Source organism: Lissotriton helveticus, chromosome 3_1 (assembly GCF_964261635.1).
Source record: "Lissotriton helveticus chromosome 3_1, aLisHel1.1, whole genome shotgun sequence".
Classification (NCBI taxonomy): Eukaryota; Metazoa; Chordata; class Amphibia; order Caudata; family Salamandridae; genus Lissotriton; species Lissotriton helveticus.
In genome coordinates, this window is record NC_136061.1 from 1006663211 (window position 1) to 1006807389 (window position 144179).

At 43.4% G+C, this 144179-nt stretch overlaps 1 long non-coding RNA gene across 1 annotated transcript; it reads left to right on the plus strand.

Annotated features, from left to right (window-relative positions):
- Positions 1 to 5944: 5944 nt before the first annotated feature.
- Positions 5945 to 109165, plus strand: LOC144824841 (uncharacterized). The gene is made up of 3 exons (XR_013609145.1): positions 5945 to 6060; positions 11436 to 11846; positions 105665 to 109165. It is a non-coding gene; the product is annotated as an uncharacterized LOC144824841 (long non-coding RNA).
- Positions 109166 to 144179: the final 35014 nt, after the last annotated feature.

The following is a 144179-nucleotide window of genomic DNA, read 5'->3' on the forward strand; positions in this document are numbered from 1 at the left end:
TACACATACTTACTCTCTTAAACAATCACTTATAGAAACACATACTAATTTAAACAGGAACTCTTACAATCCCTCACTCTCACATATACTCACTTATATACATCAATATTCACATATACTAGATTAAAACATATGTAGTTACTGATAAAGACACTAGTGAGACAGTCATTCACTCACTAACACACACATATACACACTCATCCACCCATACAGTCCTGCACATATGCTGTCTTCAAAACACATACAAAGAGAGAGTCAGTCATTCATGCATGTATGTGCTAAGTAATACCCCCACCAAACCATACAAACACTCATACTGATACTAAGAAAAACATCTAATAACCCATATACATACACATGTAGCTACTCACCAACCCATGCAGCCACTTATACACAAAGTGAAACACTAATACATATATTTAAATATTTAAACATTACTCTCTAATATATGTATTCACTAAGATACACTTAATAAACCGGATAACCAATCAATTAAAAAAAAACATCCATGTAAACACTTATTTAAACATTTATTCTTCCATCAACTTTTACAGACATCTCCCTTCTGAGCACCCTGGACTTCTTTCCCCCGCTGGTCTTACAAGATCTGGAGACCTTGCTTAATAAGACCAAATCTGGCTCCCCCCTAGATACCTGCCCACTGAAAATCATTAAGCAGTGTAGGGAAACCTTCCTACCGCCTCTGCTAGAAATCATGAATCTAGCTATGAGAGACGGTGTCTTCCCCTCGGAGTGGAAGAGTGCAGTAGCGAAACCCCTGCTAAAGAAGGCCTCCCTTGATCCGGAGGTCCTAAAAAACTTCCGTCCGATCTCACTGCTCCCAGCCCCTGCGAAGATGCTTGAGGCACATCTAAACAAGCATCTCGCTGCCTTTGTGGAAGACTCGGGCTGTCTGGACTTTTCCCAGCACGGATTCAGGAGGGAATACAGCACTGAGTCGGCCCTCACTATTGTGCTTGACAAGATCCGCACGAAAGTGGATGGGGGCCAGACCACCCTCCTGGTCCTGTTAGATCTAACTGCGGCCTTTGATACCCTCTCCCCCTCAGTACTTACATCTCATCTGAGGGAAGTGGGGGTGAAGGACGCAGCTCTAGATCTACTGACCTCCTTCCTTGACGGAAGGGAACAAAGAGTCAAGCTGGGGGAGTTCCTATCTCCATCCCGATCGGTGCTGTGTGGGGTCCCGCAAGGGTCGGCTCTTAGTCCGACCCTATTTAACATCTACGTGACCCCACTGGCCAGACTAATTAGAACTTTTGGGATGGAGGTAGTTTCCTATGCAGATGACACCCAAATCCTCGTCTCTCTTTCCCATTCAGATGTACCAACTGCCTCCAACTTTAGATCTTGCATGGAGGCGGTTGGTCAGTGGATGATCCAGAATTCACTCAAACTGAATGGGGAGAAGACTGAGGTGATGGTGTTTGGAGGGAAAGAGAACATCTGGTCAGCCAGCTGGTGGCCTGACTTGTTAGGAGAATGCCCTTCCCCCACGACATCTGCTAAGAATCTTGGGGTGATGATAGACCCTGCCCTGGATATGGGCAGACAGGTTAGTAGAACCATCTCCACCTGTTGGGGCTTAATTCACACCCTGCGAAGAATTAGGAAATATCTCTCTCAGCAATCCAGAAAGCAAATAGCTGTTGCATTTATCGGCTCACGACTGGACTACTGTAATGCGCTGTACGCGGGGCTAAACAGGAGCCTGCTGCAGCGCTTGCAGGTAGTCCAGAATGCCGCGGCCAGATTTGTTCTGGATGTTCCCAGACGCTCCTCGGCCACGTTGGCCAGGAAAGCGCTGCATTGGTTACCGGTAGAGCACCGAGTACGGTTTAAAGTCCTATGCATGACCTATAGAGCCATTGTAAAGAACAGCGACACGGGAGTTGGTTCCATCATCTCCCACTACACTCCTGGAAGGGACTTGCGCTCTTCCAGGAAACTGCTCCTCACAGTTCCCCGCATACGAAGAGCCAAGTGGGGTGGTAGGGCCTTCTCCACGCTGGCCCCTAAATGGTGGAATGATCTCCCTCTGGATCTCAGGTCCCTACCCTCCCTTCAGAAATTCCGAAGTGCCCTTAAAACTCGCCTCTTCTTGCAAGCCTATGTGTAAGGATGCATGTTTCCTTTTTTAGATGTTATTGTTAGGCGCCTTGATACCTGTGGGTTATTGTTTTGCGCATTATAAATTTTTTATCAATCAATCACATATACATATATAACACATATTTATTTTTCAGAAAGACACTCATTCACTGGATGGTGTCATCAGTGATGTCATGAGTGATGTCACTGACCATTTCATGAGTGATGTAATATGTGACGTCATCAGCAGTGCATTGCACGCGCAAGTTATAGTGAGTCCAACTAACTATAACGTGGGAATTTCAATGGTTTTATGCGAGTAAAATTTCCAGCTAACTATAACTGGTGTGAAACCTATGGTTTTTTCAGTGAATTTAATAGGTTTTTTAAATGCTAATTCCTAACTATAACTGGTGTGAAACCTATGTTTTTTTCAGTGAATATATATATATACTAGCAGCCCGTCCCAGCGTTGCCTGGGGCAGAAGGGGGCTGGGGGCTGCATTTTTAGCCCGGGCCCAGAAGGTGGCTGGGGCAGCATGTTGTCGATGCGGTGCACCCGCCGACAGTCTCCCTCCCCGCCTCCCGCCTCCCGCCTCCCGCCTCCAGCCTCCAGCCTCCCGCCTCCAGCCTCCCGAGTACCGCCCGACTCCCTCCCGCCCCCGACTATTTACTTTTCTTACCTGACCCGCCGCTCCTCCTCTTCATGTCGCCACCACTGCACCGCCGCCTCTTCATGTCGTCGTCGCCGCCGCTACTCACTGCACCACTGCACCACCGCCCCTCCATGACGCCACCGCCCCTCCATGACGCCGCCGCTCCTCCATGACGCCGCCGCTCCTCCTTCGTCATGACGCACGTCGCGTCACGGCCAGCGCTAGGTCCCGGCCGGCGCTACTTTCAGGGGACTACTTTGTTTTGTAAATTAATTTTTTTATTTTGCTTTTTTTTTTTAAATGTATATAGCCTATGTCCATCTACACACCCTGACATTTTCAAAGCTGTATCGGGTGTGTAGATTGGCGCTGTGGTTCCCGAGATTACCTTGCCAAAAGGTGCAAGTTCTCTCTTTATAATAGTAGTATAGACATATATATATATGAGGTGACTCTTTCGACTTGATTTTGAGCGGCCTGCCTCGGTCGCAGAGAGAGCCCTGCCGCTACCAATGGTGTTTCCGTGATGGGCTAATCAGCGCTTCAATACGGCAGGTAGACCAAATTCACGAAGGCATGAATCGGCAACGGAAAAGAGCAGAGACTGTGCCTCCAACCACTTGGTTGGCAAATGACACTGAGGACAAGCTGTGTTTTATTCTGTGTGCAGCCAGCGTGAATAAAGAAATGGACAATTTACCTACCTGAAGCGGCTCTTTCTTCATGAGGTGACTCTTTCGACTTGATATATATATATATATATATATATATATATATATATATATATATATATATATATATATATATATATATATATATATATATATATATATAAATGTTTTCTCACCATGTAAACTATCGCGTTAATTCCACCTGTTCTTGAATCCCATATGTCAGCAATTCACAACACTATAACACCCTGCAGGAAAACACCCTGTTCCATTATTCGAACAGATGAACAGCATCAAACAAAACCAGCTACATTTTGTTATTCCAGTTAAACCTTTACTTCACATTTGGCAGTCAACATGTTATCGGGAAAGAGGGGTAAATACATTAAATTACCTGCATCAACAACAGCAGGCACATTAGGGATTTTCAATATTTCAAGACTCCTCCTTTGTGATAGGATCTACAGACAACACACATGGTGCATCCTGGACACCAACTGAGAAAGAAAGCTGCTTTCAGCGGCAGTAAGTGATTTCATTCTATTAATGTCCAGGTGATTTGTGGGACCCATTATAATATCCGTAATGTGATGGCAAACATTCCCTGTGAGTGGCTGGCTTTCAGTGTGGTACAAAACTAACATCAAATGTTTGAGAAGCATGAGGTCTAGAAGGACAGTGCACTGTGTTAGAGAAAGGGTACATTCAGTCTTAGCAGCAACCTGTAATTTTAGAAAAAACATGTCACCCAGGTTGCCTTTGTAATCTATTATTTGTGACAGTCGAGGCGAGGCTAATGTCCTAGGTAGGATATTACATTCCTAAATTTCAAAGCAATTGTTGGTCCCTTTTTTGTCACCAGTTTAGTACTTGTCATGCCTTCTTCACATATGGTTCTGATCTTGCTCATTAGGGGTGTGCGACGCTTCACATTTTATCTCTGAAAAGTTTTCTTCAGAACTGTACAAGTTTGACAACCTTTGCAAAGGTTGCAAATTTTAAAGTGAGATAAAATAAATTAACCAAAAGTACCAGTGAAACTGTCTTCTTAGGCCATAATTATTAACTGGGCTGTGCAAAAATTATCACACCTATCAGTTTTCCCTGACAGATTTTTGCAGGTTAAATCTGTTTGAATTTATTGATGGGGGAAGGGGGGAAATGAGAAGAAACATGACAACATATTTGGAATGTGATGCATTACATAACCTACATCACCCTTTTCTGAACTACTCAAAACTAGGGACTTAGTGGGAGAAATGTGCTGCAAACAATGTTTTAGCAAGAAACCTGTTCCACAACAGAAACACCCCACTCATTCTCATTCTAAATGTATTCCAAACTTTGATGGAGTGAGTTCTATTGAATGTTGAGCAATGCTTTAATTGAGTACATTTTGGAAATGTTTGCAGATCTATTATTAAACTCCTTTCTCTATAGTCATTGTATTCATTTTCCATTATTGACTATGAGTCCATAGCTTTGGTTATGCAATTTCACATCTTCATCAAGATATAGATAGCTTATTCTGCTATATAATAACAATTATTTTGTATAGATGTTTCTATAAATAACATCAACCTCAATTATATTTCAAAGAACTGTAATAATATTTTATGGTGCATAAAAGTAATTTTTGATTTCAGTTATAGCTTTATATAACATCTCATAGAGTGGATCCGTTCTGGGAATACTCCATAGATTTATATGTCATCTTCAACCTTTATATGGAGCTTCTTGGTGCTCTACTCACAGACACCAGCATCAAGATTCACCAAGATGCTGATGATACCCAGCTCTAATTTAAAGTCTCCTCTACTTCAAATATCCACCTTCTCAAACACTGCTTGCATATCATTTAGACCTGGATGGCCAGTGCCTCACCAAGACAGAATTCCAGTTATTTGCTGAGAACAACAAACACGAAACAGTACAAACCTGGATCAATGACATGAATCTTCACTGCTTCAAACCCCAACTTTCACCAAATGCCAAGTCTCTTGGATTCACCCTGAACAGCAACTTCACCCACAAAGAACACAAAGCAAGTAAGTGAAAATGTAACTTCAAAACTGCTGTTCAAGCCCTGATACCCTTGTATCTAAATGATAGTAACACCCTGCTACAAGGCATCCAAGACTCCACTGTTATGAGCCACATTGTATCCCAAAATAGGCCTAGGTAGCGAGTCAACCTTTTACCTACAGTTGTCCTACCTTGCTCTACATAACGGCTCTGGTGCTGATCTTTTGCCTAGCTATGTGCCAAATAAATGTTGTGTGGTTTTCATCGAAAACTAGCCTAATTTATTATGCATGAGGATTTGTAGTATCACAGCTGGATTACCATCTTCTGTATAATAACTCTGTAAATAAGTCACCGCTATCGTCATCCTTGAACGACAAGCCCACAGTATCATCCCACATCTAGGTAGAACCCCTGAGGGTACCTTTTGGGTATATAAGCATCACATCTTCACTGGGCAAATCAAAGGAAGAGCTTCCATGCTGACACGAGACACTACAGTCCCTACACTCAGAAAATCCAGCACGCAGTGGTCTGATTTTCTTTGTGCGAGGTGTCTAATTCGCGACCAAAACGGGGTCCTTTGTTCTTTCAAGGTAATGGGGTTCTCTCTTTCATAGGGGGATTCTTGGCTTCACACCTACATACATGCTAGATACACTTAGGTACATTTAGCTAGGGTTCACATCTTAGGAGTATGCTTGATTATTACTATGTATCTATATGCCTGCATGTATTCACTGTTTAGCACCATGGTAGAATTCTACCTTTTATTTAATCTGTTGGTGCTTGCAATCGTATATATATATATATATATATATATATATATATATATATATATATATATATATATATATAAATAAATATATATATATATATATATATATATATATTTATATATATATATATATATATATATATATATATATAATATATATATATATATATATATATATATATATATATAATCTCCACTCCTGAATTCTCCCATATGAAGCAGGCACTGACACCGTGGGCTCAGGAACAATTTTTATTTGGCCAAATGAAAAAGTTTATATATATATATATATGTGTGTGTATCTGTCTAATGGTTGTCGCAGCACACGTATTTTATACTAGAATGATACTGGTTCAATAAATGCTTATTGAAAACATACCCATTGTTTATTCTGTATATCTCTCTAGTAAGAAGTGAGCTCAAGTGACAGAATGAAAAGTACTGTACTGTTTCCACGATCCCTGAAGGATCATGGGTTGTCATGTTCGATAGTTGCCAGAAACTATTCGCTCCTTGATAAGGTTAGGGGACTAATAGTGGCCTTGTGCTCTAGCTGGTAAAAAGGCTAACATATCCTTTGGCAGTGTCTGGAATCAGTCTGGGCACCAATCCCTTAGTTTACGTTGTCTGAACGTGCAGATCCTATATATATTATTAGGAACTACACAACATCACAGTGGTACCTATCAAGGACAACCATCTTCAAAACAAAGTGCATCATAGACAATACCATTACGACCAACACCTGCTTATCTTGGAAGACAAGCCCACCATATCTGGTGGTTCTCTGCACACCCACAGTCACAACACTATCAGATTGTAGACAAAGAAGTGTAAACAAATAAAAGCAAGGCAGCAGGTCTTTTCTCCCTCTGCACCCAGGATCAGGAACAACATCCACTACACATCTGGACTACCCCAGTACTGGTCTAAGTTACAAAAGAGTTGAAGACTCACCTCTTTAAAGAACACTACATCCCAATGCATTCACCGTCCACAACCCAGCTACCGCTCCTATTACTCATAGGCTTTATGCTTACCTTAGACCCTGTACAGCACTCTGCTCCCTTTTGGCTATGTACATGCTATAGAAATACCATATACATACAAACACATATTCATACAAAACATAGTCACAGACATATATACATGCATACACACATGCAAATCTTTGCATGAGATATTTACATTTTTCTCACCCCTACCCTTGACCAATCCTTGTATGGTGTTCTGAAGTGCTGACATGATAAAACTCAACATTGCCATTAAAACTGTGTTAAGAATATAATGCTCACATAACACACATACTTTGTTGCAGTAGAATCAGATACTGCTAAGCAGCCAGGTCTTGTTATATTGGAACAATTTTCTTACGGGGTAACCCAGTATCCCTCAGAACCTGGGCAGTATATTTTAAATAAACAATGGTTCTGTCGGGTTAGAACCTAGTTGCCTTAAATCATGTGCAAATCTCACAAATCTTACAACCTGTGCATCGTCATATATACGTTACTTCTGGTTATTTTCCAAAGATAAATCAACACACGCAAATCCAAACCAAAGAAACAAGAAAGGGTCACAAAGGTTTTAATCATCAAGTTCGCTTATTATTCATAAATCTTTTTTTGTTTCTCAAGACCCTGTATCAATGTGTAGTAAATAAAGTACTCATCACATGATATTTTGCAATAAACGGCGCAATAAATAAGGTGAGAAAGATGTGACAAATTGTGCATAAGTGATAAAAATGGTGACTTATATACAAGTGAGTGAAAGGGAAGGGTGTTCACAAGGCCAGTTTTCAACATTCAATAATCATGTAGTCCAGTATGCCAATTTATTTAGCTTTAGTATGCTGGATTCTGTCCAGTGGTCCTTTAGTTTAGTTACGTCGACGTTTCGACCCTTATGACGCTTAGTTGGTGGGTCTAGTGCGGGTTTTCCTCAGGACAAGAGGTGGGGAGTGTGGGCGCCTAATAATCCTAAGCGTCATAAGGGTCGAAACGTCGACGTAACTAAACTAAAGGACCAGTGAGAAATAAAGAGGGGGGGCCAAGAACAGCACAAATGTACAGAGGGACATCATGGTGTGGATCCGAGATCCTCAGTGGTTCAGGAGAAAGTGCATTACAGAGGTAATTATAAAAAAATAATGTGCAGATGGTAGAGTCTAGAAATGCAGATCTCGCTATAATCATCATCCTCATCATCAATAAAACATCAAAGTGTACAATAGTAAAGAAAAAAACACAGCAATCAAAATAATCTCCTACTTGGTTATTTACATTTTGCCCTTATGCACAACAGCTTCACATATATAATTTGCTGCCTTTAAATAATTCTAGCAGAGAAAACAATTGCAAATAAAATACACACCTCTTATAAAAACATTTTGGGATAAAACTTCCACAAAAATCATACATTAAAAAAGCAGTCGTTAAAATACTAAAATGAAAAATATAGATTGGTTCATTTTGGTTAAAATAAAAACTAAATGAGAATAAGGCCAAATCATTAATCTGGCATAAGAGTAACAGAAGCAAACATTGTCACTGTGCTATTAAGACATAATCTTTGAACATTTGAACCAGACATTCAGCAAGAAATGGCTTACTGCAAAGACAATTAGGTCGGAAGTATCTGTTTTAGAATTGTATATGCAGTCAATTAGCATACCACTTTTAAATTCAAACAAATTGGGTGTATCCACTGCCTGCGAGGATAATAGTACTCAGTACAAAAAAAACAGAACATGACCTTCTGTTTCTGGTACTAAGCCACAGGCAGGGCACTTATCTGAGGTTTGCATCCTCGCCCCGTCGCCAAAGGACCTTAGTGGCAAGCAGCCCAAGTGGAATCTCACATACAGACTCTTTGTTAATGGCAGTGAGATCATGTCTAAGTATAATTCTAATTTGGGGCTAGACTTGTAACTCAAAAATGTATTAGTCAAACATCCTGCCTTAGTATTCAGGGTTTATTAGTCAAGCACATATTCCCAATATTTCGTTTTTACATTAGGTGAGCCCATAATCTGAACAATCCGCTTTTTGTCACCCCACACTAGGTGTTATAGCATTTGTGCCCCTTCCCGAGAAAAGAATTCTTATGTGCTGCCTCTTTTTTAAATACTTGGTGTAACATTTTTAAAAAATCACTATGGATAACCAGAGGGTAAAGGGGCATTTGCGCACCTAGACAAACACTACAAGAACAAATGTTAGATCCTAGAGTGCAGTCCAGGGTCAGCTAAAAGCAGAGGCCATGTGATTCTTCTGAACTTATTTGACAAAATAGGCTCCTGAGCCAAAGTATAACAGTCAGACAAGCCTCTTTTAAGAGAATCACCAGCCAAGAAGGGCAATGGTTTATGGTCACTATATGATAGGAAAACAATTTCCATAACGCTAAGTAGTGCCAAAACTCTTACATCTAATGGGATGTAATCTATAACACTTTTTAGTAATGGACTCCAGACTGGTTGAGGTATTTCATGAAGATTTATTGTAAGTTGTTAAGTAGCCTGGAATAAGCCCCAGCAGGAGCAGCCAGCAGGCAGCTCAGCCCCATCATAACTGTGGCTTATCTTCAACCAGCACCCAACATTCCGTGGTGCATCACAGTGCAGAGACATTCCACTAGAAGGGCATGAAGTGGGTAAAGGCATACATAGGAATATACGATAGGCAGGATACAAAATACCTCCTTTTCTTCCACAACAGAACAATGAACATAGAAGAATAGAAACTAAAAGAAGGAGAAAGCGTACCAGGCATTACCTGCTGACACACCCACTGGCCAGACATATGTGACAGGAGGCACTACACAGCATGAGGGGTAGAAAATACATTCAAAAATGAACAAATAAAGATCAGACACATTCCTTCTCTGTAAACACAAGGCAATGCAAAATGCATAAAGTAAAACAATAAGACTTGAGGAGCAAAACAGAAAGGTACAAACACAAAAATAGGTACTATGTACTCTTCTTCCCTTCCCCATAAAAGAACGAGAAAGAGAATAGAAAGATGAACCCAAGAAATACTCCAGACACACCAACTAGCAGGAATGGTATGAAAGGAGACAGGTATTGAGTAAATAGAAATAGTAAACAGAGAAACAGAGGAAAGGACAACATGGGATCCTTCATACTACCCTATTAACACAGCAATAAATATAATGTTGACAACTTTGAATATAGAGCAATACAATTCAACAGGAATGTACTGAGCAATTGAGAGAGATACAAAAAAAACATATCGACACAACCTCGTAAAAGGTCACGCATTGAAAAATTGAGGAGTGTAACGCCACAAAATAGTGAAGATTATACAGAAGTAGCATTGGAAAATTGAGAGGGATAAACCCCATATCGACAACCTAAAAGGTAAACATTGAAAAACATTGAAATGTTATGAGGCAGTAACAACAATTGACAACCTCATAAAGGTCACAAATTGAATACATTGAAAAAACATTGAAAATTTGAGTAATTGAACTCTTGAAAGTGACCATCAAGAGAATACAACTGGAATGCATGCAAATTGATAAGAGAGTTGAGGTATGCATTCCCTACAAAGGCATACTGCAAGCATGCAGGTACATTGATAAATTTGAATAATTGAAATAGTTCTCAAATGGAAAAAAGGTGATAGATATGTGCAATCCCTACAGAGAATACTGCACGCAATCAACTGGGCAAACCTAAGCAGAGGTAACATGCATGCAAAAATCGAAAAATAGAGAAAGATTGAGTAATTGAACTTTTGAGAACATGCAACCTGGACAACCTCGCGCTGAAGTCACTAGACATCCACGGTAATGGAACTAACTGAAACTTCACATGCTGAGTGAAGCAGAGGTAAAACAGAAAATAGAACAATTGAAATACACAATCCGTAATTGAGAAAACTATAACATAAATATGTATAACAGTTCCAAGCACAAGTATATAGTGAAACAGGCACAAATGGAACACGTAATAGAATTTGATTTGAAAAGGTAACCACATGTGAAAATCGCCATTAATTTGACATACTCTTGAAGCAACTCATCACACAAAGTAGAGATTTGGTTCTGTCTTGACAACCTCAGATTAAAGAAGTTATGAAGAACAGACAACAATAGAAAAACGGTGAAAGTACCTCGCTGTAGTAACAAAAAAATGTTTCTGTAACCTCTGCATTTGATTAGACCATGACTTGCCAGAACGGATCCACCGCGAGACGAGTTGAGAAAGTGAACTTCCAATACTCCCCAAAAGTTATGCAGGAGGATAACTGTGTAGAAATAGTAGACGGGGTCTGGTGTGTACTGTCCAGCGGCTTGAAGAGGAGACACCTGCACCAATGCCTGAAAAGGGAACCAAGCCGACCCCATTGAAAACAAATAAAACTTTATACAGGCGGACAACGAGGCTGGCAGAAGACAGTCCATTGAAAGCTCTGCAGATTCCAACAGAAAGATGGCGGCACGCAGTCACGCCGGCACGAGATGGCTCACGGCGTGTGCGTGCACAAAAACATGCAGTGCAGTGAAACTTGAACGTCACGAAGACATCAATGGCAGGCACATCACAGAGGAGGGAATCCAGAAGTGGAGGAGGTAAGAACGCACGCATAGGCACCAGCACGCATTTCAATTTTAAATGAAATCTGGGTGGTTGAACTGCCAAATGTCCACAAGGCAGCAAGAACACAAATAAATACAAAAATTAACTCACCCCTGAATGTCTGCACATGAAACTCGAAAGCGCACTGTACACTTTGTGGTAAAATGAATTGCAGGAGTTTGCACCTGGATTTAAAAGCGTGGACTTTGTAGATTCATCCCAGAGCAATTTGTGTCTAAGAAAGATCAGTTTGGTGATCTCAACTTGGCTGGCGCACACACAAATGATATGACACTTCTTTCCCAGACAGTGCAGACATCGATATGTGGGAGAAGAACACAAAGTAGTATTGTTATTGATTGAGTCTTGAGTAATCCATCCACAGTAGTTTGAAAATACACCGTAAAACACGAACTGCGCAGCTTTCAAAATAGAAATGAGAGGTAAGAAGGTCTAACATGACAAAGCTTACTTCCCTTGAAGGCGCAGTTGAAAAAGATGTAGACACATGTCATAGAGACAGAAGAAGTAGCCACTTGAGATTGAATAAAGCGCGCAGAGATTGCTTTGATATTGGAAGGCGCTTGAAGGTAGACCATCCATAGAGACACACTGTTCTTGTGCTGTGATTGAGAAGACCATTAATTTAGACAGGCTTGTGAAGTGGGATCTGACACATCCACAGAAGTTGAAAAATACACTGTAGGCCCCAACAACGCCCCCAACAACGCTAGGATGCCTGGCTTCACCTTGGGGGTGCCCAGGAGTGGGCACTTCACAGGGAAAGGCCAGGAAGGGTTCCTCAGCGGTATTCGTACAAGCGCCAAGATGCCTCCGGGTAGTCGTGCGCTATACACGTACCTCTACATTATATTATATTACGTTGTAGGAATGAATCCCTGCCTCGACCTTTCCTCTTGAGATACTGTTTGAGCAGTAGGCACAGAGGCAGCAGGAACTGGAAGGCAGCAAGGAGGTGCAGGCAGGAGGAAATGGCCAATTTTGAATCTGTTTAAAGTTGATATGCGCAGAACTAGAATACCATACTATGCAGGGAACACAATCAGACAACCACCAGTTACCTTCCTTGTTGAAATGCTGCTGTTGTAGTGCTGAGGTTAAAGTAGATGATTTCCCTTGAAGTTGAAGATGTTGAAAACACACTTGAATTGATGAATGTTAGAAATAGATCTGGCATGTGCAGGTTGGGCGACCGGTGGGAGGTCACTGGTGGGGCTTAGATGCCAGAGTTGTTGCTTGAAGATTGAAATTGTTGAAGATCTTGATTATCTTGCTGTCTAGAATATTGACTTCTTGAGTTGAGCACGTAGGTAAGATCAAATTGTCGCCATAAAAATGTAGTAACACAAGGCAAAGCAAAATGCATAAAGTAAAACAATAAGACTTTAGGAGTAAAACTGAAAGGTACAAACACATAAAAGGATAAGGAAAGTAGAAAGACTGAGAGGAAACCACCGTAAGGTACAAACACAAAAATAGCTACTCTTCTTCCCTTTTCCATAAAACAACAAGAAAGAAAATAGAAAAAGAATGCCAAGAACTATTCCAGACACACCCACTAGAAGGAATGGCATGAAAGGAGACAGGTAATGAGTAAATAGAAATAGTAAACAGAGAAGCAGAGGAAAGGACATCAAAAGATCCTTTATACTACCCTGTAAACCAGCAATAAAAATGTAATGTTGACAACTTTGAATATAGAGAAACACAATGTAGTGGGTAACACATTGAAAAATTGAGAGAGATACAGCACACTTCTACTAAGTCCCCATTTAAAGGTAGGCTGTCTATCTGTATTGAACCGAGTCTGGCCATTGAGGGCCATTAGGCTCCTCCCAACTACTAGAAATGTAAACCGGAGGGCAGCATTGGAAAAAACATGTTGAGTTTTACCAGACAAATTAGGGATACTCCAGAGCTCATCTTCCTCTTCTGTTAAAGCATTAATTGAGGGAGATGGTTTTTGATCTTACATAAGCATTAAGTACAATCATATTTAGACTGAAGTAAACTTAAGCTTGAGCCCCATTACGTCAGGGAAATCATTTTTTAACTGCTTATTAATCTTGGCAATCAGATTTTCTACTAAAATCATCACACCCCCAACCCCCCTCCCAGCTTTTTACGGAGGACTAGCATTTAATGCTATGTGTAGAGTAACCATTAGCATACACTTTGTCCTCTGCCGATGTCTCCTGGAAAACACATGCGTCTGCTTTTCCCATAAACACGTCCAATTGGAGTCGAAAAAGTTGGAGTTGAACCCAGCAGCTTCCTTGTTATCATATTCAAACCATCTTGCACATAAGTATCTATCTTCTTTTCAAATGCGTCAACTCCAGGCAAGGGCTGGAAAATAGAATCCAGAATAGGAGACAGCACTCAGTTTCTAGAATCTGGGTTTACAGCAGAGTTAACAGAAAACAAAGGGAGATAGAGGGAAAATGCTTAGGCTCACCCTCCACAGTTTGTACAAGTCATGAAAACCTCTGAACCAGAGATCAAGAGCCTAGCTATGTTACTATAATCATATTCACAACACTCATTGGGGTTGGAATAATGTGTATAGTAGAAGAAAAGGAAAAATTGTTCTTTTTCTTAGTGTCCCCTCACTCACCAGGGTTGCCCCACGGTGGCATGCTTCATAATGGGGGCCATCAGCAGAGTATCACAATGACTAAGACTACCCGATGACTCCCCGTGCTGGTGCCTTTGAACCAGGGTTGTATCAATCAATAAGTTAAGGGAGGTCAGATTCTTGTCCCTTGCAGTGATGGTGGCTCCTTCTATATCAAGTACTTTAACTTCCCCCTCAAGGCTCAGACTGGGATGGGGAATTTCTTCAGCACTTCGTCAATCGACTATCTCCATTAATATCAAAGCAGTTTGCAACCGGTATGGTAAAGTTCCTATTGTATTGTTGATGACAATTATAAAGTGGCATGTTAATCAACTGTGCACGTTGGGAGGCCCCACCCCTCCAGTCACCACACTGCACATGCACCTCCTGGAGCTTGGTTCACTGGGGAATGGACTTCCCTAGCTTGCTGCTGTGCGTTGGGGGTCAAGTACCCCTCCAATAATTTGTCAAGTTTTCCCCTCACTGTGTAATCATTCCATGGAGACACAACATTATTTTATCAAAAGGCACAATAATTAAATGTAAGTTCTTACTATTGCTCTGTGTGGTCTTGTTGTTGCTCTTGTGGTGGGTGTATTCTTACAAGGTAAATATTTTTGGGTGACATTTTTTTCCAACCATGTAGCACTGGAGTATTTCTTTATCAACCCCTTCCTTATTGTGTGTTTCCTTAAAAATTGTTAGTTTCCATATATAACTGTTCACAATAGGTGTACCTCTTCAGTGATGGCAGCATCTAAAGCTATGATCACATATTGCAGAAACACTATCAGTTCATTACTCGCAATGCTGGGAGAGCTTTACCTCCATATGTTACAATTTGTAAAGCCCTGAATGATATAGGTTGCATATGTGCAATTTACATTTTATTTCATGGTCTTAGACATGATGTGAAATGCGCATAGGAATCATATTTATATTTGTCTGCAGGTGTACTGTCTATATTTCATGTATGGTAAAAGTTGCACAGTCCAAGGTAGAAGCTAGAAGCTTAGGTCACGGTATGCACAGCTGTACTGATGGTGCATTAGACAGATACTGCAATGAATCCCTTTGGCCATTCTTATTAAAGAAGATTAATCATTCATAGACTAATCATTCAAGAATGCACGGAACTACAATACTTTAGATTATCATTGCTTCTGGATTTGAAGAAGTTTTTGAGGTAGTACAGCCCTAAAGAATCATGTGAGATTGGAATTATTCAGGTTAGTAGTATGAGTGCACATTGACAGCGTTCAAGTTTTCTTTTGAGGATTTTGGGGCATATTATCAAGGACAGGCGATACATTATTGCCGCTTTTATCGGCAGGAAACTGCCGATAAAGCAGCGATAATGGCCTTGATAATATGCTCTATGAATTCCAATCGAAGCCCATGTTAGATCTGTTCACATCTAACATGGGCTTCGATTGGAATTCATAGAGCATATTATCAAGGCCATTATTGCCGCTTTATCGGCAGCTTCCTGCCGATAAAAGCGGCGATAATGTATTGCCCGTCCTTGATAATATGCCCCTTTGTGTATTCTAAAACTTGCATATTCTACATAGTTAGGTATTGCAAAGCACTGCAACACAGGCTGAAATTGTCCTGTGCTCTTTCATGAATGTGCACAATTATTATATCAGGACTGCAATGTGTTCTCCCTGGGTAGTGTGGCTAAGTTTTCTCTATTGATTAACCTTATTTTAGAGATCCATTAGTGTTAATATCAGTCTGCACGATTACAAGTTTTAACTGGGTGTAGTACTTTTGGGTGGTATTAGAACATGGCTTGCTTTTGGGGTAAAAAATTCCATCTGCTCAGACTGTCATTACCAGTTTGCCTTTAATTCCAGTTGGTAATACAAGAATGATTTCACTGATACCTATGGTATCTTTTATACTAGCACGTAGTACTTCTGTGGATTGTGAGTTATTCCCTATAGGCTATTATGGTATGGGAAACAGCATGCTGAAATTTATATATTCTGACCAACTTCTTCTTGTTTTTCCCAAACTTCCGATCATTTTCTAGCCACATATTCATCTGCTTCTAGCTGGGGGATATTTGGCGGGAATATCACAAAATGTGTAACCTTGTGATGAAAGCCCCAGAGGAGTTGGAATTTGTGATCAAGAAAGTACATCGTATTCAAGAATAATAAGTATTAAATAGTCCAGTAATACAGGTCCTTCACAGTATTGTTCATTCTGAGCCTTATAATAGTAATTGATGGTTAAATGGTGGGAGGGGGTATTGTTCCAAATCCAAGGTGCTGGAGAGGCAACAGTAAGGAGGCACAAGATGGCACATTCCGTGGATCTGCCCGATCATCGCTACCTACTGGACTGAAGTCTGGGACTCACTATCTGTCTCTAGGTATATAACCTTCCGACCACCCTGTAAATTAGCATTAATACACATCCTTTCCAACACCCCAGAGATTATGGGCCTGATTCACAAAGGGCCTCCGGACTCACGTCGTAGCCCGTGCAATCGTGGGGGAGTCTCTGCACTCGGGGCAGAATCTCCACAATGAGAATTCTCATTGCGTAGACTCTGCACGAGTGCAGAGACTCCCCCACGACTGCAGGGCCTCTGCCATGCTTGTGGAGTCCCTTTGTGAATCAGGTCCAGTATCTTCATAGCACAGATGGATGGCCACCACATCATCATTGGCAAAGGTCTGTACCTTTAACATTGGAAATCCACACCTCCACCCACACATGAGAAATCCTTGATAGAACATTTCCGGCTGGCCTCATATGGGAGACTGATAGACAAAGTATAAGACACTATGAAAATATTCTAAGGATCTTTGGCCCTCTATTGGATAGTAGATAAACAATGAGCAGCCACCACCACCAACATTCTAAACAGCCTCTATCTCAGTGTTCCAAGGAGGATACCACTATGTAAAAATAGCGGTGGGGGAGTCAGGAAAAGAAGGGTTTGGAAATAAGGTATAACAGATATATACCATACTAATGTCTTGTGCTTGTATATTAGAAATGCTGCACCTCAATACCACCACAACAATAACATGCCAGGGTATCGGGATAAATGTCACTTATTTCACACTTCATATACAAATGTACTTATCCACCAGTAGGCTATTTAGAGATACAAGGGTCTCCATGTATCCCTCCCCCCGGTCCATGAACCTTAACGCATCCTATTCAGTATGGGACTGTATCCGTATCTATTCTTTTCATGGTGTAATAATATTTAATAATGTGGTTATCTAAATATGCAATCAAAAACTCTAGCATCACTTTTTACAATTGTTCGACTACTATACTGTGTGAATACCTTTGTGTGAATATTGCCACATACAGTATTGTCAATAGTTAAATGTCAACATGTCATTTACAAGTTTTAGTAAAGGCAGAAGTGTTGTAAGCGTGGAATAAAAAACATTATTTTATTATGAAACAATTTTTACTCACCTTAGTAACATTCTTCTGTAGCATTCAGTACAGATGCATCGTTTTTGGACATCTACATTTTGTTGCGAGCAGAGACACACATCTCTCTATAATCAATAGGTGCGAGTAAATAGCTATATATCAAGCAATTACTTCATAGATAAGCGAGTCCAGCCAATTAATTTCCTCCTTCATTTGACGGATTCATAATCACAATTTCTATGTTCATTTTATCATACTGTGCATTCCTAATATCCTTTTATATCACAAAGTTCATTATTTATTCATCTGAATGATTATGGCTATAATTTACAATGCATGCTGGCTATATGAAACCACATACATAGCTTATTAAGGAAAGCGGATGCAATATTATTGTGCGCATTTGTTTTCAGGACCAGCATTATAACGAGTTAGAATTCGACGTATATTATGTATGTTAGTCTTGAAAATGTATATCAACAGAATACTTGGTGTACAGAAGTGTGAATTATTCATTAGGCCCATAAAAATCCAGCTAAACATTAACACGACTCGATAGGTTTCAAATACATGTAAATATGTTTAAAATAGGAGAAGATGCAATATTTACCTCTAATTAACTCATGCTGAGACGCTTTGTAATACAGTACACTTAAAAATAAAATACGTCATTCAATTATGTACAATCCCGTGATCCAATAGTATTGAAATTCCCCTTAAATGAAAAGTGACTCCATTACCTGAATGTTATTATCCCTCAGTGTGCGCTATGAATGGAATTTAAAATTGCACAGTGCAATAAAGTATTGACCTAGGGATTACATTCAGATATAATTTAGTCGTTGCTTGCACTGCTTGGTATTTACATTTCTAGTACAACCCTTTCAGTGCTATTCCTACATTCTCTAGCAACGTCACTGTTAGGGCTCATCATAAACTGTCCAAAGTGGATCTCTGCACATAGCGTTTAATTTGAGCTAGTGCCTGCTCGGGAAACCCACCAGCACTCATTTGTGAGGACTGGCACTTATTTTTTGCATCTTGCATTGAATTGTGTTGCAACATTTATATAACATTTACCACCCCTGTGTTGGACTACAAAGTGCTTGTCTACGTAGGTAGCATGCTGCACTGTATTGGAAGTGTGTGGGAAAATGCCTCTTTTTGCATGGTCACCCCCATTTGTTTTGTACTAATATTGCAGTTTTTTTTACTCTGCTAGCCATGCCTCATTGCATGTGCTCTGACCCTTAAAACATGTCAAAATTGGTGTACTCCTAATTCGCAAGTTTAACTTACCTAGAGGTCTCTCTTATAACGTACAAAGTGTACCAAGGACCAGTTAAGTTACATTTCACTAGCGGACTACAGCACCCATTGTACCAGCTACCACAGTGACAGTGCAAACATGCTTGCAGACCTATCATTGGAATCTCACTATGCAGTTTTCAAAATACAAAATCAACCTATGAAAAAAAACTTTTGACCTGCCTAAATCTTCTATTTAAATATTAACATGTCACCTAAATAGGCCATACCGCCCACAAGGAAGGGCACATGGTATTTGAAAGTAGGACATGTAAAGGATTAATGTTTAACCTGCCTTACAGTGAATGGTCCCCAAAAGCTATTTTCACTGTAGGTGAGTGGGCAGTGACATAGGACAGCATTGGGATACAATATTAAAATTAATTGTTATCTCTAGTTAGAAAACACATACAAATCTAATTCATGGACATTTAAACATATTTATTAAAAGCCAACTCAGTAGTAAAGTTTAATTTGTAAAATATTTTTGAATAGGTACTTTTAGAAAGTTACCTTTTCCCTGCCTAAAGCCACTGGAGACCCATTTGCGGATCTCAAAATGTCACCTGGCAGCTGAATAGCCCCCTTGATGTTGTGTGAAAACTGATCCCAGAGCAGAACAAAGGCTTAGGTACAGGGAGGTGTTTCTCTTTCTATGGCAGGATGACCATGTAGGCTATGCCCAGGACCTTGATTAACTACAAAGAGGTTATGGGACAGGCAAGGATTAGATGACATCTGGGCAGGCGCATTCTTTGCTCCACAAGCCACACAGACATCAATCCCAGAGGGAGAGGAGCTGCCCCCAGAATTAGCTGGAAGTGACCACAAAGAAGGGGTATTCATTTCCCTGGACACACCTCTGCGGTGGGCACACAGGCTCAGAACATCTTGGATTTGGGCAGGGAGTGAAACTTGGGACTGCACCTGCTGTTTAGACCTGCTCTCAGAGGAATTCAGGACACAGAAGTGATTTCCAAGGGTCTTTCGTCTGATATCCTGTTAAGCTACAGGAATACAAATAGCTACAAGAAGCCACTTTTTCTGAAAAGCCCAGTTTACCAGTTCCATCTGACCTGTCCTGGACCCTGTTGGTGGCTTTTGCTGGGGAGAGTCTTGGCCCCGAGTGCTTTTCCTGAGGTCCTGGGACACTGACAGCTATAAAAACCTGGGACTTAGAAACATTCTTGCTCCAAAGACCTCTTGAGTTCTAGGACAAACCTGTCATGTCCATAAAGGTGCATTGCTATGGGCCACAGAATGAGGTTGCTCCTGCTCTAGGCTTTTACACTGTTTCAGCAGGACGTTGCAGAGAGGCTATGCAGACTTGCTCGTTGCAGGAATCTGAGCTAAAAAAAGTGGCCTAGGGCCTGATTATGAGTTTGGTGGTCTTCGAGTGGATCTGCATGACCGCGCCCTGCTCCAAGACTGCCAAACCCGTATGCAGACTGCCTGCCGTATTCCTAGTAGAATCTTGGTGGGCGGTCCTGTGGCAGCGGTCCCACAGTGGTGCCTTTCAAAGGTTTGTATGTGAGCCTTAGAAAGGTAGCACCGTGGGACCAGCACAGAGCATTCCAGCATGGCATGGACTGTGCTGTCCATGCCGTGCTGGGACTGTGGGTGCATACAGACACGGAGGCACACCATGTGCCCCCTGCATGCACCCCTGTGCACACAGGCACCAGGGGGCCCCTTACCACCACACTTTTCATGCAGGCTCACAAAAACTGTGGCAGTGAGGAAACTCATAATATGATTGGTAGTGCCACAGGGCACCACCAGCTTGTTGCAGCCTCAGACTGCTGCAAGGCTGCTGAGGGATCATGGATACCCAACGGTAGCAGCGGTCACACGGTGGTCCGACTGCCAAAGTCTTAAAATGGTAGTCGCACCAACAGTGCAGCGGTAGCTGTCCCGCAACCAAGGTTGGATGGTCTGTAATTAGCCCCTTAGTCTGAACATAGAAATCTTCACCTGACGAATGTGCCAAAAATATCCGGCCATCAAGGGATGTTCATTGGGTGTAATTCTTAAATTTCTCTGGCTGTGACCTTTCCCGAATAAAGCCAATGGCTTCACCAGGACCTTATCCAATGGCTTCTGGCCCTTCTTTGCCTTAGTCTGCTGCCTATCAGGGACAAACTGGGATGATGAACGTTGTAATGCGTTCTTCTCTCTGTGGGACTCGCAGAGGCAGCTGGAACCCTACAATCCCTGGACACAACTCGACGAGCACTGATCCAGAGACACCAGTGCTCATCCAATGTCAAAGTCAAAGAGTACTTTATTCGGCAGCCATAAAAGCAAATAGTATTTAAAAAGGGCACATTTCATCGAAATACATTTTGTACATAAAAGGTAGGGCACATAAAAGGATTAAAAGTATCTTTACGGGCGATAGTAAGTGATCCGACATTACTGTTTCAATAGTCACATGTAAAGCCCACAGAAAATACATAATGTAAAGTGCAACAGTGCTATGCATAGGCCAAAGGCTATAGGTATTACCTTGGAAAGTGCGCATTTGTATAGTTTAGGAAACATATGTGCAATGTCTTTTGAAGCTAGGTGGCTACTGCAGTGGCAACTTTTTCCTATGTCTGATGACCCCTATTAGAAAACTTGCCACCGCAAAGCAGACCATGGGAGAGGATAACATTTGAAGATAAAACAGAGCCGTCTAACTTGAACAAATTAATGATCTCTAAGTAGTGGCAAATATATTTTCTGCGCAAGAGATCATAGTAGGCACAGAAAAACATAAAATGGAAAGTATCCTGCTCTGAAAAATTGTCACAGGAGCAGGGTTTTATTGAGCCAGGGTCCGAGTAACTTTGGGGAAATGCCAAGAGCCAGGGAACGAGGTCAGACAAAATCTAGTCAAAACAAAATGATGATATGCTTTGCTAACGTAGAATAGATATGGTCGCATCTGTAGGCCCCAGTTCCATGTGGTGAACCTTCTCACCGAAGCATTGACTAGTTCTGTCTCCTCCCTAAGACCCTGCCGCCTGTCCAAAAGCTACTGCTTGAAATCTCTTTAAGCAGTCTTTCCCAGGGGCCCATGGCTCAGGAACAGGTCAGGACAGCCAAGCCATCTAGTCTGTTCCATTACATATTTCATCCGGGGAATGTGTACAACCCCCTCCAATGCAGTGCAATCGATAATTATATGTTGGTTTAATTTAGGGGTCGGACATGCCCAGATTCTGAGCCAGCGCATCAGCCGGGCAACCTCAATCTAGTCAGAAATGTAACCCGCCCCCAATTCCTCATGTAGATTTAAAGCAGAGGTTGAAGTGGGGGCAGGAAGGAGGTTACGCATGAAATTATTCTCACCCCCCAGGATTCCCTTCACATCAATGTATCCCCAGATATCGCAGCCATACATGGCCATCGAAAAACATTTTGTATTGTAGACCTTCAATAGTGCGGGAAGGGGCTTTGACCCCAAACATTTTGTAAAATCCAAGGCGGTCCCTACTGCTCTAGCTAAAACATTCTTTATAAGTGTTTGTTGTGTGTGCCAAGATCCTTGTTCATCAAAAAGTATCCCTAGGTATGTAAACGTGGATACTTTGGTTACTTCGGCCCCCTTGCAATAAAATTTGGCCTGAGCCACCTTTCAGGAACCTATGGTGATTACGTGTGACTTCTTAAAATTTGTAGTTAAATCTGATGAGTCCATAAAAACTATAAATCAATTTAAAAGGTGTTGAAGGCCCATTGAGGTTCTGGGCCAGGTGCCTTTCCTCCAGAAGTTGTAGAGATGGCTTTGTAAATCTCATCTATGCTGAAGTGGAGGGGGGTGCAGGCTAGACCAAGAACTGTTCATCCCACGGGCTCTTCTAGATTTGCATCACTATAGATGTTACCAGAAGGCTGGACCAACTGCTCAGCAGGTATTGTGCAGTCTGTACTAGAAATTGGCATATCATAATAAAGAGGACTATTGACCACGTACCAAAATCCAGAGCTGTCAGACAAGACACTAGCTTGGCTGGGCGCCTCCCAAGCCTGCTCCCTTATCTGCTTTTCCCTTTCCTGGACTGCAAATGTATAGGCCTTCCTACAGCTCCTAATTAATGTTGCATCCCACGGGTTTCGCTTAAGGGCCTGCATTAGTTCCTTATGGGCAGTAGAACAAGCCTCATTAAACCACCTTTTGAGATTTGGGCATCTTTTTGCTCTAGTTTCGGAAGTTAGGTCAGAAGCTGCCTGTTTGGTAATTTTGTCGAAGGCCTCTAAGATGGCACTATCATGTGGATCAGGATCCATACATTCTTAGAATGCCAGGGCACAGGTGGTATACAGGTTACCTAAAAAAGTTTCCAGGGTAATCCTTTTCCACTTCAATCTCCACGCTTGGCCTTTAGTGCTAATGTTAATATAAGAGATTTGACTCGCCACCCCCCCTTTTATGGTGGCCGAGAGGAAAAGATCCAATATTAGAGGATTGTGATCACTATGGCAGTTACAGGTAACACTTAGATTTTTTACAGCCGGCGTTAATAATGCAGATAACATAATGTGATCCACTATGCTTGAGCTACACCTGCTTATATAGGTACGGACCAAAACAGATGCATCTGTTTGCTGTAGGCAGTGCAAATTATGGGCTGAAAGGAGACCTTCTAGAAAAATGCCCGATGGTGTGTGTTCAACATGATTTGACAACTCAAAGCCATCCTCCTCCTCCAAAGTGGAGTTGCAATTAAGGTAGCATTAATGGATGTTATGATCCCCAAAAAGTAAAGTGTCATGATAGGCTTGCCTTCCTTCCCTGTAACTTTCTAGGAAATCCTCTAAGACCAGAAGATGTTCAGTCTCATAGATTCTAGAGAACGAATTGTAAAAATTAACCACTAACATAGTGGGGAAATTCTTACGAGACAATTCCACTGCTAGCACATGGGGTGATTGACAATCAATCGTCTTGGCTTGGTATGAAAGTTTAAGAGAGAACATTGAAAGAAGACCCCCCCCCCAGCTCTTCAAATATTTGAGGGGATAGCGTGCTTACAAAATGAAATAAAACCATCCAAATAAAAGCAATTGTTGGACTCCCATGCTTGTTGTAGGGCAATAATGTGGTGTGTAGCAAGAAAGTATTTCCAGGGTATATTGCCCTCTTTGACCTAAGGCCAGCTATATTCCAGGACAATACCTTTGTGAGGGGGTCAGCGGTGATGGCGGGGATAAGGGTGGGATTATCCAGCAAAGGTTGGGATATAGGGGTGGGTACACTTGGCTTAGTGTGGGCCTTGGATGGCAACTTCTTGCCCTGTGTTTTTTCTACTGCCGACAATAGTCAATCATTGTCGTCGACGCCCAGGAGCTGGCTAGAGGTAGATATCGATTAGTCAAAAGTACTACAGGATTTACTTTTCTGTCTTGAATGAACTTGACCAACTTGAACAGCAACTGTCAAAGGGGATTTGCTTGGGGTCGTTTGGGAGGATAAAAAGATTGTAAGGAGACTGCTCTAATTTTAGTTTTGGTGCCATCCTTGTATTGTCAACCTGCTAGTGCTTTTACCTGTGTGAAATGCTTAAATTTAACAATTATGTAATTCCCCTCAATGTTTTTCCTAGTGCCGTGGCCAATCCAACCCACTCTTCTGGCCATAATTATATCAGAGGATATATTAGGACAATTGATCATGTTGTTATTACCCCAGTGAGTGGTCTTGTGGATAAGGTCCAAAGAGGTTTCCTTAATACCTAGTGTTAGTGGGGGAACCCCTAATAAAACAGCAACTAAGGGCACTGATTGGGGGTGGAGGTCAAGTATACAATGGTTTTCACATGTTGCTGATTTGGGGTGGGAGAGAAAATGTGTGGGTGGTTGACCCTCATTGGATGTTCCCTGCCCTTCCTTGTGGGCTGCCTGAGGTACAATGCACAACACCCCTGGTGTGTAATTAGTATTAGTTTTACTGAACGGAGACACACCGACTGAATTGTGGGTCCTACTCACCTGGAGAGCTTGGTCGAGCCACCAGATACCAGACAGGAACTCCCCCTCACTCCAACTGCTATATCAGGCCCTGGGAGACAATTATTATGTGTGGAAACAAGCGATTTAAGTTTTGTCTCAATCCCTTCCAGCTTTAAAAATATGGGTGCTAACAGGTCTTTTGTCGTAGTCTCTAGCCTTACAAGTAGGATATCCAGCAGCAGTTCCAAATTATGTTCGGCTGGTGGTGAGTTTGTTCTTGTTTGCAGGGACTTTCTCGTGCTTCTATGACCCCCAGTTTTCTTTCTCTTAGTGAGTGGACAGTCCGGATCGTCTCCCAATGTCAGAATGGATGCAGGAGTACATATATATGTTTCCAACTCAACCATTGGGCCTTTCGTTGATGAGGGTAGAGGCATAAGGTGGGACCTTTCTCCCACTGGATCCCTGGTTGCCTTCACCAATTCTCTGTTCCTTACAGAGCCCAGTGCTAATCTCTCAGACTCCATGGAGAGCCTTTTCTTAGTCAGAGCTATCTCCTTCATGATGACATTTCCACTTTTGATAGGAAAGAGTCTATGGTCCCTGCTGACCCTCTATGTTGCTTCCCGGAGGAGGCTGGTACTTGCGGTACTTGACTTCCGGTCCCCGACACAAAGGCAGCAGGAGGTGAACAGTCATCTGATGATCTCATGGGAAGAGGATTTGGGAACACACAATAAACTAAAAGAAGAAATTAAAATAAGAAGTTAAAACAAAGAAGGAAACAACTGCCGTGTGTTCATGCTGGTGGAGAAAGCAAATGATGGGTCACAGAATTGCCATGGAAGATGGTGAGGCGTCTCAGACCTGGTATAAGTGAGGAGACCAGCTTCTGTTGCGAACACACAATGAACTTAACAACACAAATAACAAGCATTCATAACCTTCTGCATTGTGTCTGAAGCTGCCTTAGCGTCAGACAGAAAACAGTAAACATATACACCTTGGAATGTAATAACTAAACACACACACTTCACACTTTCATACAGATCCCATATACTTCAATAGGCAGGTCAGTATCCCAAATCCAAGTTGTGCTTGTTCCCATAAGCTGTAGTTTCACATAAGGCTTGGGAGCATTACCCAAACCTTCTCCAACAGACTACAAAGAAAGTGATATTGAACAAACAAACAGGAAAACATTAAATAAACAACATATGGTAAAGAATCAACAACAGACACCTGGCTCAGACAGGCTTGTGGACGTGAACATGTCCTTGCGAGCACATAAAGAGATGGCTAATGCAAGACTTGCAAAAACTAAGTCAAGAAGTTAAGGGAGTCAAGAAACTCAAATCAGTGCTGGGACTTATCTAGGAGAAGCAGGACTCACCAACCAGAGTCTTCAAAGACAGGATGAAGAGACACGGCACCGCTCCGAGGTGAATCCTCAGTGCGAAGCATTGAGACATTGCTAGGGTGGGGTTTAAATACCCTCTTGACAAATTAAGATGGCCCCACTTGACAAATTAAGATGGCCCCACAAAGTGAGCAGGTCACGTAGGGGGCGCCCCAGCTGCATCAGGCTGTCCGTGCTGCAGGTCCAGACGCTAAGGGCCTGCAATGCCAAGAGAGAGTGACAAGGCCCACCAGTCACAGGGCCAGTACTTTACTAGGTTGTTGATGTGTACAGATCCAGCACTGCCTGTGGAGGAAAAGGATAAGGTAAACAAGGACAAGACGCAGCATCATAGGACACACCACACTCCAATAGGTATTTTTTTCCTGCCCAGTGTGAGTGTAGGAAAGAAGGACAAAAGAATGTTTTTAGGTTGTGTGAAAGGTGTGCTGGTGTAAGGGAAACCAGGTAGGAGCCCAAGCAGGTTTGCGAGGAAGAATGTACTTTACTCCCCTGGGGCCACCCTGACTAATGATACCAACCCTACTGGACTGAGGATGAAGTCACACCTGGGGAATCTTGACACTGCCTTGCCCAGCTGAAGATTCTAGGCTTCCAATTCAGTGACTTCGGACCTGGTCAATCCTGATTTCTGTATCTGAACCGCACTTTATCTCAGATAGCCTTAAATCATGCCTAGGTACCAGTAAAGCAAAAATAAACAAAAAGAGAAGCAAGACACCAGCGCTCCCTCCACTCAAAAATAACTCAGGAAAACCAAGCCCCTGTGTCACATCCTACACAGAAAGTTCATATTAACAGATCAGGATCTGGTGCCAACAGACCCAACACCTCACAATAAGGGATGATTTGTAAAATAAATATAGGAAGTGCCACACAGAGCAGCCATCAGGAGTGTGTTGGCCAATACTTGGAGATTAAGTAATTTGCCCAGAATCACAGGATGTTAAGAGCCCCTTCTAAGACTCAAACCCGGTTCCCCAGCTTTGAGGTCGATTGCCCTAGCTGTTTGGCCACATCCTCTCTCATCATTCTCCTGCACCAAATTGTATGTGAGTCCTCAAATTACAAGAGTCCATTTCTTTCTCAGTACAAAATTACATAAAAATGAGTCCATGAGGCATCCCAGGCTCACACATTTAATATTCCTATGCTACCAAGAGTTGAGCTCAGGTTTAAATTGTTGAAACCTTCACTGGCCCTAACAAGAATGGTCACTATATTACTTGAAGTAAACTACCATCCCCCCCAAATAAAATCTCATTTTATCACAGTGTATGACTGGGAATGTGCTGTCTTTGTTTTCATCCTATGTGATAGTATTTCCATGTCATGCATGATGATCACTGAGGTGTGGATATCATATTAGGAGTTACAGAACTTAGCAGTGTGATGTATGAAGAAGTGAGGGAGAGGCACACAGTTTTCAGTAAGCTGGCACTTTTGAAAAGCTCTGCGGATCCCTTTAAGGTATTACTGAGGATTATTGTCCAGTTAGCTGGTTACTATCCATTCTCAGATAATTTGTTTAAAGTTCATTGTACTTCGCAGGTATAGGTTGAAGGAAAACATGGTGGAGAGATATGATGGGATAGACTTTGGAAATATCATCCCATATCTGATTGTCATTGTGAGATGTCAAAAAATGATAATAGTATGTAGCTTCTTAGAACCTGCAGGTGCAAGCCCCATTTATTAAGACCTCCATTGACCAGCGGCACATGGCAGATCTCTTCAGTTATTCAAAGCTTGTTCAGCTGAGGATTGGAGGTTGTCTGTTGTGGTCTGGTTGATGAACATGACATGTAGCATTTCCTCATCAGACTGTGACACAGAGCAAGTGATGGCAAAACACACAATGGCGAAAGAAGGAGGAAGAGAAAGACAGGAAAAAAACATGACAAAGGGGGGAATTGAATTGAAAATATTTATTGTTTCAGTTAATAAAAACCATACAATATCGAAAAACTTATATTCTCTTTAAAAAAGAATTTTGCTAAAGATTTCAAGAAGATTATATAAAAGTGATTTCATACAAAAATATACAGTGTTGATGACTTTTTAGCTAAAACAAAACCTATTAAAACCAGCATACCTAAACCAATTTATAATTACCAAGAAGCAGGACCTCCGTTGCTGCTCATTGTAGTCCCAATATTATAGTCAATAATACAGTCCCTACTACCAGTTCATATTTGTTCTTTGCCAATGGACTTTATTTTATTTTTTTTTTTTTTTTAATACTTGCCAAACACTACCCCATCAATGGCATGGTGGTTTTGTTATCCTTTTTTATTATTATCTGTTCGTATTGTATCAAAAATGTCATCATCTTACAATTTAGATGGGAATACGTTCCATCCAAACCCTTGATTATTGCGGTTCTACAAGACCTAATGCCTCTCTCATTAAATACCTTTTTCAAAAACCGCACCCAAGTCAATCTTAAGCCAGGACATATACAAATAAGATGAATGAGGTCTTGCTTCTCGGTGCCACATAGTGTGCATGATGTAGGCCCATTGTATCTCCATTTGGGCTGATCCGCTGAACTTGGTAATAACCCAAAACTGGAGGCCATGATTTTCCGTTTTAGATAGTATGAATATGTTGTACTCAAATATTCAGCTGGATGCAATTTTGTATAGGACTGTATTACCATCAAGCGTGAGACCTCTTTGGAAATGTATTTTTATCCTCTATTAATGAGTGTATTTTCTCCATTTTGTTTACCACTTTACGAAAAACGGGAAAAGAGGGGGACTGTGCCCAAAGCTCTTTAGACTTTGTTTCTTCCATGGCCAATTTCAAAAACTTGCCATAAATGGAGTGCTGATCTTCTTCCTGGGCTTGCCACAGGGCATCGTGTAAAACGTTGGCTCGACTCAACCAGATTTTATACCAGCTCTTGACATATGCATAGTTTCTCCCAATCCCTTGATGGAAAAAGGCCAAATTCCAACCTCACCTGTGCTGGTGACACATTCTGCGGTAACTTAAAGACCCTTCTGTGTGCTCTCACTTGAATCTTATCCAACAGTTCAGCATCTGTTCCTTGTAGAACAATGCTTGCGTACACCACTGTCGGCATCAATTTGGCAGCCATCATGTCTAATAAAGGCTTTAAAGATGGACCTTTTAGCTTTTTTGAGAGGGCACAAAATGCGTATATTAGACCATTCCAAATTACTTCTAAATATTGTTTATGTTTCTGGAGATTTAAACGCTCATCAATGTACAGATCGAGATATTTGTAGTTATTAACTACCCTTAATGTTATTTCTCCCAGCCTGACAGGGAATTTGCGTCCTGCCCGCTTTGCAATAGTCATCGTCTTTGTTTTCTTTATGTTGATTTCCAAGGCATTGACTTTTGTAAATGTCGCTAGCTCATTTAATGATCTTTGTAAGCCAATACGTCTCTGGCTGAGTAGGGCTATATCATCAGCATAACAAAGATGTGTTATCGGCAATGGACCTAGACGAGGTGGATGAGTATTTATCTCATTTCATTTTATAGAGAGATTCACCATAAAAAGATTAAATACATGGGGGACTAGTACACAGCCTTGCCATAGCCCTGTTGCCATGTGGATTACCCTTGAAATCCTCGTACCGTTTGCAATTTTTATTCGTATCCATGTTCCAGTATACAATGGAATAATGGCACGCAATAGTACTTCTGGGGGAGCCATTTTCTTCAATTTACACCACAATAGTCCTCGCTCTATGCTGTCAAATGCTGCTTTAAAATCAATAAAGCAGAGTTGTAATTTCAAATTCAAACGTTTACACCTTTCTGCAATCATGGTCAATGCAAGTGTGTTAGTTGTTGTTCTGAACCCCTTGCGAAATCCGGTTTGATTCATAGGAATCAACTTATATTTAGTAGACCATTCTACTAGGTCCTCCAAGATTAATGAAGCATAATATTTCACTTCCACATCCATTAGAGCTATGAGCCTATAATTTGCAGGATCAGATCTGTCTCCGCCCTTGAATATTGGGTTAATTATTGTACCTTTCCAACTCATCGGCAGATTATTTGATAATTATGCCTCCAAAAACAGTCCTGAGAAGATGGTCTGCGGTATTCCATTAGGCCCCGGGTCCCCATCCCTTTGACCTGATTTTATTATTTTCATTATCCTTTCGGCTACCTGGCAATCCGGAGGTATTTGGGAGCCCTTAATTTTACACTGTACCCTAGGTATATCCGGAGAGTTAGATTCCAAACCAATATAACTATTTTTATTTTCACCACCTGCATCTTTCTTAAAAGTACTTCTCAAGTAGTTTACCCAGTCCGACTCTGTCACACAAGCGTCATTTAAAGTTTGGGAAGGTCCGGATATTCCATTTATTATTTTCCAAAACGCTTGATTGTTAGATTGTTTGGCACAAAAACGAAGCCTTGTCCATAACTGCTCCTGATTCAATTTTTTATATCATTCCAGGAAGTCATATCATTATTTATCCTGTTCTTTCTAACCGCCTTCCTAATTTCTTTCCTTAATGTTAATGCATTATTTGACAGTTTTGCCGTCTCCCTGCTTCTTTTATATTTTATATGCTCCTGTTTGGGTGCGATCCTCCTGAACTTTGTAGTGAACGTTGCCCAATTTACAACTTGGTTGTTTTCTGTAGCTGTGTTTGATTCTAATACCTCCTTTGCTAACTTAGTTATCTATACTGGATTACCTGCCGAACATCTTATACATTACAAATTAGTTGTTGATAGATTACCTATCCTTGTGGGGGTCCCTGACGCTTATTAAAATTAGTTATTATTTCCAGATGCTGATATGGATGGTCTCTTTGTGTTGTAAACTTAATCATGAATTTCCTCACTTGGTTCAGTAAGGGTGAAGACAGAGTTGTGAAGTCTATTATTAACTGAGCATTTATGCCTTGATATGTCCAAGATGGAGGCCTATCATCTTGCGTTCTTCCATTTAATATTCTTAGACCTAGATGTTCCAGGGCCATAACTGTTTTTTGGCCGATTAAATCCCTGCGTTTTGCCATTGAAGGTGTTTGTACTAATACCGACCAGTAAACATTTTGCGCAGTTATTAACTCATCTTCCTACGGGGTGTAAATAAGGTTGGTATTGAAATCTGTATTCTGTACTTATTGAGAATAGTTTATCCAATTGCAGTTGTTTTTTCCTACATTTGGATGCAAATAGATATTTGTTAATAATATTGTTGTTAAATCTTGTGTTGACAAATTGTCTAATTTGATAACCTGTATGTCTGGAGTAGTTGTATTAAGTTGCTCCGGACCTATGGCAATTGCCGTTGAAATATATACTGCTAGGCCTCCCTTTGCTCTCCGACAGCGATTTGACCTTACAGCGTTGACGTAATAAAGTTTGTAATTAACTACTTCCTGCGGTATTAACAACTAGGTCTCTTGTAATGCAACAATATCATATTTGCTCCAATATATTGGTGCAACATCCCCCTGAATTTCACTTTTAGCCACGGCTATATTCGAAGACAGAAGCTTTAAACAATCGAAACGCGGACTGTTATCTTGATTGACAAGTCATTCCCTTGTTGGAACATTGAGTGTCGCTACTAACCTTCCCCATTGCATTGGACCCTGTCCCTGTGTTTGTGTAATAGTATCATTGCTGATGACATCCTTTTTACCTCTAGCATTTGGTAGTACTGAAAACACCTGGCTTTTTTCACAGTCCAATGAACAACACTTCATAAGCTTCATCAACGGTGATGAGTAACAAGGTCTTAGGGGTTTGCCCAATAAGATTCCCCATGCTTCAAACGGATGTCTGGCGTTCATAATAGCTTCCGCTATTTCCTCATTTCTCCACGTCGCAAGCGTTCTTTCCATCTGTTTCTTTTCATGATAAGTTCTTTCAATCTGGTTCTTTTCTTCTTGCAGAATAAATTTAATGGACAATAAGTCACATTGAGACAAGTTTTTTAGAGCCGGAATTTCCGCCAGTAATTGCATTATATTTCCTCTATTGAGAATATCTTGCTATCCTTGTGAAATGTATTTGGGTGTTAGGATAATCTGCTTGCTCCAACTATCCTCTTGATTTGTCTCTGTATATGATGACATATGGTTTAGTCTATGTTGTGGTGCTGTTGTTACCATTCTAGAACTTGCCCCTACTACATTTGTATTTCATATATTAACTTTGCACTTGTTCTGTAATTTGTCTTCTATTTGTATATTCCTTTGTGGAACTTCATCTGAAACCTTTAAATCCTGAGTATCGTTGTTTCTTACAGACTGTGTAGATCTTATATCTTGGGAGGTAGGCGAGCCATTAGTTTGTTCTGTCCTATCCTTATTCATTGATCACAGTTGGCCTCTAGACATGTTTAATTCCGTACTTAACTCCTGTCGGAATTCCTGTCCCATCCCTGTACTGTCTTGTAAATCTACTTGTAATACCCTTTGATCTTTTTCTGCTTGTATTACCCTTGGATCTTTTTTTACGGTTGCTGTCACATTTTTGCATGGGATGTCTGTATACTTTATTTGTTTTGTTAGCTTCTTCTTTTTAATTATTGTCGTTTTTTTGTTTAATATTTCCTGATTTGTTTTATTTGAAATCAATGACTTCTCTAAATTTGTACTATGACTCGTTGAACTGCACAAGGGGAGTGGCTCATTGATTAAGTCATTCCCTTCTTCCCTTTCCAGGTTTGTAGATTTATTTATTTGTACTATTTGTTTTTTATTGAAAATGTGGAACAATCTTTATTCGCCATTATTGCTCTTCCTGGCTTTACTTGTCCGCTTTGTTTGCCTCTTTGTTGGTTTACTTAGCTTTGAAGCCTCTTGGACGATTATCATTGGTTTTTGTTGTTTTAAGTGTATTATTGTTTTTAACTTCTAGATCCCCCTCGGGGAGCTTAAGTACGTCATTTGATTCCCATGATTTTGATTGCTCGTAGATTGAAGCTCGCTGGATATCTTTAGTGGCTTCCTCTTTATGGATTACCATTTTTTGGCTGCTCCAGGTCATTAGTTTATCTTGCTATCAAGATACTTTGTAAAATTGCTGGTACTGTGCTCAATTTCTCGATTATTGGTCCGTAAGCACACTCGCTGAACATTGCTGCCTTTGAACTTTTTCCAGCAGTTATTAGATTTGTAAGATTTTCCAATTTAGAATTTGTTCCAGTGATCTAGGTGGCTTTTATATTCATTAAATCAATCTGAATGTCGAATTTGTCCGACTGCATGTTAAACATAATTATTGCTGTTTCTAGCATTTTTAGCAGCGAGGCAGATGCAGCTGTGTAGTCCTCTCTCTTGATATCTTCCCTTTTTATGGGGCCGTCCTCCTGAAATTCTTGTTTTGGTATTTCATTCTCCTTTATTTTTTGTGTCTGTCACTATTTTACTTGTTTGCTTTACCCTATAACACAGCTCTGTTGATGCCTTAATTTCTTCATAGTCATCTTCTTCTTGTTTTCTCTTGTTGTCCCTTGGGCAAGCTGCTCCAGTGTACTAGATGTTTCTATTATCGGCTGACTATGTTCATGTGTTATAGTGCTCTTTGAATTTTGCATCCGCTTGTTTGATAAGTTTATGGTTTTTACCTCCAATGCTTGAAGGAGATCCCTATTTTCTGAAAACGATAATGAGTAAAGCCATGATTTGTTATGCTCTTCCTGTGGGCCATGAGTAATATTTGAGACAATATTTGAGATGTCGCAATGATATTCCTCCTGTTTTTGCAAGGCACTAGAAGATCCCTCTCTTACTATACATTTTGGGGTCGAATGTGAGCGATCCGGAGCATGTATTTGTGCTGGAGTTGTTATCTGCTTACTGGTTAACTGGTCTTTTTCCATATCCTGTGAAGTTTTCATATTAGGATCCTGAAGTTTAGATGCTACTGTCTTTTGTGGGATCAATGGATTTGGTAATCCCACTGTTTCACCTGTCTCTGAATAAATTGCTGCAGTTGGATACTTTAGCAACCTACATTTTTTACTAGGCAAACCCTTACTAAAAATCAAATATGTTGGTGAAATGAGTGTACTTGTGGATGCTTGTCTGGTTTTTCCTGGTGAATCCAATAACTCCTTGATTTTCTTAGTAACTTTTTTCCCTGTTTTTTTCACCACTTGTTTACGGGTTTTACCTGACCTCATATTAGTAAATAACTGGTTTCCCTTTTTTTTTTAGTTTGCTTAACTCCGTTATTTCTTCTTTACTGCCATTTACTCTTGCACCCTTAGTTGATGAGAGAAGTTAGGCTAACATCTTTCTGGAGGCCACCTCCAGTAACTTCCTTAATGTATGACCACCAGATAAATCACATATAATCCGGATCACTGCAACTGATGAAAATCCCACTGTGAGGGAGCACAGGGAGTAACAGAAGGGCAAAAAGTCAATAAAGCCGCAGTGCTCAGTATGTGGTGCTCTGTGGTGAGGTACGATACGTTGCTTAATACTCAGGGCTCCGTACTCAGTGACCTTGCACCTCACTCTTTCGATCACTCGCACAATACAACTGAGAAACTGAGTGCAACTGTTGGCGTGAAAACGTGGAACTCAATCAGTCACTGGATCAGTCACAAAATCCGCTACCAAACTCAACTGACCAAATTCATGCAGTGAAACCCCCTGCTTTACTCCCGCCCCAAACACAGAAGAAAAAGCAGTCTCTAGTACATCTCACCGCAGGCTTGATTGCTTTGCTGCTTTTATAACTCCTGTAATGACTCCCAGTTCCTGCTTCTAATGCGGGTTCTGAGCCGGCTGGGGACCGTTGATAAATGCAGACTCCACTCCACTCCACCTTACTCAGAAGCTCTGGAGCTGGTTCTCCGTACCTTGCCTATGAGTCCTCTGTCCCCCTAACTCCTCAAGGGGCCACTGGCTGGATTAAGATAATGTGCTAACAGTCCCTTTGCCCTCCTATCGCCCACCCCCCCACCAAGCACCTACCAAGGCAAACCAAGGCAAGGCAGGGGCAAAGCCAGGGAGTGTGCTGCCCACCAGGGACTACAAAGGGCAAAAGGCTGTGCCGCGGCCTCAAGATAAACCTTTGTGGCTCCTGCCACTTAGTTTCTTGGTTTCCCTAGTTGTTGCATGATGCGCGGGTGATAACCAAAATGATGACCAAAATGCGGTGGCGGCTGAAGGGTTGGTAATTAGTCCCTTACCCCGCCGCACCGTTGCTGCACCTCGCCACCATCTCGCCCTGCCCTGCCCCTCCACTGGGGTACGGTAAACCTCGGGACCCCTCCCGGGAGAGACAGTAAACGACGATGGCGGCAGCGATGGCGATGGCGGCAGCGGCTCCTTGCTCTTTGCTGCACTCGCGGTTGCGGCTTCGGCCGACAAGCGGGCTGGAAAACCTGGACGGGGAGTCAGATCAGACAAAGGGGGGAATTAGGAACCTGCAAGAGTGAGATGAAGGGGCAGAGAAAGTCTGGTGGTGGATTAAAGAGGCATGAGGTGGAATCAAGACTAAGCACCCTTGCTATTCGTCATGGCGACATTCAATAGTGCTGGCTGTGAGCCTCTGTGCAAAACTTTGCGCCCAGCGCTTATTCTTTTACAAATTAAGCACTGTCTGTGTAGATATTGCAACCTACAGATATATCTTGAAAGATAGCATTGGGTTACCTCTGGTAGTTCAACTCCTAAAGTGCTCATAACGGGTTTCTTGTAATCATGGCTCGGCTGGTAACTGATGTTACTCTAAGAATTGGGATTACGAAATGTGTCATAAAACCTGCACCTCTGGGTTTTCTTCTTTTATAGTTCACCTGCTAACAGCAGGAGTAGCACGTTCAGCAAAATGCACAAAATGTGGAAAAACTTGCAAAATTGATGAGAAAATGGCAGTATTCAGTGATTTGGCATTCCATGGGTCAAGCATTGGGAATACCACACTTTGAAATGATCATACCCTTTGGTATCAGTTGTACAGCATGCAATATTACTGCACCCTTTTCACCATTCACCCTTTGATACAGTAGTACTAGGAATGACAGTAAGACACTATTTTCACTGTGATTCTCATAATATGTCCATAAATGTTCTCAAAGTGAAATTCTGCGACTTTAGAAGTAGCAGCTCATATGTGCATATGAATATTTGCAAATAAAAATGAACCCACTCATATTACCGCACAACACAATCTTTGATTGTATGCACATTCCCAAGCCTCACTTGCCATTCTTAGAGACAAAGGAGAACGTAATTTCCAAATGTATTCCCTTTGTGCACTTGGAAAAATCAAACAACTGTAATTACAGACATCCACCTACAAATCAGTAGCATATCCTGACCACAACATGTCATTGTTTGCATTCTGTTGAAATTCGTCCATTTCAAATGTATTCAAATTAGTGCGTAGATTGTACTAATGCCGAGAAAAACTGACTATGAGAAATATGTTTTTGATCATATGGTAAAATGACTGCAAAATATAAAATCAGGTGCTAATGCACAAGCAACAGACGTTTCGACGTTTTTAAAGAAATAAAGTAAGGAGAAAGTAAAAAAATGTACACAAACGAGTCTAGAAGGGCACAGGCGATCAGGCTGTGCTTTGTTAGAGTTTGCATTGTTTCCTGCGTTGATCCAAAACAGTACCTGTGAGTCAAAGAGCTCTTTTCTGATCTTCTGATCAGTTACCTAGAAAACGGATTCTTGCTTTGTTATGTTGGATTCTACCTGAGTACCAATGAGCAACCAGAAGAGAAATGTTGTTGTGGCTATTGTGGGGAACAGAAATGATAGTTTGAGGATGCGATGCACCCAGCTACCAGGAGGTAGTACTATTCTACAGCGTCAAGGCTTGTTCGTGAGTACTCGGCATCACAGCAGAGAATAGACTGCAAACTAGCAGATCGATGCCTGCCAGCACCTCCTACCACTTTAACCACCCAGGTTGGAAGCTTGGTCCTGGAATTGAAACAAGCTGAAATAAGCAAATTCATTTTGAGCCTTGGGAAATGGAGTGCAGAGAAAAAGGCTACCTGTGATGCTGCTCTGCCTCTCAAACCGCCTGTTACCAGTGTCTCTGCAAGTAAAGACAGTTCACTTCTGTCACTGCGGAGGCACTACTTGTTATTAATAACTGTGCTGATATTTCCAGCAACAACAAAATGATTTCTTTTGAGTGCAGTATAGAGTTTGTTGGTAAAGAGACCTCTATTACATCTAAGAAACCAGAGAATATTCAGCCTTGGCATCAGTGGCTGTCTCTGCTCTGACCGAGGTTAGAGTTCTGAAAACAACTAGGATTCAGTGTTGGATAGCTTCATATGTGGAAAGTGGTGTTACTGAACTTACCTTTGCTGACATGGTCGAATCCCATCGCAGGTGGTTTCTAAAATCATGGAATAAAGCTCCATTTACCCCTAGGTTAATGTCACTGACATCTTCTTGACATACTAGTCTTTTTTCCAGGATAACACGTACAAATGCTGTTTCAGAAGCACCGCCGGTCAAATACATTTCTACTAAACAAAGCAAAGATATAGATTCCATTGAGATACCACCTTCTCATTGACCACCATGACAAAATATTTCTAATAAAAAGCAAGTGACTGAATATACACATGAAAGAAACGTGATGTCAACGCCCTTTCTATAAGGAGAGGTCAGAAATAGGTGGGAAAAAAAGCTTTTAGAAAATGGTAAAAAAAACAGTAATGCAATTTGACATCACCCGTGCAAGCACAGCTACCCCCTCAACAGAGGCAGACCATTATGGACTACCTAAGGGGTCACTGAACTTAGGATAAATAACACACCTAGCAGACTGTAAAGATTAGTGTAAGAAATCAGATTTCTGAAAACTCTGCCCAAGATTGTGGGCAAACGCAGTGTGGCGCACAGGGCTAAAGAACTTATTTGGGCACGGCAGAACACATCCTACTCCAAAGCCACATGACTGGACGGTGACCCCGTGGTACCACAGTTAGCTTACAATGTGCAGGTACATAATATTTTAGTAAAATACTAATTATCTATCATATTGATTCACACTCACGACTTACCTGTGGAGACGCCACCACACTCCGCAGCTTGCCAGGAAACTCAGCCCACGCCGCCACCGCCGAGAGTCACCTTACCTGCAGTCTGTTCGCGCCGCCGCTCCGGGACTACGAATCCCGGCAGCCTACGCGGCGGCGCGCGTCAGTGACACCGCGAGGGCGCCAGGGGAGGCGCACATAAGCGCCGCAGGGCCAGCTCCGCGGGACGCGAGCGGGACGCCCGGGGCTAAGCCCGGGCAAAGGGCGGGCCCTCTACGGCCCTCATCGGCAGGAGGAGGCAGGGGCAGGGCTTGACCCCCTGTTTCACCAGAGACGCGTCCACAAGTAAGATTTAGTTGCTCCGTTGTTTACCGTGTTACATATATGGCAACTAAAAAGAAACCTGCTGTTGTGCCCGCTAATACCATGGATAACTATGTTGTGCAAACTGTAAAGAAAATAAACGAACAAAGGAGGGAATCACTTGGGCTAAGCCAGTCACCAGATTTGCGCAGGTTAAGCCCTACCCTACCTATGTCAGCAGAGGATAGCCCTTTTGTGATGGTGGACACAAGGGTTTCAACTAATGATTCACCTATGATTGAGTCTGACAGTCAGCCACTGATCACGTTAGTATCCCCTGTTATTTTGGATGTAGACTTTGATAGCGTTATTGATTCAGACCCAGACACTGTTACTGGTCCTGTGGAGGACGATTTACCTCTAATAGAGCACACACCTCGACCTGTGCGTGCCTGTGTGAAGAATCAGCGGCAACAGGGTGGTCAAAGACCAAGAGTGAAAAGGAAAAGAACATTATCTCCAGGTTCCACGAGAGCTCCCCTAAAAGCAGTAGGGGACGGGACTGCAAGAAACAAAGGAGAGGATGAAATGTTTGCTAAACTGCTTGAGGTTGTAGAGGGTAAACTTATCGAAATTGTAAAACCTCTGATCTCTAAAATAGATAAACTCCAGGCGGAAGTAAAAAGACTTGGAGGTATGCAAACTAAGCTGACGGAGGAAATAGGTAGTCTCAATACTTCATTATCAACAAGAAATATTATAGAAGGGGTTGATCATGCCGGAGAAGGGATACCTGGTGTGTTGACTGATCCAGCCCATACGTCGGTCCCCAAAGTTAATCATAATATTACAACAGTAGAAGGGTGCCCGTTGATAGTTAATATTCCACAAGCACAAGTCCACGGTACAGACCCTCTGCAATTTATTGAGGAAGCTTCACCTGTTGTATTAGTGTTAGCTAATGTACCCCAGTTGGATGACGGTATTATCGAGTCAGCCAGCTCTCTGAGTAGTAAGGCCCTTCACTGGCTCTCTGGTAATATGAGGTTAGCGCCTGGTGGGTTACAGCAACTGGCGCATGATATCAAAGCAGTTAAACGTATTCCCTGGATAGGGAACCGCCCCAAAAAATTTAAAGGGGATTGCGTGGCGATAACATTTGCACATCCCAATATACTTCCTAATGTTTTAACACATATTTTTCCACCTCAGCGTAGAAGAGGTACGGTGGTTCCCCTAACACTAAAATTTTTCCACGGGGAACAGCAAAACGTAACCCTACCAAAAACGCCAGCATTAGGATGGGATAACAATTTGATTAACAACCTGAATTTGCATAACCGCTGGGCATCCCCCCTAGTACCTAGTCTGCTATTGCACAATAGATTTGATGCCCTGTCTGGTCTTAACAACTGCGATTGACAAGAGGTCAGACATGAGTCTGTCGCAGTGGTTGCAGGAGTAGATTTACATCAGCCCTCAATTACAACTGGTAGTATACTGCCTAAGTCTGTGGGTACATCCTGCAATACCCTAGTGGGGGCGTCAACAACTTGCCTTATTGCCAGTTGGAATATAGCAGGACTAGTTTCTAAATTAAATGTACTAGGGTGGTTAGAACTAATTAGAACATTTGATATCTTATGTTTGCAAGAGACCTGGTGTTTAAATTTTAAGGGCCTTGATGGTTTTGTAGCCTATGAGTTACCAGCAGTGGCAACTACTTCAGGGAGGGCCAAAGGAGGTTTGCTAACTCTGATTTCTGTGAAAATGCGAATCAGGGTGAAGGAACATATTACTGTGGGCAATAATTCCCAACTGCTATGGTTAGCGGATGAGGCAGGTAAAAACATTCTGTTGATTAATATGTACAATAATGTTTTTGATGCCAGTAGATATACGGTCATTGTAGAACTTGATGTCGCAATCAAACAATTGATGAAAGCCTCCAATACGGTTTTTGAATACATATATGTTGGAGATTTTAATATTTCTGTTTGCCCTCTCTCTAATCAAAGGTTGTGTGGTACTTTGAATCGTGTTGGAGAGCCAGCTACGCACTTCCAACACAATACATATGGAGAAACTTTGAACTCTTTCCTACTCGCCTATGATTTAGAGATTTTAGAGATAGAACAGGACGGGAAGGGTGATAGTTTGCCAACCTTTGTGGGGCGAGGGGCGAACACTGTGATTGATTTTATTTGCATGTCTTCCGAATTAGCTGATTTTAGTTCTGATGTCAAGGTTGTAGATCATATGGTTAGTGACCACAACTGTCTTGTTATTGAAACTAGGTTTTGGGAAGCTTGTATAATTCCAGATAGTAGTGCTATTTTAAACATTGAAGTACATAGGCCGAATGGATTTAGAATAAGGTGGGCAGGGGATAAGGCTGAAGTAACTTCAAATTGCATTATCTCCTGTTGTTTAAATGATATTACTTCTATTATTGACGAGAAATCAAATATGAAGGCCTGTATTTCCCATTTTACAAAAATCAATGTTTTTATTAGTAGTAAGTTTACTAGGTCTGCTGGAAATTTCAACTACAAAGCTAGGGGATGGTTTGACAACGCATGCACTGTGGCATTGAAGACATTAAAAAAAGCATTATCCACCAAACCTAGAGATAAAACAGTTGTAGTTAAGCTTAGATCTGACTATAATTTAGCTCTTAGGCAAAGGAAAGTTGAACTACGTGAGGAAGCTTGGGAGCGATTTGATCTAGCGGCTGTATCGAATAATTGTACGGTTTTTTGGGCAGCAGTAAATAGCCCTTTTCTAAGAGATGATAAACTTCCCATGTTAACCTCAAACGTGGGTAAGGAATCATGGGTACAGCATTTTTCTGCCATTTTTAATCCTGATACGGTAACGTTGCCGATAAGTTGCTCTTGGCCAGTACTTAATTTAGATATCACCTTACAGGAGGTCCTAAGTAGTATCAGGGCTAGTAAGGGCGGTAAGGCCCAGGGACCCGATGGTGTCCCAGTTGATGTATACAAATTTGCGCCCGAGACTTGGGGGCCAGTACTAGCCAAAGTTTTTAATGCTGCTGTTCGCTATACTATTCCGTGTACCTGGTCCGAATCCATAATAGTTCCAATTCATAAAAAAGGGGACCGAGGAAACGCCAAAAACTACCGGCCAATCTCGTTGTTGGATTCGTCGGTCAAGATCATGAGCCGTGTACTCCTCGTCCGATTGGAAGAATGGGCAGAGTCTAACAAAATAATGACAGACTGCCAATATGGGTTCAGGAAAGGGAGGGGTTGCATTGAACAATGCTTAAATCTGGAGCTACTGATCGGGAAATACACCCGTGCAAAAAAGGGTTCACTTTACCTCTGTTTCGCTGATCTGAGCAGCGCTTTTGACCTGGTGGATCACGCCATACTATGGACTACCTTGCTAGAAATGGGAGCACCCAGGGAAATTATATATTTTCTGGCCCGTTTATACGAGAGGCTTAGCTCGAGTGTCCGGTATGGGCCTTCGGGCGAATGCACAGATAAATTTAAGGTCAGGAGAGGTATCAGACAAGGGTGTGTATTGGCACCCTTGCTCTTCACTCTGTTCATTAACGAAATAGACTCGATCTTACAGAGGGCGCCAGCTGACGCACCTAGAGTAAACACAAGTACCATCCCCGTGTTACTCTATGCGGACGACGCTGTGTTGCTCTCTAGGACTCCCCGGGGTCTACAGCTTTTGATAGATAAATTTGTGGCCTTTATTGAGAAAAGAAAGTTGGTCATTAATAAAAGCAAGACATTTGTGATGGAGTGCGGAGCTAGTAAGGTAAAAATTAAAAAGCCCTATAGGTATCTCATTGACGGCCAAGTGGTGCAGTCTGTGGAAAACTTCTGCTACCTGGGAGTTAACTTTTCCAAAAATGGCCACTGGGATGTCGAGCACAAGGTGGTGCGCGACAAAATGATCAGGAGCGCCAATGGAATATTTGCATTTGCAAGTAAATTAGGTAGTAGAAGGCCTAAAGAAATGCTTAAGATTTTTGAAGCTAGGTGTCTCTCGGCTGCCCTCTACGGAGCAGGGGTATGGGGGGTATCTAGGGTAGAATCCCTACAGGTAGAAGAGAATATGTTCCTGAAAAAATTGCTGTGTCTCCCGACCTCTACTGCTAATAGTTTGGTCCATAAAGAACTAGGACTACATCATATAAACGATCTATTATTGTTGAGACCTTTGATGTTGTGGCGTTCAGTCTGGATGAAAGACGAAACCTCATTTAATAGGGCCATCATCGAGGATTGTTTACGCCTAGACTATTTTCTTAAAATCCCATGGATTAAGTACACAATTGATTCTTTCTCTAGTGTATTTGGGCTTAACGTTACATTAGATCACTGTTCTGCCTCGGATCTCTCTAAGGAGAGTCTGAAATCAATTTTTTTAAATCATTGTGCAGAAAGACGAGTTACGGATGATCTTAAACTTTCCACTTGTATACGTTATAACCATTTGAATGAATTTGTGGGCCTACACCCTTACCTCATCCAGGTGACTAAAGGGCAACACCGGTTTGTTCTCACCAGGATGAGGATGGGTACGGTCCACCTATTGGTTGCATTCCCTGAGATTAAGAAGCGCCCTACTGGTCCATGTCGGTGCGACAATATTTCGGAACAAAGCACAGAGCACTTTCTACTTATATGTAACCTGTATAGCGAATGTCGTAAATTCTTTTTAAAAGCTTTATTTATTAAATTTGGAGCAAGAACTGTTAAAGCGGCAATGAAATTACTTTTTAACTTGCATCACCCTGACATCTGTTTTTACACGGCTAGTTTTTTACTTAGGGCCATCAGCTATAGGAAAAGCATGATTTTTTAAATATATTTATCAAATTTCTTATTCCATCTTATTTATTGGAAAATTTTTAAGTGTGTTATTCGATTGTTATATGTATCATACTGTATTTGTAGCTGATTGCGATTGTCAAAGTGTATTTTCTTTTAATTGTATTGTATGTATGTACTTTTATGGACATGATTTACATGCTTCCGAATAAAGTTTTTGAAATTGAAATTGATTCATGTCTCTTTTGACCAAGGAGTGCAGTGAGAGGCACAAGGAATCACATTTACACATCACTATATATGTGCAGGGAGAAAGCTCCCTGCACACCATAACCATTGACTTTTTTCTATCTTAGTGAGAAAAAAAAAAAACAGCTTTGGGAGTTTCTGCTAGTAAAAAGTGCATGCTGATTTGGGAAATCATCTTGGCGCCAGCTCAGCTTCCCTGTGTGCCTCCAGTGCGTCTGCAACACTTTGGATGAACTGAAGGCACAGAGACCGCTGGCTGGCATGCATGATGTCAATCAATCAATCAATCTGCATTTGTATAGTGCAGCACTGCCACCCCTAGGAGTATCTGGACACTGAGGGTGCTGTGGCATGGTCAAGAAGCCATGTCTTGAGCCTCTTTCTGAAGTCCACCAGAGAGAATGCTGTTTGGAGATGGAGTGGCGGGTTGTTCCAGGTCTTGACGGAGATGTAGGAGAAGGAGCAGCCCCGCAGTGGCTGCGATGGATGCTGAAGGTGTGCATGAGGGCAAGAGAGGAGGAGTGCAGGTGTTTTGAGGGTAGGTGGAAGTTCTGTTGATGGTTGATGTAAACTGACCCTTGATCGTGTAGAGCTTTGTAGGCGAGCAGAAGGATATTGAACTGCCATTTCTAGGATGAGTTTGGCAGTGGCATTCTGTATGGTCTGAAGTTTTTCAGGGAGCTGGGTGTAGATGCCAGCATATAGGGAGTTGCCACAATCGAGGCAGCTAGTGATGAGGGCCTGAGTGATGGTCTTTTTGGTGTTGACTGGGATCTATTTGAAGATTCTGTGGAGCACGCAAAGGGTGTGGAAGCAGGAGGAGGGGGCTGAGTTGAGTTCTCTTTTTATGGTCAGTTCGTTGTTGAGGATGATGCCTAGGTTGCGTGGTTGGTCTGTTGATGTGGGTGTTGGTCCGAGTCCCCCTGGCCACCAGCTGTGGTTCCAAATGGATGTATTCTTACAGAAGATAAGTACTTCTGTCTTGTCGGAGGTGAGTTTGAGGCAGTTGTCCCTCATCTATTTGGCTACGTTGATCATGTCAGCGCAGAAGTTGGTTTTGGCGTTGGAGGGGCCTCGGTGGGCGAGAGGATAAGTTAAGTGTCATCATCATAGGAGATTATGTTGAGTCCGTGTGATCTGATGACGTCTGCGAGGGGCGTCATGTAGGTGTTGAACAGGGTGAGGCAGAGGGATGATCTTTGAGGTATGCTGCATATTCTGTCCTTGGGTTCGGAGTTGAAGAGAGGCAGTCGGACACTCTGGGGCCCATTAGGTTGGCGGGAGAATCACTGCCTATGTGCCGGCGGTAGCCATTGCCGGCCTGAGATTCACTCCCAGCCACATTATGATGGCTGGGGGGTCCACAGTGGACGGGAAGACCGTCCGCCGGTCGACGCGTCGACCGGGCGGAAAACTGGCACAATATGGTGGCGGTGTCTGTAAGACACCGCCATCCATATTATGCTGAGGGCAGAGATGAGCCTTTACAAGGCGGCGCCATGGAAAGGCATGCAGTCTTTGCTGTTGGGGGCCCGTAGCTGGCCCCCAGGATTTTGGGGAGTGGGGGGTGCACATGATGGGTATCTATGGTACCCAACTGCATAGGCAGGGACAAGGTGGCAGGCACTGCACAATGCCTGTCACCTTGTGCATGCCAATGCACAACGTGCATTCCCAGCATTGTGGTGGGCGGTGCCACAATGCTGGTAATGAGGGATGAATGCCACCGCCACAGTGGCGGTGGCATCCTAATTGCAGGGGCAGGACCGCCTCACCCCTGCGGACGGTCCCCCATTCCGTTGCGGTGGTGGGTGGACTTTGTCCGCCCGCCATCATAATGGTACCCTTATGTGTTCAACCTGCGAGAAAAGAGGCAAACCACAAAAGTCCTGTGCACACGTTATGGTAGGTATATTTAAATGTCATAAAAAGCAAAAAGGAATTCATAGCAAATGAAACAAGATAGACACAATTGAAAGGTTTTTTTCAAAATTAAATATATTGGACCTTCCTTTCTAGAAGGGTGACATCAAAGAAAACAACCAGCCGACACGTGTTTCGTCAAGCGGGCAGTGAACCCGTGACTCTTCAGGGCTGTATTAAGCCCTATTAAGGTTTGTGTAGCCCGTGATAATTCCAACCCGGCGCTCAAGGGTTTAGGTGAAATACCAGAGAAGGATAGCTCTAGCCAGGACAAAACCCGGGGGACAGGTGGGTACATCCGTCCTACCGGAAATCTGTAGATACGAAGAAGGAGAGACGGGTGGCGTCTGCCTCAAAACTTTGTTGTATTCAATGAGTGGGCCTTTGCTACTCCCTGCAGAGGTTTTGGGGTCTCCTCAGACCTTCTAGCACTGTATCATTGTTGTTGCTTATCACTAGAACCCACCGCTACCAGGCAAGGCGCCATTTTTCCTGTATATGTGAAAACCCTACACAGAACCCTCAGAAAGAGGCAAACCACATGAGGGCGTTTTGTTGTAAGCTTTTGTTATGGAGTCTGTTGCTAAGGGTGTGGTGGGAGATGGTTTCGAACACAGCCGAGAGGTCAAGAAGCATCAGGGCTACAGTTACTCTGTGGTCAATGAAAGATCTGATGTTGTCAGTGGCAGCGGTCAGCACAATCTTGGTGCTCTGGAAGGCACAGAATCCTGATTATGGGTTGTCAAGTAGGTTGCTTTCTTCCAGGTATTCGGTGAGCTGTTGATTGATGGCTTTCTCAAGTACTTTGGCTGGGTAGGGGAGCAGGGAGATCGGACAATAACTTTTAGGATTGTTGGGATCAACAGGGGGTTTCTTTAGTAGGGGTCTGTACGCTGCGTGTTTCCACCGGTCCGGGAAGGCCGCTGTGGAGATGGAAACGTTTATTATGCTGCTGATTGCCATGCTGATTGGGTTAGTTCCAAGGTTGAAGAGATGGTGGGGCAAGGGTCAGTGGTTGCCCTGGCGTGAATGCAGCCACGGCCCGTGGAGGGAGTTTCGGTGGGGCGGAGAGGCAGGGTGGGGGAGGGGCAGGGTGGAGGGTGCTAAAAACTGGAGTATGGATAATTGAAGGTAAGTAAACAATTTAATAAATAAAACGAATTTCTTAGCGCACCCTGCATCGCATTTTGCGACCAAATATGGCTCGTGGGGGCACCCCTCCTCCCAACCATGCACAATGTGGCAGGCATCATGGGCTGCCCACCACAGGGTGCAATGTTTTCCCCAACCACCCCTTTTTCCAATGGGAGCCTGTGTTTTTGGTCCGAAGACAGGCTCCCATTGACGTCAATGCGAGTCTGACCGAACGATGTTGGAAAGTATCATAATCAGTCCTCCTGACTAGCAGGACTCGATTCAGTAGGAAACGAGTCCAGAACCAATTCGTTCAGGACAGATTCCTAACAACATCGTAATCGGCCCATATGTAGTAAACTTTCATATGTGAGGATCACCCTATGGAAAAGATAGGAGAGGTTGAGGTGGAGGTTTATACTTGTAGTTTTGTGAATTGAATTTTGTAGTAAGTGGTACCATTATAGCACTACTTTAATACTACAAAATGCAAATTGTCAATTAGGCCTTTTGCCTCCGCAACATAAATTCAGAAGAAGAATCAGGAATTGGGAAGACTAATATGTGTGTGGAAACTAAAAGCCCTCATTAGCTTGTTCAAGAGCTTGAAATGATTTGATATTTTGCGAAAATATTATACTGCTGTCAGAGAGTATTTTACTGTAACCAAGTAATTTAGCAGTCCCAGAAGCAAAGCCATTCCCTAATATTGGATTCATAGAATTTGGCATTGCTAATTTAAGGATCGCAATAGCCACAGAATGGTCCACACACCCTTTGTTTTTTATGTCTCATGGTTTACAATTTGATGGGACTGAGGCGTGTACTTCGGCTTCAGTCCTAATGTACTCCACTTCAAAAGACTAACCCCTACACAGCCACACAGGTAACAAGAGTGAACCTAGCAGTAGGGCTTGTTGATCTGTAACTCAGGATGTTGTTCTGGTGAACTTGGCTCCTTAGAAATTGTTTCTGTGTATGTAGGCAAATGTGTATGCAGCCTATTTACATTAAACCTGGAATACATGTTTATTCTTCGAGTTTGGCTGAGTCTGCAAACGTGGACTGACTTTCACACAAACTACTTGTGTCTAAAGTTAAATATTGAAGTAAAAATGTATATTTCTCTGGGTGCAGTTATATACATAAAAAAACTCCATGGAATTTAAAATACTCCAGAGAGAGTTGGTTTCTCTACTATACTTCTGTCATATTATCATAATTCTGACCTTTTGTAGGCCAAATACACAAAACCTTGGATTGGATAGACCTGAATAACAATACTCAAATATAAATGAACCAGCTTGGGAATCTGCACTTAGAATGCACAGCTGGGCCTGCCCAGAAAGAAGGATTACAGTGAAAATTAGTCTAAGCAAGAGGTCTATTTTCCTATCACGGATCAATGTATACTGCGGGCTCCAAGGTCAGCACTGAAGGACCTGACCCTGTTCTGCTTGAGCAAAATGACATCTTCTCTGACGTAGAACGGAAGGGTAGTAAGGAAAGAAGTGAGATATCACAAGGAAGGTTTGAGGTGAACTACTATGTATACATAGATTTATATTAATGTAGGAAGTGGGTCACTTTAAACCACATCCATGAAGCCTCATACTAACTACTGAACAATTTGGATAGATGCCTTCATGAACTGAAATCTGCAACAATATGTCCTTTTAAAATGCCGATCTGGCCATTTGAATGAGTCAGGATGAAATATATCCTAATTTAGAGACTTGTGGTAACATGTAATCCTCAAAAGAGCAGGGATAGCTTAATTTCCTCCATGTGGCTTTTACGCTATGGAATGTTTCTCTACACCTCCATGTTCTACATTTTTCGGGAATTTCTATCAATTTGATTATTAAAAAGTACTTGGGAAATTATTAGGTAAAAATAAAAATGCGTACTTTTTTAGATGGTAACTTGCAGATTACATTCATTATTTCATTAAACTAACTGATTATTCCATTGCTGAAAGTTTGCCATCTGCCCTAAATCTCTGAGATGCAGAACACGTTTTTGATCTAGTGAACTGAAGGCTCAAGGAAAAATATGTTCGTTCCCAGATCATCAAGACATTAATCACCTTTCATAGAGGAGATTTACATAATCTTCTAATTTATGGTAATACTACTATTCTAGAACTACTGGACTTACAGGACTTTATTCACAAAGACATAAAGGGAAAAATCTGAGCATATTAGGTTACGAGTAAGTCTGTGATGGCAAATACTTTTAATTATTTTCTCTATTAACAGAAAGAGAATTTGGAAAATTTCCAGCACATACACTTACCCATCCCCATTTGCATGCCAAATGATGTGTGACTGATATATAGATTAATGTCATATCATGTCATTTGTATTTGTAAAGCTCACTATCACCCATCAGGGTTTCTTGTGCTGAGAAAGTATATGTGCCCAGTCCTGCCTATGGTAGGTTGGTTAATTGAAAAGCCAAGTCTTTAGCTACTTGGGGTATTCAAGAAAAGAGGAGGGGGCTCTGATATGGTGGAATGGGATGTCATTCTACGCTATAGGAATGATGTAAGAGAAAGCCTAAGGTGTGGTGTGATATGAATTCTGTATGGGAGGTTGAGGATGAGTCTGGCTGTCGTGTTTTGGATGATATTGTAGTCTTCTGGTAAGTTGGTTGGTGATAAAGGGTGTTTCAGTAGTCCAACTTGCTGCTCACTAGGGCATGAATGGCAGTTTTTCTGGTGCTGCTTGATCTTGCTGAGCATCTTCAGGGTGTGGAGGCAGGATACAGTGATGACATTAATTTGTGCTGTCATGTCCAGTTTGCTATTTATGATGAGTCCGAGGTTCCTGGGCTCCCGATTGGATGGTCTTCATGAAGCGATGGTTCTGGCTGTGGTCATGTTGGGCCATGAGGTCATGTTTCGTTCTGCGTCAGTTGAGTTGCAATGGTGACGGGATCTGTTGGAGGTCGCAGTCGCCTTATATGGAGGTGTTTTTGTTACATAAGAATTCCGAGTTCTAGTTGCAAAGGTCTTTCAAGGGATGGATGATGCTGGAGGCAGTAGGATGCATGGTAAAATCTTTTTTGTCAAAGATTTCCTTGCTGCTGTTTTGCCGGCATTGATGCTGTATTTAAGGGTTGTGCACTTGGTTTTTCGATCTGCTAGAGGTAGGGATTACAGTGGATTTTATGATGACTTTATCTGTAGTGTCTTGACTTGTTCTCCATTTGCACTCAATTATAAGAAGTCCACCCATGCTGAAAAGACTTTAAGTGAGACCTGCTGTTCCTGCTCTTTTGCCAAAACTATTCATTAAGCTGTGAAATTATGTCTCATGTTCTTTGCCTACTTCAACATTATTGCAACCTGGGTATCCTGGTACGTTGGTTTCAGGGACAACTGTATTTCCACATTGAACTCCTACATTGGACTCCCACTTCAGCTGCTTATGAGGCTTCTCTCCTTTTCGGCTTACACCTGGGGTGGCCTCCCATCTTGTTTCGGCCATGAGAGTTTGCTTGAGTCCTTGACTGCTATTTTGTTGTGAGTCGAATAAATATGTTTTCCTAGTCAAGATAAAGATGTTACTGAACAATTGATTTATTAATAGACTTTAAATAGCAATTTCTTTACAAAACCCATTTATCGAACATTACATATATTGTCAGATCAAGTCAAGTATTTTCAAGTTTTACTCATGATAGAAGGGGTTTCAGTTAATTTAATCTCTGACAATTGCAGACCATTTTCCTGTGCAAAACAAGATTTTCTGCCCAGCATTTCCTTCAGAAAAGTAGTTTAATTTCAATGGAGCATGACCCTCACCATGTTTCTAGACAGCTGCTTCATGATTTGCTTTAAGGAGAGTGCAAATATAAGCCCATTAGTAACGTTTAGTGATGTAACAGTTTAATGAATGAGGTCAGGCCAGTACTGAGCAGAAAATAAAATATAATGCCCAAATATTTGCTATTGTCAACCTTCTTCAGGGAACTACTCTTTTCGAAAGAACGTCTTACACCGGTTGTAAGCAATTATGACATTTGATTTCATAAACATTTAGAAATAAGTCCCAAAGGGGGCATGGCCCACATAAGGGGAATGTGGATGCCTACGTTGAAAACTCCTATCCAATCTCACACCCTGTGACTATATTCTACTACGACGATAGCCAATATCCACAGAAATGATTTGATGAGGGCTACTCTACTGTATTACAATTCAGGGCATTGTAGGATACCACTAGGCTGATGTTTGAAATCCCAAAGTGTGTGGAACCAGAGTGCTAGCAGAGCCAGAAGCCATATTGGGCTTTAGAAACTTGTCGTAAACAACAGGAGAGACTGGACTTGCACGGTAATAGCTACCTTCTCTGGAGGTGGGGGGCACCAACAGAGATGCAATGAGACAAGGCATCAGGGGTGAGCCTGTTGGAGGTTGGCTTTACCACCTGCAGTGAAAAGAGAAGATGGCAGTGGCTTGGTGATATTAATACCCGTACTGGCCTTTTTCAGTTAAATGATATTGTTATGAAGGCACAAAAATAATAGTATTATATTAAAGGGCACAAGCAGATCCATGCACCTGTGCTCCTTGAAAGGGGGTGCAACAATATACTGCACCCTACTATGATGCGTAAGTGCATGGAGGCGACAGACGCATAGAGAAAGACTTGGGGGCTTCTTCGTGTCCCAACATCCCTTGACAACCATACCCACAGGGGCTCACCACTCCAATCTGGGCTGCTTTACTAGAATTGGAAAAAACTTCACAAAGTACCCAGAATGGTTGTGGGGCTTTGTGGATGGTGTTGTGATGACTTTTCTCTCCAAGATTATGTGGGTAGCTGAATATACAGATGTGGGACCAAACCATTTCTTCACAAGGAGTGCAGACCTCGAGAGGATCCAACACAATCTCTGGCCTGGGAGGCAGAACAGGACAATGCAAGCGCTCTACAAGCATATAATGAAGGAAAACCTTGACTGCCCATCAGAGAAATTAAAAGTAAGACTTTCTGAGCTCAGTTATCAGCTATGAAAACTGAAATGTCCAACAAGATGACGGAAATGTCCATGGACAGCCAGTCAGTGCTAACGAGGAAGCCATCACCACGGTTGGCTTGACACTGGATTTCACCCAATCACCAATCGATGGGCAAAAGCGTATCAGAAGAACTAAGGAAAATAAAGGTCAAGTTTGATGACCTGAAGGGTAAGTCATGCTGAGACAACATAAGGAATGGGAACAGGAGATAAAATGGGAAAGGCAGAGATATAAATAAATTCTGCTAGACTCTTTTTAGGCATGTGCTGAATGAAGAGAGACTATGTGATACAGTTTGTGAGAGCTCATAGAAAGGGTGCACAGGGTCTAGCACCCAGAACCCACCCCAGTGATGTCCTTTCAAATCTTTCCTCATCAGCTATGAAGGGCAGAATCTTGAGGAAAACCCGATGAATTGACAGCTTACAATTTGACAATTTCACAATGCAACTTTTCCAGGAAAGAGGAAATCCCTAAAGGAAATCACAAAAGAAATCACAAAGGAATTGAGACAGAGATGGATGTGGCATTTTAACCACTCACTGAATGTACGAGAACGAACTGAATGCCCCAATGAAGGAATATTTCACAATAAATTACAATTGGAAATATACCTGGAAGTATTCTGGGTTCCATAGGGATACAACTAGAATATAATGAGGGTTACACTAGACTCTGATCTTAAACTAGCAGAACAACGGTAAAGAAAGCCAGGATTGCTTAAATCCCTCAGGGAGGTTTCAACTCTGAAGAGACAAATTAGGTTATTGCGTAAGGAAACATCAGCGAGAGATCTTCTCCGACTTAATGCTTTTATGAATAGATGAAGTGCTAGAAAACTAAACTTGCCTTTAAGCAGGGTCCCTAGTTCCCCAGCAATAGGATACCAGATGTATAGGAGTTTCTGCTAGATCGCACCACACCTGGTGAAACCCTATACCTCGTTTATAGAATCATGAGTGGTCATGCCTTCTGTGAAGGAAGTTTACATATTCTTAATAGGATAGCTCAAGGAGTGTTGTGCATCCTATGGTCTAATTGTATTGCTAAATCTGGAACTTTGGATCTGCAGAAGAATCCTTGCGAACAGATTGGAGAACCTAATGACTTTCTGGGAAAAGCTTAATCAGCCAGGCTTTATAGTGCACTGACAGGCCTTTGATCATTTACAGCTGCGGGTTTCACATGTTGTGGAGAGATCAAACAGATGCAAGATTTCAATGGTCATCCTACCGCTAGAACCTGGGAATGTGTTGGCTGCGTTGACTGGATTTTTCTGGGAGGCATGTTGGAAAGGGCAGTGATCATTCCCATGGTGCGTTAGAGTTGTGGTTCATGAGATTCACTCACCAACAGTAAGTGTACTTAGCGGAGGAAGTCAAGGCTGCCCATTGCCACTACTCCTCTTTGCTTTATCAATGGAAACGCAGGCCCAGATTATTAGAGAGCTGGAGGGAGTGGAGGGGATGTCTTTTGGTGACAAGACGCACAAGATCCACTTGTTCATGTGCGACATATTATTGACTCTCTGTAACACACAAAGTTGTATGCTAAGGTTACTGGAAATCCTGTATCCTTATGGGGCAATCTCGTGGCTCAAGGTCAACCTTAGCAAATCTGAAATGCTAGACATGGGGCTTCTAAGGGGAACCAGCGAGAGACTGAAAGAAAATATCCCCTTTCAAGTGGATTAAAGAGAAAATAAAAATACCAGGGCATCTTCATTACTCCAGCTGTACAAGGCCTGTATTAGGTAAGCTAACTCCTTTTCATTGTCGGTATTAAACAGGACCTTTTGAAGAGGCAAGAGCTATTCATCTACTGGTTAGGCGGGCTGGCTGCCTTTAAAATGAATGTGCACCTCAGATTGTTTTATCTCTTCCAAGTGCTATCAACATCTGTAAATACTGACCTGGTGGACATTCAAAGGGAATACATTTCCTGTATATTTGGGGGGATGGGATACCAACACTATCGAGAAAGGTGTTGCAAACACGGAAGGCAGTGTGAAAGCTTGGACTCCCTGATATACAGAACTATTATGAGATGCAACCGATGCGTTTAAAAGTTCATTGTGTGTCTCAGAGAAAACCTGCTCCATCTGGAGAATGCCCAGATGGAATGAATATTTTGGGACCTTTCATAGCTCCCAAGGAAACACAGATTCGCAGTAGCCTATTTAGCTGAGAGGACACACCCCCTACTGAAAGTCTAGGGTGCACTATCGCAAAAGACGGAAAAACATTTCTGCCTCCCTTTACTATCGTACATAACAAGCCAGATTCCTTTTTCGGCTGTGTCAGGGGACCTATTCACAAGATAGAAAGAGTGGGGGATGCCGCACAGTGACCGATATCTTTTACGAGGAGAAGGTTAACATATTTGAAAAGTGCAAGACAGATTTTTTGATAGGGGATTCGAATTGGCTAGGATAACAATAGGCTTGGGAGAAATGTAAATTATGCTGGCGTAATCCATGTCATTTTGCAAATTTTGCATTATGCTTGATACACGAAATTTTACTCCTTCGCTATTGTGTGTGATTATGCACCTTTCACAGTAAAAATGTACAGTGAAATGTGCCACTCATCGTAAAAAATGATCACGATTGCATGAAAACAGCGCAAGGTGTATGGCCATTATTTGCAGTGCTTTGTTTAAATGCATCCTCGTACCAAAAATTCTTGTGAGGACGCATTTAACGCTGAGATATAGTGCAATTTGGTTTAATTTTGCCAAAAGTTTGCACTATTATGGGAAAACTTCATTGGTACAGAATGTAACGTTCGCTGGTGTAGAAATGAATTGCTGGAGGGGATGTGGCATTGCAGGGGACCATTTGCACATCTGTTGGAACTCTTCGGTAATACAAACTAACTGGTAATAAATACTCAGGCATAGCAAATGTTCAGGGCTGAACTGGCCATAGCAGGCACCAGCATTTTCCCGGTTGGCTGGGGATGGGGGCCAGTTTTGGACTGGTGGGGGTCGTTTTTGTTACTGAGGGCTAGTTTTGCAGCAGTGCTGCAATATCGCAATCTCAGCCCCCTGAAACAAAAGCAGCACCACTCAGGCATGAGAGCAGCATCAGAAGTGGCCATGGAGGAGTCTGAGAACCTGTGCTGCACTCAGGAGCAGAAGAGCGGCAATGCAGCAATGCAGCCAGTGGCAGGTAAGTTTTTTTTTCTTCTTTTATGTATATTCATCATTTCCCCCAGCCCGCCACTCTGCCCTGACACCAGCTGCTACTATGTGCATGTATTAGCATCAATGGATATAGTTATGTTAGTACCACATTAAACTTTAATAAAATTTTATTGGAAAAAAGTCCAAACATTTTCTTCATCTTCTTTTCTTCAACATTTCCTTTTTCCATGCCTGTGTTTTTGTTATCCAGCATTGTCATTCTGGGGACCAAAGTTGAAGGCAACTGCCTTTTCAATATAAAGTGCGGCTTAACTGTAACTATGCAGGACATCAACTGCAGTGTAATCTATCTATCTATCTATCTATCTATCTATCTATCTATCTATCTATCTATCTATCTATCTATCTATCTATCTATCTATCTATCTATCTATCTATCTATCTATCTATCTATCTATCTATTGTAGCAATTGTTTCTAAAAAAACTGCTGCTTTTTTCCTGCTTGGCATGGGAATTTTTGAAGTGATCTGTCTAGTGGGGTCTGAGAAAAGGAAGGGAGTCCCAAAATGTGTTTTCCCCTTTCATTTTTGCACAGCTACAGCCCACATGGCTGAATGGATTTACACCAAGTTTGGCAGAAAGCTGGATCTCCATCCAGAGAGAGTGTTTTTTATGATTTGGTGTAAACCTGTTCAGTAGTTTTTGAACAATTAAGTCACAAAACCTTTGTATATTTCACACCGATGAGGATCCGCGGCAAATCCACAACAGATTTGCAGATCCACGCACTCGACCAACACGTTGTGATTGGCTGTCCACAACCTGAAGGAAAAGTTGTGCCTGCTATCTTAGGACTCTACTACTCAGTCCCCAAGTTGTGAAGAATAATATAAAATAACAGATAAGTAGTCAGGGTTGGAGCAGCCTGACCCCTGGGCCTTAAATCAGGGAGGGGTCCCTATTATTTTGGGGGGATTCCATGAATCCGCAGATCCTTGCAATACCAAAGGTTACATCTTTGGGGATTCTCAAAGGTGTCATGTTGTATGCCGCATAAATGCAGAAAATCCACTGAACCCCCACCATGGGTTGTCTGTCTGCATGGGGTTGGGTACCTTGGGAGTTGTTGGATGCAGGACATTACCTTAGGCCTGGCCCTCTGACCATACCCATGCATCGCATGGCCATGAGTGAAGTGGAGTTGGCTGCCTGTATGAAATGCAGAGAAGGGGGATTGGCTTTAAGTTTTGTAATTAAATATTTCTTTATGTTAAAAAAAAAAACAAGAAATTTACTGAAAAACAAACGTTAAGTGAAAGTGAAATTTTCAGTGACAACGTAATATTTTAGACTAAACAAATCACAGAAATTCACCAGTTAGAGATATCTCAAGTAACTGCAACTTGTGCCCTACGATGAATGTAACTAAAGGTATTCCTCGGATATTTGCTCCCTAATAACTTACTACCTGTTTGACAAATCTTCACAAAACTTTCCAGACCTATAGTATTTTCTACATTTGGAGACTATGGAAATTTTTGTGGCGAATCGTTAAGGGGGTGCACAGATAAAATGGGGAGTCCCAAAACAGATTTTTCCCCAATATATTTTCTATAGACTTTTGTCTTTGACGTGCATTGCTTCAGGCTGGTGGTTAGGGAGTCCTTTCTGGCTTTTTTCATGTACAGGTGGTAGAGGTTTGAGGCCTTTTTGAAGTTGGCTTGGTTGATGGGCATTTTACTGGCCCGCTAGATTCTTTCCAGTTATTTGCAGGTGTGTTTGGAGGATTTGAGTTCCAGTGTGAACCAGGTGGAGTGTTTGGTGGGTCTGCCAGTCTGGCAGGTTTGAGGGGGGCAACTGTTGCTGCATTCTGTGATCCATGAGTTGAAGTTCTGGACAGCCACCTTGAGGTTGGAGGTGGTATCCGGGGTGGATGTATTGAGGGTGTCAATTCAGAGGTCCTTGTTTACCTTATTTCAGCTCCTGTGGCCAGTGCCATGCAGAGTGCTGTGGGTGTGAGGCGTGTGTTTGATGAAGAAGTGCATGATTGAGTGGTCAGACCAGATTATTTCAGAGGCTTCGCTGTATCTGATTCTGTTGGTGGCTTTGAAGATGGCATCCAATTTGTGCCCAGCTGCGTGCATGGGGTCAGTGATTATTTGTGAGAGCCCAAGGTTATTCATGCTCTCAATTAAACAGGATGTTTTGGCGGTCACTGGGGTTCACATGGTGGAAGTTAAGATCCCCAAGGAAGATGACATTTCTGGATTTAATGGCCAGGGGCAATAAAGTCAGAGATTGACTCGCAGAAGGCAGACAATGGCTTTGGCAGTCTGTATACCAAGGTGCCCCTAATGGTGGTTTTAGAGTCTTGGTTGAGTTGGAAGTTTAGGTGATGGGGTTGGTGTGCAGTGGAGGGATTTTTTGTGGATGATGGCTATGGCTATACCAGCTCCATTTTTGTTGGCTCAGTCCCATTGTGTGTGCTTGTACCCACTTGGAGTGGCGCTGGCGATGTCTGGCGGGATTGAGCCATGCCTCTGTCATGAAGACGACATTGTGTATGAGGGAGGTAATGGCATCCCAGATTTTAGTAGCGTGTTTGTGGAGGGAGCAGGAGTAGATCAAGACGTACTGGATTCCCCCTGGGTCTGTGGCTCTGGATGGGGGTTCTTTGGACGGCAGCCTGATGCTGCAGGAGAACCGTCAGTGTCGACAGGAGAAGGGTCCTGCCGCTGAGCGTGGGGATGTGCGGTTGTAGTTGTTGCTGCTTGGTCTGGGCTTCAAGGCTGTTATTTCAGTGCTGGTATGGCTGTAGATGGGGAGAGATCAGGTGGATACTGGCACTGGGCACGGTCCACGCACGAACGTGTGCAGACAGGCTTGCTTTTGCTGTGCTGTGGCCAGCATAAAGTAGGTTCCTGGGAGGGGGCAGGGCACTGGGCGGGGTTCACAAGTGGGCGGGCTGCGAGAGGGAGAGCAAGCATCATTAAAAAGGTGTCAAAAGGAGCAGAGTTAAGAGGGAGGAAAAAGATTAGAGTATGGGGAAGAAGGAAGGAGAAAAAGGCAGTCACCTGGAAGGAAAACAAGGTTAAAAAGTAGTAAGCGGAAGTAAAAGACAATGGAAGGAAAACGAGAGGATGAAAGCAGTTTAGTGGAGGCACAATTCAAGGGAAGGAAAACGAGGGGATAATGGCAGTTAAGTGGAGGCAAAAGTTAATGAAACAATGGGAGAAAAATGAGGGGAAAATGCAGTTAAATGGAGGCAAAATCCAGTTTACCTTGCTAAGGCTGGAGGCATAGTGCAGGTTTGAGCAGACTCGACCTTCAGCAGCGATGGGAGCTGGTCCAGGGCCCTGCTCAATGTGGCCAGCATTAAGTTGGTTCCTTGGAAGGAGCGGGGTGCTTGGCCGTGTCGCAAGAGGGGTGGAAGCGGGAGGGAAAAAAGGTTACAAAATGAGCCGAGTTAGGATGGAGGAAAAATATTAAAGTCTGGGGGAAGAAGGAAAGAGTAAAATGGCATTTAAATGGAGGCAAAATTAAATAGAAGGAAAACGCGGGGAGAAAGGCAGTTTATTAGTTAAAAAAGTAAATTGAAGAAAAACAAAAGGAAAAAACGCAGTTAAATTGAGGCAAAAGTCAGTGGAAGGACAACTAGGTGAAAAAGGCAGTTCATTGGAGGCAAAAGTTAACGGAACAATGGGAGGAAAATGAGGGTAAAATGTAGTAAAGTGGAGGCAAGGGTCAATGGAAGGAAAACAAGGGGACAAAGGCATTTAAGTGGAAGCAAAAGTCGATGAAACTATGGGAGGAAAACAAGGGGAAACGGCAGTTTAGTGGAGACAAACATGAGTTTATAGTTTAAAGGCATGGCCGTATGGTGCAGGTTGGAGTGGACTTAACCTGCAGCAGCAGTGTAGAGCTGTCTATGGGATAAAATGTGTGTCCTCAAAACTCTTCCTTTCATGAGGAAAATAACTGACAGACTCGTATGGAAACAATATGTTTATGGTATTATTGAAAATTCATTTCAAGTGAAAAGGAAAATTGTAATTTGTATTATCAGATGGAAAGACTGCACTGTTTAATTTCTACCTATAAACTGCATAAAGTATGCAAGAAAAAACGAACAATATTGATCTTCTGCACAATTTTCCAAGGAAAGTGGAGACATCCCTCCAGTACTGAACCATACTTTCATAAAGAGAATTATGGGCATATTCTCAAGGATTTATCGCTGAGTTAACAGCACTTTATCGTGGCCAAAATGGCGATACATTTATCGCCCCATTCACAAGCTGGTGTTAACAGCCCATATCACCAGTTTACCTGCAATAGAAGCCACAAAAAACTTTGCCACTGATGACCCCTGCAACTTTCGCTAATGAGATGCAGAGTAGGCTTTGCCGTGCCAAAAGCCACAATTACATCACTCCACAACATTCTCAACCACCAGCCAGATAGGCGATAAGATGGCAAAACATGCGATAAGGCGCGTTAGGAACCAGGTCAGAGCAGGAAATTAACACCTGCTGTAACCTAGTGTCAAGTCGGATGACAGTCAGCACTAAAAAAGGTAGTCCAGGCCAAAGCCACACCTGAAGGGCAACATATGCCTTAGAGCCACTGATCATACAGCCCGTACACCCAAGAGGGCCACAACACCTACCCCCACAACCTCTCACCCCCCCAGACCCCACTGCCCCCTCTCCGAACTAACACTGAGGCAGCGTAGGCTAAGACAGCGACCCCCTGAAAATGCACCAACCTCACAGACCAACACCAGAGAATGACATTTCCCACCGCAGGCCCAAAAGTACAACCATGCTCCGCATCCTGAACATCATTGCCCACAGGCTGATGGAACCAACACAGCAGACAACCAACATCCCTCCGCAGGCAAAACTGCTGGCTGTGCTGCACATGTTGGCCTCTGGGACCTTCCAACCAACAACCGCCAGAGTCAGAGGAGTCTCACAGCCAGCCCAATCAAAGTTCCTCACAACGGTTGTGGATGACATCATCAGCTTGGTACCCCAGTACCTATACTTCCCCCACACTGCACAGGAACAACTGGAGACCAAGCAAATCTTCTACGCCATAGCTGGCTTCTGGCACGTTTTGGGGGCAATTGACTGCACACATGTCCTACTGGAGCCCCCTGGCAACACTGCACATAATAACTGCAACGTAAAGCACACACATTCCATCAATGTGCAGCCAATAGTGGTCCCCCAGGAAATCTCCACCAACGTCGACGACAACCACCCAGGCAGTGTGCGTAATTCCTACATCTCCCGACAGTCCATCATCACCCAGCGTTACCAGGAAGGCACCTAAGGAAATGCAATGCTCGTTGGCAAGTACCAAATGAACACAACACACACCTCAACTCCACAATCATGCAACACACAACACTGGGAATGCGCACGTTACAAACTCACATACAACATGCCAAATAACATGCCCACCCACCAGACATGACAGCACAACTTACTGTGGAAACCTGGTCCAGCAATGTACATAATTTTTTGGAACGATGGTCCTTAGCAAAACATTTATATACAAAAAGAAATGCAATATAGACCTTAATGGGTACTACAGTATTTCTATGCCCAGCCGGACAAAGAATTTTAATTTTCAGAATAAAAGTAATTTTGTTACTTTAGAGACAAGAACAATATGACCGGACACAATCCTGCACCCGAGAGAGAACAAAAGAAAGGGTAAACATTTACGCATACAAAACAAAAGGACACAGGCAATAGTTTGAGCAATGGGAGCTTGATTTGGTCATACAATGAAGCAAGCTACCCCACATAGTGACCACATGAATCATGTGTGAAATGGAATTTAATGACACTAATCAATATGTCGACGGCCTTTCGATCCCAAGCTCATGATTATTAGAGATCATCATCAGGACTACAACAATAGATTTGCCTGGTATACATAACCAAAAAAAGCCTGGAGGGCAGATGTGAAAGCCCCACGTATTCGAGCGGTTGGAGGTAAGGCTAAGCGGTGGTCGGGCGGAGCTTGCAGACTAAGTATTGGATAGCCTGAGTAATACAGGAGAAATGATTGAAGGAGACACAATGCTCCGGGGTGGCCGCAAACGGCTTGATTCCAAGTCCGCGTTTCACTCCGCTGACGGCGATGCGTCTGAGGTTCCTTGCAGAATGTGCCTGGCTTTCACATCTGCCCTCCAGGCATTTTTTGGTCTATATTGCATTTCTTTTTGTATATAAATGTTTTGCTAAGGACCATTGTTCCAAAAAATATTCAATTCCCGGGATCTTTAGTTACTCTTCGGGTCCCCTTGTTTGTTTAAAATAGCAATGTACATAAGCCATCAACGGCATGGCTCCTCAGCCACACAATAGCTGAATGTGGGAACCAGGCATGTGAGAAGGAGGCAAGTGACCCATGAATGAGAATGTACACAATGCCAAGTGTGGCGTGGATGTGATGCCCAGACTGTAGTATGCAGACCACACACATATCCATGTCGACATACACCGCTGGTGTATGGAGTAGAGTGGACAGTGGACGCAATCATGTCACCCCTGCCAGTGCAGAAGATCGCAGAAATGTCCCCCGTAAGCATGAGCGGAGTGGGTGGTCCGGAGTACGCCAGGTCCGCATAAGGGTGTGAATAAAAAGCACATAGCTCTGGGCGTGGTTCTCTTCCGGAATGCCCAACATCTCTTCCCGGGCGGTGCCTCTCACCCCGCCACGAGGCTGATGCCATGAGCGGTGTTGCCTTCGATCCTGTGCGCCTGCAGCACCCCAGGCCACTGGTTCCCAAACCTGACTTGCCCGCCCCTGTGCACCCAGGCCTCACTGCTCACCTGCCAACACTGGCTTGAGTCAAAGAGGGCCCACCGTGTGCCAGTGCAAGCTCCAAGCCCGAGGCCCGTGACCCTGGCAGCCTGCTCCAACCATCACAGCCTCGGCGACACAGGCCAACCATACTCCTTTCTCATTTACGTACTCTACCGGCATACACAGCGTACTAGCAGAGGACGATGCTTATGGCTGATTTGAAGTCACTATACTCCCATCGATGTGGTGCCACCAAGTCTGAGCATAGCATCCCAACCACACGTTTGTCCGGGCCCATGCAGGAAACGCCTACAGCCTACATTGCAGTCAAGTTGGTTGCACAATTGGAACTGAGCATCGAGTTTTCAATGGCAGAGTACATATCATTGCATGCAAGGAGAGGTGTAAGAGGATGACGCATGTCAGTCCGGAGGAAATAAAGGTTCATCGTTACGGAGGTGATCGAACACTACCGACAACTGCCCTGGTGTCACTAACTCTGTGCATCATGAGCCAAAGACACGTGGCTGTGGGCCACTGCTGACCGCTGCCTCTGGCCTACACTGTGGTCGAGAAGGTCACACAATTGGGACTGAGTTTTGATTTAGCAATGGTGGAGTCCATATCATTGTACCGGCATCATCGCAGACTGCATCCCCTCTCAGCCCTGGTTCCGCTAAGTCTGTTCCCCGGCATTCATGGACACTCTCTGGTTGAACTTTCTTGGCGTCTGAGTCTATGGACTAGGGGGTTGTCTTCATCCTTGTGCAACTCATACCGAATTGGTGGTAGAAATGAGGCTGCAGCATTCCATTCCTCCAATTGCTGCTTCTGGACAGCTACTGCCCTCTGCATCATGCCCTGGAGGACACCTTCCACTCTCCCCCGCAACCTTCCCCCACATTCCCCTTGGACATCGTCAAGGGCCCGCTCAGTCCGCATGGCCCTACCTCAGTGGTCCGAAAGTCACCGTCCAGTGGCGGTGTGCCTGTGCCGGCCGCAGTGCATCCGGGGCCGCTAACTCTGTGCAGCTCAGGTCTGGGACCCTGTTTGATTGAATATTGGATGGCCTCTGAGACGACAGCCTGGGGGTCATCAACGGAATGTGCCTGTGACCCTGTGCTGTCCTCTGCCTCCGGCCTCAACTGCGGTTCACCAGGGCTCACACATCACATCGAGTCCTGACCAGCCCAGACATCGCATCACCACAGGAGGCACACTCCACCATCGCCAGGACCAAATCCAACCGCCATCTGCCAGAGTCGAAACAGTGGTACTGGCAGACTAACGGAGTTACTCACACCAGTTGTGGATGCCATCATCTGCCTAATACCCTGCTCAGCACTCCAGGTGCCACTGACTCAGGGTACCACATCCCGTGGACCATTACCGATTTGGTTCTGTGCTGTGGAGAGGTTGCGCAGCAAAGTCACGTCAGGCAGTGTGGGAGATCTGGGACGATGATGAGGAAGATGATGCAGGTGTAACACACCCCACGGCAGCTGCATCAGGTATATCTCGAAGGGACACAATCCTAGACAATTTGTACACGTGAGCGAGCTCAGCTCTAGTGCCCCAACCTCAGTGCACTGCAACTCACTAACACCTTTGTTTGCATATTGGGTGACCTCTGTACTTGCTCCGCCTACCTCCATGTTGCTCAGCAGTTGTCCCTGTTATGCTGGTGTTTTCAGTATCCGTTTTAATGGTGTTCACTGTTCAAGGTGTTGCCAGCACCAACCACTCCATGTGGACTGGCTTACACTCACCCCACACACATCCAGCACAGATGTCACTGTACATGTGACCCTGCCAATAAAGGGGCTGGGCGCACGTGCACGTAGCCAGTTCCACATATTATATACGTGTGTCCCTGTGGTCATGTTGTATGTCCAAGGGCCCTGGGCCCTACAACATTACACTGTGCTGTGTACAGAGGATTCAGGCATGCCACCGCAGGCAGCGGGTTAGAGCTTGAACATGTAGGTTTGTTGTCACTGACTCAATACATAAGATGAGTGGATTGGGCCATCGTACGCAGAGCCAACGTGGGTGTGTGAATGATGCTTGCGTGCCTCTGGGCGTGGTTCTGTACTGGAAATGTGTGAACGCATGCATCTCTGTAGCAGTGTGGGTCTCTTTTGTGGGGTGTAGGTGGTCCCTGATGGGACCGAGGCACCCCGTATTTGATGTAGTTTGGCTTCCATGAGCTCTGAACCCATCCGCACTTGTCTGGACAACTCCTTTTGGCATTCTGACTCCTGGCATTGGAATGCGATGTGTGCCTCGGTGACGTGCTGGGAGCCAGCCGTGGTGGTGGGTGCTTCTTGCTGTGTGGTCTGTGCAGGGGCCTGGGTCTCCTCTGTGTAGCTTGGCTGCCCTGCTCCTGGAGGTGGGCTGCCTAGGATGTCTATGAACTATTGTAGTGCATTGGTGCCGAAGGTGTGGGGGTCCTCTCCAGCATCACTGATGAGTTGTCTGGTCTGCTCTGCTGGAGGTGTTGTGTGTCCCTCTGCAATGTGAAGGGGAGATGCATGTTGACATTGTGTGCGCATTGTGCGCATTGTTCTTTTTTACATGCAGACTGTGACAATGTACATTGTGACTGTTTGGGAGGTGCTGGCAATTTGAGGGGGGACGGTGGACATTTGGACTACGTGACGGATGTGAGGTTGTACACGTACATATACATCTCACAGTTTCCTGCTCTGTTCAGTGTGATTGGCCTGTTTCTGCACATGAGCAGACCAGTTGTGTCCGCTGTTCTGCAGTTTGCTGTTGCACTTTGTGCCACATTGTTGTGGGATGTGCTGTTCTTGCTCTGTGTGTGTGCTGCAGTGTGCCACAGGGATCAGGGACATGATCTAGGGTAATTGTGGGTGTGCAGTGTGCTACACATTGTTGTGCATGTGTGTCATGGTGCCCATCTCCTCCAATCCCCCAGTCCCTGGTCGGTACTCAGCCTGTTGATGTTGTGTCAGATCCTCTCGAGCTGTGTCCGTACTCCCACCTCCTTGCACCGTCTCCACACTGATGACTGTGGCCTCCGTTTCCTTCAGCTCCTCCTGTGGCACAGGACTCGAACCTCCTGTCGACGTTGCTGCCTTCCTGTTGTCATTGGGTTTGTGCTTGGTTTGGCTTTTCACATCATGCCAGCGCCTCTTGGCCTCCTTTATTGGCCTCCTCGACACTCTGACTGCATTCACGGTAGTCTAATTGTGGGTCAGTCGATGGTAGTGTTCTGTCACCTCCGTGACGCTGATCTGGTTTTCCTGCAGACTGCACCCCGTCTTCCTCTCCCTCTTCTCCTTGGCCTTCCCTAACCCCGTTGTTTCTTGCTGGTGGTCTGTGGGGCTTGTGGGGATCGCGTTGACCTCTGCACTCGGTCAGGGTGCATCCATGTTGCTACGCACTTTGGATTGTTTCTGGTGGGTTGTTTTTGAAGCTTTTATAGTGCATTTTCCCACCAGACGCGTGGGATTTGCAGGCCTGCTGCTGGTTTTCGCTGCGTTTTGTATCGCGTTTGGCCTCATTGCAGCTTTTTTTGCATTCGTGTTTTGCAGTTTTGTGGGGTGGCGTTGATTTTAACGCGGTCATTTGACTCGTTATCAGGAGAATATCGCATGGTACCGTTGTGTTGTGAATACTTACTTAACACAGCGTAATTTTCCTGCTATAGACTGCGATGTTGAGTATTGCATTAAGTTACTTCTGCAATGGTTATCACACATTCTTGAGAATATTCCCCTAACTTTCAACACACTAAGAACATGATTACAATTTTTGGTGGAGCCATGGTGTGGCGGTGCAAACCACAGTGCCAACGCACCACTGAAGGTCACCACCGCCCACCTGCCACATTACGAATTTTAAGTGGTCTGGCTGGCGGGCGGCATGGCAGTCCCTTGGCTGTGCCTCTTTCAAAGGCAGCGGTGCCTTTGTAAAAAGCACTGCAATGGTACTGGACAACAAGGTTCCTGCACGGCATGGGCTCAAAAGCCCATGCTGTGCAGTAACCTATGCACATGCACACATGAGGGCACATGATATGCCCCCCTGTGTGTATCCACATGCAGTGGAGGCAATGGGGACCCTGAAGGGCCCCCTTTTTTCTCCCTGCCTGGGTTTTCATTGAGGTGGAACCGCCATGAAAACCCTGGCAGAGAGGAAACTTGTAATATTATTGGCGAGACCACAGCAGTCCCGCCAAGCATATTGCGGCCTCAGGAGAGCCACGCCTTCTCCAGGGAATGGCGATTCCATGTGGGTGGTCTCAGGACAGCCTGATTGCCCAAGTTGTAACTCTGCCACACCAAGACAAGTCTACTGTCAGACTCGGGCCCGAATTGTGTACTTTCCGTCACAGATGAAGGATGTTGTTATTAATTGTTACATGTAAGTGTGGTAGTGATAGAGAAAACAAATGTGAAAAAACTCATATTTCTGCAGATGATGTACAGGTGCGAGAAAATAAAACTGGTATGTATATAGAATTGAACTTCAATTTGCAAAATTCAAGATACTTCCATGCTAAAGCCAATGCTTTTTGTGGTTGCATGTAAAAAATCAACCTTTCTTTACAAACTTAAATTACTACCGACTATAAAACTGGGCCCTGTTTGGGCCATTACTAACCTTCCAGGTCATTTATTAAGTTGCCTTAAAAATCACGTGTAACTTCACCTTCCACCACATCAAGATGCTTTCCACTCATCATTGATCTATAAGAAAACTTACCAGCACATTACACTTTGTCAAAACATCATCCTTGCAATTACAACTCAATAATATTCTACTTCAATAAAATCCAGCACAAGTGAACAGTTTTATACAGTTCATTCAATTAAATCCAGTACAAGTGATCAGCATTATAAAGTTCATCCAATGTAAATACTTTGGTGCAGTAAGTGACAACAACAACACTACAGGTGTTGTCTTCACTCAGCATCCACTAGAAAATTCATTAATGAGGTTGGACAATTACAAAATGGATATTCTTCAGTATAAAGAAACCATTTCAGAAATTCCAAATCAAATTTGCATTTGCTGCCGAACAACACATCATCAAAAACAAGTGAAAAATATTGACCTTGTTGACAAAACTGAAAATGAGAACAAATTGTCTAGAATTATTTTGTATATATCTAAATGTGGAAGATAGCTATGATGTTGGTGACCATCAGCTGATATGCAACTATTGCTTAGGAAAACTAGGTCATAACTTAATGCCTTCCCCGGATATTCATAACAATTTAGAAATGTATCCAATTCCATCTGAGCTACTGCAAGTTAATATATATGAAAGTATTTGAATACAAACAGTACATCCTTTTCAAACTATTATCAGGATGCAACTAAAAGCAGGACAATTCCAATTGCATGAATTAGCTTGTGCACCAAAAGGGAAAATGGTTTTCCTTATCTAGAATTAAAAAAGAAAAGATACCACTCTTGGAATGCAATGCAAATTAGAGGAACATTTAGTGGTTGTAGTAAGTAGAGTACCTACAAAAGACAAATAAATGTCAGGAACTAATAAGTATTAACAAGGGTAAAAAAAAATATCTTACCTTAAAAAAGAGACGCCATCTACTATAAAGATTTGGACAGAGAACACTTTATCCCATTTACTTGAGGGGGCCTCCTCAAAGGTACATGGAGGGGCCCCGTCCGGACTCAATCAGGAGCTCTCCAACCAGAATATTGTGCTGAGGGGGCCCTTTGGAGCTCAGGCCCCTCTCCCCTCAGCAGCTGCAGAAGCCTGTGTTACTCCACTGAGCTCACCCTCTTATTATTCTATTGGAACAGAAAATTGTACTCGATAATTTTAAAATATCATACCTGAAAATGTTGAAGAAATATATGAATATTACAGCATACACCAGCTTCACTCAAGATATATGATGGGTGATGCTTTAGAGCTCTATCATATGAGGGAATCTAGATGAGAGCCAATTAGTATTTGGGAAACACCCACATTTATTCTCCACTGGGAATGATTGATGCTATGATTATTGCCCAGCACACATTTCCAGACTGGAGTATTAAGCAACATGATTATATTTAGAAGGTCTATGTTTTCATCAAGACATTTCTTATATTTTCAGTCTCTTGTACGAAAGTGAACAGTATTGAAGTATTTTGACCTGAAACTTTAAAAGTAAATATCAACAGATCTAATAATTGGATTTTCATTGTTATTTTAGTTTTGTTTTATTTATTAAATTAAGTTCTATTTCTCTAACCTGGTGTGGGATTCTTTTTGTGTGGTATTTTCAATGTTTTACTGTTTGAAGTGTTGCACAAATCACTAATTAATTTACACATTGCCTCTAAGTTAAGCCTGGTTGCTCTGTGCCAAGGAGGTTCAGCACAGGTCAATTTGAGTGTTGCTTGTGCCTTACCATAACTAGGATTGTGGTATCGCCTTGGACAGGCCTCATACCTCATTCAACCAGTAACCTAGTTCCTAACAGAAATTAACCCCCATTTGGTATTTTCAGACTCTGAGAAGATTAAGCTGGTAGATTGTTTCGTATTTATATTTATGAATATTAGAAACAGAAGAAATGATTGCAGAGCTTTAGCAAAATTTAATCAGAATATGCCCATTTCTGGTCATATTTTTGCATGAAATTAGAAATGTTTTATGGCTTACACCAAACACATAGTAGTTCATTGCTGTAGATACACTAAAGAAGTTCACAGTTTTTTTTTACATTGTCATAGAATATGTGTTCCTAAAACATCTGATCTTTAGTTGTGAAAACCTCAAAGCCTTAGAAAGGGGCAAATATAAAATAATAATGATAAGTTGAAGGGATCTAACAAGAAGGCTAGCAACACCAGTGAAATGTCAATGCGATTTATAGAGAAGTGGGCAAAGTAAAGGGCATGTAATAAGGTTACTAAGTGTGTGGAACAACTGAAGAAAGCACTGTGGCAATTTAATAGAGCAGGGCACTCCAGTAGATGTGCTGTGTAATTGCCACAGTAACCTAAAAGAAAACCAACAACTAAAACTGTCACTCTGAGGGAAGTAATAAGTGGAGTCATGTAATTTACAAGCAGAATGGGGCACATCACTAATACAGAAAGTCAAATTAGGTAAGTCGGTCATATAAAATGAAAAATAATAATTATATAAGAGTGAAATAGTGAATGATTAATGATTAAGTAGAGGTGTAGTATGATTACCTGATGCACATTTTATTGCAACTATGAAGTGATGGTTCAGTGAAACAAAATGGTAGTAGTCAAACAAAAGTTGTGTCTTCAGAACAGGATTGGTGAAGTAATGAGTGTCAAGCCAATGTATTTGTTTATATATGTGATTCGTTCTGAGTTGTATACATTGGTGCATCTTCCAGTATTGTACTGTGGTCTCCTAGGGATCTTCTGCAATATTTCATCTTCTTGTTTTGCAAAGTATGTGGATGTTTGATGGAGTGTTGTTGCAGGGATGTATGGAACCAGTTTCTGGAGATATCTTAGGCCAATAGATTATGGTTAGTACTGATTTTAATCCTGGCGTTTACAGGTATACCGATGGACAGTTTGTGGGGTGGGCTTGATACGTTCACATTTTGTTTTTTAACAACTTTGTTTATAGTTTTATCCCCAGGCGAGGACAAATATAGTGTACAGGAAGCGCTTGTAAGCATATTTTCACTTCAAATATAAAATTTATAGAGTACAGACAGTTACATGAGTCTAATAAGTGTGGTAGTGAAGTCATTGTCACCATCCCTAATAATAGTAGCAGCACTATTACTCCCCCTAGTGAAGCAATGAATGTTCCCCTCATTGTGCACATTGTGAATCCTGTTCCTCAGTTAGGCACACTAATTCTGGAAGCCCGGGTTCCTTCCAATGTTGTTTGACATGGATAAGAAAGAGAGTCCACAACTTGCCATATCTGAGCATGGTATCTCATAGCACTGCGGTGACCCATTACATTAAATGGATGTTGCATATTTTAGTCCACCATATGCCCAGGTAGAGCTTGGTTCAGAAAGCAACCTTGTTTTTTAAATGGTGTAAATCCATTCTGTAGTTTTTGAGAAATTAAACAAATTAGAGTGAAAAAATCATTTTCCTATAGGAAATTTTATGCAGGGCTACAGCTCAAACTACTGAACGGAATTACCCCAAATTTGGCAAAACGGTAGTGCTCGGTTCAGAAAGCAATCTTTTTTCAAATGGTGTAAATCCGTTCAGGAGTTGCTGAGAAATTAGAAAAATACAAGTTTTGATATCTGGGCAGAGCCTAAGTCCAGAGCACGAGCTTCACTGTGATTGGCTGCCAACACTCCAAACTAGAAGTGTTGGCAGCCATCTTGTGGCTCAGTAGAAGCGAGTCACTAGAAAACAGAGAAAGAAAGGTATAAAACAAGAGAAGGGGGCAAAGTAGACACACCCTGAAACCCTAGGCCTGCTCAGGCGGTCCCAGCTGGACCCCAGGGCCAAAAAGAGTATTTAAAAAAAAACTGTGCAATTTGCGCGGGGGTTGTGGGTTCCCGCGTTTTATTTTAATGAGGCCCCTGGGTGGGCTAGGTTCCTAAGGGCATTTCTTAAAAAATAATAGCGAGGGCTTGGTGGGGCTGCGAGGGCCCGCTGGGGTCCCCGCAGCCCCGGGGCTTCACTCATGTTGGGAGGGGGGTTGCGCGGCCCTCCATGTGCTTATAACTTTGGCTCCGTTTGACGAATCTTTATGACATTTTTCAAAAAGTTGATAAGCTCCTATCTTGAAAGCTTGGTGGTGATTGGTCAAGGGGGCTGAGAAAAAAGGGGGGTGCCAAAACGTGTTTTCTCAATGCATTTTCCATAAGAAACTTTAGACAAGGTTACAGGTCAAACTGCTGAATGGAATTACACCACATTTGGCAGGGAGAAAGGTCTTGGTCAGCACGTTTTCTTGCATTGAGTGAAAATATAAAAGAAAGATCCCAGGGGCAATTTCATATACCAGGGCTCTGTCTGTGCGAGATAACCCTTTCACGCTCCCTCTGCCCAACATCACCACTTCGCAGCTATGCCTTTAGAAGCCAATCTATCGGCTCACAGCTCTCTACCTTTGCGAGCTAGTATGCCGCTTTGCCTCTACCTCTATGAGCTACTATGCTGCTGTTCATTGGAGAGCGTACGGCCCATAGTTCTCCCTCTGCAAGTCGAATCCACGGGCCGCAATTGTCCCTCTGCAAGCCTGGGTGCGAACTGTTCATAAGTCACACTATATGAGCATTGAAAAGCCATTTTGTGATTCAGTCCATCAGCTGGCATCTGTCCGAGGCATCTCTGAAAACATACTGGAGCTCTGTCTTTGTGAGATACCCATTTTACGCTGCATCTCCCAACATCAGCAGGTAACGCACCCTCTTCCCACATCACCTGCATACCCCCAACAACCTTCTTGGGCCCACAAGTCTCCATCTGCGAAGCACTTGTCGGCTCTGTGCTCTTCAGGTGCGACTCCATGGGCCCGCAGTTGTATCTGTGAATCCAAGACTGGAAAGAAACCGCAGGTCTCTCTCTGTGAGATGCCCCTTAACGCTCCCTCTCCCCACATCACTGTTCCGCAGCTATCCCTTTGATAGCCGACGGCCCGCACCTTTCCCTATACCAGTCAGCTCGCAGGTGTTCCTCTGCGAGCTGGCCCATAGGTCTCCCTCTGCAAACTGACGGGCCGTGTTTCACCCTCTATGAGGCAGTCGGCTCAGAGCTCTTCATCTACGAGCCAGCCGGCTCATAAGTCTATGAGAACAGATGCAATGGAGGCAACCATCATGCAGGTCGGACACCCGACACTGCTCCGACATCCCCCAGCAGCAGTTCATTGTCCGCCATTCCCCCTCACTCCCACCCCCCACAAACAAATATGACAGCCACGTTAGGGAATCTGGAACGTAAAAAATTGGGTAATGTCGTACAATTATTAATAAGAAGATTCCTTGTGAAGTTGGACAAATAAGAATATTAGTCATGTATGGATTTACATATAAAACATTTTATTAAAACAAATAAAACTATGTACAGCCATGTTGTGTCATTGCTGGACCATTTGTGAATCACAGCCTGCAAGACAAAAAAAAGATATGATAGTGCATTATGCATTCAGCAAAGGAGAGAGAGAAAGAGTGAGAGAGAGAAAGAGAGAAAGAGTGAGAGAGAGAGGAAGACAGAGAAAGTGATAAAGAGTGAGAGAGAGAAAGCATGAGATACAAAGAAGAGAGAAAGAGAGAAACAGTGTGAGAGAGAGGAAGAGAGAGAGAGAAAGAGTGAGAGAGAGGAAGAGAGAGAAAGAGTAAAAGAGAGAAACAGTGTGAGAGAGAGGGAGAGAGAGAGAAAGTGAGGGAGAGAAAGAGTGAGAGAGAGGAAGAGAGAGAGAAAGAGTGGAAGAGAGAGAGAAAGAGTGAGAGAGAGGAAGAGGAAGATCGAGAGAAAGAGAGAGGAAGACAGAGTGTAGGAAGGTGGCTACCTGACTATGGTTACCCCAGATTTTTTGCCTTGTGTTTAGCTGGTTTTTGACTTAGTTGGCCTGGTTCCCTGCTAATCAGGGCCCCAGGCTATCTGCTCTCTCTGTAAAATGGATTTCATGTGCTATAGGTACATACCACAATTGGAAATGGACTCCTTGTCAGTCCCTGTACCATGCACTATAGGTGCTCAGGGCATAGGTGCCACCAAGGCCTACCAGGGGCTGCAGCATATCTTTTGCCACCCCTGGCTGGTTCTTAAATTGACACAACTGGCTGATCACTCAGCTGGGGCAAGATGGTGTAATTACCTCTTGCTTAGGTATAGTATACCTATATCTAAACCTATATCTGGACACATATAAACCTGTGAGCCACTCCTATGGAAGGCCTTATCAATTCTGGAGGCAGAGTGCGTGGTTTAATGTGAGATGGAGCTCTAGCATGAGCTGAGCCTGTCTGCAGCTGTCGGGAACAACTCCCTAAGCTGTTCCAGGATAATGCCATACCATATACTATTAAGTGCATTATAATCCTCGCGGTTATATAGCAACTTTGGTTTGGCTTTATCAAAACATGTTGTGTAAGGTGTCATACGATTTGGAATACTATCCCCTCGCCAATTCTGGCGACAGGGATAGCATTCCACCCCTCTAGAGGGAGAAGACATGTTACTTTACTGTAATGCGGTTAATTTCTAAAAGGGCCTCAGATCCACAAAATGGATGCTTCTGCCACAGACACGAGTCTGACCCCCTGCAGCTGACCGAAACTCAGCCAAGGGGGCCTGGACAAAGGGTTTCCTGTCACAGGGAGGTGTCACACCACCCAAGACAGGAATTAGTGGATTGTAGCAGGGAGGTTTGAAAGAAACCAGACACTGCATGGGGAGCACAAGGCTGCCCCTTGCATAATCCGGTCAAACCGGTTCTGGGGCACACCAGCCCCAGTCCCAGCGCAGCCTGGATCAAAGGAAAGGGGTGTACCCACCCCCTTCCTGGGTCCCACCCATAGGAGGGGACCTAGCAGGTAATCCAGCCCCCCAGATTCGAATAAGAATGGGAGCAGTGCCAATGCACTTGAGATTATCCTGATGAAACATAAGAAATGAAAATCTGGACCCTTCGACATCCTACTCAACGTAGAAGACTGAAGAATCTCCCTTGTGGTCAAGGAGTGACCACCCTGTGCAAACAGGCACCATCCAGCACCTGGACGTCTGCTTTGTTGCAGTTCCCGCCGGAACTCGAGCAACAGAGATCAACGAGATCAAGCTTGCCTGCCTTCTAACACCCGATCCACAGTCCCTGCAGAGCTGAGACCCGTGGAGGCGACCGGAAGCGTGGGGCACGCCATCTTGAAAAGACCACGAGACGCTGACCGTGCAGCCCACGAGTGACCCTCGAAGCTGTACACCGGGGTTTTAGAAGCCCCAACCCTGAGCCACTCTTGCACCGAAGTTTACCCCTCTACACTCGACGAGTGCTGCGTGGGGCCCTTCTGCTTCTTTTGGCTCAACGTGTTGGCCCAGTCACTTGCCAGCTGGCTTGTGGCCCCTGTGCCGACGAAAACCGAAATACGACTTGTGATTCTGGTTGCTCCAGATTTGCACCCGCTCCCCTGAAAAGGAGCACCCACTCTGACCCTCCTGGTCCGAGTGAGAAGCAATCTTCCAGTTCCACGTGGATTGCTTTTGCCAAGTGTTGTTTGCTCCAATCTTGAAACCGACAGTGCCAACAGTGAGAGCCTACGTGGGACAGCTCGTGACCCGCTCCTGGACGTCACAGATACCCCAGAGCCCACGTGGCAGCGGAGAGAAGCTCCTCGACAACCACCTGATTGCGCCCGACATTGCCTGGTTCCGTCCTGGTTCCACCCTGGTCACTGCTGAGTGACCCAGACTCTGTCCCTCTGCTTTCAGGTACTTTTCTATCTGGGTCCACCCTTGGATCCCACCGGACACTTCTCTTTCCCATCCCCTGCAGCATCTTCAGCTCCAAGCGCCCAGAACCTGCACGACGAAACCCGACGCCACTTCGACCCTATGCACCCGCTTCCTGTGGGTGAGGTAACATTGCAACGCCGGTGTTCCCACACTGGTACACACCTCTAGGGTCTGTGTCTAAAGTTTGTCCTTCTAGGTTCAGCGGGGGTATCCTAAAACTCTATTTGTGTAACTTTTACGCACCATTGACTTACATTAGTGCATGTGTGTGCTTTAAGCACTGCACCCAAATCCCGCTGGCTTTTCCCGACTTCAGCATTGCTTGTCCCGACTGCTCCCAGCGATTCCCTAGGCCCAACCACTGTTCAATTGGTATCTCTTATACCACTTTCTTAATATATGGTCTGAGTGGCCCCTCGCCCTCATCCATAATTGTGCAACTTTGTATGTTATACTGTGCTTTTGATTTAACGCTTGTGCCCCTTTGTTCATAAAGAATACTGGGGATTATTTTAAGTAATAAATACATATATTTTTATAATATATACTTGTGTGGTGTCCTTTCATTTGATATTACAGGACTGTGATTGGTAAAACAGCTCGCTTAACACGACCTCTTGAGTTAAGCCTTTAAGGCTGCTTAGTCTATGCTACCATTAAGATAGCTTGTCTACAAGGTTGACTTACAACCTGACAGAAGGTTGACTTACAACCTGACACCATAAGGGATTGTTTGGACTGATACAAGGTGGTTCCAGAATTGGAAACATCATATATCAGGCCAACTTCTCACACAGAGAAAGAGAGAAAGAGTACGAGAGAGGAATAGAGAAAGAGTGAGATACAAGGAAGGATTAGAGAAACAGTGTGAGAGAGAGAAAGAAAGAAAGAGAGAGAGGAAGAGACAGAGAAAGAGAGAAAATATGAGAGAGAGAAAGGAAGAGATAGAAAAGGAAAGGGAGTGTTGACACTGGAGAAAATCTTTGCAGCTCACCTTTCTGTCTCCGGTGTGTCTCCAACCACGTGTTGAGACATAGAGCACCCTCAAGTTTAGTCATCTGAAAGATAGTATAGAATTAGTAATTGTAGAGTACATACAATTGCACACGCATAATTCTCTGTTTCACCGCTGCGCACTCAGGCTGCTGCACCCCATCCAGTCCCACTGCTCGGAGGTGTCTGTGCACTCTTGTGTGCCCAGGCTGCTGAACACTATCCGCTCCCACCGCCCACAGGTGACTGCCCGCTGCTGCACAAAAAAACCTCTCTGCTCACCTTCTGCCACCGGTGGGTGTGTGAGAAGGTCCACCACATGCCGAAACAACCTTCTCAGGCGTTGCGCACTCACGGTAAAGCAGAGCACACATTTCAAATTGGGTGTTGCTTGTCAGGATAGCCACTCATTATCGCAGGTTCCACACGAGTTCAGCTCCAGTGGCACTTAGTGGCAGGAGTTCCGTGTTGAGGGGGGCGTCAGTTCGTGAATCACAGCCTGTTAGATAAAAAGCAAGATAAGATTGTGCGTCATGCGTCCATCAAAGGAGAGAGGAAGAGAGAGATAGAGAAAGAAAGAGTGAGAGGAAGACTGAGGGAAAATGAAAGAAAGAGTGAGAGGAAGACAGAGAGAAAGAGAGAAACAATGAGAGTGAGAGGAAGAGAGAGAGAAAATGAAAGAAAGAGTAAGAGAAAGACAGAGAGAAAGAGAGAAAGAGGGAAAGAGATGAAGATAGAGAGAAACAGTGAGAGAGAGAAAGAGAGAAAGAGTGTGAGAAAGAAAAAGAAGGAAACAGAAGAAGAATGAGAGAGAGAGAGAGAGAGAGAGAAAGAGAGAAAGAGTGAAAGCGAGAGAGAAAGGGAGAAACAGTGAGAGTGAGAGGAAGAGAGAGAGAAAAGGAAAGAAAGTGAGAGGAAGAGAGAGAGAAAGAGAGAAAGAGTAAGCAAGACGAAGAGCGAGGGAAACAGTTAGAGAGAGAAAGAGTGTGAGAAAGAGGAAGAGAGAAACAGAGGAAGAGTGAGAGAGAGAGAGAGAGAGAGAACGAGAGAGAGAAAGAGAAAGAGTGAGAGAGAGGAAGAGAAAGAGAGAAAGAAAGAAAGAGTGAGAGAGAGAGAGGAAGACAGAGAAAGAGTAAGAGAGAAAGAGCGAGATGCAGTGTGAGAGAGAGAGAGAGAAGGAAAGAATGAGAGAGGAAGAGACAGAGAAAGAGAGAAAGTGTGTGAGAGAGAAAGGAAGAGATAGAGAAGGAGAGGGAGTGTTAACACTGGAGAAAATCTTCACAGCTCACCTTTCTGCCACCGGTGAGTCTCCAACCACGTGCCGGGACATAGTGCACCCTCAAGGTTAGTCATCTGAAAGACAGTATAGAATTAGTAATTGCAGAGAACAAACAACTGCACACGCGTAATTCTCTGTTTCTCAGGCTGCTGAACCCCATCCACTCCCACTGCTCGGAGGTGTCCGTGCGCTCTTGTGCGTCCAGGCTGCTGCACACTATCCACTCCCACCGCCCACAGGTGACTGCCTGCTGCTGCGGAAAGAAGCCTCTCTGCTCACCTTCTGCCACCGGCGTGTGTGTAAGAGGCTTCACCACGTGCCGAAGCAACCTTCTCAGGCATTGCATACTCACTGTAAAGCAGAGCGCACCTTTTAGACTGGGTGTTGATTGTCAGGATGGCCACGCATTATCGCAGGTTCCACACACGTTTAGCTCTGGTGGCACTGAGTGGCGGGAGTTTTCGTGTTGGGGTGGCGTCAATTCGTGAATCACAGCCTGTTAGATGAAAAGCAAGATAAGATTGTGCGTCATGCGTCCATCAAAGGAGAGAGGAAGGCAGAGAGAAAGAAAGAGTGAGAGGAAGACACAGAGAAAAAGAAGGAAAGAGTGAGAGGAAGACAGAGAGAAAGAGAGAAACCGTGAGAGTGAGAGGAAGAGAGAGAGAGAGAGAGAGAAAGAAAGAGTGAGAGGAAGACAGAGAGAAAGAGAGAAAGAGTGAGAGAGACGAAGAGAGAAGCAGTGAGAAAGAAGAAGAGAGAGAAAGATAGAAAGAGTGTGAGAAAGTGAAAGAGAAACAGTGAAAGAGAGAGAAAAAGAGAAAGAGTGAGAGAGAGAGAGGAAGAGAGAGAGAAAGAGAGAAACAGTGTGTGAGAGAGGGAGAAAGAGAGAAAAAGAAAGAGTGAGAAAAAGACAGAGTGAAAGAGAGAAACAGTGAGAGTGAGAAGAAAAGAGAGAGAGAAAAAGAAAGAAAGTGAGAGGAAGACAGAAAGATAGAGAGACGAAGAGAGAGAGAAACAGTGAGAGAGAGGAAGAGAGAGAGTGTATAAGAAGGAGGAAGAGAGAAACAGCGGAAGAGTGAGAGCGAGAAGAAGAGTGAGAGAGAGGAAGAGAGAGAGAAAGAGTGTGCGGGAGAGACAGGAAGAGATGAGGAGGGACAGTAAGTGCCCCCACTGTGGACAAAACCCTCACAGCTCACCTTTACACCACCGTTGTGTCTTCAACCACGTGCCGGGACCGAGTGAAGCCCTCAAGCGCCCACATCTAAAACATAGTACAGAATTAGTAATGCCAGAGTAAATACGACTGCGTATGCCTAAATCGTTGTGCCGCCTTTGTGCATCCAGGCTGATGCACCACATGCACTCCCGCAGCCCAGAGGTATTAGCCAGCCGCTGCGCACCCAGGCCTCATTGCTCACCTTTTCGTGGACAGGGCACCCTCCACAAACCAACAAGTCTTACATTTGGTGCTGCGTCTTGATTTTGCCATGGCAGATTACATACCAGTGCACCTATTATCACCGCAGGTTGCACACCCACTCAGTCCTTGCGGTGCCACTAACTTAGTGACCAGTGAGGCCACGCACGTGGAGGTAGAACCCCGCTGTTCCATGGGTGAGGCCTATACTGCGGTCCAGCAGGGCACACAAAACATGAGGTGTCCGGACTACTGGGACGGGCCATCACCATGGCGGTGTGCCTCTGCTGGCCGCAGTGCATATGGGGCGAGCAACTCTGAAAGGCGTACAGCATGTCTGCCCGGTCTATTTTATTGGCTGGATCATGTGTCCTGTGACACCTGTGCTGAATGGGTGTGGTGTGGGTGTACAGCAGCCATGATGGAGTGGCTGTGGCATACTGACAAATAGACCTGTGACCATCAGATCACTAGAATAAAATCTGGGCCATGTACCGTTGTTGTCTTTCCCTATAAGCGTAAGCGGAGTGGGCTGGCCTGCCGTATGCCAGTCCTGCATGAGGCTGTGAAGAATGACTCCAGGGGAGACGCTGTCAGAGACTTGCCTGAATACTTCTTGCCACCTAGATCCTTTGCCCAGCTGCTGCATCACGCTGTTGGAGCGCGAACACCTCCGGCTGCTGGTCCCCCCCGCTGCCGCCCATAGGGGCATCACGCAGCCGCCGAGCCGGGGGACTACAGCCTCCAGAATCCTTTGCGGGATTTCCCCACCCACCCACGCCCACTTCTGCACCCGGAGGCGCTGAAAAGAACAGCGCTCCCTCGGTGGAGCGGGAGACGCTGTCAGAGACTTGCCTGAATACTTCTTGCCACCTAGATCGTTTGCCCAGCTGCTGCATCGCGCTGTTGGAGCGCGGACACCTCCGGCTGCTGGTCCCCCCCGCTGCCGCCCATAGGAGTATCATGCGGCCGCTGAGCGGGGGGGACTACAACCTCCAGAATCCTTTGCGGGATTTCCCCGCCCACCCACGCCCACTTCCGTGCCCGGAGGTGCTGAAAAGAACTTCACTTCCTTTGCGTCGCAGGACGCGCGCGGGACACCCCGGGCTAAGCCTGGACAAAGGGCGGGTTGTCTGTGGCCGTCCGGGGCCAGAGGAGGCCGGGCTGGGCTCCCCCTTTACATCGGCTCCCCGGGACAATCAAAGTAAGATTCCAACACTTCATAAGTAGCATTAATGACTGGATTTCTAACAGTTTTGTACTGTGTAACATTTGTGTTAGTATAATCCCCCGTGATCTGGATATTATTTTCGTACCACTAACTGTGTCAAATAAAAATACGTAACAGAAAGATGAATTCACGTCCCAGTAAAGGCAGGAAATCCCTGGTGGGAGGGACTGTCAGAGGGACATTAGATCAGTTCATAACCAGTACCGCCTCAGTGTTAGAACGTGAGATAGCTATTACTGAGCGTCGTCTGTCCTCAGAACTGCTGTCTAACAAACGTTCGTCCCTGGGTCCCATCCAGCTTGCGACCACACCACCAAATCAAGGTACGGACAAAGATTTAATTAATGACACTAGTATCCCTTCACAGTTACAAGACCTAACGGAATCAGCAGAGATAAGTAGGGAGCTTAATATCAACTACCCCAACATAGGATCCCCAACAGAAATCACTTCTGAGGAGCTTACCCCACTGACATCTCTGAAGCCCACCACCAAAAAGAATATACAAAATAAATCAATGGGGTTAGGACCTCCAAATAAAAGAAAGCGCGGGGAATAGTCAAATGGGTAGGCGCGCAAAAACACCCAAAATATTCTTGAGCCCCTTAAAGGGCCCAAGATTTGCAGTAAGGAAGACTGTGCCAGATTACTTGCCACCACATTCCCATTCTATCCAAGACCTAATGGGAAACATTGAACACCTGGTCAAATCTCTACTATTACCACTTGTGGAGAGAGTGAAAGAATGGTCGAACAACTGGGGTCCATCGAGGAAGTGACTGCAACTAACACCGGACTACTCAGGGAACTGCTAGCAAATAGGCAGAACCAGACCACTTGTGTGCTATCCACAGGGCCGAAAATAACTAACCTATTGAATAGTGCTGATTTATTACCCTCGCCCCACGAGAACACACTGGCCCCTCCGAAAACAGATACTGGCCATAGGATATCTAGGGAAGAAAGAGCCGGAGGGCAAGTCAGCAAGCCAGATAACAACCATAGAAATACTGCCAGGGTGTATCACTCTGATAAGAACTTAAGAGGAACCCCTCAACAAATAGATCTCCCTCCGGAGGTGGTCCCTTATGTCATAGTACTCACTGGGGTCCCAGAACTGGTAGAGGGGAAAACAGAAGGATACTTAGAACTTAAAAACAAAGTAGTCCACTGGCTGAGAAAGAACAGGCCACTACCCCCTAACATAGATGGTGAAATCTTACATGTAAGAAGATTAGGCTGGGTGGGCCACAAACCGAAAGATATACAGGGGGATGTTATTATTATTAATTTCAGGGATCGCAGGGCAACTACCCATATTAGAGACTGGTACCTTGAGAGAGGTGGGGGAGGAATATCAACACGTGATTTAAGTTACTTCAACCCCCAAGCCTTACTAATTAATCCTTCAAGACCCTGGAATCCATATATGCGTAATCCAGCAGGCCCTATTTTTAATATTTCTACCTCTAACCAATTCGCCTCACTCTCTGGATTGGAAGGGGTAGACTGACTTATTAATGAGGCGCTGAGGGATCACTATGCACCTACACATACTGTTAATGATACGATATACAGGAAAGAAGGGACATCTGACACAAGAACTAAGGCTGCAGAGGTTGTTGTCACTGAAAAGATAACCCCAAGGGGCCATTCAATTATATACTGGAACATAGCGGGCCTAAAGGACAAAGTAGACCTCCAAGAATGGACAGACATAGTAAACAATTATAACATACTGTGCTTTCAAGAAACCTGGACGGTCCAAGAAATTAACTAAATAGGATATCAAACCTTCAATACACCCGCAATTGTAAGCCAATATGGTAGAAACAAAGGGGGCCTGTGTATTTACATTTCAAACACAGCAGGGATCTCAGTTGCTTCAACAGATTGTTACCAGATTTTATTAGTTAACTGGTCAGGATTGAATAACATGGCCATTACTAACTTTTATAACAATGCTCATGCATCCTTATGGGAAGAGATTATTAACAGTCTCAGAAGCTCGCTGACCAGCCTAGAGGAAAAAGGGGATGGTGACTTGGTACTTCTATGGGTGGGTGATTTTAATTGTACGCTCTGCACGCACAGCTCTAATGGTACCTGTGGCCTGGGGGAGGATAGGGAAGATGCTCACTTTATCCACTCCAGTCACTTTATCCACTCCAGGCTGGGGAATCTGTTGAATACATTGCTATTTCAGTTTGACCTAATCCATGTTAACGAAAGATGCTCACCGGCGGTAGACTTCAATCCAACATTCAATGGGAGAGGGGCAAACTCCATAATTGATTTCACCCTCTTGTCCTACAGATATTCGTCACTTGTGTTGTCATGGGAGACACTTGATACCCCCATGAGTGACCACTATCCTATTTCTTTCTGTTTGAAAATAAAGGGAGTGGAAACAAATCCCAAGGTCATTCATAATTCCCCCATTAACCTTGCAAGCTCCAACGGCTATACCATCAAATTGGGCAAAGTAGATCCCAAAGCTTTTATTCGAAAACTGGTAATTAACATTTATGACCATATGAAAATTTGTCTCTCACTGTCTGAAGAGAATCACAAAGTTCTTGATTCCTTTAGTAAAATTACGGACGAAATTAAAAAAACAACTAACACGGGAATATAAAAATAATATCCATAAAGTCCAGGGGTGGTTTGATAAAGACTGTTCTAGGGCACATCGCAACCTGAAATGTGCCCTACACGAAGTCCCTAGATCGACCGAGTTAGTAAGGCAGACACGAAGATCTTACCATGCTGCCTTAGCCAGAAGAAAAAGAGAGCTAAAAAGTGAAACCTGGCAGAACCTTCATGAGTCATGCCTAAGGAATGACAATATAGCATTTTGGAAAGCAGTTAGTGCACCCTTTTTGCAAAATAAGGAAACAGACATCATTGACTTAGCTATGCCAGGGGATACCTGGGTTACGCACTTTACCAACTTATATGATAACCCTAACACAGCTGAGAGCGATAAAGATAGAGATAACCAAACTGTACTACTTGAAGATACGTTCCCACTGGGGATCGAATTCGATTACGTAGAGATTATCAGGGCAATTAAGGAAAGCGCTCCGGGGAAAGCACCAGGCCCGGACGGTGTCCCGATAGACATATTTAAATCTGAGTTAGGTCTTTGGGCACCCTTGTTAACAAATGTTCTAAACTGCTCCAATGCTTCCGTCTTTATTTCAACTTGGCCAGAAGCGATTGTCATACCAATTTTTAAAAAAGGAGATAGGAATAACCCCGTCTGTTATCGTCCGATATCCCTATTAGGTGCTTTAATGAAGGTAGCTGGCAGGATAATCCTTAATAGGCTGCAGGTCTGGGCGGAGGAAAAAGATATTATTACCAACTTACAATATGATTTCCGTACAGGCAAGGGCACTATTGAACAGGGCCTAAACTTAGCACTACTAGCAGCTAAATATACTCAAGCCAAGAGAGGAAACTTATTCATTACATTTGTGGACTTAAGCTCCGCGTGTGACTGCATGGACCACTCCATGTTATGGAAGACTCTTAGTGATATGGACATAGACCAACAGATTCTATCATTTAGCAAGGAATTGTATAGGGACGCAGGGGCCCGGGTACGGTATGGGAGGAGGGGAGAATGTTCTGCCAAATTAAACATAAGAAGAAGTGTGAGACAAGGGTGTATCCTAGCGCCCTTTCTCTTCACCTTGTACATGAATACCGTAGGACAATATCTAAAGGAATTTCAGTTTGACTACCCTTCTGTGGGGGGGAAGCCTGATTCCCATTCTTTTGTCTGCGGATGATGCCGCAATCATGTCATGAACTGTCATTGGCCTACAAAGGGCAGTGGTTAAATTTGCAGAATATATGAGTACTCGAGGGCTAATAATCAATGTCTCAAAACCATATTCTATGACCTGTGGTACCACAACAAGACCAAGCAGGGCAATCTTCCTGGATAAAAATAAGATTGAGAATACTAATAGATTCTCTTATCTGGGAATTAACTTTGATAGCAGAGGAACATGGAACGCGGCGTTGTTCGCAAGAAAATTTGCCTTTTCTAGGGCCAACGGTGCCCTGATAAATTTTGCCAGAAAATTGGGCGGGCGACCGGTGCGCAAACTCATCCAAATTTATAAAACCAAATGTGCTCCTACTGGCACCTCTGGGGCTGGGATCTGGGGGATTGTCCAGGCAGAACAGATTCAATACTGTGAAAATTATTTCATCTGCTACCTATTAGCAGCCCCTAAATCCATGCCCAATTATTTCAGCCACAGTGAAGTTGGGCTACTATATATCTCGGACACGATTAAGTCCTCTCCATTGCTTTTATGGCACAAAATTTGGGAAACGCTGGAAACGACCTTAAATAGAGATATCGTTACTGATTGTCTGTCGCTAGATGGAGTTGCAAATATAAAATGGTTAAATTATATAAAAACTATGATGTCTGATATTGGGCATAGAGAATTCTTTGACACCCCAACAAGCATGGAAAGGGTACCTAGACGTACCCTCAAAAAACTGATCCTGGAACATCTGGATGAAAAAAGGTGGTTATCTGAAAAGGGTAAACACACCGCTATGGCGAATCAGCTACTTATCTCTCATGTAGGGATACAGCCTTACTTACTATTAGACCGAAGCTGTTATTCACGAATGTTGCTGACTAGGTTCCGTGTTGATACTTACTTTCGCATGCTAACATTTCCCGAACGTAACGACTGGTCTAAATATTTGGTGAAGTGCCCATGCGATGACTCATCCCATCAATCTAACATCCATTGCATCCTGTTTTGCTAATTTTATGAGACTCCCAGGAAAAGGTTTCTGAAACCGATCCTTACAAAATGGGGAATAAGAGGATGTAGAGCGGCATTCCTTAAATTAAAACAATTGGAATCTGAATTTGTCATAAAAGCGGTCTCCTCCTATTTAAGGATACTTGTTAGTCTCAGGAACACTATGTGATATATGTGCAGCACTCTGTTTTTCTTCTCTTTACCTATTCAGTTTGCATTAGGAATATCATATGATCCCATGTAAATAATGTAACATAGTATTGGTTCAGAAAAATGTTGGCAGTGCACATGTATATATGTGTATGATCATCCTATCCTAACCCTGAGTTTGGTTCAAATGAAATAACCTGCCCGCTGTCGCCTCTGATGATTTATAGCCTTGTACAGTCTCGATTTCTATTTTTATCCTTTTTTACTTTTTTAATTGTAGAGATTGTTTTTAAAAGAAATGTCTTTTAACATGTGCTTTTATGATTTTGCAACTTAAAAATCGAATAAAGCTTATTTTGACTTTGACTCCAGGGCTATGGGCGTGGCTCCATCGTGCGCTGTATGAGGAATCAACTGATGTGGTGCAGTGTTGTCACATTGGGCTAGATCACGCATAATTGGGCTATACTTTTCCCGATTGTGTGGTAAAATTCTGGTTTGTGCTAGTTGCCAGATTATAAATATGTATACAGTGCTCCAGCAAAGTAGTATGTTAAAGCGCTTTATTAGACAAATAATTACTTGGCAGACCTTTTCCACTTTGATTCCACAGCTCCGGAACAATCTACCTGGAATTCTGCGCAAGGAGCCTGTCCTCCTTTCGCTTAGGAAAAAACTTAAGACTATTTTGTTTTTGGAGGCACTGACCATGAAATAAGCCTGCCCACATTAGCTCACACGCACTGTCTGTTGTAATTTTCTCCTCTAGGAGCGCGAAGAGACCTGATGGTGAACCAGCGCTATATAAGAACCAATTAACATAACATAACATAACCGCTACAATATCAATTCCAATGCATTCACCAACTGCTTGACGCTGTCTCTGCCTCATCTTCCTTAAAATAGCAGTATTGGGCTACTTTTTGGTTGGCTTTGGGCTAGAGAATGCTTGCAAAATCTGGCAACACTGGCATACAGGTATTTTTGTTGTAGTGTTGCCGTCACCCGGGTCACAAGCACCAATGTGTCACTCTGTGAGCCAAGTCCTATAACATGGTCAACATGGAAGGTTTTTGAAATCACCGATCCTACATTCATCCATAGTTCCACACAAGAAAGATGCTGGACATGACACATCTGAGTGGATATGAATGTTTATTGAACATTCAATGGAGTGTTGCAGCTTTAGCAATACAGGGCCATTCAAAGCACAAATTTCAGTTTTTGGCACATGGAGGGTAGCCAATTAGATACAAGCTCGTTGTCCGAGTTAGGCTGCACCAACATATGTACTTATACCCACGGACTTATAAATTCACTATACACTCTCCTTTCAGTACTCTAATGATCCAGTCTCTATGTACGTACTTGTACAATGACCGAGACAAAGTTACATAACCAAAGTTTCCCCCCACTGTCCAAAGTAAGTTGGTTGCATTCGCTGTCCAGAGCACAATGTAATGAGGTAGGGCCCAGGGGCAGTATGTTGCATACATAATGAACACACGGACACAGATAGATAGTGGAACTGGGTATGGGCACCTGCACTCAACTCCTTTTTATTACCAGGGTCATATGTCCAGTGACGACTGTACTAGATGTGTGTGGGGTAAGTGTAAGCCAGCCCTCCAGGAATGGTGGTGCTGGCAACAAGTACAACAGTAATCATTGGATCAGATACAGAGATTCAATCATAAAGGGTCAATGATTTGTGCTTCACTAAGGTTGGGGCACTAGATGTGAAATAATACACAAAAGATTCTTTCGTAACGGGTCCATGACTTGTGGTACACTGAGGTAGCGGCACCAGATGTGAAATTATACTCAAAATATTGTATCATAAAGGGTCAATGAGTTGTGCTGCACCGAGATAGGGGCATCAGATGCATTAAGCGTGTGGGTAGCCAGCGATGCATGGTCTGGGCGGGCCACACGGGGAGCAATGTTTCTTGCCTACTGGACTGCATCATCTGAATTGCGACTCAATGTGAATTGTAAGCCCTGCTATTCGTAGTGTAGATCGAAGGCAGAAGTTAGCATAGACATCAAGGAATGCTTTTTGTAACTTCCTCTTGAGAAAATCCAATAGACATAGAGTACAGTTCACTCTGCAATAAATAAATCAAAACTGAATTCAAATTGTGAGCTCTACTGTCCGCAGTGCGGACTGCCATTCAGTGTTCGTTTGTACTTGCAAGATGAATTTGGTAATTGTAGTAAAACTATAACTGATATAAAACATGTTCTTGAAGCAAGGATACTAAAAGGATATTGTGTAGGTTTGAGGGACGTTCTACTTAGTTGCCTACTGCACTCTACAATTAATTAATGAAGACTCAATTTTGATTGTGAGCCCTGATGACTGCAGTGTAGGCAGGAGGCAGTGGTCAGCAAGGGCCCACAGCCACGTAGTGTTGAGTAGAGCTGCACAGTTATTGGCAATTCAGCGTGTGTGCAGCCAGCGATGATAAGTGGTGCACTGAGTGGTACCTGAAGCAACCAGCATGTGCGCACCCTGCGATGATGCGTCGTCAGGGCGGGCCGCACTGGGAGCAATGTCTTTTGTCTAATGAATTCTGCCTCAATAAGTCCACATGGCGATGACTTATGGCGCAGTGAGTTAGTGGCACCTAAAGCAATCAGCGTGTGCGCACCCTGCAATGATGCGTGGTCCGGGCGCGCTGCACTGGGAGAGATGTATTTTACCTACTGAATTCTGCCCTAATAAGTCCATATGGCGATGACTTATGGTGCAGTGAGTTAGTGGCACCTGAAGCAATCAACGTGTACGCACCCTGCGATGATGCGTGGTCCGGGCGGGCTGCATTGAGAGAAATGTATTTTGCCTACTGAATTCTGCCCTAATAAGTCCACATGGGGATGACTTATGGTGCAGTGAGTTAGTGGCACCTGAAGCACTCAGCGTGTACGCACCCTGCGATGATGTGTGGTCCGGGCGGGCCACACTGGGCTCAATGTCTTTTGTCTACTGAATTCTGCCTTAATAAGGCCACGTGGTGTTGACTTCTGGTGCACTGAGTTCGTGGTACCTTTGGTGCTCAGCGTGTGCGCACCCTGCGATGATGCATGGACCTGGAGGGCCGCACTGGGAGCAATGTGTCTTGCATACTGGACTGCGTCATCTGCAATCGCCACTCCATATGAACTGTGAGCCCTGCTGTCCCCAGTGTAGATCGAAGGCAGTAGTCTGTACAGACATAAGTCTGTGGTGCTGTGCTGCTGTGTCCGCAGGGGGCCTGTGTTAAGCAGGCCCGCGGTCATGTCAGCAACCACGTGGCAGGGTGAGGGCCTCCGCTCTGGCAGATGCTTTGACCTTCCCACAAGTGAACCACGCCCAGAGCTCCGGCCTATTAATTCATACTCCTACCCTGGAGTGGCATACGTTGGAGCAGCCCACTCCGCTCCTGCTTCCAGGGGGGACAACACAGCTACATGACCGAGATATTCCCCACTGCCTGAGGTAACATGGTTGCGTCTATTGTCTACAACACTACAAGCACCAGCAGTACATGTACATATGGAGAGGTTTATGCTCTGCATAATGAGGTCTGTCAATCACTTCACCGCTACACTTGGTATTGTGTGTATTATTATTGATGGGTCACTTGCGTCCTTCACACATACTTGGTTGACGCTATCTGCCAACATTTAAGTATTGTGTGCCTGAGGGACCATGCCATTTTCTGAAGGTCCGCTGTCCTGTTTTGCGCTGCCTCTGTGGTAGAAGGGAGGGGGGTGGTCCAGGGGGGACATCATGAGGCTGGTGGCAGTGGGTGTTCTAGCCTTCTTGGGTGTTGGAGCTGCATGATCACTACCTTTATGACATGTGTTGTTCTTCAGATGTGATTCTGGGCTGGGCTCACTTTCACACTGTAGGTAGTCGTCCAGGTTTACACTTGTAAAAGGCAAGTGTTAGATTCCTACTGCTAACGAGGCTTATTGCCTGTTTTTGGATCGCACCCAGATTTGCCTGCTCATTGAAAATATCAGGAAGTGGTTTTTTTATGTTATTTTTGCACGGGAATGTCGTTAGCTGTTGCTGTCATTTGTGGCAATTTATTTTTGCGGAAGCTATTGCTGGAAAACTGGGGATATCGGCTGTTTTAACTAGGTTGAAAATGGAATGATAATTTAAAATCACTGAAAAAACCATCGGTTTAATGAACATTATAATTAGAAATTAGCATTTAAATAACCTTTGAAATTCACTAAAAAAACATAGGTTTCAGGGACCTTATAGTTACAAATTAGCATTTTAAAAACCTTTGAAATTCACTGAAAAAAAAATAGGTTTCAGAGACGGTAAACGCCCAAAATATCGAATTAAAAATATTGACAGGGCAGAATATTGAATCCAAAATATAGAGAGGACAGAATATCGAATTACCAAAACATAGTTGGTCAGAATATCGAAATTGAGGTAGGAAATATCGAATTCCATAATATCGAATTTAAAATATCGTTTTCCATAATATCGATTTTTTTTAGTGTTATGTATGGTAGTATTTGTGTTAAAGTTATATATTAGTTTTGTAATGTATGTTTAATTTTTTTGAAGTAATGAATGTTATGTAATTTTATTTTTGGGTAATTTAATTCCGTAGCAGGTTGTGGGTTTATAGGGGAATAGGGTGGAAAGTAATTTAATTATAGTAAATTAAATATTAATTTTAATGAATTATTACATATTTTTAATATAATTTTGCGTTTTTGTTCTGTAGCGGGTTGTGGGTTTATAGGGGAAAAGGGTGGGAAGTAATTTAATTGTAATAAAGTAAAAATAAGTTTACTTTTTATTCATATGTATTATTAATTAATTGATTGATATTTAATTATTAATTGGTAATAATAAGTAATCATTGATAATTAATTGTTATTAATTGATTAATTGATAACTATGTTGATTTCATTAATTTATTATTTGGAGCAGGTTGTGGGTTTATAGGGGAATAGGGTGGGAAGTAATTTAATGGTAATTAAGTACATATTTATTTATTTCTATTTATTGATAATTCATGTATTATTAATTAAATATTAATTGGTAATTATTTTTTATTAATTGGTAAATAATTTTAAATCATTTTTTATTGCTATTGATAATAAATTTATAATCATTTTAATATTAAATCATTACTTTCCCTACTGTTGCACTCTCTGGCGTGGGAATAGTAATTTTTACCCCTACGTTATCCAACGCTTTCCCTACTGTTGCACTCTCTGGAGTGGGAATAGTTATTTTTACCCCTACGCTATCCTTGCTTTCCCTACTGTTGCACTCACTGGAGTGGGAATAGTAATTTTTACCCCTATGCTATCCAACACTTTCCCTACTGTTGCACTCTCTGGAGTGGAAATAGTAATTTTTCTCCTACGCTATCCAACGCTTTCCCTACTGTTGCACTCACTGGAGTGGTTATAGTAATTTTAATCCACCCACTATTCAACGCTTTTCTACTGTTGCACTCATTGAAGTGGGAATAGTAATTTTTACCCCTACGCTATCCAACGCTTTCCCTAATGTTGCACACACTGGAGTTGGAATAGTAATTTTTACCCTCTCCCTATCCAACAAATTATCTATTTTTGCATTTGTTGGAGTGTGAATACTACTTTTATTTCCTTAGCTATGTAATGTTTTTAATTTTGTTATATTTAATGTAGTGTAAATTATTACTTAATATAAAAAGTATTTCTTTAACTATTTTAATTATTATATATATATTTTTTATATTTATATAATAGGTTTATTTATATATATATATATATGTAAATATATTTTTCATAATGTTTTAAATAATTTATAATAAGATTATTAATTATTTTATAATATTATTAAGTAAATATATATGTTTAAAAAAAGTATGCTTTTTTACATTACATTTATTCTTTTTACATTTTGAGCTTTTTTACATTATTTTAATTATGATTTATTTTAATTGTGTTTAACATTTAAAAAAATCGATTTTTTAGTTAACTATATTTTAACTATCAACATTTTGTTCTCGATATTTTTGTATTTACCTATTTGTAGATAGGGACTCTATATTCTGTACTTCGATATTTTGGAATCGATATTTTGGGCATTCTACATTATGTCTAATGGTTGGCGTAGTAGGCGTAGTGGGGCTTCGCGAAGCTACGCGAAGTAGGCGAGAAACTACGCCCACCTACGCACTTCGCGTAGCCCCACTACGCGCCGCCTGCTCTCCTCCCCTACATACCTTATTTTTGTTAAATAGCCTTACAAAAGTAAATAAAAAGCACTTACCTTGTCCGCTGCGTCCGGGGCTCCCTCTTCTAATCGCGCCACCATCTTGGATAACAGTGCGCATGCGCGCGCGCCCGCGCATGCGCATTTCTCACGAGAAATGCACATGCGTGGGCGGCATGCGCATGCGTGTGTGGCATGCGCATGCGTGGGTGGCATGCGGCATATAAATATATTACCTACTGGCGGTCGCCAGTAGGTATTTATAGTTAGGACCTATTTTCCATAGGAAATCCGCATCATTCTATTTGGAATAACTTTAGCGCCGGTTGACGAATCTTCACGGAATTTTCAAAACTGGTGGGGCTCTCCAGTCCGCTTCCATCCTGAAAGTCTCGGGGTGATTCGTGAAGCGGGGGCCGAGAAAAAAGGGGGGTCCTAAAACATGTTTTCCCCATGCAATTTTCCATAGGAACCATTCATCTCGTCTACAGCCCGAACTGCTGAACGGAATTATACCAAATTTGGCAAAGAGGTAGTCCTTGGTTCAGACTCGTGCCTTTCGCTGAAATGGTGTAAATCCACACAGTAGTTCCTGAGAAAATCACATTTAAAACGTACATATATGTCTATGGCCGTGGTGGATCCGCGCATCCTAAGCGCACAGTGCCGATCGCGCGCTGAATGCTAATTGGCTGTCAAGTGGTTGTCAACATTCAAAACCAGGAAGTGTTGGCAGCCATTTTGCGCCTCGGTAGAAGCAAGGATCTAGAAATTAGTGGAACAAGTCTTCAAAACGTATAAAGGGGCAGGTTCGAAATATTTTGACCCTCTAGACCTGCTAGGGGGTCCATTTTAAAAAAAAACAAAAAACTGAGAAATGTGGGCTGGGTGCATGGATCTGCCGTTAAAAAAAATTAAAACGAAGCGTGGGCTTCTGTGCTTGTTTAAAAATTAGCTACCTGGGAGGGCCAAATCCCGGGGTCTAAAATATTACATTTGATGGTTCAGAGGGGCCCTCTGGCCCAGGGGCCGCCATTCCTCGGTGCTACAAAATAAATGGATTAGGGAGCTCTAAGGTCCATCTAAGCCCGGGGATTACCACCCTCCGGGTCTTTTTATATTTTGTGAGGGGGTCGGCATGGTCCCCATTCTGGAGCAGTCGAAAGCCTTGGGGAACATGACCCCCATGGAGCGGCTCCTGCTGTGTCTTGGGGTGCCTATCCCGGAACACTGCTGTTTGCTATGGCAGGGAAGGAGTCGAGGTTCCCGCTCTATCATAGCAAACTTGAGGGCATATTAACAAGTGCCATTTTGCCGCAATTTTTAAAAAGAAGCAAAAATGCAGTGAAAATTATATTGCCCTATTTACTAGGTGACGCTAAGGTGCATTAACAAATGTTAGCGGCTGGTTTGCTGAGGCTCACCTCGTATCTCCAATGAGTTGCAATGTAGGCGTTCCCAGTAGCAAGGCAGTTGTTCCTATACAATATAACATGGAAGAGGGAGGTATGACAAGAGCGTTGTATTTACAAGGCGACCCTGTATTTGAGGACCGATCGCAAAACTCTTGGTAATTGCGGTTTATGTCGAATCATAACATCTGTTCTGAAGTAGACTTAAGCATGTTTAATATGCGAGGTGGACTGATATGTTAAGTCCACAGTCTTATATTAACAAGCTTTTCACTTGCGAACATGAATTATCACTGTATTTCTTGCGATATTGGGGGCATATTTACAAGGACAGCGTTAACCACTTGGATGCTATTGACAAGGGTAACTCGTCATGGAGTGCCCATTCATTTCAATGGAAATTACATGAAGAGCCTGCAAGTGCCTTAGCATCCAAGTGGTGACTTTAGCGTTAGGAAAGTGCCGTTAAAGCGGCCGTAATGGGCTTAATATTAGGCTTATGAGAATTTGTGAGAATTCCAATAGAAGCCCATGTTTACACCAGAACATTTTAACACTGTCCTTGTAAATATGCCCATTACAGACTCCTAATTTTAACGTATAAATATCACCTACTACTAATTTTCATTCTTCCTCTGGATCCCATCCCATTGGCGTATATTCAACGTTGGGGACTGTTGGTGGAGGCCCAATGTCCCCTCGGTGCCAGTCAGCTCCCTGCGTCCTTTGGAAGCTACCATTACTTTTCCACACGGGGACCTGCTAATAAGCAGCTCCCCATGGGGAAAAGCATAATGCTTTGCATTTTAAAAGAGAGAGTAGTTTTTTATGTTCTCTCTTTCAAAATGCAAACCAAGTTTGCTATGTCCAAGCGGGAGCCTCGGCTCTCACCCTGCCATAGCAAACAACAGTGTTGAAAATATCTTCCGGTAAGACAACAAAGGATTTTGAAGTCCATTATCGCTGCTTTAGCTGTAAATAAGCCCCTAAGTTTTGGAATGTCGACAATCCCGTCTCCCAATTAAATAGGCAAGAAGTATTTAGTGAAGTGCACACTGTGAATCATGAAGCAACAGTGTCTGATTGTGATCGATAAAGAATTGCCCATTCTTGAGTACAGAGTAGGCAAATTGTACATGGGGTTTTGTAACGTCAGTGGCTATTCCTCGAGCCCTCTCTTGAGGTTAATTCAAAGAGTTGTGTACTTCTTTTGCTCGTAATGTACATAGTGTTCAGTCGTCTCAGTTTGCTTTCCCCTCTGTCATGTAGAGGATACTGGGTAAATATAACGGTTTCTGTACAGCCAGTACCTTTCAACCCTACCCCCAAACTGCTTACTGCCTGCTACAATATTAACAGCTCATGGAACACCTAACTGAGCACACAGGTCACAAGTTCACCACACAATGTTGCTTATACAAACAGGAAGTGTGCTGGACTTTTTAAAATTTTCCATAGGAACCGTTAATCACAGCTGCCGACTCTGGTAAAGAGCTGGTAAAGAGTTAGCCTCAGTATTGTACTTCTAATTATAAACATCATTTATACTTTTGATTTTTAAATCTTCTCTAAACATATGATTATCACACTAAATAATAGTGAAACTTTGTCATAAAAAGAAAACGTATACACTCAGTTTTTTTTAATTAACTTTTATTAAAACCAAAATAAATAAATAGAAACGTAACTTTAACATAACAGTATAATGAACAAAATGTGAGATAGACTCCAATGGTAGGAGCGTAGGTAATCTTCAAAAACAAAAATGAAAATAAGTCTTTAAAATTAGATAGATGTGACTGAATGAGGTCAAAGATCACAAATTAACATAACACTTGGCAATATTGCTTATTCGCACATGTGCAGTGGGCCTGATACATCCCACCCCTCTCATAGGCCCGCGCTGAAGAGGTGTCTGTAGGGAAGTGCCTGCTGGCTCAGATCCACAGTATGGTCCGGCAGGTCTTTAAAATGATTCAGAGATGAGACAGAATTAGGTGAGAGATCACGTCATTATGCCGGACAATATTGTTTATTTGCAGAGCGTTTAATTGGAGGCATTGTGTATCTAGGTCCCTCTGCTTACCTTTTGCCAACACTGTTTTCAGCAGAGCTCACAACGTGAATTCTTCTTTGGTTCTATACTGTGGACTGTATTAAATTCAGCCTTGATTTATTTATCTGCAGAGTGGACAGCAGCGTTCATAACTTGAAAAGAGAAGGAGAAACAATGTGAGAAAGAGAGAAAAAACGACATTGAAAGTGTGAGAGAGAGAAATTAATAGATGGAGCAGGAGAGGTAGTGTTGATACTGGAGAAAATCTGCGTAGCTCACCTTTTTGCCTCCGGTGTGTGTCTAAGCAAGTGCAGTTTCATAGTGCACCCAGTTTAGTGATCTGAAAGATAGTATAGAGTTAGTAATAGCAGAGTACATACAACTGCACACATATATTTCTGCGTTATGCCTTTAGACACTCAGGATTCTGTATTACATCAACTTCCACTGCAAAGAGGTGTCTCTGCTCACTTTTCTTCCAGAGTACTATACCCATGCACTCCCACTGCATAGCGGTGAGTTCTCATTACTGCGTACCCAGACTGTTACACCCCATTGACTCCCAGTGTACGGAGGTGAGTGCCCTTTCTTGCGCACCCAGACTGCTGCAACCTATCCACTCCCTCTGCCCGGAGGTAATTGTACAATCATACGCAGTCAAGTTGCTGCACACTATCCACTCTGGTAATGTCCCAATCCAGTCACACAGGTGACTTCTCGTTGCTTCAGAAACAAGCTTATTGACTTACCTTGTGCCATTGGCGTGATTCAAAGAGTGTCGAAGCAGCCTTCTTATGCGTTGTTACGATATCCACGCATCATCGCAGAATCCTCAAACGTTGAGCTTTGGAGGTGTTGGGGGGAACGCCAATTTGTGAAACACAACCTGTTAGATAAAAACAAAGATAAGATTGTGCGTCATTTGTTTATCAAAGGAGAGAGGAAGTGAGAGAGTGACTGAAAAGAATATTCGCAGCTCACCTTTCTGTCACTGGGGTGTCTTCCACCACGTACCAGCACCCTGAAGATCTACATCTAAAAGATAGTCAAAGAAAGATGTTATGATTGATAATTGCCACTATCTTAATGTGGAGTAGAATAACATCGCCCTTTCACACACCTTCCCTCCAGCATTAAAAATACAACTATTTGTACAGTTCCAACTTGTTTAATGGGCTTCGATTTATGAAGAATTAGTAGAGTAGTAATGTTTTCAATCCGGTTATAGAAAACAAGTAGTGCGCACTGATACACGTGGTTTCAATCATCACGAGCAACGGACTTTTGACCGACTATAAAAACTTTCCTGCTACCCGATCTACTCCCTCCGCTGCGCACCCAGGCCTCACTGCTCACCTTTTGGCGGACAGGGTACGTTCTACATCATGCAGTTCTGCCCATCAAGAAGTCTCACATTTGGTGCTGAGTCTTGATATTGCTATGGGAAAGGACATACTCTTGCACTCATCATCATCGCAGGCTCCTCACCCGCTCAGTCCTTGCGGTACCACTAACTCAGTGACCAAAGAGGCCACACACGTGGTTGTGGGCCCCCTGTTCAGTAGTTCGGGCCTACATGAGGCGTCCGAGCCACCAGGATGGGCCTTCACAGCGCTTGCGATGGGAGCAACTCTAAAATGGCGTAGAGCACCTGCGCCCCATCTTTTTTATTTGTAGGGTCACGTGTGTTGTGACGCATGTGCTGGTTAGGTGTGGTGTGGGTGTATACCAGCCATGAGGGGAGTGTGTTTGTGCTGTTCCAACAACTAGACCTGGAACTAAGAAATCACTAAAATGGAAATCTGGGCCATTTAGCGTTGTTGTGTTTTCCTGGAAGAGTAAGCGGAGTGGGCTGGACTGACGTATGCCAGTGCTGCGCGAGGATGTGAACAATGTCTCCGGAGCTATGGGCGTGGCTCCGTCGTGACCTATATGAGAAATCAACTGATTCGGGTGTCGGTGTTGTAGTGCTGCCGTCACCCAGGTCTTAAACACAAATGTGTCATTATGTCTGTAAAGTCTCACAACATGGCCAACATGGAAGGTACGGGGTATCACTGACCCTATATTCATCCATAGTTGCACACATAAAAGATGGTGGACATGACGCATTACTGCAAATATGAATGTTTGTTGTACATTCAGTGGTGTGTTGTAGCTGTAGTGATACAGGGCTATGAAAGCTTTAGGTTGCAGTTTTTGGCACACACACGAAGGGGAGCTAATATATATACGTATGTGGTCATTCGGGTATACTGTCGAACTTGGTGCTGGAAATCAGTGTTTAGGCGTGCCTGAAAATGTACTGTAAATACGGTGCGCATGTAAATTGCTGATATAGTTTTGGGTCGACTTCGCGCTATATAAAAAATGCTAAAGAAAAATAAATTGAGCAATAGCACACACTTATAAATTTACTATACACTTTGCAGTATTGTAATGATCCAGTTTGTACTTTCGTATTTGTAGAATGAGCGAGAGAAAGTTATATAATCGAAATTTTTGTTACTGGCAAAGGTAAGATGGTTGCATACACTGTTTACAGCACAATATAATGTGGTAGGGCGCAGGAGCAGCCTTTTAAAAAACATAATAAATACACAGACACAGATAGATAGTTGAAGTGGGCACGGGCATGTGTGCTCAACTCCATTTTATTACGTTGCTGTTGGCAACAAGTAGAATAGTAATTATGATATCATACACAGAGATTGAATCATAAACGGTTTATGACTTCTTCTGTACAAAGGTAGGAGCACTATATGTGAAATAATACACAGAAGATTCTGTTGTAAAGGGTTCATGAGTTGTGATGCACTGAGGTAGGGGTGGTTTGTGTGGAGCCTGCGATGATGCGTGGTTCAGGCAGACGGCACTGGTAAGACTGTGTTTTGACTACTGAATTTTGCCTTAATAAGGCCACTTGGCGATTATTTATGATGTACTGAGTTAGTGGTACATCTGGTGTTTAGCGTGTCCTCACCCTGCGATGATGCGTGGTCTGAACGGGCTGCACTCAAAGCATTGACTGTTGCATACTGGACTGCATGAACTTTGAGGGGAAAAAAACTAGCATTGATGGTTATCAACTGCTCTGCAAACTAGGTCTACTGATGGCTCCCCATAACAAATTAAACTACTGCACTTCATGCAGTGCATTCTAACTTTCCCAAATTGGGGCTGTATATCTGGTGGCTATGTTGAAGGTGAGAGAGGTTCTTGGTATTACCGGTGTTGGAGGTACATTTTGGAGCAGTCTTCTAAAATTCTTTGTGAGCATAGTTCACAGGATGCAGGGATTGAAGGTGCTTGCACATATTAGCAGTGCCACAGGAGTACAATTGCCTCTGCCTTAAATAAATCAAGGCTGAATTTCATGCTGTCTGTAGTGTAGATCCAAAGCTGAATTCAACTTGTGAACCCTACTGTCTGCAGTGTACATCGAAGGCAGTAGTCAGCACAGTTATAGAAGAATGCTGTTTTTCACTTATTTTAACAAAATCTGAATACATACAGTATAATTGTCTCTGCATTAAGTAAATCAAGGCTGAATTCCCTACTGTCTGTAGTGTAGATGCAAAGCTGAATTCAAGTTGTAAACCCTGCTGTCCACAGTGTAGATTTTAGGCATTAGTCGACACAAACATCGAGGATTGCTTTTTGTCACATCCTTTATCAAAATCTGAGGACATAGAGTACAATTGTCTCTGCCTTAAATAAATCGAGACTGAATTCAATGCTGTCTGTAGTGTAGATGCAAAACTGGTATCAAGTTGTAAACTCTGCTGTCCGCAGTGTAGACCGAAGGCAGTAGTTAGTACAGACATTGAGGAATGTTTTTTGTTGCATCCTTTAACAAAATATGAGGACTTAGAGTACATTTGCCTCTGCCTTAAATAAATCAAGGCTGAATTTCATGCTGTCCGTAGTGTAGATCCAAAGCTGAATTCAAGTTGTAAACCCTGCTGTCCGCACTGTAGATCGAAGGCAGTGATATCGACAAAGAATATTTGTCACTTAGTTTAACAAAATCTGAGGACATAGAGTACAATTGTCTCTGCCTTACATAAATCAAGGCTAACTTCAATGCTGTCCGTAGTGTAGATCCAAAGCTGAATTCAAGTTGTGAACCCTGCTGTCCGCAGTGTAGATCGAAGGCAGTATTCAATACAGACATAAGTCTGTGGTGCTGTGGCGCTGAGTTCGCAATGGGCCTGTATCGAGGAGGCACGTGGTCATGGCGGCAGCCACGTGGCAGAGTGAGGACCTTCGCTGTGGCAGAGTCTTTTCTCTTTGCAGAAGTGAACCACGCCCAAGGCGTAGCCTAACTATTATACTCTTACGCTGGAGTTGCGTACGTTGGACCAGCCCACTCCGCTTCTGCTTCAAAGGGGGGAGACAACACAGCTGCATGACCGAGATATTCCCCAGAGTCTGAGATAATATGGTTGTGTCCACTCTGCAGTACACTACACATATCAATAGTATATCTACAACGGAAATGGACCGCTCATCCGACTGGAGCAAGGAAGGGGCCAGGAGGTCCGGTAATTATCGCATCCTTATCTGGGGTACAGTGCGATGGATGAGAGAGGAACATTGACATCGTGGCCCATCTGCGGGCTGTAAGTTGGCGGCAGTTCAATTTTGTGGGGACTGATCAATATCAGTGTGGACTACATGGCCCAGCTTTCCTTTCTCCAGTCGTGATGAGCGGTCCATTTGGGCCGGACATTGTGGCATATTTATGATCCATCATCCCTTGCTTGGGTCCAGGGGAGTAGCCCATCCGGGGGGGGGGGAGCATTTGATATTTAAATGGTGGGTCCACAGAACACGCTTTTTTAGCACTATCTGTGCCTCTGAGGAAGAAGCTTTGGAATACTTTGAAACGTGTAAGTCCTTTGGATGTGACTGAAACTGCCTATTTATGCGGTGTATCTGCTCCAATTGTACCAATAAAAGGGCTTACCTAAGAACAGTGTCGGAGTGCTTCCTGTTGCAGGCCAACCATTGTAGCGAACATATCTAGGCGGCAGGTCCAGCCATTGGGAATGCACCACCCAGGCCTAAGAGGCCAGGAGGTCCGGTAATTATCGGATCGTTCTCTGGGGACACTGCAATGGTGTCAGATATGCTCCGCAGGATCCGGTCGTTGCTCATAGGGGTCCACCTCCAGATGTTACCAACACCCTTTCTCCTCCACGCTCAGTCAGTCTCCCATCTAGCCTTAGGGATAGGTTTATCATATCGGCGCAGGTGACAGGTTGTGGATCTATTTGTGCAATTATATCTTTCAACCCTTCTCTTAGGCCCTGATAAAACAGCTACATCCTCTTCCCCTCTGGCAAAGCAGTCTCGGCCACTAGCCTATTGAAAGTAGTGAGATATGTGACCAGGTCCTGCCGTCCCTGTTTGAGTCCTAATAGTTCTTTATCGGCACTAAAGGTGGTGGCCCGTCTATCAAACACCTTTTCGAACTCGGCCCGAAAAGCCGCCCAATCTGATAAATGGCATTGTTACCCCTCACTAGAGGAACAGCCCAATTGGCCGCATCTCCGTTTAGATAACAAATTGCAAAAGCAACTCTAGAATGATTGGTGGGAAAAGATGATGGATTACAAGAAAAGTGTAGCATAATCTGTGTTAGAAACACCTGGTTTTTAGAAGGGTCCACGGAGTATCTTTCAGGACAGGCCAAGGGAATAGGAGGGGGGACTGTGACTTGTATCTGTGGAGCGGATGTGGAGGCATCAAATGGATTCCTGGCTAATTTCTCCACCTTGTCGCTCAGAGCTGCGGTTTCCACCCTAGAGGAAACCAACTCCTGCTGTACTAATACCAAAGCCTGGAGGACATCCTCCATAGAAGCCATGACCCGTTAACCACCGGATCAGGCGGAGCACAATTCGTGGGCGTGTAATTCTGTCAGATATGCTCCGCAGGATCCGGTCGTTGCTAATAGGGGTCCACCTCCAGATGTTACCAACACCCTGAAGTATAATAACAGGGTGTTTGAACCATCAGGCGAGGGAAGGAAGGGGAAGGGAACTGCAGGGAAAAAGGATCTGGAATGACACAAGCAAAACAGTTATACACAACCCTTACATGAAGTGCTACTCTCAAATGATCCCACTATAAGGAGTTGTACCTGTAAGGTGTCAAAGGACCTCTTAAACATCAGAGTATTCTAGATAGATTCTGTATTCTGAACCATATTTGCAAACATAGAATATAGTTATAAGTTCCACTTGTACTCATTCATTGAATTCTATCATACTTAATAGATGCCCCAAAATGCTACATACCACATTGGATACACGGATACATCAAAATTGCTTCCAAGAAGGAATGTAAAATATTTTTATAGTCTTGACTGAGTGAAGTTCTCTTCTCTAAATCAAAAGAATAAATAACATCAACTGAAAGTCTTGATCCTTAGTTCCCACAAGACTCCATAAGCTCCAAAGGTTATTGCAAGTCATAAGATCCTGGAGACCAAAATACACCGTCTGACTGTAGTTGAAAATCACCACAATGCTCTAGACCATTTTACAATGTGTAAACATGGCACACAGTAGCTCGTAGTTACTTCACCACTGAACTCCGCTGCCCGAGAAACCTCTCATGTGGTATTAATGAAATATACAAGATTGTGCAGAAAAAACGGCAGCGCGTGGCCTCCTGACACACCGCGCTCCGCTATTAGATATTGAGGCTTTAAATATAGAAACGACACAGTAGTGCGTGGCAGGCAACTCACCGCGCTCCGCAGCGTAAGGAATGCAGGCAAAGAATAAACAGGTGTACGGTAACGCGTGGTCGGCCGGCATACCGCGTTCCGCACTCTAATGCCTCTTAAGTTTATGCGCAGCAACGCGACTCTGGAACTCACCGCTCTACTTCACGATGCCTAAGGAAGGAATCTCCAAACACCACCACTCTCCAGCCGAAGATCGGGGATCAGCGTGACGTGAAGACTGGGACTCAAGGACGCGAAAAGAAACAGGAACAGGAACAGAATTACTCGCATCCGCTCTCACGCGCCTCGCCATTAAGTACCTCCCCCTCAACAGGGAATCATGGGAGTTGTAGTTTTTTACTTAGGTAGGTGCATTAGACCGCGAATTCTGACAGATGGATGAGAGAGGAACATTGACATAGCGGCCCATCTGCGGGGGGGAAACATCCTTTACATGCAGTTGCAATGCAGCCGTTACAACGTAAGCGTTACATCGACTGGCGCTGGATGGCGCTATAACCTAAGGAATAGTAAGATTTACTATTCCAACACCTTCCCTACTGTACGTAGACTGGTGTTGGAATAGTAAATCTTACTGTTCCTAAGTCCAGCATTCTCCAGCGCAAAACATTGTAACGACTTGCGTTGTAAAGAATGCGGTGTAACATACCGCGTTCATTTTGATCCCGTTGTTACATCACATATTCATCTGCGGGCTGTAAGTTGGCGGCAGTTCAATTTTGCGGGGACTGATCAATATCAGTGTGGACTACATGGCCCAGCATTCCTTGCTCCAGTCATGATGATAGGTCCATTTGGGCCGAGCTTTGTGACATATTTCTTGGATCGAGAGGAGTAGCCCATCCAGGGCGGGCCATTTGATATTTAAAGGGTGGGTCCATAGATCGCACCTTTTCAGCACATCTGTGCCTCTGAGGAAGAAGCTTTGGACTACTTTGAAACGAGTAAGGCCTTTGGATGTAACTGAAACTGCCTATGCAAGCGGTGTCTCTGCTCCAATTGTACCAATAAAAGGGCTTACCTAAGAACAGTGTCGGAGTGCTTCCTGTTGCAGGGCAACCATTGTAGCGAATATATATATATAAAAACGAGTGTATGTCTGTCTGTCTGTCTGTTTGTCCTTCATGCATTACTACACCATTCATCCGATCGCCATGAAACTTTGGGAAGTTGTTGAGTACACTCCCGCGAAGGTTTCGGGCATAAACATTTTTTAAATATCAGCCCCCCAGGGCCATCATAATCTTTCGAATACTGAGGTATGCACAAGACGGAAAAACAAAAAATCGTGTATCCACAGGCACTCGAATAAATAAATAGAATTAAAACAGCATTCATCCGATCGCCAGGAAACTTTGGGAAGTTGTTGAGTACACTCCCGCAAAGGTTTCTGGCATAACTGTTTTTTAAATATCGGCCCCTCAGGGCCCTCATAATCTTTCGAACACTGATGTACGCAACAGACGGAAAAACAAAAAATCGTGTATCCACAAGCACTCGAATAAATAAATAGAATTAAAATGACACTTTGAAATGTTTTCCATATTAAAATGAATGTTTCACTAAAAATGACACAATGTAAATTGAATGTTATCATAACGAGTTTCCTTGAATTTCCTTTCTTCGGAGATCGTAGCAACGCGCGACGGGTAAGCTAGTATACATATCTATATATGTATATATATATATATATATATATATATATATATATATATATATATATATATATATATATATATATATATATATATATATATATATATATATATATATCTGCAGCTTAATGTAGCATTAAGTCAGCCCAAGGCCATTGGAGGGATTTACATGAGCACAAGATTGTGTTAAACAAGGTCAGATTTCTTTTTTTGTTTATATTCTTTTGTCATAACAGTAGTTCAACATGTATAGAGGGATTTTGAGTTGAATGTTTTGGTTGTCACTGTAGTGTATGTTGACTCAAAGTCTTCTGTGTTGATCTTTCTAAAATGTCTGCAAGATTTAGCAGGGGTAGTGTTGGTGTGGGATTTTTTGAGGTACTGATAGATTGTGTCAAAAGCCAACAGTTCAGTGTTTGTACATTTTTTAATAGCAAGCTGTCTGGAGGTGCCACTAAGGTCTCGTGTTATCGGCATCACTGCACTGAACAGGTATAGATGCTAATAGAGTGATGTGATTGTGTGATTGAAAACTGGTCATAACACACAAATTAGCAGGAGAAGTTTGCCAATTAATTACGTTCAGATCTAATAGCAAATGAAATAAAAAGGGCACTTTGGTCCACAAAGAACAAATAATAACATCACTGGGACAGATTACTTAACATTGCTCATGCCCACAGACCACTTTAGCACCAGCCAGTACGGGCAAATTTGGTGCAAAACAATAATTCACCGTTGCATTCTTCTCAAGAGGATGCTAGTCTACGTGGCTACTGATGAAAACCAGTAACTGCAATGTCTTGTTCTAAGAAATGAAATATGAGCAGGCAAATATGTTAAACAACATTGTAACTTAAACCGTAACCTGTTTGATGAGCATTCCAGGCTAGACGATGAATAAGAGTTTAAAAAGAAGTAGTAGCTGGCTGCACAAGATTTACTGAATTCCTTTATACAATTAGGCACAGTGAGTACTAATACTCATGCCTGTGCACAATGTAGGAGTAGTCAAAGTTTAAAACTTTGTCATCAATGTCAGTGGTAGTTGGCAAACGTAACCTTTCCTAATGAAATTCCACACTTCTTCCAACTTAACCTGTAAGCAAAGCGTGCTGCCCAAAAACCTTTTAAGTGTACATTTGCTCAAAAAAGCTGTTTGCCTGGAGTATTTTCCTGCTGAAAGGGAGTTGTGTGTGGATTTGTTTTATACAGCACACCTGCTTTCCGAGTAGACTTTCTCTTGGCATTTGTCTTTGAAAAAAACTAAAAACATTCAGAAGTTCATATAAACAGAGGGTTTACAAATAAGCCGAATAAAAACCACCACAAATTCTCACCGTCCCCTGGTGCAAACCAACAGAATGTTTAACAGAGCGGTGTATGGGTTCTCAGCACTTTCCAAACCACAAGACAACAAAATATACTTACCGTCTCTCCTGAGACAATTGGAATCGGCTTACCAGTTTCTACAGTAGCATGCTTTCACTTGCTTGCATCTCGGAAATAAAAGTGACAGCCAATTTCAAAGAGAAATTACACTTGTAAATAAAGTGATTTAATTTTATGAGCTACATGTTCGTGGACCAAAGACCAATGGTGGCCCATGTTCTTCAGCTACCATCAACCGCTGACCAGTGCGCAGCAGAGCGCAGCAATGAAAGACAGACAACAAAAGAAAGTAGTTTGACGTTTATTAAAACCATGTCTCACAAGGCTATGTCTATATAGGCTGGTACTAATTGGGAGAAAAACGGGAAATATGGCTCAGGAAGAGGAAAAGGTCTGCTGTTAATTTGCACATCTGTGGCGGTGTGATTGAAATGAGTCAAACAGGAACAGGCTTTGTGCTTGTTCCAGGGATGTTGTGGGGTCCTAGCAGATCGACCATAAAAACACAGCGATTGGTGGCAAGTAACAAATTGAGTGATAGAGACAACTGACAGAACTAGTCAAGTAGACCGTGCTGTTGGTGAGATTAAGTGGTTTCTCGCTGGGTGGTATTTTCTTTGACTACCATGACAGTTTCTTTTCAGTCGGGATTCGGTTCTCAGGTTATGGTGATACATTTACTGACAAATCGAATTTCCAGCAAGTTATTTTGTAACCATTCTCTACAAAGCTCGTCTTTTTCATTTAACCAGAAGAGAATCAATAGTAAATCTAATATGACTAGTTCCAAGAATAAAATGCAAATTATTTATAATTTTGAGCCCTGCTGTCCCATTACCTTCCCATTAACAGCCGTGATCTTAGTAGAGCAGCTGCAAACTGAGCAAATCGAGGATTGGCTTGGAAATAGCGCTTTCCCTCAACATGCACCACCTCTCTGCCACAAACAAAAGGCCTATTAGCACTGAGTGGGTTATTTAGAATTGAATCCCACATAATGTTTGATGTGTTGAGGAGCTTTCCACAAACTACTGTCACTAACTGATTGGATAGCTTGGGGCAATATGTGTGTGTGTGTGTGTGTGTGTCTTTGTGTGAGTGCGAATATGCATTTATTAGTACTTTTGCTCCAAATTGTTATGCTGCTGGGTCCCAGCAAATATGTCTTACATGAACAAGAATAAATATAGTAGGGCACTATATAGTTGCTTCGCCTTGATATTGATAGATCCTGCCCAACAATTCTTACACGACATTTTCACTGTAGTACTAGTATAGCATTTATGTTGCAAAGCATATTTTGTACTGTGGCATCCCAAAAAATCTCTAGCAGTATAGTTGTCAATGCAAAAACAGTTTCCAAATGAGCAGCTTCATAAGAAAAATAATAGAAGCCTTACATAGAAGAGTGGTACCACACACAAGCAGTTGGACACTAAGCATTATTTACCAAAATATAGAATGGCACACCAGTCGACACCTCATGTGCATGCATTCTGTTAATATTTGATGGAGCAGGGTTTTCACAACCAGAAACCTGCTCGGATTGAACTCCTTGTAGCGCAAAATAGATAAATAACGCTAATTAATAGTTACTAAAATGGGCCAAGTTTAACTGCGCATGCGTAAAAGAAATTGCATTGAAGAAAAGTTTGGGGTAGGCCTCAAACTTGCACATGACTAATGCAGAAACTAACGACTAAAAGCTGTCAATGTAATGATTACATTAATGCTTGAGATACTGTGCAAAATACTAACATCATAAGCAGAACTCTTTCTTTAAGAAATAAAAGGTGAAAAAGTTTTAAAACATGGTACTTATGTTGTATTTGTCTTTCCTAGAGTACGGCTTTTCTGCCCTGGAGAGAAAGGCATCAGAAAACTTTAGTTTAAAAGCGTTTAACTGGGATGCGAGAAGGGAGGATGTCTAATCAGCTTACCGCGTGCCTCCGGTGATGTCAAGATTGTGTGGAGGAAACAATAAACAGCAGAAATAAAGTTTCCCCTGGAAGCGGGCACAAGAAAAAAAATCATCATAAAAGTTACAAGTGTTGTGAAGAGAATTTGTACAAGCGACAGAAGAAATGATAAAGATGACGTAAAGTGCTTGAACAATGGAGGGTTAGAAAAATGGAACTTGCCCGGAGTGGTGTGTTTGAGACACCCCTTGTTTTGACCAATAAAATCTTCATATAATGTGGGATGGATAGAGTAGGGGTTGGACTTGTGTGAACTTAGGGTATAATAGCACTCAGAAAGTCGGTGGGGTTTGAGGTTGGCGTTTTCTAACCTTGCGAGAGGAGATGCTGTTTCCTATTCTTGTGGGCTGGCTGATGTTCTGCAGATCCTGACTCTAGACGTTGCACTTTAAACTCTTCTTTGAAGTGCCTTGCTTTCTCTCATAGTCAGAGGGTAGCATTTCCAAATATTAGAAACTTTAGTGCCAGGTAACTAGGAGATTCTGAATTTGCATAATTTATTTTGCAAATGATTTCTTCTCTTTTATCTCTCTACCTATCCACTCACTCATTGCACTGTTCGTGAGATGTGTTTGTTTTGATTTACGCTGTATGTTCTTATATGTGATAATCTGTGCTTTGAGCTGTATTTGTACTTAATGAGCAATCACATTATTTTAGATAAAGCTTACTAGTAATGAAATTGTGTCTTTTATGATCAGAAATATAGACATGATCTTTGATTTATAATTCAGGATAATATTTGCCAATCCCTTCCCTCTTATAAAGAGTAATCGTTTAGGTAAGACAAGAATAAATGGATAATTTGGTAAGTTTGGTCTAAACGAATGCAGCGTAAAGGAACTGACATGAAATAACTGTGAGTCCAGGATATGAAGTTCCTAGGTGCTGGATCACATTTAAAGTGCTTAAACTCCATGTTACATACAATGACACTTTTCCCAAAACATGATCACTCAAACCAACCCCAATTACTTGTGGGTAATCTTTACTAGTCCTATTCATCTGTACCGAATTATTTCTCATAAGGTGAATATTACCTTGAGATAATTAACTACAGATGCATAAGAAAGTGCAAGCTCTGCCTCACTACTGGTTGTCATTATTGGCTTGGTATTCCCAGCATCCTCTTCACATATTCAAACCTCTTTAAAGAGTGACATAATAGACATAATGACTGGGATGAGGATAAATTGGATTGAAGATGTTGAAAATGACTGGTAAGTAATTGGCACATTTCCTCAGCATCACTTATCCCCATTCTAGTAGTCATTTCTCATAAGGAATATGAAAGCTTCATACTAAACTTCTGAAACTTCAGAAAGATCACACACAAAGTCAACAATGCTCCAAATCCCAATGATGGTATTCCTTACCAGAAACATTCTCAAGTCAGACAACTGAGGGCACAACACTAACATTTATTCCATCTATCTCCAACCCTGAAGTCTGTAATACTCCATAAATGTATGGAAGGAAGACAAACTGGGTCCCCAACAGGTTTCAGCAGGAGGAAACCCTTTCAAGAAATTAAAAACCCATTTGGAAAGAGCAAAAAATGAAAGGAAACAAATGCTTCAATTCATTATTTTAGTGTCATCTATGGTGGTCTTTCACCTTTTGTAAAAGGAAAATACCTTGAATGGCACGCAGAGTCGGGTAGGATAACTGTTGAGTAAATTATATAGAAAAAAAGAACCTAAAAAAGTTTCAGACTTCTGAAACAGACACAACTGGTTTTAGTATTAAAGGCGAGCCTCCAAACATCCAGGAGATGTTTCAGCTTCTCCAATAGAGATAACTGGGATAGAAGAAAGGCAAGAAGATGACCTACTAAGCCCTATGAAACACTGAGGCAATTTGTGGCAAAAATCCGTATCACGATAATCGACCATCCAAACCCAAAGATAGGAGGGCCAGCACAAACAAGCATCTACCACCACCAAGAAGGTGCCTTTAAGAGTCAGAATCTTCAGGTTTTGTAAGGGCAAATCCACAGAAAGATGGACCTGGGGAGCCAGTATAACTAGATGCAAGTGCCAGGGAGGTGGAGGATGACAAATTGCAAGCCAGAATAAAGAGGAATTTTTCATGAGTGTAGCACCCAAGAATTCACGTTTACCCTAGCTGCCCCTCACATTCCTAAAAGCCCGTAAAGTCATCCACTGCACTCTCAAGATTAAAATAGATCCAACCTTTATCCACCCAAGAGGAGCTGAAAGACTATGAAAAGAAATGGAAAGATTACCATTGCATAAAAACACACAGTGTCTGGCGTTATATGTCATAGTTGATTGCCACTGAGACCACTATATAGCCAAGTAGCCTCATTTAAGTGACAAGTGAGGTCTTGATCTGTAAAACCACCTTCTATACCTCCACACTGAGAGGCAAATATGCCCTTGGAGAGGATGCCCAGGGGATCAAAGAGGTGGGGAGCAAAGAAGAGAAGGTAAGCACCAGGAACCCATAACTGTATGATTAATCATTTTCTCTATATATAAAAATTGAAATACTGGGCAATACTCTAGAAAGACATGGCTTTGAAATTTTGCTCAAGCTCTACTTTTAGACACTGCACACACCTATGTATTAAGTAAACCATTTCAACACCTGTCCAGAAGCATTTGTCCATCAAGTATCCAAATCAATACTATGACTCCAAAAGGTTAGTACTCAAGTTAGGGCCACATATATGGAATACATTATTTCCTCCTGGCTTAGAAAATGCCACGTGCCTTCAAATGTACTTTTTAATCACTCATTATTGTTTTACACAATATAACTTTTCCATAAATTCCAGATACAGTAACTTTCAGCATTTCTGTACTTGTAAACAGCCGACATTAATCCTCGACACCTTTACATATGTACTTAACAAAGAATAACATACACCTTATCCTACTAATCTATTATACTAGTAACTACTACGTTGTTATGAACTCTGTAATAATGTAATAATCTTCATGGAGTCAGAGTGTAGTTCCAAGTTGATATTTATTGTAGTTGAAGTTGCAGATGTTACAGGTGAACCAAGATGGTAGTTAAATGGTTAAATAAGTAATTAAGTTAGCCCCACCAGGAGCTGTCCTCCTGGATGCTCAGCCTTCCATCCTCAAGTGAAGACTCATCTCTAATAAGCATTCTATGACATCCATAACATTCTAAATACAGGCAAGCTAGAAAGTATGAAAATATAGATGACAGATAAGTAGATTAAAATACACTTTACAACATACTCCTTGTCAAAAGCTAATCTTAGCAAGCCAGACTGGCTTTAACAGATTCAGATTTGGTGTTTTGTAATAGTAGGCAAGAAACTGTTTGAGTCCTTCTTCTCGCTAGCAGATGTTCATTCCCTTACTGTTCCAGCAAATTTATTTTGTTGACTTTGCTAATAAATTTAAAACTGTAGAAGAACAAGCATATCAGATACATACACAATGGAAACATGTCTCTGTTAAAATAATGTAATATGTTTTGATGAATAGTGTTTGAGTAATTATGAATGAAACGGCTCGGGTGACAACTAGAACAAGGAAATGTAATGGACTTGGAGACAACAGGTGTACAGCATACCAAAGTCCTCAGATGTAGTATGTCACAGGGGAACTGGAAATAAAATCTAGGCCAGTGGGGGAAATAGGTCTTAGATCAAGGTGCCACTTTTGAATACTTCCTTATCAAACTTCTAAGGGTCCAATTACGAGTCTGGCAGTCTGAGGACTGCCAGACTTGTGGTGGTACTGTGGTGACGGTCCAGCCACTGAGGCAGTCCGACTGCCCCATTATGACTTGGGGAGTTGGACCACCATGGAGCCGCTGCTGTTGCCAGGGTACTGCGTTCCCTGGAGGTGGTGCAGTGGTCCAGAGACCGCGTTATGCTTGGTGTGAGCGATGTGATCCCGCTAAGCATATTACACGTTTCTCCTCCGACAAGGTTTTCATGGCATTTCCACCACCAGGAAAACCATGGCAGAGAGGAAACAAATGGAGCCCTACAGGGCTCACAAAAAGAAGCGACAGAGTGCACACCAGTTTCTTGCTTTTCCTAACTTAACCAAAGGAGTTTTTTGCCATTTTTCTTTAATCGCGTGCAAGCCTGGAAGCGTGGTCTGCACTGAGCCACGCACTTGTGCAACACTTCAAGGTAGGAGCGTACTGACACCCCAATCCCAGACGCACAGCTGAATCCTTGATACATAAACAAAGATGCCATAGGTTTGTCCATATTTCTCCAATTTATTATTCCATGGAATCCAAATACTTTCACAAATTCATTTCTTGTTCTCTTATCACATGACAGACGTTTACTCTTTCACTGTATTCTAAAAGCAGCAGATATGCCAATCCAGGCCTTATTCTGGAGCTCGAAGTGTACGTAAATTATCCACAATAGTTGCTCTTTCTAACCCGGAGAAGTGTGGCTCAATGGTTGGAGCGGCAGACCCTGATGCAGAGGTCTAGCCCGGGACCAGGGTTCAATTCCCCACCTCGGCGGGTCTTGCGCTCAAAAATTCCACGGACCTGATAATTCTCGCCTCTGTGCCTATTCCAATCATGGAGTCCCACTCTGCAACTCTGGGCAATAGCTTGCTTAATCTCCACAACGGCCCCCACAACGCTAAGGATGCCTGGCCTCCACCTTGGAGGTGCCCAGGAGTGGACACCTCACAGGGAAAGCCAGGATGGGTTCCACAGCGGTATTCGTACAAGCGCCTTGAGGCCCTTGCGGGTGAGTAGTACGCTATACAAGTATCAATTTACATTTACATTACATAACCCAATGCATTTCGGGCCTTTCTTGGCCCTTCGTCAGGGGTTCTCTACAAATTCAAAACATCCATATTAGATTGTGTATTTAAACTGCAATTTGTTAGTATCAATGGATATCTTTATATTTTTTCTTCTAAATTTAAGCCAGCTTGCAAAAAAGAAGACATTTTGCTAAATAAGCTCTGAATTTATTTATTAAAAGTTTTGTATAGCGCTAGCTGGACCCGGAGGTATCAGAGCGCTTCACACCAGGTACAAGAGGGTGCCTTATCGGCGATGGAAGATTGATATCTGGACAACTCAAGGGGATTTCAAATAACAAAAAAAGCATACAGATCATAGTGATTACACGGGTTGGTGGTAATATGAGCATCCCTTACAGTTTAGGTAGCTTCTAGGAAGAGTGCTTTGAGTAAAGTCTTGAATTTTGGGAAGTGGACGGTCATTCTGATGTGAGGAGGGATGGCGTTCCATATCCTGGGTGCATTGCCTGCAAAGCATTTACTTAAAGTTTTGCGTTTCCTTGGTTTTAACGGAATGAGAAGAAGTGTGTTGGAGCTTCTGGGGGTCCTGGACTGGCCGGCCTTTTTGAGTTCCGCAGCTAGGTATTCTGGTTTGCCTGTGTGGAGGGCTTTGTTTGTAAGGCATGCTGTTCGAAAGTTGGCTCGTTGTTCAATAGGGAGCCATTTTAGGTCTTTGAGCGCGGGGAAAATGTATTCAAATTTCTTGATTCCTGTGACCATTCTGGCTGCGGCATTGAGGGTGGTTTTCAAGGGTCCTAGGGGCGATTTGGCTGAGCCGGTCAGGGCTGCGATTCCATAGTCAATTCTGGAGAGTACCAGTGCTTGAGTGGCCTGTTGAAGGTCCTTGGGAGGCAGGAAAGGTTTTATTTTGTAAAGAAGTTTCAGATTGAGGAAAGCGCTTTTGGCGGAGTTTGTGATGTGTTTTTTCATGTTTAGTTTGGAGTATAAGGTGATACCTAGGGATTTGACTGAGTCTTTTGGCTTGAGGGTGCCATTGAGGGCGTCGATGGCTTTGAGCCATTCTTCAATTTGGGGGTTTTCGTCTCTGTTGGAGATGGGTAGAACTTCAGTTTTTTCTTGATTAAGCTTTAAGTGGTTTTTTGAGAGCCATTGTTGAACGACTTTGAGCGTGTCGTTGAGTTTGAGAATGTCATCCATACAGGTGGTTTCCAGATAGAGTTGTGTCATCAGCGTAGAGGTGGAAGGGGCTGTTGGAATTCCTGAGTATTGTGGTAAGGGGTTCCATGTAGATATTGAAGAGTTGTAGGGAAAGAACTGACCCTTGAGGGACTCCTCTGCTGACAAGTAGGGGGTCGGATTCAAAGTTTTTGATTTTTACTTTTTGGGAGCGATTGTGTAGAAAGGAGGAGAACCAGTTCAGAACCGTCAATTCCAAGCCTGCTCTTTCTTGAAGGACTTTTAAGAGCAGCGTGTGATCGACAGTATCAAATGCGGCCGAAAGGTCAAGAAGAATGAGAAGGCAGCATTGGTCAGAGTCAAGTGATTTGTGTAAATCGTCTATGACGTTTAGGATGGCAGTTTCAGTGCTGCATCCTTTTCTGAAACCCGATTGGTGAGGGTCAAGGAGCTTGATATTCTCTAAGTGTTGGGTTAGCTGTGGGAGAACACATTTTTCTAGTGTTTTGGATAACAGTGGGAGGTTTGACACGGGTCTGAAGTTGTTCATGTCTTCTGTGTCCAGCCCTGGTTTTTTTAGTAGCGGCGTGACTTGGCCGACCTTGAGGCAGTCTGGGATAATTCCTGAGCTCAGCGAGCTGTTGGTGATTTTGCACCAAATTGGGGCTAGGGTGTGTTTCAGGACTTTGGTCAGGTTTATCGGAAGCTGATCCAGGGAGTGGGATGACGGTATGGCGTTGGAGATCAGGGTGACGATCTCTGTTTCCTGAATCAGCGTGAAGACGGACCATTGGGTGGGTGGGATCAATAGGGTGCTGTCAGACAGTACTGGGGTATTGGTCTCGCGAGCAAAAGAAGGGTTTGTGCTGAGAGAGAGGTCTATCTTGATGATTTTTTCGTTGAAAAAGTTGGCGAAGTTGTCGCATTGTTTTTTAGAGGACACTGAGACGGAATTGATAGGTTTGGATGTTTGACTTCTGATGATGTTGAAGAGTTCTTTAGGGCGTTTTTTTGCGTTTTCTAGAGCGGAGCAGAAGAAGGAAGACTTTTTGTCCTTGATGAGATTGTTGTAGTTTCTGTGTGCCGTCTTGAGTTGTTCGGGGTGAAGGGAGGATGGATTGGACCTCCAGATTCTTTCAAGGGATTTGAGGAGTCTTCTTTTGTCATTGAATCACTTGATAGTATGGGTAACCCCAACTCCAGAGATGCACGAATAACAAGTTATCTGTGTGCATTTCAGAAATAGATAGGCTTTCTTCATACCCATTTCAAATTCATTATATTTTAACTTAAACGTCTCTATATGATCACTACACACCAAAACATTAGTATAATCTGCAGCTCAGTTGTTGGCTCTGGGTATCATATGTTTTAAAAGTGCCTATAAACTGTAAATGTAATTGCAAACTGAATGCTCTATCAACCAGAACAGCTTTTATAAATCAGTCATCCCTATTAATGAGTATACAAGTATATTAAATAAACCCAAGAAAAGTGTGAGTAATTCATTTACGCAAAACCAGGTATCTAAACACATATGGCATTATGGAAAGTGTACAGTTTCGGTAAAAATACTTTACACAACTGGTCTTCCTATTCCGTTAGTAATGGTTAGCACACATAACCGACCCTCTTCTAACAGTGACCATAATAGTATCTGTAACGCTCATATTTCAATTCCTGGCAACTTTCTTTGGATATTCATTGATTTTACCCATGTGGAACATGAGCCACCTCAAAACAGTGAGCACCATTTCTGCAACGGACACCTCACTTATGACATTCCTGCAATATGCAAGCTGTCTGAGATTCAAGGGACTGCTTCACTGATGTACCTCCAGAATCCTTGAAGCAAACAGGACAGCAACATCTTCCGACAATCACCTCCCTGACGGTTGCTAGGGATTTTAGGACATGTTGCGAATAGGTACGTTTTGGTAACTTCTACGAGGCTGCTTTTATATCTACCAAAAGGCATGTCAAATACAGTCACTTTCTCCCTATCACTATATTTACCCCTGTGTGTATGCATATATAGAATGCCTGCAGATTTTACAATTATATAACAGTATCACATATTTTTGTTGCAGGCGAGGGTGGGTATAATCTCTCTCACAACCATCTCCTCGTTCCCTTCCAATATACAACCACACAGACTCAACAAAGTTATAACATAGCTGACTCAAATGCAAAAGCAAACATTGGGCATGCTTTTGTAATCCTCAAATCATTCCGAAGATGTATAAATCATTATGAGGTGTGCTTCAGTACTCCTCTGAAGTTGTGTGCAAGATTATTGTAACATTGTGCATTTTACCCAAAATAGCTGCCATTTAATGAGGCTTATATGTGGACATGATGCATGAACTATTACACTGTTGTTATGGGACACATTATAGAGGTAATGGACTACAGATATGTGACCAAGTAGTTGGCCCATTTTTCACTCGAGCAGCTACTTTTGTTGCTGCATCACAGTGTCGAGCGATGATGAACTGTGAATTATTAAGTGTTGCACAAACACACTCCTGAGGTGACACTGTTGCACTACCATGATGTCACAACCAGACAAGCAAGCCTCATAGTCAGACCTCATTCTGGGGCCTCAACCCAAGCAGGAGCTACTGGCATTTAGCTGTGATGATTGGAGTTGTTGGCCCCTGATTCCCCGAGATCAACCCTGCTTTGGATTTACAAACTCCGCTAAGTAAAATCCGCTTATTGCGTGACTCTCAGTGGTAGTGATAGAGAGCAGTCACAGGCTTCTCAGGGGGCTACAGCAGGGGTGTGCCAACTCAGGACTCAACATTCACCTAGCAGTGCACTAGCTGATTGTCTAACCTAGGAGCATATCAGCAAGGACTGGTGATAATTATCGCTCAGCGTGCTTAGCGCGAGGATAATTTTTATCGCTGAGATAGCATGCTATCAGCAACGCTTATCTCAACAGCGATAAAAATCAAGGCGCAAGCTGCCAAATGTGTGATTATCACTGGATATCCAGCGATAATCGCACAATGTTTGGCGAATGTTGATAGGGCAGGGCAGACTTAGCCATGATATTCACCTTCCATAGGATATCATGACTAAGTCACATGAAAAGCAGGCGTAAGGAAAGTAGCGATAACTGAGGTTAGCGCTACTTTTCTTATCGCTCTGCAGGTTAGCGTGAGGCTAGATAATAGGAGAAATGTCAGTTGGCGACATTTCTCCTGTTATTCTGGGGAGGAACGCCCACTTTGCATATCACTAGAAATGCAAAGCTGGGCGTTCAGGGATAGGGCGCTGAGGCAAGGATTTACGCGATAGTGTGACCTTGCTAATAGGGTGATACAATTATCGCCGCTTTCTGGCCGAAACGGCCACTAAAGCGGCGATAATTGTCTTGATGATATGCCCCTAAATGTCTTAGGACAGGTTCAGGACATCACTTTTATTAAGGAGTAGGCATAGGCCTCTGTGCATGCACTCATTTAGTGTGAGGCTGGACCCAAAAGCAAAAACCAGAATACGGGATGCTTACAATTGGGAACTCAGGAAAGAGGAACGCAACTGGACACCATGCAGGGGACATTCCCATTTCAACACTGATTGTAATATATTAATTTTCATATTACTTTCTAACTCATTCATTCAGTTATTAATTACTATTACTACAAGCATTATTGCCATACAATACGCATTTACTTATATAGACATGTTTACCATTAAAATGAAATTTTTATAATGTATTTTAAGTCCAGACTGGTTTTCTCTGCCTCCACTATATGTGTGTCTCTGCACTCGAGTGGAGATGTCTGGGCTCAGGGCAGACATTTCCCCTATCGTGTCAAACAGGAAATTACGTAAGGGAACAAGAAGTAGATCATTCCTGAGTCATCCATTCCCCGCAACAGAATCCTCCTCCATCCCTTGCTCTTTTTTCAAACTTTTCTCTAAAATGTCTGAGAATAGCAATGAGGCCAATGAGAGAGCCCCTTTTGTTTCCAAAAAGGAATTGAATATTGTAAAACATTTGCAATGAGGTCCTACAAATGTTTCTTCAGGTTTATGGAGCCTGACAACCACCTGAGTAATGAAGTGCAGGCCTAGATTTGAAGTGACATCTCCCCACACTGTGGTGAAGTGGGTATCTCATCATAAAAAGGAAGGAGTGAGGTAAAATATGACAGTATCTCTGGCAAAGGAGGTATCCTCTAAGAAAGGTCATGAGAACAGTCGGGCTGACTCTCATGCTCAGCTGGAGGTGAAGCACATGATCAGCTGAAAGGTGGTAAGTAGAATCTGTTAATACAAATGTAAAATATAAATATATGTTATGCTAGTGATGTCCAGTCATGCCTTTAGTTTACTTTGTTTGACATCTTTCTGTGGTGGCTATAATATGTGTTGCTCGATTAAATGTGTTTTTGAACAAATGTAGTTTGTGTTATTTAATGTACTTTTAGAAGAACATTTACATTATGTTATATCTCTATGTTGGAATACTGCAATTGAACTATGATACAGTCTTTGTAATATAGGACATATTAAAGTAGCAAATGTTCACTGGCCTAATTTAATACTTTTTAGGTTGGTCATGAACCTTATGATCTGTTTACTAAAGATCTTATATAACGCACAGCATGTGCCAAGCATATTTGAATACTTTGACACAGACATTGGCCATTATAAAATACTATTCAATCAATGAGAACTTTTATTTCCTCATCACATATCCAGAAACTAACTGTGGATGCCCTGCCCATCAATCAGCATTTTAATGTCCATTCACCCACATCTAAGTTATTGATTGCCATCAGAAGTGAATTGTGGCTGATTGCTTAATTTACTCTCGGTGTGATATGTTAAATGCTGTAGTTTTGACATATCTACCAAGCACAAATACACTTTTATGAAGGCTAAGTAACAATTCTTTTGATGCATATTCTTTTATCATAGACAACCAAGGCTGGACAGGCTACTCTGCCTCTTTCATAGTTTCCCAGTAGACCAGGGGACTGATTTCTGATTTTTGATACCCAGGCATGGCAATATCTCTTCGAGGTCCTGCGGAAGGTGGGGGTAGGACCGCACTTTATCGCATGTACGCGGTTATTATATTCCGACATCTCCACTAGGGTACGAATAGGCCACTCGGTCTCCCCTCCCATACCAATTATGCGTGGGACACGCCAGGGTTGCCCCCTGTCCCCCGTCATTTTTGTCATAGCTATAGAGCCGCTGGCGGCCCGACTACGGGAGGTGGGCCACCACTGGGGGATCCCAATAGGGGAACACATGCACTGTGTTTCCTTCTATGCGGATGACCTCCTCATCTATATCAAGGACTTTGCTGTGGACCTTACAACTATATGGACCGCGCTCTCGGACTTCGAAAGGGCTGCAGGGCTGCGAGTGAACTGGGAGAAATCCTCTCCCTACCCCTTGCACCCAAACCTCCTACCCAGAGTAGTTCGTCTGGGGGAAGCCTCTCTAACATGGACGGGGACCCCCCGCGATACTTGGGTATCCGACTCTACCATGAGCCCAAGGACCTCTTGAAGGGAAATCATGTCCGTGCCCTTCGGAGCCTTAACAGTCAAATAGGCTTCTGGAGAACTCTGCCCCTGGCCCCCATCGGGAGGGTAGCCCTGTCCAAAATGATTATGGTGCCCACGCTCCTTTACTACTTTGATAATATCCCAATACTCCCGCCCAGGTCCTTCTTTCGAGGGTTGAACTTGTTACTCATATCCCTGGTTTGAGGCCGTGGCCGCAGCAGAGTGGGCCTGTCAATCCTCCAGCTGCCTCGCGACGAGGGGGGGCTGGGTGCACCGTCCTTTGAAGCCTACTTTCTGGCAGCGCAGCTACAGTGGCTATCTCGCTGGATGGCGCAGCGGCAATTGGGTGAAACTGAAACCCTGGTTGGGCGGCTGACGGTCCCGGAGCTGACGCGCCTACTACTCCCGGGTACACGGCCCAACCCGACTTATCCAATGCTGGTCCAGGTCGCGAGATCCTGCATGATGCGAGTCCACCGCATGTCCAAGGGGGCGCTAGTGTATTCTCCGCTACTCCCTCTGGTGGGCCTCCCAAAAGGGAGCGAATTCTACACCGCAAGCGAACTCCAAGTCTGGACGGACCTCCAGCTCACTGAGATGGAGGCCTTATTTACCGAGGGTCAACTGGCCTCGTTCGCGGTAATGCCGAGGATAGAGGGCTCCCGGCTGGCCAATTCCTGCTACATCAGCAGCTGGTGGCAGACTGTAGACGCACGTGGGATCTTCGAAGCGGGGAACCCGCTAATCACCAGCTCTTGCACACATTCCTCCACATGGGGGCGGGCAGACACCATATCACCTAGATTTACAAGTCCCTCATTGAACTCATCCAGGTATCCCTATCGACTCTACGGCTCCGTTGGGAGGAGGATATAGGACGCAACTTTCATGATGGGGAATGGCGGAAGGCCCTAGAACACCATAAAAAGGTTTCCCGCAACCAACACTTCAAAAATGTTCAATTCAACATTTTGCACCGCGCTTACCTCACACCGGCACGACTCAAACGTTTTTACCCGACCTCCCACTTTGAATGCCCCTGCAGTAATAAAGCAGACGCCCCATTCATTCACATGTTTTGGACATGCCCCAGACTACACACCCTCTGGGATACGGTCCATGCCACTATGCGCGCATTTACTGGCCTCGTGGATCTTCATACATGGGAAGCTTGCGCCCTAGGCATTTTCAAGCGTAATAAGCGCAAGAAGGTAGAAACCAAATTTTCACTCCTGGCCATATTGTTAGCTAAGCGTGGCATAGCGATGCACTGGCGTGCGACGGAGGGTCCCCCTCTGGCAGCTTGGTGGGTGGCAGTGAAGAAATGGGCAGCAGCCGAGGAAGACCTTATTTGCTCAGAGGAGGCCCGCGGCATACGTCAGCGTCCAATCTCCCTGGAGTGGGCGACACTCCTTCACGCTTTTCAGCAAGCGCACACAACAAGTTCTGCCCCAGTTCTGCCCCAGCACAGGGCCCCCGAACGCCACCGGGCTCCCACGATGCCACGCCAGTCTGTGCACGATCCCCCCTCACCCCAGCAGCCCCCCCATAAGGCTCCCATTCTGACGGTGCGACTTTACCTTACAGATAACACATAATCTGAACTCAGTGACGCTGACAAGCAACACTTGCAGTTTGACTCCTCATCATGTACGACCCCACACAGGCCCCCCTCTCCACCTTCCACCCTGTATTTTTCCCTTGGTTTAAAGGCCTATGGCCCCAGTTAGAAATTGGTTTATCATTTCATGGCATCAGTCACAAGAGGAATGGACATGGAGACTGCTGTATAAGTCACCGAACTGCGGTTCATATCCCACCAACTGTATCCTTAACACCTCCCGATACACCCGGTGAGGCTGATAGGGAGGTTCTCCCTCTTCCTCATCTCCAAACTCCACTCCAGGCTAAGTTCCTCCACTACCATTATGTATACTATCAACTCTTGCTCAGTATAATGTTTCACAGATACCAATGCTTGCTGTATGTCATACTTGAAATGTAAAATCCAATAAAAAGGTTTTATAAAAAATAAAAAATAAAAAATAAAATCAGGGATTGTCCAGTCCTGCAGATTCCAGCCACTTGTCTGCATTGTCTGCATCAACAGTCTGCATCAGAAGTTAAATTAGAGCTAGAGGATTTGTCATCAACCCACACCAGCAGCTCTGCCACTCCGTCTGAGATGACTAAATTACTTTTCTTTTCAGATGGACTTTTGACCTTGCTGTCTTCGACTGACTTTACTTTAGGACTTTTGACCAATGAGTTGGACTTTTTACGTTTGTGAACTTTTATTACATGTTTACCTTTTCTCCATGTAGGGTAAATTACTTTTATTTCAGTCATAGGCCATAAAAAGTTTCATAATAAAACAAACAAATGTTAGATGTTCAGTATCAAATTGCCAAAAAAATGAAATGGCGTCCATGAGTATATCATTAAATCTTTAAAAGGAAAATAAATTCTTTTAAAACACTAATGTCTAAAAGACAATCAAAGCAGTATATACAATATTTGCAATAAAACTATTACTAATCTTAGTGCAAAATTTGAAATGCGGAAAAAACTACAAATTCACAATAGTGTCGCAGTTTAAGCCCCACCTTATTCATATACATAAAATCGGTTGGAGCAATATTAAAAATATTATAGAGTATTTACAATAAAAAATATCATCATTTTAAGTGCACATTTCAAACAGAGGGATGTATTATTTGCTACAACATCACAACTTTAGCCCCATCTTGCTTCGTATAAAGCCCTCTGCTAGCAGATATTTAGATGTAGCAAATATTACATATGGTGCTGTATTGTATTTCAACACTCTTAGGTCATCTTGATGTTTTACAATTACACAAAGGGTGAATCCATTTCTTCCTTGCTTTGTCATATGCTGGGCAGAAGAAAAGAATATGCCTAATATTTTCAGTGCGACCTAAAGTGAACAAAGTGCAGGTTCGCTCTCCCTGAGTTTCCCATCTTGCAGTGTAACTTTTGATCTAAAGAGTATTGAACATTAATTCCAGGTACAGAGTTCTCACCTGATGTGGCTGGATGTTATCAAAGAACGCTTCAAAGCATGGGTTAGGTTTAACATTAAGAAATTGCACTGTTAATCTGCCCATATTTGCGTTTCGGTGAAGTACATTTAGAGCACACCCCAGTATATTCGATTTAGCGTGTTCTTTGAGCTTTTTACTAGCTTGTGTGGCTCAGTCAAATAGGAAAGGAGACCAAGGTCTGTGAACCATTTCTTAACAAATCTAAGCCAGGGAACGATTAGGCACCTATCAATGGCTAGAAGTTCTTTGATGCCTTCTTTGTAAACCGCTAATTCTGGCTTTTTCCATAACCTAATCCAAAAAACCTACGGGCGTAGTGCTGCGATTTGCCCTATACATTTTATGTTCAAGTCATGAAACATTGGGATAAGTGATGTTGCCAAGGGTAACCCCAAAATTCTTCTCATAAACTTGTTCTCTAAGTTTGTTATTTGTTTGATATCACCGTTCCCCCAAAGCTCTGCTCCCTATAGGGCAGCTGTTTTTACTTTACGTTTGTAGATCTCTAGGGCTGGTGTAATTTATTTACTTGAGGAGAGGCTATATTTTTTAAGAATGGCCCCAGTCCCTTGTACGAGTACCAGTACAGAGTGATTTATCTGGGTTTTTCAGGACAGCTTTGAATCAAGTCATATACCTAAATAGGTAAAGTTTGGAACATGCTCTAATTTCTGACTGTTCACCCTGAAATTGCTTCTGAAATCCTTGTGAGGGTTTATGGTCATATACTTGGTTTTCTCAATATTTATTTCTGGGCCTTTTTCATTGCAGTACATATCAAAGTCATCTATTCGATTTTGCAAGCCCTTCGACGTCTGCGAAATTAAGATGGTGTCATCTGCATATAATAATGCTGGGACCAGGTTCCTTCTGAGCTTTGGGGGGGAGTCATTTTTAGGTTTTGTTAGATAATCAACAACATCACTGATATAGAGCGAGAATTGGGTGGGCGCGAGCACACATCACACATACCTGTCTCACTCCTCCTGCTTTAGGGATCGGTTCAGTGAGCTCTTAAATTATATCCCAATGGACTCTCGCATAATTATCATGGTGTAGCCTTGCCATCTGATCTAGCAGGTCTGCAGGTATTTTTTGTTTTCTCTGCAAGGCCCATAGTAGTCCTCTAGGTACTAGATCAAATGCTGCCTTCAATCTACAAATGCTATGTAGTTATGGCCACCCTTTATCCTAGTATGTTTTCAGATAATGCACAGGAGTCTAAAGACCTGATCTGTTGTGCTTATACAAACTCTAAATTCTGCCTGGTACAGGGACAGTATGCTGTTGTTATCTATCCATTCATTTAGCCTGTTTAGAAGTTGTCTTGCATAAATGTTTTGCAGTACATCTATTAGGCTAATTGGCCTGTAGTTCTCTGGTTTTTGTTCACTCCCTTTTTTATGGATAGGGATGATTTCAGCCCCTCTTCATGTAGTCAGCTTTGGTGCATCTGCGTATATAGCATTACTGACCAAGTTAACATATGGGACCCATACCTCTTTATCATGTTTAAAGAAGTCCACAGGAAGTCTATCTAGTCCTCAGGCTTTTCCCAGCTTGATGGTGTCTATCGATTGTGCAGTTTCTTCTAAGCTAAAGTGGATCCTGTATCCCACGCCATTTTCAGATCCGTGGTACTCAGTGGTGGCAGACTGGTAATTTGAATATAAGTTGGACAAATGTTGAGTCCAGGCTGCAGGATCCAAGTGGTGCTCAGTGTGGGCTACAAGGTGCTTACCACCAAGCGCCACGTTTTTCCAAAATGCTGTTGTATTGTTGGATTTTGCAGCCTGGAGAAGGTCTATCCAGCTAGCTTCCTCCCAGTTCTTTTTTGCAGTGGCCAGTGTTTTCCTATAGTTATCCCTAGCTCTCCTTATTAATTGGACGTTTCCATGTTTTAAGTTATCAAGTAAGAATTTTTTGGCCTTCCTACAGTCCAGGGTGTACAGAGGATTTTTTTTAGTTCCATCCTACAGCTTTGCTTAGATTTCTTTCTTGCGGCTCTAGTAAGAAGAGGGTCTAGCTTTGAGGCATTGAAATCACTTGGGTTCCACTTGATTCTGAATAGGAACCTACTACTTCAGCAAATGCCTTGTAAATGTCTGTCACAACCTCTATATTGTCTATAATGTGAGTCCATTTGACCACTCTATGGTTATTTCCTATAAGGGGCTGGGTTTTTGGCGAGCTTGAATTGGGTAACTGGTTCCTTAATGTATAACCTGTTACTTCTATGCAAAGAGGACGATGGTCACTGTCATCTCTTGCATCTATCCTGAAGCTCAAGATCCTGTTCCAGCTATGCATGTTATGCATAATGTAGTCTATTCTCGATTGTGAAATGCCCCGTTTGAATGTATATAAGGAGCAGTCATCATTCCTATTGACAGGGCCGGCTTTAACAATAGTGGCGCCCTGTGCGACAATGTTTGTTGGTTCCCTCCATACCCCACCTCTGCCACGGATTCCCTCCCTAGCACCCTTTAACAGTGCGCCTCAAGTTTCCATAACCACCGTCTCTCAGATTCATTTAGCTTTATAGCACCACTCAGACCAGTTACATCAGACAGGACTGCAAGGTGTAGTGTAGGAGCGAAATGTCCACAATACTGGTAGGCAATATAGTTTGGGTTCTTATTCTGGAAAAGCCCAATTTAGGATATAAAACATGACAACATTGTCAGTGGTTCTTTCTTCAATAATGAGAATTGTTTTCTACCCAAATGAACCCTTTTGGCGAGATTAGGATAGTGAAAGACTGAGAAAAAACATGTATCTCTAACATATGCAGATTGAATGCAGCTATTTGATGATGGTTAATAGCTCAATGTTCTATATAAGGATTTGGACTTATAAACTGTAGTAACAAAAGGATCTCTCTTGCAGAAGCAGTAACTCACTGACCTATTTACATTATGTGCACTTTGTGATCTGCATGGTACAAGTTCTTAGCAGCAGGCGGTTTACCCTTCTGAGCTACCTTAAAATGAGTCAAACTTCCAATAGAGAAGCCTCCGCCCTCTTTCACGGAAGACGATTAATCACCCGAGTTATCCTGACATTTTAATTGATGTCAGGAACGTGGCAGCAGGAACGCCGCAGCAGGTGTTTTAAAAATCATAATATGCTCGCAAAAAATGACGCCCCACCCCAAGTCAGCGCCCTGTGAGGTGGCACCGATCTCACTGCCCTAAAGCCTGCCCTGCCTATTGTTGTTCACCCTTCCATTACATGCCCTTAGGTTGTGTTCTAAGGTAAACTGCCTTATCTGTATTGCAGAATTGGTAGGTACACAGTTTTGACAGTTTAACTTCTAGCTGAAGCAAACCCTTGACCCTGTCCTCTTCCTCAGTTAACAATTCTAGGTGGTTTAATGGTTCGTATGTTCAATTAAAGTCACCACATCTGATTACTGTGTCATGTGGATTTGCACAAACAAGAGCGAGCACTGCCTAGTAAGTCAATAATCGGTGAATTTAAAATTTGCCTAGCTGGTCTTTTATAGACATTGAATAGGTAAAAATGTGCTTTATTGTTAGTATTTACATCTAGATATACAGCAAGTATATTAGATGAGTCTATGAAATGAATGTTAGTTCCTATTCCCAGAGTTATTTTAACCTAGATTGCAAGCCCCCCTGAGGGTCTGCCTCGCTAGGAAGGATGGCATTTTTGTAATATGTTTTGTATCCTAGCTTATATGGAGAGGTGGATAGCCATGTCTCCTGGAAGAGACAGAAATCACATTTGTCAATATAGTTATGCCAATCTGGGTCCTCAAGGTTTTGTTTTAAACCTGCAACATTCCATGAGACTATGGATAAAGGTGTATATTCTTCTGCCAGTACTTTGTGGTTTTTGGGTAATTGTTCTAGATATAATTCTGTTATGTTATGTTATGTTAACTTTTATTTATATAGCGACGGCTACTCAACAAGAGTGTCCCGGCGCTTTCAGAGGGCGGCTCAGCAATTAAAAAACATAACAGTAGACAAACAAGAAAAGAAAAAAGGAATAAAGAAAAAAAGCAACCTAAAGATTAAAAAGCCAGGTCTTCAGGTTTTTCCTGAACAGGAGCAAACTAGGAATGCTGCGTAAAGCAAGGGGCAATGAGTTCCACAGCTGGGGAGCCTTAAGGCTAAAGGAACGACCCCCAATGCGAGCCTTCTTCACGCGGGGCACCACGGCCATGAACAAAGATTCCGACCGCAAAGAGCGGGCCGGACAGTAGAAGGCCAGTCTGCGCTGCAAATACTTAGCTCCGGAGCCAGAAAGTGCCTTATGCACCAGCGTCAACGTTTTGAACATTATCCGCTTTCGGATGGGGAGCCAGTGAAGTGACTGTAGCACCCCAGATGTTCTTGCCCGCCTGTGAAGGCCGAATATGGCGCGAGCCGCAGAGTTCTGCGCCACTTGCAGCCTTTGGATCAGATACTCCGGAAGCCCTAAGTAAAGAGCATTAGCATAGTCCAGTCTAGATCCTATAAGAGCTTGGACAATGATCTTCCTATGCTCCTCTGTAAGCAGGGGTAGGAACTTCCGAAGCATCTTAAGGATGCCAAAACAGGTGCCCGTCAGACCAAGAATGTGCGATCTGAACGTAAGGCCATTATCGACCTTGACTCCCAGATTTTTGGCAGCCAAAGATGGCTGGGCGGGGGGGCACTTATCAACTGGCCACCAATCACGCGATTCCGGTTCCGAAGCACAGCCAAATAGCAGAACCTCAGATTTACTAGAGTTGGCCTTAAGACCATTCTGCTGAAACCAATCAAAGACCCTCTTCAGGCATCCCTGGATGCTCTCCCCGTCAAATGACTGGTCTTTCCTGCAGGTGAAGAGGAGCTGAGTGTCATCCGCGTAGGACACGATCTGGGCCCCCGAGGTCTCCACGAGTGCCGCCAAAGGGGTCATAAAGATGTTAAAAAGTGTCGGGCTCAACACAGAACCCTGTGGAACTCCGACTCCCAGTGGCGGCATCTCAGCGGAGCTCGAAGAAGCCCAGACCGTTTGTCGGCGGTCCTCCAAAAACGATGTAAACCATTTGAACACCGTCCCCCTCAGACCGATGTCGTAAAGTCTGGTGAGTAAAGCCTCATGGGGGACGGTGTCGATGGCCGCCGACAAGTCCAACATGACAAGCACAGCCTTCCCCCCTGCGTCCAGAGTCTCGCGAATGACCTCTGACACCTCAAGAAGTGCCGTCTCCGTGCTCAGGTTAGACCGAAAGCCGGATTGCGAGGGATGCAGGAGATCATTTGATTCGAGGAAACCCGAGAGCACGCCATGCACGTGCTTCTCCGTGAGCTTCGCAAGGGCCGGAAGAAGAGAGATTGGCCGGTAATTGGCCAGAACCCCGGGATCCAATCCCGGCTTTTTGAGGAGGGGGATCACCATCGCCCTTTTCCAGGACAAAGGGAGCCGCCCCTCTCTCAAAGATGAGTTCAGGAGAGGATTCACCAAGGGGTTCATCAGCGGTGCCATCCTGGCCAAAAATTTGGCTGGGCAGGGATCGAGTGGCGACCCAGACTTGAGAGTGGCCAAAAGTGCAAGGGAAGCATCTGAGGAGACCGGCGGAAACTCAGCCAAAAAAGCCTCTGGCGTAGCCGTTGGAGCTCGCCCCCCCCCCGATGCAAACAGCCCCATCCACCACCTCAACAGAGAAGGAGGCCTGGATCGTTCTGATTTTATCGGTGAAAACCCTAGCCAGGTCACTGACCCAGGTCTCAGATGAGACTGCCTGCTGGAGATTGGACCTAGGGGCTGTAAACTCCCTGACCACGGTGAAAATCTCCTTACAGGAGTTGGCGGCCGCCTCAATCCTCCTGGCGAAGTACTCTTTTTTTGCGCACAGAATGTTACGATGGTACGCTTTAACCGCCAACCTATAAGTCAGTCTGGCCTCCCCGTCATACTGAGAGCGCCACGCCCTCTCCGCAACCTTGCACAGGCTGCGTTCGGTACGCAACACCCCCGTAAACCAAGGCGCAGACTGCCGCTTGCCCACTGATCGAAGAACTCTCACAGGGGCCAGGTCATCCAGCCTCTCCAACAGCCACGCTTGCAAAGTCTCAGTGTCCAGGTCCAAGTCACCCACGATGAGGCAGGGATGATCAGCAAACGCCCGCGCTAGCAGATCAGGCGTGACTCTATGTAACGCCCTCGAAGCAGCCCCAGAGTGAATCGGAACGCTGCTAGATAGATGATCACTCCCTTGAATGAAAAATCTGGCCAGTCTATGATCCGACCAGAGTACCGGGAGCAGTTCTATATCCGCAAGGGGAACAGAGGAAAACACCTGATCTAATGTATGCCCTTGCTCATGTGTGGGACCCGACAGCGAAGGAACGAGACCCAAAGGAGTGGTAATATCAAACAATTTGTTAGAATTCGTGTCCCCCACAGTGTCCAGATGAAAATTAAAGTCGCCTGCCAGCAAGCAATGCTGAGCAGACAAAGCCAATCTGGATAGGACCTCCTGGAGGTCCTCAAAAAAGGAGCCAACCGGCCCAGGGGGCCTATAAACCAGCAGGCCCTTCAGGGCTTGATGGGGGGACAGCCTGATGGCAAAGGCAAAGGACTCAGAACCTGCTATCGTCTCCATAGGGAGGATAGAACAGGGGACGCTTTTCTTAACTACCACCGCAACTCCACCCCCCCTTCCCTTGGCTCTGTCCTGACGGAAGATGTTATACTCCGGAGGGATAGCCACCAGGATGTCAGGGTTGGACGCCTCCCCCAGCCAGGTTTCGGTCAGAAGGAGACATAAAGGTTTCTCCCTGACCAAGAGATCATAAATGTCAAGGGCATGCCTACCTAATGAACGCGTGTTCAGCAATAGACACAGATGGTTAGCCCGACTCTCAACTGACCGTTGGACGGGGGAGGGAGCAAAGGTAGGTGACCAACCGCAAGCAGGGCAGCGATGCTTACCCCGATACCGACCAGGAAACACAGATCGGCAAGCGCAAGAAGTAGGTTGCAGGGAGCGAAGAGTCATGGAAGAATAGCAAATCATGCTGCTCGCCAAGCCAGAGTTCCGCCCCGCTCTGCCGCCTCCGAGGCGCTGACGGGCGCAGACGGGCTGACTCAGGCGAGACTCCGGCGCTAGGGACGGCGCTCCCTCAAACGCGACCGCTAACGCGGTAGAGCGTCCCTTTCCTTTTATGTGTTCCACTAGAGCGCTCTCACCGCTCTGGGCCACACTCAAGATGGCCGCCGTGTAAAGATTTCCCAATCCCCAAATGAAGCCCAATAAAGCCCGAAAACGGCCGCTAGAGCCGTGAAATGATGGCGAAAATGCGTGCAGGAGTGCTAGGGGTGTGCTGTCTACATTACAGGATGAAAAAAACAATTTTTTTAAAATGACGATTTTTGATTAAAAAAGCTTCAAACAGCTCACAAGAACAACAATTTTTGGTGGCCCTAGGCAGGTAGCGCTTCCAGATCGTATTTGGCACGGAATCTCGCGAGCGCTGAGACAGGGCTCCTTTTATAGGGTCCACTAGAGCGCTCTCACCGCTCTGGGCCACACTCAAGATGGCCGCCGTGTAAAGATTCTACATCTTTGATTCCATTTATTTCATAGCTTACTAGGTTCTGCCTTAAGTGTCCCCATGCATCTTACTAGGTCATGCTACCCTTGTAGTTCACTTCTCAGTTTAGTTGCTTGTCTTGCTGTTTCAAGAGCTGGTGTTGGGTGGTTCTGTGATTCTTTATTAGCCAAAGAGAAACTGTGCCTTCATCTTGATGCTAGAGTATTAGATGGACTATGTAGTTTGAAGCACATGGTCAACCCGCTGATCATACTTGTTCTCAAATCCGTTGCCATTAGTCCCTGTACTATTTCACTATTGGCGACAATCAACTGCTTTGTGTCTAGACTCTCATTTACCCCCTCCAAATGCTCAGCCCTTACTATATCAGATTTATCCAAACAAAGTTTCAGAATGTGCATGAATCAATAGTATGTCAGAAGATCAATAAAATCATACAGACAAGGAGAAATAAAAAGAAAGAAAATCAAAAATAGAAAACTTTTTGGTCCAAAAAAGAAAATACATGTGATTATAGAAAAGTACAAAATGTATTCATATTTAAAAGATTACAATGAGGCTCAGAAAGGTTGTCGGTTTAAACAAGACATCACATAACATATAGAAAAAAACAGACAAGTGGCAAACACATAGAGATTACATAAACATAAGAGTTCTAAAACCATTTAAGAACTCCTATACACAAAACAATGTGTCCTCTTTAAATTATGGCCACAATATCGTCGACGGCGTTTCGACCGTTGTCATAAGTACATGGTCATCCTCAGGACAATAGTTTTTCTGAGCTTGTCAACAAACAATCTATAATACACAAAATATACTATTCATAAAAGGACCAAAGATCTATAAAGTTATCACATTCATATTCTTAATTTCTTGAAATACAAGGAGAAAAAAGAATTGTGCTCTCCAAAAGATAAAAAGTTAGGTAAAGCCCACCTAATAAAAAGCGTGACAATTAATAAGCAAAGTGTCACAGGAAACCGAAAATTGTGTACACCCAAAAAGTAGCAGAAAGAAAGCCAGACCAAAAGACTAGAAATAAGCAGTGAAATCGCCTTTTTAAAGGGGCACTGCTCTTGATGATAATGATTACTCAAATCCGCATTTATGTTATTTGAAAACCAGGTGCGAGGAACCATCCAGACGTCCAATTACATTAGCAGCATAGAAGAGAAATTGCATGCGAAAGCAGTTACTTACAAAATATTCAACTGCTTTAAATTCAGTATAAAAATTCCACTGATTTCTGGAAATGGCGCCCATAACTGTAAATGCCCCCTTAGTCTCCCATTTCTTAGAAATGAATCACGCACCATCTGATTTGAAGTGGCAAGTTATTGACGTAATACGCACCCCCCCATGGGGTGGGAGTATTAGTCATATCTTTAAAAAAACAGAATGCCGCTGGATTTTACGCTGCAATAGCATAAATAAGGGGCTTAACACGATGGAGGAATGTCATTCGTTAACCTTTGGCTAATTCCCCAGTGTTGTCCTTCAATTGTTCTCACTGTTTCTTAACATTTGCATTTGATATAGAATCCTATAATTTACCATGCTATCTGCAGGATTTGACATATCACATACTATTGCTGTTATATCAAATGTCAGTGTATATATATTTTCTTTGACTGGAACATTTTCTGTATAACATGTATGTATTTTTATAATTGATGTAATCATTATTTTTCCATGATGCTTTATTCATAAATATCTAATGGTTGTGTTTACCATCTTTCATATTGCATCTCTTAGGATTTACTGTTTATGCACCTTCAGCTAAATGTAAATATATGTACCTTATAGGGTTGTTAGTGCAATAATGCATTTTTGCACTTTTGGTTTAACCTGAGTAAATGTACCCGAATGGATTCTAGATTTGTGAATTGTTAGCTCATTATCGTATTTTTGTAAATGGTGGTATTTTATTTTCCTTCTGAATATTTTGTGCATATCCTTAAATTAGGATGTATGACGTTACAACGCATACTTTTACCACGCCTACCATTACCACGCATTTTTTACAACGCAGGATCCATTACAACGCATACCATTACCACGCATGTATTTACAACGCGGGTACCTTTACAACGCATACAATTACAACGTAAGTATTGGTAAGTATATCATATTTTTTAATATTTAATTTAATTAAAATTAATATAATGTAATTTAATTTAATTTAATTAATTTAATTTAATTAATTTAATTTACTGTAATTTAAATTTAATTATATTTAATTTTTACCCTGTACCCTTTTACCCAAAAACCCAAAACTGACCCTGAACCCAAAAAATACCCCTTTACCCAAAAACCCAAAACTGACCCTGAACCCTAAAAATACCCCTTTACCCAAAAACTGAAAACTGACCCTAAACCCTAAAAATACCCCTTTACCCAAAAACCCAAAACTGACCCTGAACCCTAAAAATACCCCTTTACCCAAAAACTGAAAACTGACCCTAAACCCTAAAAATACCCCTTTACCCAAAAACTGAAAACTGACCCTGAACCCTAAAAATACCCCTTTACCCAAAAACTGAAAACTGACCCTGAACCCTAAAAATACCCCTTTACCCAAAAACTGAAAACTGACACTGAACCCTAAAAATACCCCTTTACCCAAAAACCCAAAACTGACCCTGAACCCTAAAAATACCCCTTTACCCAAAAACCCAAAACTGACCCTGAACCCTAAAAATACCCCTTTACCCAAAAACTGAAAACTGACCCTGAACCCTAAAAATACCCCTTTACCCAAAAACTGAAAACTGACCCTGAACCCTAAAAATACCCCTTTACCCAAAAACTGAAAACTGACCCTAAACCCTAAAAATACCCCTTTACCCAAAAACTGAAAACTGACCCTAAACCCTAAAAATACCCCTTTACCCAAAAAATGAAAACTGACCCTGAACCCTAAAAATACCCCTTACCCAAAAACTGAAAACTGACCCTGAACCCTAAAAATACCCCTTTACCCAAAAACTGAAATCTGACCCTGAACCCTAAAAATAACCCTTTACCCAAAAACCCAAAACTGACCCTGAACCCTAAAAATACGCCTTTACCCAAAAACTGAAAACTGACCCTGAACCCTAAAAATAACCCTTTACCCAAAAACCCAAAACTGACCCTGAACCCTAAAAATACCCCTTTACCAAAAAACCCAAATAATATTTTTAATAAAATAATATACTTACCAATACTTACGTTGTAATGGTATGCGTTGTAAAAGTACCTGCGTTGTAAATACATGCGTGGTAATGGTATGCGTTGTAATGGATCCTGCGTTGTAAAAAATGCGTGGTAATGGTAGGTCGTGGTAAAAGTTGCGTTGTAAAGGTTGTATACCCTTAAATTATTGTGTGTTACTTAAATATCTGTTTTGATTATCATAATGTATTGCAAAGAGTCTCTGACAATTATGTCGTTCTCTGTCACTTTTCGGGTGTTTCATGGGCTTTCCTTAAGGCGTTTTCTACATTCTAAGATGGAGCTGTTTTAGTCCAGCTTGACCTCAGGTCCTTTCTCGATTTTATTTTTCCTCGCATGCGCTTTTAAATCCGGGCAGTGCTGCATGGCGGCTAATCCAAGTTACGGCTTGTCGGAAGAACTATTGACCCCATAACTTAATTCACGTTTGGTAAGCCTACATTCTCAAACATGCATATAGGGTCGTAATTCAGCGTAATTATATTTCGTTTAACAACTCGTCATTTCTTATTCGTTTATTGTAGTTTGGGTGTTACGATATCGCCGGCTGGAGGCAACCACTATCTTTGTGAGTGGCTTGCGTTAATTCAGTTTTCAGGTAATATATCGCTGCAATGTTAGGCGGCTTGCATTAGAACTACTGTTATTTTATGCTGTTGTCACTTTGTAGTACCTGCGCTATAATTCCCTGCTCAGAGTCCAACTCTTAATTAAAATCACTGCTGTTGTTTACAGTTATGGACGCCATTTCCAGAAATCAGTGGAATTTTTATACTCAATTTAAAGCAGTTGAATATTTTGTAAGTAACTGCTTTCGCATGCAATTTCTCTTCTATGCTGCTAATGTAATTGGACATCTGGATGGTTGCTCGTACCTGGTTTTCAAATAACAAAAATGCGGATTTGAGTAATCATTATCATCAAGACCAGTGCCCCTTTAAAAAGGCGATTTCACTGCTTATTTCTAGTCTTTTGGTCTGGCCTTCTTTCTGCTACTTTTTGGGTGTACACAATTTTCGGTTTCCTGTGACACTTTGCTTATTAATTGTCACGCTTTTTATTAGGTGGGCTTTACCTAACTTTTTATCTTTTGGAGAGCACAATTCTTTTTTCTCCTTGTATTTCAAGAAATTAAGAATATGAATGTGATAACTTTATAGATCTTTGGTCCTTTTATGAATAGTATATTTTGTGTATTATAGATGGTTTGTTGACAAGCTCAGAAAAACTATTGTCCTGAGGATGACCATTTACTTATGACAACGGTCGAAACGCCGTCGACGATATTGTGGCCATAATTTGAAGAGGACACATTGTTTTGTGTATAGGAGTTCTTACATGGTTTTAGAACTCTTATGTTTATGTGATCTCTATGTGTTTGCCACTTGTCTGGTTTTTTGTATATGTTATGTGATGTCTTGTTTAAACCGACAACCTTTCTGAGCCTCATGTTAATCTTTTAAATATGAATACATTTTGTACTTTTCTATAATCACATGTATTTTCTTTTTTAGACCAAAAAGTTTTCTATTTTTGATTTTCTTTCTTTTTATTTCTCCTTGTCTGTATAATGTTATTGATCTTCTGACATACTATTGATTCATGCACATTCTGAACCTTTGTTTAGATAAATCATTTCGGCCCCTGGTTCAGGTGGTTAGGGCTGCCCCTGTGGTGGTAAATACTTACTATATCAGAGCACACAACTGACAGACACTGTCCCTTGTGCCTAATCAAATGGAAGACTTTCTTTTTGAGTGAGTCTACATCCTCTCTAGCTCCTGCGGCAGTATTAGGTACATTAGTTAAGTATATTCGCCAGCCAATTTCCCTATTTTGTAATCCATCATTGTGCGCTATTATGGGTATGTGGTCACCCTCTTCTTGTGTTCTCGGGGCTGACAGATATGTTTGATTGTCACAATACATTCTAGGGACACCTTGCTTGATTATACATGGCCATTCTTGAGGCTGTGTTGACAGGGTGTGTCTTCTATCTGGGTACCTCATTTGTTTCACACTATTTGCTGTGTTGCCTGACCTAATCTTCATCTCCCTATACCCCTGTGCCAATTGTTTGTCTGTAGATCTTGCGAGAGTCTTGTTTTGTGTGGAATTGTTTTGCGGTCGATTGTGTATTGAGTTAGTTCCTACTTTATGTTCGGCTAATGATTTGGTCATTTGTATTGGTAGTTCCGTGTGTACTACATGAAAATTTCTGAACTACACTGCAACAGTGGCGGCCAGTTCTGTCTTCTGAGAATTTACTAGTGTTTAAAATTCTCTCCTGCTTTTACTAAGGCATGAACATTCTCAGTTAGCACCTATACAGCCCCAGTTTTGCGTATGCATTTACCCATCCATTTATGGGCTGCATAAACTCTTTAGCCACCGCGGGCTCTTTTAATGCGCAACTAGGGTGGCTCAGTACACCCTCCAGGGGAAAAATAGCAGTATTTTCCTCAGCTAAGAGTACAAATCTATTTGTGTGAGCTATTCCTGTACTTCCCCCTCCTCCAGTGATATTTCGTTCTTCAGCTGAAAATTCTCCGCACAAGCACTTCCCTGGCTCCAGTCCCTGTGGGGAATCGAAGAGCGATTTTTGTGATTGTATCTCTGCAACCATTTGCGTTGGAGATCTCTGATGGTGTGTTGCCTATGCTGCATGCACTATGACATCTCTACAACGCACTGGTGCCAGTTGTTGATGTACAACCTGCTTTGTGTAAAAAGAAATCATCTTTTTTTTGGGTTGTGCCTTCTGTTTTTTTATCGCTCCCTCTAGCATTGTCTCAGCTTCTTCCATGAGGGTGTCTATATCAGATACCGTGCAATTTCCACCCATGCTTCTTTTTAGTTTAGGTGTTTTGCCCTTTCCCATGGGTGCCTCTCTTGCCTTTCTTTTCCCCATACTCTGTGAAGATACTGCTACCTTGTATGTACAAGTGTATTCTATAATGCTCATAAACAAAGGAGGAAAAAAAATAAGGAGAAAATAGAGGAGACAGAAGTATGAAATATCTAACAACCCCGTGTTATTGCCCTCTTGTGGTTGGCCCAACCAGTCCAGCCCTATTGTTCCAGCTTCCTGCACTTTCTCTTGTAAAATTGCGGCACAGTACCTGCTTGCGATTTTTATATTCATTCAGTTGTTTGGCTGACGCTCGGAGGAGCAGATAAGAGCAGGAGTCACTATTAATTTAGACGCATTTGAGTTCCAAGGTTTGCAGCAAGATCAGAGAGCCAAGGGTGTGGGCCAAGCCCAGCCTACTCCGGTCTCTGACGGGTGCAGACGGGCCTGCCCTTGATCCAGACTTAGCCTGGACGTGGCTTGCATTCATCCTGCCCTGCGTGGGTCAAGGCAGCACTTTATGCGTGTTGAACACACCTCCCCCCACAGCAGCTGTGCTCACCGGTGACCTGTTGCAACTTGGGACACCGATTACCACCAGGGTGTTTCTTGTCAAAATGGGCAGGAATGCATCAAGAGTGTCCTGCACTTCAGAGGTCAAGACAGCGCTTTATGCGCATTGACCACACCTCTCCACACAGCAGCTGTGCTCACCGGTGACCTGTTGAACCCTGGGACACCAAGTCCTACCAGGGTGTTTTTTGTCAAAAAGGGCAGGAATATGTCAAGAGTGTCCCGTGCTGCGGGGCTCAAGGCAGCGCTTTATGTGCGTTGATCCCGCCACCCCCCGCAGCAGCTGTGCTCACCGGTGACTTGTTGCACCCTGGGACACCGAGTCCCACCAGGGTGTTTCTGGTCAAAAAAGAGCAGGTATGCAGCAAGAGTGTTGCATGATTTGGGGGCCGATGCCTTTATGCACATTTATTGCCTCTCCCTCCACAGCAGCTGTACTCACCGGTGACCTGTTGGACCCTGGGGTAGGAATGCAGCAAGAGTGTCACTCCATGACTTTTCTCCATGTAGGTAGATTAGCCTCCTAACATTCTCAACATGCTTTTATTGTCACTCTTAGTTGAGGTTCCCTCACTGAAATAAGCCACTATATATTATGTTCACCATTCTTAAGAACTGTTCATTTTTAATAGTTGAAAATGAAAAAGAAACATTAATTTTTTAACAAATCATATATATAATAAATGTGTATTTTCTTAAAGTCGGATACATTATATGTGTTTACGTGTTAGAAGAATTGCATGAATGTGTAAGCTTGCAGGCTAATGTAAGTAAGTATGCTATATCATAGGCAAATATCAAGGAATACACATTGTTAAGCACAATACTTTCACATTTTTAGCAAAAAACTTCTTAAAGGGATGGTAAAACCTGTACTTAAACTGTTGAATGTTAAATCAGAGTGTTGTTTATTTATAAAAGTTTCCAATATTTAAATATCACATTCAGAGGTGTGGAATGTATGTGCCTAAACGTTGTGTAGAGTTTTTGAGGATCAATGAGTGAGTGGTTTAGTGAAATATTCATGGGTTTGATGGTTGCTCTCCATGAGGGTCATCCACTTCTCTGTCTATGGAATAGTGAGCCCTCTCTTGGTTAGGTTGTATGCTCCTGTATCATCTACATAGCAAAGACATGCCACCATACACCCTCCCACTCAACAAATGAAGATGTTCCCAGAACAACTTTTCTCAGTCTTTGATGGGTTTTTAATCTCATCCAAGACACTGCTGTTACTCTCCAACATCCTCAGAAAACCATTCTGGTAAGGATTCATTGTGCCTACTATATTCCTTTATGGTGAATATCAATCCTCACAGAAAATTATTGCTGGAAAAACTGATCCTCCCAATGTACAGGATTACGCACCTACCAATAATCTTCAATGGAATCTTACAATGCCCGCAGGTTGTTCATTCCATTGATGACCAACACCTGGGAGGATGGGGAGGAAGATTGTTCATAAGACACTGTAGGGGAGCAGAAACAGAGCAATCTTTGAGGCTGGTCTGACTCGTGGACCCTAAAAGGCCATTTTGAGTGATCCGCTTAGATATGCCTGCTTGCAGCACAGCTGTGATGGCTGCCAATTGAGAGATTAGTGTAGAGCATCTTCCTTGTACTGCAGTCGTATCTCTTCCACCAGGAGGCTGACCTTTGCTGGATGCATCCCTGCTGCTCTTCTTGCCACAAGTCTGGACATAAACCTTGTCAGGAAGGTACCTCGTTGCTTGGCTGGCCTGAAGTCATAGCTTTCCCTTTCTGACTGTAAAGGGAGCTCAGACACTATATTGGGGCATATTGTAGGTATTATCTCCTCTAGTATTTTCATATTGTACTGATTGTACTCCATACTGCCGGCCATACTAGTGGCCCATCTCTTCTTGTGTGAACAGTGAGGATACAACTGATGAGCTGCTCTGTCGTACAGTGTGATTGTGTGACGGAATGACATCAGCATGGGAAGCTCAGCATTTAGGAAAAAACTTGACCTGCTAGGGAACAACAAGCCTGGAAAAATGCAAAAAAAACACTACTGCAACTGACACAGATGAAGACTTGCAATTACTGTTGTTAGAAATGAAACACAGCCTAAAGCCATAAACACTAAAATTGTCTTCCTCACTTGCTAGTTTGACCAACATCAAGATAGACTGGAAAAGTGTCTAGAAATTGTGGAGCACAAGACCCCTAAGTTATAGGAAGGTATTAGTGTCTAACAAACACTACCGAAAAACAAAGCCGACTCCATCATCGCCCCCCAGCTCCGGAACATCATCAACAGCTCCATCGCATCCGCCACCTTCCCGGCCGGAGAGTTGGAAACATGCCGAGCTGAGCGCCCTCCTGAAGAAACCCACCACGGACCCCATGAACCTCAAGAACTTCCGCCCCATCTCGCTCCTCCCCTTCCCAGCCAAAGTCATCGAGAAGACCATCAACAGGCAACTCTCCGCCTTCCTCGAGACCAACGGATCCCTCGACCCATCACAGTCCGGTTTCCGAGCAAACCACAGCACCGAGACCGCTCTCATCGCAGCTACCGACAACATCAGATCCCTGCTCGACAACAGGGAAACTGCTGCCCTCATCCTCCTAGACCTCTCAGCAGCCTTCAACACCGTATGCCACCGCACCCTGATCCAGCGCCTCAGCAACACCGGAATCCAAGGAGCGGCCCTGGAGTGGATCATCTCGTTCCTCGCCGGAAGAACCCAGAGAGTTCGCCTCCCCCCGTTCCGATCCGCGGCCACCGAAGTCACCTGCGGCGTCCCGCAAGGATCATCACTCAGCCCCACCCTCTTCAACATCTACATGAGCCCTCTCGCCGCCATCACACGCCAACACAACCATAACATCATCTCCTACGCCGACGACACCCAGCTGATCCTCTCCCTCACCAACGACCCCACCACCGCAAAAGCCAGCCTCCAGGAAGGAATGAAAGACGTCGCAGAATGGATGAAGATCAGCCGTCTGAAATTGAACTCAGACAAGACGGAAGTCCTCATCCTCGGACCATCCCCTTCCGCCTGGGACGACTCCTGGTGGCCCCCTGCACTGGGCACCGCACCCAAGCCAACGGACCATGCACGTAACCTGGGCTTCATCCTGGACTCCTCCCTCACGATGACCAAGCAAGTCAATGCCGTCTCATCTTCCTGCTTCAACACCCTGCGCATGCTCCGAAAGATCTTCCGGTGGATCCCCACCGAAACTAGGAAGACGGTTGCCCAGGCCCTCGTCACCAGCCGTCTGGACTACGGGAACACCCTCTATGCCGGAACCACAGCCAAACTCCAGAAAAGACTCCAGCGCATACAAAAGGCTTCTGCACGACTCATCCTGGACATCCCTCGCCACAGCCACATCTCTGCCCATCTGAAAGACCTGCACTGGCTCCCCGTCACCAAGAGGATCACGTTCAGACTCCTCACCCAGGATCACAAGGCTCTCCACGACGTGGGCCCGAAATACCTCAACAGCCACCTCACATTCTACACACCCACCCGCCAGCTCCGATCCGCCAGCCTCGCCCTCGTCTCTGTCCCACGAATCCGCAAATCCAACGCCAGAGGAAGATCCTTCTCCTACCTGGCGGCCAAGACAAGGAACTCCCTCCCCACCCACCTTCGGATGACCCAGGACCATCTCTCCTTCAGAAAGCAACTCAAGACTTGGCTGTTCGAACAGTAGCGATTCCCCCTTCTCCAAGCGCCTTGAGACCCTAGCGGGTGAGTAGCGCGCTCTACAAATTTGCTGATTGATTGATTGATTAATTAATCCAGATCGTGAATGGTGATGGTTCTCATAGTTTTCAAAGCCACGAGTAAAGATTTGGAATCACATTCTAGACAAAAACAACACCAGTATCCACGACCTCCCTGAGTCCATGGAATTGAAAAAACCTGAATAGGGAAACCAATTTGTGGAACACTTTGGTAGTTTGCAATGCTCTGAAACGCACATTATCGAACCTGCATATCGTTCTCTAGTGCTCTTTGTAACCAGACCCCTTTTTGACACTCACCCCAGACCAGTGTTAGTGAAATTCTTAAAGCATTTGGACTGTGATGCAGTAATGAGACTGGCCAGAAAGAAATGAAGAATGGAATACCAAAACAATATACTATTCATCATTCCACACTTTACTGTAGCATCGCAGAAGGCCAGCAGAGCCTTACTAGATGTTAAGAGACAGCTCTGCAGGCAGAAGATTGAATATACAATGATCTATTCAGTGAGGCTGTGACACAAAGGAAAGATCCACATCTTCTCTACAGCTGGTGAGGTGGCTAACTTCATTAAAGTTTCTTTCAAAGTGAATAATAGGCCTCCACACTCACCCCCAGAGGCTTCTGGATCCAGATCCCATCTACAATCAACATTAAATGGTATTGTGTAGGACTTGGCCCTTTTCACAGGAATTTTTTGCTTTTTGCTTCCCCGAATTCTGGATGTCCCCCCTTTGTAATAAGGTTGTATAGGCCCTGTGAGGTTGAAAGGCCCTGGGTATTATTAAAATCAATGCTAGGTACAGGTGCTCTACCCTCAACATGGCTGCCATAGGCCCCTGTTACTACAGTGTGGTCTTGTTAAGGCGCATTCTAGTTGGCAGGAGCTGGCAGGGACTCCAAACATTGTTGCCATTCCAGCCTGCCTTGCCTGCCCACAGTTAGAGTAGGGAGGCTCCTGGCACCTTCTAGAATAGGGGCGGAGCTTAGTTTTCCCGCCTTAGAGGGTGGTCACCTGACCTGGGCCTATAAAAGGAAAGGGAGGGAAACGTTCCAGTCAGTTGGGGCATCACTGACCTGGGGGACCCAACCAGGTGATTTAGGCGGTAGGGCCTAGTCAGGGACTTATGCCACTGAGAGTGACAGGGCTTAGGTGCTGCCTCTTAAGTTGAGTGAGGTACCCTGAACTAACCCACTGATCTGGCCCAGCGGGAGGGGAACCCAGGGACCATCTACAGTGACCTGCTGACAAGCCCCCAACTCAACCCCCCTTCAAGTAACAAGAAACAAGAAACTGCTATTTACAAGGGCGCCAAAACCAATCAGCGCCAAAAAGAAGACCTTCTAATTACCACAGGACTGCTGGGGGATCAACCAGGTACTGGACTGTGCTGCACCTGCGCCACCCTGCCTTCACCTGGGTCCCTGCGCTATTCTGCCACTGTTGTGTGGCCTGCCTTGCGACCCCTGTGCCTGGAGGGTCTGTAATTCTTCAGCACCCCCCCGCCTGCTGACGCGCTGTGTGAGGGCCCTGAAGTGCTGTCGCATGAGGCGCTACCTTAATCCCCACTCACCGTCGTTGTGGAGAGCTGTAATTTGCCCCCGGCGGCCCTCGGTGCCTGGAGAGGGCCGCCGCTGCATTGCTGAGGGTCGTAATCACCGCCACGACCTGGAAGCCTTCTGAGGGCCTGCCAGCTCTGTCGCGGTCAGGTGCCGAGCTGCTGAGGCCCCCACCACTGCCCACATTGTCCCGGCGGCCCCCAGTGAGGGCCGCCGCATCCCGCATTAGGCCGCACTAGGCCCTCCGAGGCCTTGAAGCCGGTCTCTCAACCACGTGACGGGGGCGCTGTGTCATCGGCCGTGCCCCCGCCCGTGCCACTCAGCTATTGGCCATCTTGGCCGCACCCCCCCTTGCCGGCCACGCTGTGATTGGCGGCCGGCTCTACCTCTCTGTGAAGCCTCCCGGGGAAGCCTGTACCGGCGCGAGTATCTCCCCGGAGGGGGCTCGGAGGAGTGAGAGCCCACTCCGCCCATCTACCCCCCTCCGGGGCCGGCCCCACCATCGCTGGAGGGCCCCGTAGCTGACCCCCAGCAGAGCAGGATACCGGGAAGACCACCAGAGGGCTCAAGAAGGAGAATAGGAGCCCTCCCCCCGCCGAAAACCTCCGCAAGGGCCCTGGTAAGGCCGAAGAGAGAAGGTGAACCCCGGGAAGGAGGGCAGAAGGCCCCGAGGAGGCCCTGAGTTCGCCCCTCCCCTGGGGTAAGCTGTTGCTGGACTCTGTTGGGCCCCGTTGGCCCCTTTGTGCCTGTAGGCCTTTGGAAACTGAGAAGGAGCACTTTGTTGACTGGGGAACCCACAAAGAGGATGCAGGGACTACCCTGTTAGTAGAAGTTAACCCCCGAATTCTCCTTTCAATGCCAGGCCCTGATTAATGCTATACTTCTTGTTGCCTGAGACCTGGCTTATCTTGTCCATGCTCATTCTTACAAAATAAAATGTTCACTTTGCTCCACTCCAAGGAAATGTTTCATATGCCTAAGCCCAGGTTTATATGTTTAAGGCTATGCTGATTTCTAATGTGATAAGGTGCTCATGTTACTGCAGGCACTGTTTCTTACTGCCTTAGGGAATGGCTTTGAAGTCTTGTTAAAATGGTTGCCTAATGAAAGGGTTGGTTTTACCCTACTGAAATGTTTTACTCCTACGCAGAGAAGTGTTCATACTCCTGCCCAATGCAGGGTTTCCAGAAAGCCTCTAATTGAGCCATGAAAGGTGTATTACTGATTGAGGAGACATTTACCCAGGCGTAAGGGAGTGTCTATCTTTGCGCAAAGTAATTCTTGAAATGTTTACTTTACCTCATGAAAATGTTGATTCTTGATGCCGAGTGTATCTATGCTCATTTTACTTCAGGCAATGCTTCTTCTTGCCCTAAGGAAGTTCTCCACATATGGTAAATGAAATGTTTACTGCTGGGCAATGCAGCGTTTAAGTTCCTTGAATGAAATGGTTATGCGTAGTTAATGAGGAAGGGCTGAGCTCTACTCGAAGCGATTGCTGACGGGTTCACTCCTGCTTAAAGACATGGTTCTTCTTGCTCAATGAATTGGATGTTCCCCTTTAATGGAATGATTATTTCCGCTTTAATGAAATGCTCAATTACCGTAGGCAGTGGTTATTTTTTTGCCCTGATGAAATGCTCTGCAAATGTTTAATGAAATGTTCTCTTGCCTCATGAGAGGTTGCCTGATTTTCCCTAAAGTGTTTAGGCCTGCAAAGGAAGTTGTTGACTCCAGGTCTACAGTTATCTAAGGAACCGCTTACTACAAGGTAATGAAATGGTTAAGTTAGCCTAATGAAATGTTTTTATTCTCACCTGATGAAAAGTATATCTTTACCAAATGAACGGTTTCTTCCTGTCTAAGGACCAATTTAATCCTGCTAAAGAGTTTATGTAATGTTCACCCTTGCTTGGTGAGACGTTAATTGATTTGCCTACTGAACAGGTTACTTACCTGAAGACCTGTGGACTCTTGCTACAGGATATGCTCATCCTTGCCTGATGAGCTAGTTGTCCATGCTAATTCTTTCATGAAATGCTTATTGTGAAGTAATGGAATGCTAATTCTCTAATGAAATGTTATTGCAACATGTTAAAATGGATATTGAACTGCTCCCTTTACTCCCCTCTAATGAAATGCTTTGATGAGTAATAGATACTGTGATTTTCCACTCCTGAACCTTGATCTTAGATAAAAGTTTATCGTTTTAATCAAAACTCACTGGAGTGGCGTCAGTCATTGCGTGCCTTTTATTGTCTCGGTGGATGCGTGTGCTGTGTAGTCACTTAACACCTAAGCTTTCGGGTGCCTACCTGCTCGTGCCAGGCTACCCCCGGGGAACTGGTGACCCCAGTTCTTACATATTGACTATGTTACTCTCTTTGTTTATACTTGCTCTCAATGACATCACTTAGATTCTAGTTTCTCATTATTGCTGTGGCTAGAGTATTTTTACTTGTTGAAGTAATATTATGTTTTAGTGCCATTTTCTATTTTCGGAACAAGCATTGTCACTGTCGATGGAGGGGAGCCACTAAAGATCAGCTTTCTGTTGATATCATGACTGTAGGTGGTTGGTACCATTCTATGCCCATAGTGTGTCTCACTTCCAACGCTAAATGTTTGGTTGCTATGCTTGGAGAGGATGGGGCTCTTTCACTGATGTTTGTGATGATCAATGTGGGAGTCGGGGAATGGCAAGGAGCATCCATTTCAACTGTGATTTTAAACCACACAATTTTTGTTATGTGTGGCATGCATGTCAATGTACACATGGTCACGCTGGCTGTCAGTGCTTTTCACATGACAAAATGAGGCTCTAAAAGAGAGTACCCAACCTCTTAGATTAATGCTCTATAACGACCGAGGGCTAAATAACCCCAGAAAGAAAAAAATATATTGTTATATTCCAAATAGGTACACTATATAGGCGCAGGTAACACTGCAACCTTTCACCTATATATACTTCCCTACAATTAAATACATAACAGTTCATAGGGACTGACCTTTTACCTAGATACAACACTGCATTCAGAAAGCAGGATTTTCCCTAGTTCGAAACTCATACATTATGTATTAGGCTTTTTGGAAGCACAGCTGGACTGACAGCAGGACAAACATCTCCTATATAATATCTCTGTATAGAGTTCAGGCACAACATCATCCTTTAGGCTGACACAGTAACACTCCAAGATAGGACCCCTGGGGAGACCTATGGGTATATATACATCATGCCTTGCTTAGAAAGACAGAGGAGACTGTGACTTCCAGGCTGACACACTGACCAGAGATGCTGAGGTTCCTGCATACAGACACTCCACCTCGCAGTGGTCTAACATCCCTCGCAGGGTTTCCAACTTGGGACCAGGACGGGGTCCCATATTCTCTCATTCTGAGGTAATGGGGTTGACTAGATCCTACGGGGATTCTCGGCATAACACCTACACAGATGTTAGGTACATTAAGGTACATCTAGTTAGGGAGGCATTGTAGGAGTACGCACTTTTTATCATGTATTTTATGTACTTGTATATATTCAAGATTACAGCAAAATGGTAGAGCTGTACCATCCTTTTACTTTCGTAGTACTGCTTATCATATATCTCTGCTGCTGTCTAATGGTTGTTGCAGCTCATCTATTCTATGCTAGAATAACAACTGTTAAATAAATACTTATTAAAACTCCCAGTCTGTTTATTCTGTGTACATCTGAGAGAAACTAAGTGAGCACGAGTGACTGAGCGAAAGGTAGTATATTGTTTCTATGATCCTTGGGGGGGTTGCTACAAACTATTCTTTCCCCGATAAGAGGAGATTCTAGTGGCACTGTGAGCTAGCTGATACAGATAGGCTAACAAATCTGGTGGGGGTGCACGGAACGAGTCTGGCACCAATCCCACAGTTTATGTTATCCAAATGCGCAGATCCTGTATAGGGTATATAGGAACTACACAACAAGGTGCCACCAACGTTGGTTAGGTACTTATTGAACAGTGGACTCTGAGTAGTTCAGTCATGCTAATCTCAGAGACCACAACTCACAAAACACCAGAGACGTCTGGAGAGGGTGGGCACAAACTCCGCCACAGCTGAGTAGGCAAAAAATCCTATTTACTAGCTGTTGGTTAATCAAGCTTGAAGGACACATAGTTCCTAAATTGTGGAAATTACCTTATCATAGTTTCCTTGATAGGTGAGTTTGTGTTCTACACACAATGACTAACCCGGTCTTAGACCCACTTCAACAAGCACTCCCCCTAACAGACGAGGAGGAAGATGCAGACACAATACAAATTGCACCAAACATTAGAACTACAGTCACTTTGAAACTGCTAG